General features: G+C 40.0%; 1 protein-coding gene across 3 annotated transcripts; it reads right to left on the bottom strand.

Moving 5' to 3' along the window:
* Positions 1-58,155: 58,155 nt before the first annotated feature.
* Positions 58,156-139,095, bottom strand: LOC119483508 (F-box/WD repeat-containing protein 7). Of its 3 annotated transcripts, none has more exons than XM_037761677.1 (11): positions 138,664-139,095; positions 84,836-84,918; positions 82,101-82,242; positions 78,249-78,383; positions 74,924-75,047; positions 74,598-74,734; positions 73,875-73,988; positions 67,515-67,696; positions 66,077-66,302; positions 63,863-64,073; positions 58,156-60,726 (listed from the first exon to the last, which is right to left on the bottom strand). In XM_037761677.1, exons 1-11 carry the CDS (start codon positions 138,892-138,894, stop codon positions 60,458-60,460), a joined length of 1,854 nt encoding a protein of 617 aa, XP_037617605.1. In that variant the 5' UTR covers positions 138,895-139,095; the 3' UTR covers positions 58,156-60,457. The 3 variants fall into 3 exon arrangements, with proteins under 3 accessions (XP_037617605.1, XP_037617615.1, XP_037617624.1); XM_037761687.1 differs by having other exon boundaries at positions 138,673-139,095; XM_037761696.1 differs by lacking the exon at positions 138,664-139,095 and adding an exon at positions 90,655-91,037.
* Positions 139,096-144,179: the final 5,084 nt, after the last annotated feature.

The raw sequence follows: 144,179 nt of genomic DNA, 5'->3' as shown, positions 1-144,179 counted from the left end.
TTATGTTTGCAAAGCGCACTGGAACGCGAATGGGTCAGATGATAGTACAGCTGTCAATGCGGCTGAGAGCTTGTGGGTAATAACTTTTATTATAACTGACCCCATTGATAGTGAGCAAAGAAGCTGCTGCACTAGTGCTCTCCACCATCTTTATGTTTCAATTGAAAAACCCAGCGATTTATCCACCAATAATCTCAGGAGACTGGTGCAGTCTGCAAATAATATTTGTTTCACTAGCCAAATTATATATTAGTAAATATATAGTTTCATTTTGCTCAGGGATTTTCCTACAACAGCTTGTCACTGTAGTTTTTATTAAACAAATAGGAGGAAATAGTGCATTTGTTGGGGACTATTTTCAGCGGCAGATTAATTCACCTTTGGTTCTCTCGGGAGTATTTGAGGCAGCAGGACGGGGTATGTGGGATTGAGTCTAAATAAATAACGGTGTGTGTCCATGGTAATAAAGGAACATGTCACCCAGTGCAATAATGTGGCTCATTGATGTGTTTTTAATAGTTTTAGGACAACAATGGAGCTCTATGGCAGAGAGGAATAAGATAAATCAGGCTTTGATACACACACAATACTTCTCAGTAGATATCTGCAGGTTAAACCAGGTTGTCACTGGTTTTAATCTGGTTTTAATTGGTCTAACCTGGTTCATTTTAATTTCAGTTTTGCTTTTCATCAAATGGTTGTAAAAGATGTGAACTTTTGTGTTGAAAAAGAAGGGCTTTTTTAGGCTTTTTGCTGTCTTAATAGGAAGTTTTTTTATTTTTAGACGCCAATATGTGATTTTGTTTACTGTATTTAAGTTTTGGAACACTTGCTCTTTTCCAATGGAAACAGTCTTGGTGTTTGTGTTACTTATTCTGAAACTAGACCTAAAACTGCATCCAAACACTGTAGTAAACCCTTGATAATCTTGTTCCTCTGCAGGAGATGTGGTGGATATCGACCAGAGGGAGTTCCTGGCGTTGAGGAATCGCCTCCATTCGGCCGAGCAGGAGAACCTGCGGCGCTCCAAAGAGCTGAATCGGGTCCGGGAGGAGATTAAAAGGGCCATAGCTGAGAAACAGGCGCCAAGAGACATCAACCGCACCTGGAGCATTCTCTCCAGTAAGTGACAACCTGGTCACCATAATGAAGTGAGTGGCACCAGTTTAATTTTTTTTTTTTTTGTTATTGAATGTTGTCACATCCATCAAAACAAAAACAACACAGCTCCGGGGCTAAACATCTCTCCGTAACATTATAAAAAAAATACAGAATCAAATGTAAAATGCATCCTGAGGACACAAAGTTCAAAGAGATCTTCTACAAGAACCCCTCATTACTTCTGGAGCACAATCTGTCTTTGTCTCTACTTTAAAATACTGGGTTTGTCCCAGAATCTATAAAAAGAGATTCCACTGATATTCATTCATATTAAATGAATTCATTCAATTTATCAAATCAGTTTCATTATGGGAAATCATTATGGTGATCTGTTGAAGGCTTGTTCACCAGGACACTGTGTTCCTACATTTATGTTTCTGTTGGAATACGGTTCTTGAAGTGATTGTTAACATGTCGTGAATCTCAACAGTCTATTATTTGTAAGTGCTTTATAATTCATTTATTATAACAGACTATAATGGATAATATTGGATAAGTAGAACATGTATTTGAATGTTTTGTTTTTGTTGATATTTGGTATAAATCAGATTAAGTGTGACACAGTTTGTGTTTTGTTTTGTCTCTTAAATTGATGTGGTAAAAACATGCAGTTTGGTGGGCTAGAGGTTTAAGTTACTGACTGTCCGAACGGGGACCTTTGTTATGTCATTCCCCATCTCTCTTTCCCTTCATTTCCTGTTACCTCTTTTCTCTTTAATGAATGCATAAAATGCCCCAAAGATAATACAAATGTGCAGTTTACAGCACATCTACCTCTGAATATCTTTGAATATCTTTCCTGGTAGGATGATCATGAAAGATGACTTCTGCTTGAGAAAGATTTTACAGTATCTGATACAATTTATATCTGTAAATTGTAGTAAAACACTAGTTTGAATGAGTTTCTTAAGGAATATAATCGTTAAAAACAATATGAGGTAAGCCTACTATATGTGGGCTGGCCGGCAGTGCATGATACCGAAACAAATCAATCGATTACCAAGTCCTAAAATCTTGGCAGGTGTCATAACTGTAACTGTATTAACGGGATATAACAGCATTTCTATGAGTGATCACGATAACTGGTATTACTTAAGTTTCTGACATTAACTCACGCTCTGCTGCCTGAATCATCATCATTTTTACACAATCAAAAAGAAAATAATTTATTCAAGATTTGACACATTTTAATGTTGCGGAAGGTAAAACTGAAACCTAATCCTGTTTACATCATAATCTACAGGTTAAATATGTGTCATTTTGAAATTAAGATGCAGCAAGTGGTGAAAGGAATTTAAAAAAAACAGGACGGAGTGACTTCTACTGTTCTCAATGACAAACTTTGATCTGCTCTTTTCTTCTCCAACTGATGGGTAAATCTTCCTCCTTAAGCTTTCTCAGGGGAGGCGGGATTGAAGTGAGAGCCGTGCGTGCTTTACCTCTGCTGTTGAAGGCAGATTGCAGGCTTCGTGATCTGCTGCTCGTTCTCCTCCCACACAAGACACTGACGCTTCACCTTGACTTTTAAAGGGGACACACGTCAGCGCCAGCAGTGACAGCAGACAGTCCTCCGGCCTCGGCTGCAGTGAGGAGGGAGATCAATGATGAGACTAATGAAGCTGTGCATTAACTGACTCTGAAAATGGATGAAAGAGGGAGACACTAATATGACATCAAAGGTATCACACATATTTAATTATTTTGTTCATTCTAAATTCACGGAATTAACTGTTTTGTTATGTAACGCTAAACATTTAGTAACGTGCATTTCAATTATGTAGCTTATTAGCCCATTCAATCTCATTGAATCTCATTTTCTGTAGTAGTATTATTTGTTGTTGTTTGTTGTGATAAAATCAAATCGAATAATAGCGTAGTGTAATCTATCTATTTAGTCCGGCTCGGCCCGGCCGGCCCGGCTATGTCAACAACGCAAGGAGAAGCTCTGATTTACAACACACACAGAGGGAGACAGACTTCATTCTCTGCTCAGGTAGACACTACTCCTCTATATCTTTACATAGCAAATAGTCGTTTGCTGCTACTGTGTATTAATGGTTTGAATATCGCATAGAGAACTTTTAAGAATTGAAATACACTAATAATGTTTTCATAGCAAAGCAACACAGAACTGCTGCTCTCTTATTGAAGTGATGATGTCACTCCATTCAAGCAGCTCGGCAATGAGGACGTGAGGACTGACACGCTTACATACATACATACATGCACACACACACACCTTCACACACACACCTTCACACACACACACACACATGCACACACACGCACACACACACACACACACACACACTTATTCATAGACAGACTAACAGACAGACAGACAGGTGAGATCAAAGCCTGAGCAGCTGGTGGTCTACCTCCTCTGGAGACAGTCAGATGGCACGACATTAATTAAGCAGAAACCACAGCGGACCCAGCCCACCTGAGATTAACCGTTTCCCTGCCGCTCTTAAATAGAGACTTCTGTGAGGAAACTCTGAGGATCACACACACACACACACACACACACACACACATCCTCTCACCCAGGAAATAAATGAACTCGGGGCATCAAAGAGCACCAAAAGACATTATGTGTTTTATCCAGTTGTATAGCACATAAGCCACTTGCAATTCAGAAGGCATAACTGAAAATAAAGCTAGAAAATTTATACATCCTTGTCACGAATGAATTAACTGATAACCGAATAAATGAATTAAGTGATTTTGTTAATGCCATGCCTCAGTTTAAGCGTGAAATATTAAATATGCTTGATTGCAATCCAAGCCCCAAAGTAATGATTATTTTGGATTCCAAAGGAACATTTTAATATCCATCTTTGAAATGATATGCCCTTAACATTTTATTCAACCCTCACACTGTGTTTGATCGTCTGTTTCCAGCCGAAGAGGTGTGAGCAGTGGTGTTGTGCCATTTTGTTTGGTAAATTTAATCCCAATTACAAGTGGAGACACCAGTTTTAGGAGTAATGAATTACTGGTTCTATACAAATATACTAAAAATGTTACCCTTGAGTAACCTTTTGAAACTTTGATAAATTCACAAATTGTGAAATCTTGGTAAACTGTACAATACTCGGAATTAAATTTCTCCTTCTTTTGTCGCTGGAGGTTCAGCAATTGTTTGCAAAGCCTTCACTCTTTACGCAACCCGCTCTCACTCCCAACTCGTTAAATACCACTTTTTGGTAAGTGCCCCTTGGCATCAGATACCAACGCAAGAAGGCGCCCTTTAACGACTGTAAGCGGCGAACTGGGCTTTCAACTAACACCAATGTAAACCCACCCGAGGTGTTACTCAACACTCAGAGTACGTGGCGTAGTATTAACAGGGTGGGCGGGTGGGGAGGGGGATGGGTCACAGCAAATACAGGACTTTAAATCCAGGAGTCCACTGTTTATGTCCTGCGTGAAACTAAACGTAACCGGTGACTTATTTTGTCACGTAGTCCTGTGAGTCACGTGAGCGGTTAGTCACTCGGTAGTCACATGAGTCATACGTCAATTAAGTTAATGTCAACCATGACCGTTTCCTAACCATACCTAAGTGGTTGTGTTGTCTAAACCTAATTTACTGTGAATACATTTATTTTGAAAGGACGTAACAAGCGTATATTGACACGCCATCCCTGGTCCGTCCAAAATTAATGCAAGAGGGATACCCCGTGTGTCGATCTCCAATGTCGAGGCGCACTGACCAAACGGCGGTATTTGACGAGTTGGGAGTGAGAATGTGTTGGTTTAGGAGACTATTTGTTTTTCACTTAGGACTTTAAGATTTCTCTGACATGATGGTGTAATTTGGGCAAAAATAAAGAAAATGAATGGTAACTAGATTATGCCGATTGATGCATTTAACTGATCCTGCCACAGTTTGGTTTTTATGCTGATGAGGTAGTCATGTTTTGAATAATGTATATTAGTTCTACTGCATTCCAGTTGTAGACACTTGAGCTGATTTGTTCTGTATTTGTCTCAGTGCAGACCAGTCATAATCTTACTCCAAACGTATACGTTTGACTTTGCACAGAGCAAGGCCGTTATTTTCGATGTCGAGAGCTGCTGTGCTCTCTCACAATGATTTTCTGCCAGGTTTTACGATAAAACTTCAATTAAATTAAACTTTGACCCTAAAAGAGCTGCTCTCCACACTGCACTTGGAATAGGATGGAGGCCTTGGCGAGAAGCAAATCTTATTCCAGTGACGATATTACTATAGAGGAGAAGGGAATGAAAAGTCACATCTCTGAATTTACAGACTTACTGTACGTGTTGTGCTCTCCGATCCTACCAGGATTTAAGTAAAAAATGTCAACCATGGCAGAAAATATCAGAGAGGGTTGGGATGCAAGGTTAGATTAATATTCTGGTGGTTTACATTCTGATGTTGTCCATAGTGTCCTTGTAAACTGCTTTTTATTCTGTGCACTACTTTTCATTAACTTTTTGCTCCTCATGTTTGGTCTCAAACCACCATTAAAACATTCAGGGTGCTTTCACACCTGTCAATCGGTTCATTTGTTCCAGACCAAAGGGAAAAAATGGCACATTTGTTGCATTTTAGTTTTGGTCTGGTTCCTGTTCAAGCTGACTTTTTACAAACAAACCAAGAGGAGTAAACATGAAGTTATACAGACTGACAGGGAACTCCTTGATTGGACAGTTTTGGTGATTGTCATCATCAGGACCCTCGTGGGGAAATCAAATATCTGTGACTGACAGAAGTTTATGCAGCATTTTAATGCTTGTGGTGTGTACATTTATGTTCTTTGATTAATAACAGATGATAACCATACTTAGTATTATTAGACTGCAACTTGACCACATGTTATTAATAATGGTAGAGCACACAGACACGTGCATCAGGCGTATTACTGTGTGATCGCTGTCACGCATTTTTTAATGGAGTTAATGAACTGACAAAGTACACGGAGTCGGATACAAGCCCAGCAGTTTTAACAGCTTTTGAACTATTAATCAGGGAAAATACCTGTGCTGACGTGCTAATATACATGGCCTTAAATAGTGTACAGATCAATAAGATCACTTCCTGAACAGATTTCATGATCAGCAGATGGATTTATTAGTAGTTTAGCTTTTGAAATCATGCTAAAATCACATATCTGCTGCCATAAAATCCGGTGGTTGGTTCATTTGCTTTCACACCATCGAACCGACTTCAGTTGTTTGGCCCACAACGGGTTCGATTGACAGCTTTCACACCAGCCCAGACAAACCGTACTAACCGGGCAACGTATTCTCATAAAACGGTTCTTATGATCTTACGAAAAAGTTATTCCTCCTTTTTTGTTCATTTTCATACGACTGTCCAGCAACACGTGTCAGTTTCCGCTCGTTACATGCATACAGTATTTTAAAAATAAACTTCGGTCTTCACAGGAAACAACTTCCTTAGGTTTACGCAATAGAACTACTTAGTTAAGTTTAGGAAAAGATCGTTGTTTGGCTTAAAATAACTATCGGAAGTGGCGTTACTTAAGCACGGAAGTTACATGACAAATAAATCAACGTTGACTTCTTGTTTCACACGGGGTACAAACACCGGTCTCCTGGGCGAAAGTCCGGTGTTTTTTGATTATTATTAAGCGTTGTTTAAGGGAAATAATACGTAAACTCTACATAGAAACTTCTAATACTACTTGTAAGGAAGTAACTCCTCTTAAAGCCGGGTCATTTTGTAGAGTCATTGCTATATTTAGCATCCTGTGACCACCTCTGGCTTATGTCTTGTCTGTGCATGCTGCAATCTATCAGCCGCCCTGCTGGAGGAGAGCGCTGCATTGAGCCCTCTACTTGCCCGAGAGCTCCTGCTGTAGATTCCCCGCAGACCGAGCTGGTCGACTCCCCCTCAGTTACCTACAAGAGCCTGTCTCCTCGCGTCAGCTCAGAGCTGTGCAGCCCAGCTTGAAGGATTCACTTCTGGATTCCCAATAAGAGGAAGGCTGTGTGTGTGTCTGTGTGTGTGATTTGTGTGTGAGCATCTTATCACGGTGGTGTCGAGGCTCTTGTCAGGCAGTAAACAATACGGCAGGTGGTGCTGCGTCTGGACGCTGTCAGTCTGGAGGTGATGTGAGAGCAAAGGCTGACATGACTGAGCTGTTGTTTTGTTGTCACTGAAAACAATGTGTTAAATGTTGTCATATTTGAATACTAAAAACATCGAGATGTTATGATGATTTATACTTTATGTTGTCACTCGGAGCCCGAGGAATAATTTCAATCAATAAAAATATGGTAATTTCAGTATTTAAATAATGAATTCCCAAATAACACCTCAACGTAACTTCTCTTGCTTCCTGAATATCTTGTGAAAATGTTTTTTTATTTAACCGGCAGTATAACAGCCAGTTTATTGTCTGTCATTTGCCCTGAAATCCCTCTTTGAATCACATCAAGTCAGTGATTTGAGCTGTCTGAAGCTCTCTGATTGCCAACACTTAATGAAACACTTCAAAAATAATGGCGACTCCTTCACTGAAATGCGGGAAAGAAAGACATAAAAAAAAAAACACCAAGAGTAAACCAGCAGCAAATGAACTTTTAAAACGAACAGTAATTAGTTATGCTGTACTAGACTCCCGGTGGCCTCGACGGGCCCAGCAGCACACATCGATTCTGTCAGAAGATGTGGCGAGAGCTCCCACAGGCTGCACGGCTCTGAACGCTGCTCTTCTTGTCATTGCCATCACATCACAAGAGTCCACTCGGTCCCTGTCCAATTAGAAGCCACTGTGGCCCGAACCTCGAGCAGCGATGTTGGAGAACCTGCGACTGGAGTAGATGGAGGAGAAAATACTGGAAAGGAGGAAACATTTACTTTACTATCACTGTTTAAATTTCAATTTATTCAGAGACAATTAACATCAAGGAACTGAATGTTTATAATAAATGGTTACACAGCTAGATTTGATAACCTCTTTAATAAACACATACACAAACATTAATCTTAATGAAGTCAACAATACCAAAAACGTGCAGCAAACACCATGTTAAGGTATCAGTAGAATCAGTAAGAGGTGTCAGGTTATAAAAGTTTCCGTGTACACCTGCATGAATATGATTGCATGTTATTAATCAGCTGGTAGCCAAGCGGCTGATAAATGAACGAGTGATTGTGAATGAAGCAGCTGAATCAGCTAATGCAAGAACGACTTCAGTGCTCTAATTTAACTAGCTCCATTCAGTAATCACACAAATCTAATCTATGACTGCAATTAACAATTATTTTAATTATCAATTAATCTGCAGATTGTTTATATGATTAGCTGATTCATTATTTGATCTAAAATGAAAATATCCATCCTAATGTCATCCCATCTCCTCTTCAAATCCCAAACCTAAAAATATTCAGTTTATCATCACATAAGATGAAGACATTTTCAATTTGAAAAGCTGAAACCAGAGGATGTTGATTCTTGAACAAATACTTAAAGGAACAATGTGTAGCATTTAGGGGGATCTATTGGCAGAAATGAAATATGATATCAATGAGTATGTTTTCTTTAGTGTGAAATCACCTGATAATAAGAATCGTTGTATTTTCGTTGCCTTAGAATGAGCCGATTATATCTACATAGGGAGCGGGTTCTCTTCACAGAGCCAGCCGCCATGTTTCTACAGTAGTGTTAACTTTTACTGCTTAGGCCAGAGTCAATAACGTTACTTGTTCCGGAGTTAGTCAACCCTCGTCAGTCAGCCTGCATTTTTTATGGAGGAGTGGAGTGAGACTCAGACAGTCATGGCTGTTGGTAGTTGTTGTTGGTTTTGTGTAAATATACAAAATTGTAATTTTACGGGTTATTGTTGTCCGGATGATTAAGCTTAGACAGCTAATATGTGCTAACGTCAGTTGTCACTTGTTACCAATTCAGGGATTCTGCAGCCTGATGGAGACACCAGTGTCAGTGCAGCCAGGCATGGCAGAGGAAGCCTCCTTTTATTGCTGAGCACTTGGGATTGGTACCGGAGTGAAGCCGGGCGCATACCGTCAAACTCAGCCATTTATGTTTTGTTCCACACTAACTGACAACTTCATCGCTGACGGCACAGAGATACATCATGCTAACGTTGTTATACTATTGGCTTGCATGCTTCTTAGAAGTGGGAACCAAACAACCAGATATCTATACCTGTAAACATGTTATCAGTAAGACCTTTAATGTGTTGCTTATAATTAGTACTAAATTACAAAGTAGTCCTTTCCAGGAATCGTCCTAATATCAGTTCTTTTCTAGGAAATCATTTGGAAACTATGGGGACGGAATCAACTCTTAAAAACAACAAAACTACCCGAAGGGCAAAAATCAATCAAACATAGCAGGAGGGATCCAAAATAATCCAATGTTGCTTACATTCAGTGCACAAACAGAAGTGTAAACATAAGCCAGATCTAGTGGGGCACACTCTCGCATGGCGTGACCTTTCATGTTAAGACTCAGTCATTCACATTCCAGTGCTAAATGTCACCAAATGTCACATCAAGGCCTCCATATTTCAGCCCGTAAAGTCACCGGCAGAGATGTGAAATATGATTACAAACAAGAAAGATCTGATATAACGTCATCGCATGGTTCCTGTGGAATCTGCTTCTCTGCTGCAGCAACCATTAAGAGTAAAACTGTCACGTTTCTTGAATCTAAAACTGCGGTTTAGCCAATTAGAGCCCTGCGATGCTAACACCTGCGGGGAGATGTTTAAGGAATCAATAGCAAGCTAATTTCATGCAGGGCACAGAGCATGGAGCAAAGCCTGGTGATTATGTTTGAGAACACAGAGGTAAATAAGAGTGTTTACCCGTGTATTTATACATCTCAAAAACCAAATTCCTGGCATGGAACACAGTGGCATTATACACTCCTAATTGAAAGACTTGACAAATAGGCTGTCCGCATTCACAAGCTTAGCATTGATTCAGAGGGAACGGGAATAAGACTGAAGCTTTGCTGTTAAACAACGTTTTATTCTCAAGAAAAAAAGTCTTAAGTTGAGAGTGAGAGTCTTGCGGCGTATTCACAGTCAGGTCAGGTTCGCTGCTCAGTCTCTCGATGAGTCCTTGGCTTCAGAGCCTCAGATGTTTTCACACTCCAAGACCAGCCAAGAATCTCAAGTGGTCATGAAACACATTTTGATTGACAGTGTTTTGTCACTCCATCATTTTGCATTTAAACCTCAAAACAAGGAGGAGAAACATGTCAGGGTGGCTAAAAAGAACCAGAAATGTAAAAGCATTTTGAGACTAACAGAGGCTGACGGAGAGAAAAAGGTAGAAGGCCGTTTCTTCTTTGTCCACAACTCCTTGACTGAGCTTTCTTTTCAATGTCACGGAACTTCTTTATCAATGTAAATTGATTTAAGTAACATAGTACAGCTTGCCTCTATTAGTTGAAACAGTTGAATAATGAAATCGTTGTTTCAATGGGGCTGAAATAACAGAAAAACATTGAGTTAAACAACTTTAAAACTAAATCCTTATTCTAAATGTGTCTACCCAAGGAAGTTATCAGGCAAGCTTTCTCCACAGCATTAAGAGATGTTTGAAAATCAAGTTTAATATGCAAGTTTTTCAGAGAAACTAACACAGCTCCGCAGAGACTAAATATGTGGCGTCTGAACTGCCAGAACATAGATTTCCACGTCCTTCATCCATCAAGGAACAAGAAGTCTCAGACTTTAAAAGTGTTCCCTACTTGAAACAGCTGAGGAGTTTTACAGCGTTACAAGGAGCTGTTGTGAATCACAAGAATAGCCTTCTACCATCTAAAAAACATAAAAAACTAAGGGGCTTTCTATCAAAATCAGATTCTGAGAAATTAATCCATGCATTTATAACAAGCAGACAAGACTACCGTAATGGCCTATGCACCGGGCTTCCAAAATCAGCAGTCCAGCAACTACAGTTAATTCAAAATGCGGCTGCAAGTGTTTTTACTTACTTCTCACTAATGCCGGACACACACTATACGAGAATCAAGCCGATTTTGAGCCCGATTCTCCCCTCCAGACAATGGTCAGCAAAGCCCAGATTTTTTAAATTCAAAAGATTATCTTTCCAGATGTTCCTGTGGTGTGAAGTATGTTAACCCCGAGGACAGCAAATGAAGCAGTCACGGGCGAAAGAACGATAGCCAATTGGGAACCAAGCTGACTGACGACGGAAGGACAACAACCGTCGTCATGACAGCCGCAGATAATGCATAAGATAATGCAAAACGCAAAGCCTGCAGTAGAAGTAAGATGGACCACAGAAATGGAGGGCCAAATTGTTGAAAAGTGGCAGCAACACAAGTGTTTATTTAACGTGTCTCCAAGACTTAATCCATTACTTTTCTTTTTTCTTCGTATATTTTCTAGTACAAAGTAGTGCAAAAACTAACATCGCTAATTCTTCCTGCCCGTCATCCGCCATGTGTGTTTTCACTAAAGTCACGTTTGATTGCGAGAGATTTTGCGATATTTCCGGTTTTTTTTAGTCGGAACTCTTGTTGTTCATGAATGAATCTGTTAGTGTGTGGTGTGATGGTTCGACCAAATAGTTGCTCTCCACACACTATAGGAACGAAACTGTTAAATTCAACATAACATATTATTATGTGTGGGGTCTCTCACATTTCTTTTATAAAAAAAAAAGCTTTTAGTGTGGGCCAGCCTTAAGTAGTATGAACACATTACACCTGTTCTTAGATCTCTGCATTGGCTTCACGCCAAAATTGATTTTAAAAATTCTACTACTTGTTTACAAAGCTCAAAATGGCCTTGCACCTCAGTATATAAAAAACATGTTATTTAGATTTAGATAAAAAACAGTACGAACTCTAAAGCTAACTGTGTTTGTGTGTGTGTGCAGGATATTTTGGATACCTTGAAAAATATAGATATCCAATACCATTTTTGATACCACAGTGAAAAATTGACACAACATTGAGGGCATACAATTTTTGCTTTTTATCAAAAGATAAATAGCGTTTTGTGTGTCATCTCGCTGTCAGAGAGAAGAGAGAGCAGCTGGTACCTGTGTATCGATACTGCTGAAAATGAGTACTGAAACCGTTTCAAATATTCAGCATCGATATGTATCAATACTTCAGTATTTTTGAGAACACTATTTTAGCATTTTTATGTTCTGCTGTTTTAGATAGGGCCATTCACGTTTTTGCGTTGGTCACCATAGTTCTCCTACATGCTTGGTATTGATAAAGTTCTACTACAGCCTCCACTCTTCTGTGAAGGCTTTCTATGAAACCTGACTGCAGGTCTTTGCTCCCATTCAGCCAGAAGAGCATTAGTGAGGTTGGGCACTTATGTTGGGCGATGAGGCCCGGCCTGCAGTTGGCGTTCCAGTTAATTCCAAAGGTGTGTGTGATGGGGTTGAGGTCAGGCCTGTGAAGTTCCTCCACAACAAACTCAGGAAAGCATTTCTTTACTTGGCTTGGTGCGTATTGCATGTATCATGAGTTAACTGACAATTATTTTAGATTATCATAGAATTATTATAGAAATCTGAATATCTTTGGGTTTTGGAAAATGGGTTGCACAAACAAGCAATCTGAAGACATCACATTGGGTTTTGGGAACTTGTGACTTCTCATTTTTTTCTGACATTTTCTACATTAAACAATTAAATTTATCCAAAATAATCAGCAGATTAATTGATAATGAAAATAATCATTAGTTGCAGCCCCACATATTATTGTCTAAAGTATGACTGTTTGCTATAGCATTAAGATTTTACCAAACCATAAAAAACAGCCCCAGATTAATATATACAACAGTAATGTGGAAAGGGGTGTCAACATACTTTTGGTCATATAATGTATTTTTCTGGATAATAGTTTAGCCTACCATGTAATATACTGTATTTACATATGCATGTTGATGCATTAACATGTTTCAAATCTTATTATATAATCTTTGCTATAAATCAGGGCTGTCAATGTTTACGTGATAACGCGTTAACACAAATTTGTTTTAATGTCACTAATTTCTTTAACGCATTAATGCAATTTGCGATTTTTAATTAACCTCTTAAAAGTCTGACGGGCCGCCTATAACTTAACTTTAAATTGTTCTAATTGTTGGTGAGGAAAAACTGTCATGGCCATTTTCAAAGGGGTCCCTTGACCTCTGACCTCAAGATATGTGAATGTAAATGGGTTCTATGGGTACCCACGAGTCTCCCCTTTACAGACATGCCCACTTTATGATAATCACATGCAGTTTGGGGCAAGTCATAGTCAAGTCAGCACACTGACACACTGACAGCTGTTGTTGCCTGTTGGGCTTCAGTTTGCCATGTTATGATCTGAGCATATTTCTTATGCTAAATGCAGTACCTGTGAGGGTTTCTGGACAATATTTGTCATTGTTTTGTGTTATTAATTGATTTCCAATAATAAATATATACATACATTTGCATAAAGCAGCATATTTGCCCACTCCGATGTTGATAAGAGTATTAAATACTTGACAAATCTCCTTTTAAGGTACATTTTGAACAGATTAAAAATGTGCGATTAATCTTGATTAACTATGAATAATCATAAATAACAATTAAATGTTTAATCGACTGATAGCCCTACTATAAATACCTTAGTTCACAGCTTCAGTTGCTGCTCTCACAATGTTTTGCAGTTGGAAGTCTAAGAAAAGTGGCTGAATTTATTAATGGTGTTCGTTCCCTCTCTGGTTCAGTCCTCCTGCAGCGTCTAATGGCTTTGTGGGTGTGTGTGTGTGTGTTCAGAAATGTCAACCAGGAGGCTGTATGAAAATCACATCCGGCTTTAATTACGAAAAATGGCAGCGTGTTCATCCTGAAGTGAGGCGTCATTACAGGATTGAGTCTGTGAGACAGAGCGAGAGATGAGAGAATGAGCAGAGAAGGGACAGAGAGAGCGAGAAGAGAGATGGAGGTAAATGTGCATTCATTATATGAAGAGCATGGCGTATTAGCTGCTGTGGCAGAGGTGCAGGCCATTATGTTTCCAGCCACTTGGAAAATATGGAGCTAAATATTCTACGACCAGAGTGAAACTGCATTAGATGCTGCAGCGCTCACAGACGCAGAAAAACATACAGAGAAACAGAGAGAAGATGTTATATTCCCAGAGCAGGTGATGTCAGGCCACCTAAAAGTGATGAGAGACTTGTAGGTTTGGTGATGAAAAGAGCTGCTACTGTTTCAACACTGTCGTCTGCCTTGAGGGGAAAGTCAGGCCGATGCTCCCTTAATTCAGAGCAAATGCCTCTGGACTTTCAGTTTATTCAAGTTTCACTTTAATCTTGTGTTCTGAGTCGGCCCTCAACGAGGATCCAGAGACCTGAACTGTAAATATACCTGACCATTCTCAGGCCCACCCCCCCTTTAGTTTCTGTTTTTTGATGTTTACAACTGACGCCAGTGCCATTTTTGGAGGGGAGCGTATGGAGCTACAGTAGCTGTCATTAAATATCCCCGGTCTATTCATCTGTCATTCGTTCTTCATCAGAAATGTATAAAGTAAGTGTGAAAGACAAATAACAATATAAAGAGAAGCTGACAGAGGCAAAGGGGCAGTACATTACAAATCTGAAGTTAATGAATGATATCGATCCTTACGAACTAGGAGGACTTTACAGCTCATTACGGTCACTGATGTGTTTTGGCGTTAGTGAACACCTGTCAGCAGTTCAAAATATGTTAATCTTTGGAGGCCGATGTCCAATCTACAAATGGGTAGGTATATGACAGTGAGATCTACAAGCCAAATGCCAACTACACAATCACCCGGACAAAGACAAGCTAGCTAATGTTATGCTGACTGAATGTTAACAAAACGTCGGCCAATCCTGCATGCATAATTAATCTACTGGTATCTTGCAAAATGAAACCCATAACGTTAGCCTACTTTTGTGTCTGACTTTATACTATATATACTACATTTCATCTTTAGAATCTTATTCACGGTGCAGTGTTTTGTGTTAGTTCAGCAGTTCTTTTGACACTTTTACCCTTTATCCTCCCAAAATGTACGACTTGCTATCTGTGACATCACATTCCCATTCACTATACTTGATGGCTACACAAACATGACATTAGACTAAAGGACTGAAGCTAAAGCTAACAGGTCCCAGTCTCATTCTCATGTAACCCTGTATGGATGCTTAGATTACATAATTGGACAAGCAAGACATAAGGTGGTTTATGCTTTATTGTTCACATTTTTAAACATAATATTTCACTTTTAATGTAGGAGTTAAGAGAAATAAACTTTTAGGATGAAGACTATCCGCTGGGTTTGGTCGTGGTTGCATGGAGTGTAAACAGCAGGACATAGCCACTAATGTTAGCCCAAACTGTGATATCCAGAATCAGCTTCCATTCAGTGGGAAAATACTACATAATGGATGTGCTATTGTGAACAGAGCTTTTTAAAAGTAACCTGTAACCCCTCAAAGTACAAAATGCTCCTTAGTTTTGGAGGTAACACTTGGTAGATCACTATAGTGATTTTGTTAGCAGCGAACAATAGGCATGCTATTGTCCACAACTTATGTTAGAGCAGACAAACACTTTGTTTAATCCATTTTTTACACTTCTGCTATTGCATATTTGGTTTTGGAAAGGCTGAGAAGAAGACAGCACCCTAGATGGATGGATAGAAGCAGAAATACATCCCTATCCATCTCAGATATCATTACCTCAAGGTCATTTGCAACCTGTCAAAGGAAATTGCTTTCATATTATTAGCACACCATCACTTCCTCTATTTGGAAAATTCTTCATAATGTATTAATGATCATTTTTCAAATCGCCCATTATTTTCTTTATACCAAATTAGATTTTATAACTCGCCATTAACCAGAGTGTATGAATTACACTTGAGAGAATTGCCACTTTGAATAAATTTGCCACGTGAGGAAAAGCTCAAAATTCCTCCTAAAGTTTGAGGTCAAATATGCACAAAAGGCCTGCATGCACTCAGCGCCCTGCTGGATCTATTTTGAATCACAAATAACATCATAAATTTGCAGAGCACCAGGAAGCCAGGGATACACAATGAACCATTGACTGGGAGCTAAAATCCCCGAGACAACATTTGCATCTCAATAAAAAGCCCTTACATAGCAGGTTAGGGCCTCTGTCTATCTCAGCATGCAAAACATCAAATGATAACAAATTGTCGACAAATAATTTGTTGACAAGGGCAGTAATTATAGAAACATATGTTCGTAAACACTTCACAGAATGCTGCATATGTAAATTGATTTTATTTCTTTAATATGGACTTCCTCACAGCCACAGTTTGGACCGACGGGGTACACTAACCCTTGCTTGATTTTCATCAGGACAAAAGTAAGAATTGTGGAATAGAAAGAATAAAAGGGATAATTGTCCTTCATGGATGCTATGATTGATCTCAGAACTCTGATAAAATTGGAAAGAAAATGGGGAGAGGCATAAACATAGAGGCGGGAGGTGTTCATTCTGAAATATATTAACAATAGAAAGAGCTTTAAAGTGGAGGAAAAATATATTTTAGGAAATATATTTTAATGTAAATATCCTTTGTAACTTTGTAATTCATTTTGTGGGTCTGTCTCATCTTTCTATCTGGATTATTTATTCATTTTGTCTCGTTTTTTGTGCCATAATATATATTCTAGTGCTGTCAAAGTTAACGCGATAACGCATTAACGCAAAATTGTTTTAACACCACAAGTTTTTTTTAATGCATTAACACAGTTGATTTTTCTGGGATCAGTTTTAAAGCTTGAGTGAAGATACTGTATCATAAGTATCATAGCAAACTAGAAAGACCTAAGTAATCCACTAGTACCAAACATGTCATATTAGCTTGTCGCAAAGGAGGTTAAATAACGCTCCAAACTTGCGATAAATTTTGGCGAGGAAAAACTGTCATGTCCATTTTCAAAGGGGTCCCTTGACCTCTGACCTCAAGATATGTGAATGAAAATGGGTTCTATGGGTACCCACAAGTCTCCCCTTTACAGACATGCCCACTTTATGATAATCACATGCAGTTTGGGGAAAGCCACCATGTTTCTACAATAGCCCAGAACGGACAAATCAAACACTGTGTAAACCTTTCCTGCTTGAGCCGGAGTCGATAACGTTACTCGCTCCGGAGTTAACCCCCGCCACTTTACTCAGCAGCAGGGAAACAAGACACAGGAAACCTCTGTTGGTCTGGAGGAGCTGCAGCATGTATTTCTGCACAAACTACAACTTTCACTGTACATTCACTTGATATTCTCAGAGCTAAACTAACTCTGTCTTCTGCTCCACTAGCTCACTTGTTCGCTCACTTACTTATAACAGCTCTAGATCGGGCCATTCGCGTTTTCACGTCGGCCACTGTAGTTCTTCTAAACGCTTGGCACATGGGAGAGGTTGCAATCTGCATCCGCCAGATGTTACACACTGTACCTTGAAAACTAGAAACTGTTCTACCACCCAACAAACAATAAAAAATATTAGTATGTGCTATTAAACAAACTGATTAAGTTTGTATTTCAAGGGATGCAAAACAACAGAAAAATCATTCACAGTCTCTCAAACCAGGCGCAGGAGGTCAAAGAAAGACATGATTGATCATGAAGAACCTGTTTTGGATTTGATCATAATTTTGCCCGCAGCAACAATATTAGAGAAAAATAAATGAGTGCGCCAACGATAAAATATTAATATGTGCGGGGAGGTATAGCTTCCAACTCTCTCAAAGGAAACTGTGAGCACATGCTTCAGGGGCTTCATTTCAACGCCTGCCATCACCATTGATTTAAGGCCCAGCGTCAGCAGAAGCCTCATTTAGGAAACTCATCTGTCTCGCCTGCCTGGGCCTGCTAAAAGGTTATTTAGCTGCCCGGCGTTTAGTAGCAATAGATAGAGCCTACAGAAGAACGCCGCTGTTATATGTTTGTGTTGGCTATTGATTGCTGTGGCTTGTTTGTGCAGAGCTGATTTGCCGGGTGCGTCCACCTCTGGTGTTAGAAGGGGAGCGGGACACAAGCTGCGACAGCAGGGCCTGATTGGATGATCAGCATTTAACGGTAAACACAGCAATGATGGCGCACATTTGCAGGGGTCGAGTTCTGATGAGGACTGGAGTGAAAACAACACAGCGTTCTGGTGCGAGCTCATTACCGTCGTAATCTACAGCTGAGCTTTACAATTACTTAAAATGCAGGAAAGGCATCATTGGCTACTGAGAGGATGGTGTTAAATTATGCAGGAAGTAATACAGAAAATCCAGAGCCACAACAGGAAGGCATTAGTGTCGTAAAGCAAAAGGAAGGAATCCATTCTCGTCTGCATTAATAAAGAAATGTATGCTGGCTGTCATAATACACTGAGTGCTAATGGATTAAGTTTACAGTCTGTAAGAAAGTGTCATTTCTCAAAAGGCAGAGGAGAATATTCATTCAAATGTGTTAATGTGTCATTTGGAGTGTAAAAATGGGACAAAACAGATGACAAACAGTTTAAGCAGGAAACAGTAACACATATAAATCTGTCAGAATCCGTACTGTGCATTAACCTCTGCTACTAATTACAGATATTTTGATTTCTGTCCTTTAAAAGATAATTTTGCAAGTCAAGAAAGTCGCAATTTGTCGTAGGTTTGTCGTAGTATCATTTATTTTTGTGTGAAACCGCTCAGTGAACTACATCTCAATGTACGTCACCAACACATAGCTAGCTAACTTAGCTATGACCAGATGAAATGTTATCTTACCTGATGTGTTTGATCCAGCGACTCCTGGTCTTTTTATCAGCCGGGAAGCAAAAGAACGAGCGAGACCCGCTCAAAGTACATCCCAGTACGAAACACACAGGCATCGTAGCTTCAGAGAGAGAGACGTCACTTACGCGATGTTTGGGTGTTTGGTCTTTCTAATTACGTATTTTCATAGTCTTATACTTCAACAGTTTTACAACAAACTGACTTTCTTGACTTGCAAAATTATCTTTTAAACTGACAAACATCACATGTGTGATTCATGGGGCAATTTGAACTGGATTAACAAATTATTTGTCTCTCACCTTTAACTACTGTACATGTTTTTTCTGAAATAAGGTCCCACGATGGTCCACTGGAAGAGGCGGGACTTAACCTCTCACTAGAAGAATTGAGGCAGGGGAAACGGTTAGATTTTCACTTTCCAAAATTGAAAAACAGTCTCACCAACACCTGTAGAGCTCATTAATTAGCACATTATAGCTCATTTGTGTCGCCTGTATATAAAAAGAAAGGTATGAACGACAATTTGTGGCTTTAGGGAGTTACATGCTGGAGCTATTTCTTGACGAACATCCACCCGGTAAGTAATATCTACGCTGTTGGTTGCCATCTACAGTCAGTGAGCACAGGTTTTAGTCTCTGTACAGGCAAAATAAAGCCAAACCTGGCAACCTCACTGTGATGACAAGTCTTTGGGATGTTGCGTCCAGCTGTTGTTGTGGCAAAACTCTCCATGAAAAAAACAAAAAAAATGTTGTTATGAAATTTTTGTTTGTGCAGGGATTATAACAAGATATAACGTGTTAATTAGTGAGCTTTGTAGGTGTTGGAAGTCTTTTGTCATTTTATAGAAAGACAGATTCCCCCATTCCCAATCTTTGTATTAAAACAGGCTGAACCAATTCTGAACACAGACAATGAGACTAATTAACCTTCTCATCTAACTCAGACTCAAAGAAAATGAGCGTACCCCAAACAGCTGAACTATTCTTTCAATTGCAGGTTATTGTTGTTGTTTTTTTTCAATCAAGACAAGTAGTGTTAGAGTTAACCAATTATCAGTACACATGCATGTGAATTCATGTTGATGAACTCATACAAATGTGTTTTGAGTGACAGATTCTTATAGTAGTGAAATAGTGGGTTTTTGTCATGATATAAAAAGGGAGCTGTGAAACCTCCTTCAAGTGTCTGGCAGCAAACATCATGTTTAAAGTAATTGAAGTTCTGCAACCTACCTGCAAGAAGGAACCACTTATATCTCTAAAGAATAGCTTTGCTAAAAGTACAGGCACCTCTAGAAAATAACCTCCCTTTAATATAATGGCTGCAGTTTTTTGGAAGTGGAAGGACCAGCTGTTTTAAAGAGTTATGATTTAGAAAGCATTAAATGGTGCAGTGTGGGGCAACTCATTTTAATACCAATCATTTCCTATTTTTTCCGTTTCTAAGATAAAAAAGTAATAAGGGTGTGGGAGCATTGGCATGCTAAACATGTAGATGATTTACAGAGATGTAAACTTTCTAACAATATTAGAGTATATCATGAATACAGTAATATACAATCAGTATTTCTGCTGTGTGTTGTATTGTGACATGCTTGTATCCAGTGACACCAACACACAGGCTGCACTACTGCTTACTTTTATTAGTGTTGAATTACTGTTATTTTTATTATAAATAGATTAACATTTTTCTATAATTGTTGGAAAAAGCCAATCACCATTTCAAGATGATGCTTTCAAATTGCTTGTTTCGTCTGACCAAAAGTCCAAAACCCAGGAAATTTCCAATTACAGTGACATAAAATAAAGCACACAGCTGGAACCTGCAATGATTTGGCTTTTTTACTAAAGACAACGCACTAAAAGATGAGTCAATGATTAGGTTTACATGCACAAAATATTCAGTTTTTTGCCCTTATTCTGAAAAAGAAAATATTCCTACTAAGCTATTTACATGGCTGATGAAAATTAATATTCCACTAATATTCCCTTTTACATGCAGACGTCAAATATGATTCTTTCAAAGTTTTCCACAGGTGGCGGACTTGTTGAACCGTGCGTACACAGCATCCCTTTTTCATCCCTTCAACCACCTTCTTTAAAAGGTTGGCATTGTGATATCTCCACATATCCAAAAACCTGTGGATATGCTTGTTTTTCATAATGTTTAAAAGAAAGTGTTTCTCCTTCTTCCAGAGATGTGGGCTTTTCTTTTGGGCATGCATCTCTATCCCAGCCTTGCAAAAATGTTGGATGGATAATTGGTTTTGCACAGAGCTGGCCTTAAACAGGCAAAAGCTTGTGTGTCACAAGCTGCGGTAAAAAACCCAATTGAGAAGCATATTCTGAATGTGCTGTATACATGTCCAAAGAATGCTCCTTAAACCTGAATAATATCAGCATACAGAAAATACTACAATTAGACTAAGGCATAATTCCGAATATCCAAAAGGAATATGACCCATATCAAGTTGAGAATATTGTCAAATCGGAATAATAGTGGAATATTAGTGTGCAAAAACTTTGTAAACATAGTCAATGTTAAAATAGTTGTCGTCAGAATAATGGTTAATTGACTAATTGTATTAGCACTGCATGCTGTTCATGCTGGCATGGTATTTTTCCAGTGCTGTACACAGCTGTTGTACCAGGATCATTCACTTGCCACCTTTCTGCAGAACTGAGCTGTAAGATTATTTTCATCAATAGCACAGTTATTAGTTATTAAATTGATTTGACTTCTTGGACAGAAGGAGATATTTGTGGCAGACAAGCTGCACCTGAAATGTTATTTTTAGCTGCTGCAGAGCATTAAAACGTAAGTGCTGTGGAGCTGGTGAGGTTTGCAGTTCAAGCAGCTTGATGTAATGACCCTCTTCGCTCTGCCCCATCAGCTATAGAGTCTAATCAAAGACTAATCCATCCCCCAACATCCTGAAGGAACAGGTGTACATTCATCTGTTAGTGAAATTAAGCCTCTTGTTAAACCCCTGCTGTGTTTATCTTTTAATTAATACCTGAAAGATAGTTCTCAACTTTAATATCGCACATACAGTGCATGTGCGCTTCAATCACTAAACCTGTGTGTCCTTGTTTAGCAGGGATAAGAGGTGTCCTATTATGGTACAATTCCTGCAAAGCGTGGATTTAACAGGCTTTTCTGATTTGAGAGGCTTTGAGTGTCTGCATGGACACTGAATGTGCCTGTGCATGCTCGCTGTATTGACATAGACGTTTTCTCTGCGAGTCTCATTTTGGCAAACAAATCCATCAGTGCTGCATATACATGATGCCAATATCCTGATGAATACTGTACTTCGCTGTAGACGGGAAACCAGGCTGCATCTTTCGATAAGCTAATCACTTACTTTGGCAAATATAAAAAAGACTAATATGATTAAATACCAGAATGCATAAAAGCCACTCGGAAGTTTTGGAGTTACACAGCAGTGAAGCTATTAGTTGATTTTAGGAGTGGCAATATGGATAAAGTCCTCTATCATGGTATATTTTATTTTATATTGTTATATCCATATATCATATCTTGCTGTAGTATAAATAAAATAACTGGATGAGAGTGCCTGTTTACGGCTAATCCATTAAAATGTATGCAATACTCCAATTATTGTCTAAAGCAGTCTTTCCTATTGATTTGCAACCTTGACTGCAATGTCCTGAACAACTAGCAATATTAAAGGGAGAGCTACGTCTGTATAAATGTTATAGTTAAATCTATGACACTCCAGTTTATATTGTCTCGCAGTATATAGTTTAACACAGGGGTCTCCAACAAGTAGCTCGCTACCCGTAGCTCACTACCCGTCTACCCGTTTCTGAGTGGCTTGCTAAAGGTTCAAAGAATATGTACATGTAATTTTGATAACACAAAGTCACTTTGTGAACCTGTTTAAATTTCTATCCAATCAAATTCACAGATGTGAATTTCTAACACAAAATGATTATTTGCCTCAGCAAATTAGCTGTCAATTAAACAAGTTACTTCGCTTTGAAGTTTTGTTACATCAGTGACGCCGTAACAAGGCGATGTTAGCAGACTAGCAGGCACACACCAAAATATCCAGGCCATTAAAAGGCAAAAAATATACTGTTACCATGAGGAATGGGTAAAAGGGTTGGTTTTCACAAATGTGAATGACAACTGTGTGCGTCTCATTCGCGGTGAAAGCACGTCAGTCGGTAAAAGATGTAACGTCAAAGCGCCACTTCACCAAAGTCCACAACAACCTTTCATGGGACTTTCCAGCTGGTAGCAGTCTATAAACAGAGAAGGTAAAGGAGCTGAAAACAACGCTTAAAAGACATCAGTGTCTGTTTTATCAAACTGACAAAGAACGCCAACGCAGCAACAGAAGCTTTGTTTGGAGGCGCACATCCTAACAAAACACAAAAAGCCCTTCACCTATGGCGGGATTGTAATAGAGGCGATGACTGCGGTTGCTGAAATGTTATTAAAGGACCATAAAAGTAAGACAGAAATTATATCTGCTGTTGATGATGTACAACTTGGTGCTATGAGTAGCTCTCGGACACTTTCATTTTGTGAAATTAGCTTTTAGAGGAAAAAAAGTTGGAGACCCCTGGTTTATCATCATACAATACCGCTGAGAGACACTGGAAAACAAAGTCAAATTCCTTGTATGCCATGTAGAAAGCTGATTCTGATTTTGTGCTGCCTTCTGTGGTTGGGGTTAGGGCTTAATTCATGTTCATGTTTGGTAATGGTTAGGCATCACAGATGAGTGGTTGGAGTTAGAGCTTGAATTGGGTTGAGGTTAAGGGTCGGGTTAAGATTGAAAAGAAGTAAGTTGTGTTGTCCGACCACGTTGGAAATCAAAAGTGTTTATAGCGAACGTCCACACTCGAAGACAGCGTGAAAAGCCGGCTGTCATAGAGAGGGGGGAGATATATACATATAGCATAATACATATTTTCTGACAGTCTCCCCTGGAAAACATTCATATTGTCGGACTTGGTTATTCACATAAAAACCGAGAGAGAAGTCTCGCCTCTGTACAGCTTACCAGCCACGGCGTGAAGTGGGTGTGAATGTTAGATAGTTGGTTTTGGAAAGTTACAGAATTGGTTGGATCCCCATAATCTGAAAAGGTGTGGGGAGAGTATATAGAGGGCTTACAAAGCCATCCGACAGATCCGACAAAGCATACTGGCAGCTTAAGCATCACAGAAGGCGACAGGTTGGTTTAAGGTTGAGGTAAGGGGATAATGGACAGATGTCACCTGTATGTTAGATCTAGTCCAGTGAATACCGTTACTTATTGCTCAGGATTGCCATTTTTCTATGTGGGTACTCATGGTGTAAGTGGTTGTGTCATGCTCAAACTAGTCTGACTCACCGGATGTAGACTACGGGTTTATAACTGCCATTGGCCACGACATATTTCACGCCGCAATTTCCTCCCCTACCGCTATCTTTGCTGCTCTATTTTGCAAGGACACCGTCGCTGCATCCTGTGCTTTGTGCCGCCCAAGACGATTGTAATTGGTTTCAAGAAATACAAACAAGCCAGAGAATTTTTCCGCCTATAACAGAATGATAATGGGTGTAGACGGACCATTCTCCAATGCTGACACAGCGCTGTGGAGGTAGGTCTGGTTATTCGCGACTATTCTCAAGGAAGCTGCAAAAATGTAGGCATTTGGCAAAAATGTGCAGCTGGGTGCAGTACAGTAAATGGTCTAGTTCAGTTCGGGCTCTTTGCAAACCACAAATAGTCTGGCTCTAGGCTCTAGGGATGGCTCGGTCTGTCTGAAATTTGGTATAAGCATTCATGGTTCCCAGACAATAAATGAGGTTCACATTTGTGGTTTTGAGTGAAATGTCTTTTGGATAGGTTGACATGAAAATTAAAATTCATGTCCCCCTCAGGATAAATTTTGACTTTTGAGATCTTCTGACTTTTCACCATTCACCATCATATGGTCAAAGTTTGAATTTGTCCAATACTCCAATACCATAACCATTGATTTTCTATACTGTGTTTAGTGATAATTTACAAATGTGAGCATGCTAACTCACTAAATTAAGATAGTGAACATGGTAAATATTATATCTGCTTAAGATGAGTGTGTTAGCATGATCATTGTGAGCATGTTAGCTCAAAGCAAAGCTCAATACAGTCTCACAGAACTGATAGCATGGCTGTAGACTTTTAGTCTTGTTTGATAATTTGTGCACATGAATTACCAGAATTACTGGTTTGTATTCTGAATTAGTACATTTTATCCTTAACTAATAATTCTTTAGTACAATTTATGCCCCCAAATGTTGCATGTGCATACTATGCAGGCTGGTAGGTAAGAGTACTGGTACCTTTTTTATTCAAATTCAAGTAATCTGCCCTTTTGACATAAGACATTTTGGCATGTTACAGGAGGAAAAGCACAGGTGTAAATAATAACATTAATGGCGGAATTTTGTTTAGCAGCATCTCAATTTGAGGGTCATGTTCAAATTTAAGGTCTTTACTGTCAAATTCACAAAAATGACAGGAAAGCACTCGTTGGCAATGATCTCAGGCTCCCTCCAAACAATCCTCTGACAGATGTGTAAGTGGAACAAAATCTAACTAGAAAACTGCAATCAGTAGATTGCAGATCTTCGCCAGTTGTGTCTGCAACGACCACTGCTGTAATGTTTGATTGAATGAATACAAACCACGATTACACCCTGTCTAGTCCACAAGCGTATCAGACGTGTTTTTCACTCATCGTCTCACGCAACAGATTCGCCCTCATTTTACCCCATGCAGCTGTTTGCACCAGCTCTGTGCAGCTAAACTGCAGTTCACTGTGTAACACTTCATGTTAACTGTTTAATGCTTCTTCTGAACAGAAACTGTCAGTCCTGCTGTGCCTTTAGTTCCTTTAGCTGTTAGCTCTGTTAGCCAAACACACCGTACGACTCCCACTGGCTGCTAACAGCTAACTAGCTCTCCTCTTACCGACATGAGAAGACACGCTTCGTTGTAGTCAGCACTCGGTTCAGTTTGTCATTTGCTAAGCGATAGTTATACGTACATACAATTGTCTTATCTTGGCGTGCAAATCAAGAGAGGAACAATTCTTAATCCATAGCGGAAACGAGTCCAAACTGAAGCAGATGTTGGTCACATGTGGCCCCTACCAGCCGGCTAAGAGTAGTGAGGAGTCAGCAGTCAATGACGGTATAAAACAGTCAATAAAATATGTTTTTCAAAAAGTGAAATCACCGCAACCATGACAGGTCCCTGAGCATACAGTCATAAATGAGCACTAAAGATATTAGGCCGATGATTCCAGTAGTATGCGAGATTAGCCCTGGACAGACAGACACACAGATGCACATGTATGCACACACATGACCGAACACATGTTGCATATATAATTAGAAAATAAGAGTATAATCTAAACAGGTTGTGCAGTAGTGTAGTAAATGTATATAGATAATGAGAACAGGTTGTAGACGGGTATGCATATACAGTAAATACATGTAAATATACTGTGATGGATGTGATGGTCCTGGTTTTGTGCATGCTCTGTCACACTGTCACATCTTACTGGGGCACTTAAATATAACAGATCCATCATTAATGTTATTACAGTAGTATCACCTGTGCTTCTCCTACTATGTCGAGTCCAGATGTCTGCTGTGAAAAAGGCCTGTGGCCAAACCAAAGCTGATTTCAAAATGTCAAAGAAAAAGTGCTTTAAGAGGCTTATTTTCCTGCTCTGTCTTGTACCAAACAGCTAAAATTATATTGTACTTCAACCCAATAAAAACAAAAGTTGATTTCTATTTACAGTCAGCCTTGTTTCATGTTGAAGCGAGCGCTGCAGATAGACGCTGACTTTGTTTTATTGCGGTTCTGTTCTGCTGGCGGATGTGGTTTGTGGTGGACAAGCCATAGCCTGTGACTTCCACTGATGGATCATTGGATAATAAGCTTAGAGTGGAGTGAACTGGCAGCTATGGGGTTAGGATGAGAGAAAGGGGGATGGGACAGATCTGGGGTTTGGATTGGTTTGATGGAGGAGAAATCTTGTGTGTTTGTTTCCATATCTGACAGCCTGAAGTCTGTAGTACCTTAATTAAACAAGAAATGGTAAAACACTGCATACATGTACAGTTTATTGAATTCAACAAAGAGTGAGAAACTGACAAGGATGGAAGTCTAGCTGTGGCTCATTATTTCATGTGGGACCAATGTTTTCCAAAACTATGAATATTTTATATTTTCAGTAGTTGCTCAGTAAGAAAAACTGTAAATTGAACGGCTGTAATTAAGGGTGCGTAATAAAATACTTACAGAGCACAGAGTTTCTAACTGCAGACACTAAACTTTGAAAAGAATTGGTACCACCACTCTAACCATATTAGATGGCAGGGAATTTACAGTGGATCTGGAAATAGTTCACAATTAAAGTACCGAGGGAATAAATGAATTGGGCATGAAATTGTTCTGCAGTATATCAAAAGAATTGCTTTTAACTTGGACGGGAGCCTTGGGAGCCCCTTTTTTTTAAGATATACTCAAAGATATGAAGTAGTGGCATTTTTCATTTCTGCTGCTACAGACAGGGAGTGGGAAACGAGCGAGAGAGGAGAAATAAGAAACAAAGAAAGGAATCAGGGACAGCGAGGGAGAAAATGCATCTACTGTTTGAGAAAAGAGAGAACGGAGCGGATAGAGGATATGCTTTGCTCATTAAAAAACGGATGTATGTCTGTATTTAGACATGGCTGCCTTTTATGATTTGTGGGACAGATTTTTCTGTTGCTCACTCTCTCTGATGATTAATGTTCAGCTTTGACTAGCCCCAGTTTTTGGCTCTCATGTATTGCCAATACATCTAAGTTGCAGAGCTAAGCATCTGTTTTTCGAAAAAACAAAAAATCAGGGATCTTTGAAAAACCCAGAATGTTCTTTAACAACACTTACCGCTGTTCATTTAGTATTTCCAGAATCTTCAAAGACTCCTCTAATCATTTGGATTAAAAGTATTAACTCTGCTGCACAACAAAAAATTTTTTTAACCCTTTCCCCAAGTTGCAAATTTGGCTTCCTAATCCAAGCAGCCTTGCTCATTTTGTTTGACACAGGACATTTATAAATACAGTATAAACTATAAACTGTATATATAGATGGACGACGCGTCTCCACTTCCTCCCACCGTACAAAAGTGAAGCCAAAATATCCCGGAACGGGAGCTACCATCTTGAGATTTTGTTGTTATTTGGAGCCAAAATCTGCAAAGTACTGATCTGGGGGCTGGAGCCTAGATATCGAGGTCCCGCCCACCAACACTCGCCTGAGCCAATCACGAGCCGAGCAAGACCGTAGCTTGTTAGCGTGCGCAACTTAGCTGTTACGTTAACACCACGGCAGCTGTTTGGCTAGAAAGACATAACAACTAACATAATATCTCTAAAACTTCATTTATGATCAAATTAACATGCTGTATTACACAGACTCATGACAGTTATGGAAAGTTAAAGTTGCATCTCCTTTCTCGTACAATTCCCGATCCTTCGCCTCCGTGGCATCTGTTCCATCTATCTATATAATGTTAATTGGTGTTTTACAATTTCTTAAAATTTTAAAATTAATTTGGTAATCATTAACACATAATTAATATAGTATATAACATTTTATAATGTAATAAACTGTTAAAATAACATAAATTATAGTATCACTAATAATAATAAACATTACTGATTATCGTATCATTGTTTGTTAACAGTAAAGTAACTATTAACAAAAGTATAATTAATTAACAATTTACCATTTATTAATGATTATAAAGTATAACCAAAATCTTTTTATTGTGCAGCTGGTGGAATATTTTTTTCATCCAGAAGGTTGAGGATGTTGGAAATACCTTCACAACAGTAGATGTTTTGTAACATTTTATTTTTTCCAAGATAACCCGGTTTATTTTTTGGACGGATGCTTCGCTCTGTGACTGGAATGTAATGGTCACACATGAGAAACACAAATTGGGGCTTAGCTTTGACCATCTGCTGCTTCAACCCAGAAACACTTCCTCCTGCAACGACAACAACATGCAGATGAGTGTGTGCGCGTGTGTGTGTGTGTGTGTGTGTGTGTGTGTGTGTGTGCAGACACTTGTGGCCCCTTACACACTTAATGAAATTAGCTATGCGGGACCTCATACCAGAGCCTCATGTCTTTGCAGCGGCCGTCAGTGGAAGTGGGTTCCTGTCAACAGATGGCACAAGCAGCGGTTCAGACAGATTCATTTGTTCCCCTAAACAAAGTTGTCGCCATCAACCGCCGGACCGCTGACACCAGAACCCCATTAGTGTAGTTTAGTGGTCTGGGCGGGAGACCGAACATGAACTGACGCAGCAAAACGAGCGAAAGGAACATCCATCTGTTCTTTCCCTCTTGCGCTACAGTGAGCGCATCCATCTATCCTTTCATCCATCTACCCTGCTCTCCATTATTTATGAGACATTAGCTCTGTATGTAATTAATTGGTGCTGTTAATAGCGAATGCATCAAGTTAATGATTTTTAATTAAGGAGATGTTTTGGTGTTGTTGATTATGCCTACAGGGCACATATCTGCTGTGGTTTATGTAAACTGTCAAGCTCTCTTTTGTCTCCATTTAATGAGCTAAGTCATGGTTCGGGCTGCCATACTATAGGTAATGCAGCACGGGGGTCTGTTTAATCTGGCAGCAACAGTTTATATGTGTGTTGAAACCCATTAATATCGCAAACATCTGAGAAGCCTGTGTGATGTCTGCTCGCTGTGGCATATGTCTCGGTTATTTTGCCCCACTCAGCAGGAGCGCTCTGACCTTTAGCAAATAGACAACCAAATAAAAGCCTGCGCACAAACACCGTGATGACTGTATTTCTCTTTCTTGCATCACCAGGGATAAACTCTCATTCTTTTGCCACAGATCAAAGACTCCTGTCAAATACAATCACATCCGGAGACAATCTTTGTAACCTTTCATGTCTGGTAGCGCGGGGAGCTAGAAAACAAGAATGGACTTGTATCCTGAGCAGCAGCGAAGTATCAATTAGGCTGGTGTTCATGAGATTAACGATTTCACATCTGCAGGTCTGTTTAGCTTAGAGAGCAGCTCTGCTCTGTTTTCGTAGGGCTCTACAGAGAAGCTGTGGGCTTTTCATCTATGTCTGTGTGCTGTAGCTTTGTGCCTGCATACCTTTCTCCTTCTCTCCAGTGCAGCAGCAGCAGCAGTAATAGTAGTAGCAGCCTATATGAGGACAGTTGGTGCATATCAATCAGGACACAGGGTGCTTTCTGATGAAGACCACGTCCTTCTATCTCTCACCGTCGTCGATACGTGCAGATGCATCACAGGGCTAAAGAGAGAGGCTGGTGTTGCCAGTTGCTTTTTCAAATGGAGTGAAGAGCAGGAAGAGTACTGTAATTTTGAGATGATAATAGCGCTGTCAGCATGTGTGGGAGTAAGTATTAGGGTTAGCTGGTGCAAAAAGGCACCGTCTTGTTGGTAAATGATGGCTCTGCATGGCGGCGTGGTTGCGGCCGGGAACAGTCAGTCAGCAGTTTCCAGAATGTTCTGTGGTGTTGGTCTGTGGAAGTGGATGCCTCGACTCCCACCACACCCTCGTGTGTGTGTGTCTGCAGGACTGTTAGCATTTTGAGGAGCATCAATGTTTAACTGAAAGAGAGACTTCTTCTTCAAGCGAGAGCACATTTCTCTGCTTTCATGCTTGAATGCCTGATTCTTGAATTATGCGCCCGAGCCTCTACAATGAGGGCTTGCTTCGATCTACTTGCTCCTGGGAGGAGACTCGACCCACCAGATTATAAGTAGAGGTGGAGACGTCATACATGTGGTCCAGTCTGTGACTCAGCCGTGTTGCCAGCATGGTGGCGACTGTGTATGTCCAAAGTGGCGGCCGCGGTGGGAAACCTTTCCGTCGCTTTTGTGTCTACGTGCGTCATTCAGAGCACTGCATCATTTATGCTGCACCTCAAATGAGAGCCTTCTCGGGCTAAATAAAGGCTACTGAGTCTTATGTAACCAAGATCCAAGTGTGCAATAACAGTATGCTCTGAGTAGAAAGAAGAGACACAACTTGTTCATTTTGTTCTGAATATATATCGAGGGCGTCACTCTGAGCCTGGGCTTCACTCTGATGGGGGCTGATTTAACTTAACCTCTCGCAGTTTAACAGGAACAGCTGAGTCTCTTTTCTCTTATCTGCTTGTACATCTTATCCCAAACTATATATAAAGTTCAAATGGTATGAAATACATGTTGAGGTAAACTGGCTTAACAAACACAAAGTAGCCAGTCTGATGATTAACTACACAGCACATTATGATGCTAAATGCTGCTATGTCTTGTTTCCCTTTGTTAGTTAGCATCTGTGTCACTATTGGCGCAGAGAAGCTAATGCGGAGTGAGCGGCTAATGGGTCTTTGAAAAACAAATGTAGCCGCAGGATGCTGTTTTAATGTGTTAATTCTGTGAATGAGATAAATGAGGGGTAGCGGCCAGCAGAAGCCTGACCAGATCACACAGACAACAATTACAACCACTTAGCAAGACAAAAGGCCAGGAAGCAGAAACTGAGGAGAAACACGCTGGCTGTCATATCTGAGACATTATGGATATGACGGCACGTTGCGGCATTTAGTTATTAAAGAATTAAGGGAAAGCACAATTATTGCCGAAGTGTCAGCTAGTTTTTCACTTATTTTTTCCTCATATTTTTCATATCAAACTCCTTTTAGTTTTGCCTCTATAATTTTAGTAGTTATTTCATGGTGGTCCTTTAATGTGTTGCATTAAAGCTGCAGTAATCTATATTTTTATAAAAAAGTCGGATCAAATTACTGTGTGTAATGTCAAAGGACTTGCTCGCAGTGACAAATCCATAGAGTTTTCTTCAAAGTCTGCAGTTTCCCTTAACATTCAGGACGTTTTAGTGTCGTTCAGCTCATTGTTTTGGTTCTTACATCCTGCAGCTTTACTGTTTTGATTCAGTCTCACCACTCTCATCATCATTGTGTCCATCAACAGATTCTTGCTCAGCACTGAACAGCACGCAGACAAACTAGATGGTGAACATAGTGGTGCATTTAGCTGCTAACGATCCAGATATTTGACTCAGGAGTTGGTGGAGACCAAAAACGGAGCTAAAAGAGAGAGAATATTGGACTTACATTCGCCAGGTGGCCAGACATATGACTCCAAATTCAAGCTAAAGTTGCTCTGTGTCTGCTAGATGTGTTATTGTTTGCTAACACGTTCGCAATAACTTTATATGTTGCCCCCAAGTGCCCCAACAATCAATTCATGCTGCTTTAGAGGGCCAGTGAGTAGGATCTAGCGGTATCTAGCGGTGAGGTTGCAGATTGCAACCAACTTAAATTTCTTCCGTGTGCCAAGAGTGTAGGAGAACTATGGTGGCCGACACAAAAACGTGAATGGCCCTCTCTTGAGCCAGTTGTTGTAAGAGTAGCATAGATCATTTGGAGAATAGCAGAGCCAGTGCGTAGTGGGTGTTTACGTGGGAAGTGAGAGGTGAAGCAAGAGAGAGAGGGCTGCGATGACTAATGTGTGCGAGCAAAAAGGTGAGCGAGTTGAGCAGAAGAGTTAGTTTAGCTCTGAGAATATCAAGTGAATGAACAGGGGAAGTTGCAGTTTGTGCAGAAATAAATGCTGCAGCTTCTCAAGACCAACAGAGGTTTCCTGTGTCTTGTTTCCAGGCGGCTGAGTGACGTGACGAGGGTAAACTCCGGAGCGAGTAACATTATCGGCTTTGGCCCAAGCAAGAAAAGTTAACAGTGTTTGGTTTGTCCGTTCAGGGCTACTGTAGAAACTTGGTGGCGGACTCCGTGGAGAGGGGACCCGCTCCCTATGTAGATATAAACGGCTCATTTGAAGGGAACGAAAACACAACGATTCTTATTCTCAGGTGATTATACACTAAAAAAAACATACTTATTAATATTGTATTTTATTTCTGCCGATAGATCCCCCTAAATGTTACACACTGGTCCTTTAAAGGCTTACATTAAAGATTTCAACCAACAAAATTGTCACAGATCTCTGAAGATTTCCATAAATCTCTGTCCTGCGTCATACAAAACCTATAACTTCACCAATTTCAAGGTGAAATCTGGTGCACCGCCTGCTCCAATAAGACATGCTTTAGGCTACATGAGGAATCTACAACAAATAAAAAATTGCAGGTACTTCTTCCAAGTTTCTTTGTATGTTACGGTCCAACCCGTTTTCTTTTGAGCTGTCCCTCCCTACACTGTTCAACAAGAAAAAACACCATCAAAATAGCATTTCCCTGTGAATTTAAACTATCACTTCAATCCACTATCGCATTGTTCACACACTTGTCTTCAGGCTTTGTTTCATCTTTTCCCCCCATGCTGCTTTTCGTTTTTCTTTTTCTACTTAGTTTACAGCGTTTTTCTACATAACCTCACATGGACTTGAATCAGAGCAATTAGTCGCCTGTCCCGCTGTAATAACAGTGGTTGAGACGGAAAACAAGCCCCTTTTCTACGCCCGCCTTTCAGTCACAGGATCAAAGATGGCTCGAGAGGATGTGGATGGGAGCAGCACTAACATCACCACAGACATAAAGACAGATCTAACAGCTCTGTACTGTCCCCGCCCGGCGATGCCTTACAAGGAGAATCCGGCTCTGAGAACTTCAGGAAAACTCTGAACCAAAAAAACACCTTGATGACCTCTCAACTCCTGGAATAGGCTGCTGTCACCTGGCTGGTAATTACCTGCCAATCAGGGCAGTAGGTGGACCTGCAAAGAAAAATGGGTGGCAGTCAAAGATCAGGTTCAGTCGTTGGGATAGAGAGGGTGAGGTGCAGGGAAAAAGCTGAGACAGAGAGGCTCATTATGAGGCCTGTGAAACAGACACAGCTGTCAGAGCAGCAGAGGGAGACTGAGACGGTCGGGCTGGAAACACACACTCTTGTTCTCATCTATGGATGCCAATTTTGGGGGCTTTTATCTGGGGACGCCATTCTGCTCCATTTTAGGGCTCTGATACTGTACGCTTGCTATTGTACAAGACAAACTGCAAGGGATACGACAGTGCTCGCTGCTGTCGAGCAGATGATTAGAAAGGAAAAGGGAATACGGAAACAAGGACTGAAAACTGGGCGATGTCTTTAAACAATGTTTTGCCATTAGATGAGGACTATTTTTGGGAATGTTAGAGGGTATTATAAATGGTCACTGATGGTTAATTGATTACATTGTTTCTTTTTTTTTTTTTTACCGTGTTGTCAGAAAAGACAGTTTCTCTTTTTGACAGCCCATTGATGTGAAGCAGCAAGACAATCTCTTCTTCTGTTGGATTTATTATTTAAGCTCGACCATCAATATTGCATTGCTCGTAGTTCCTGGAGTGTTGATCCCAACTGTGCATCAACTTTGACTTTCAGGCACTGTCACTGAGTTTGTGTAGAAAATGGCAGCTGTCTCCAGTATGTTTTAAATGGAGGTTTTTATAGCTGCAGGTGGTGAATTTCAGTGTCAATACTTAGTCAAACTTTTGCAAAATGAGAAAACAAAAATGATTGTTTGACTGTGGATCTACTTTTCCTATACAAGTCAAACAAAAGTGCAAAACCTTGAGTGCCTTTAACCTCTTAAAAACGTGTATATTTTCGTTTAAAATGCCTAAAATAACTACCCAAAATTAAGCAGAACTTGCTTCTCAACCATAAGGCTTATATGCATATATTTGGTCTCATTTGGAAGGTAAGAAGCTAAGGAATATGAATAAATTGTAGGTAAATTGAACTATATTACCATGGAGATTCAAATGGAGAAGCAATAAATAAATTGATCGCCTAGTATAAAATCTTAATTTCCAAGGCAATATTACCATTAAAACCAAAATCCCATTGACAATGATGCAACTGAATATGTTATACTACTCTTTGACTACAGCTGTAACTACACAATTTGATGAAAATACACTAAAGGAAGGGAAAGACTGTCCAAAAGTGTGCACTGTTATCCCCATTCAGTTGATTTTCTTGACTATCTCTATGGTGGCTTGCTGAACAGCTATAAACACTTGACGCGGTCGGACAACACGTTGACTAGCTTGTTTCAAGCCTTTAAGGTTTGTCAGATGCCAAAACACTGCATGGTGGTTTATAATACTACAAGACTGGAGTTTACATGTTTGTAAATCTATCACAGCAAACAAAAATGGTATCTTCTGTCCGAATGATTGTGGAGCTTAAAGTGGAATTAAGTTCACGTTGCAAAGTGATCTACAAAGTGTTGAACGAGTTTGATGGGCCGCTACAGTTGGTTGGCGAATTAGTTGTGTTCCGTTGGAGACAAAGTTAGGCAGGTTCTCCTACTTTGCTTTTTTTGCCTGAAGCCCTCTGCGTTGGCACCCCTGCTATGCCAATGCGGTGGTCTCATTGAAATGAATGAGGGCACTTCAGATTCAGGGCTATCCCATGATGAAATCAAAAAGTGCTGGAGGGCTCTCTGGTCAACTTTTGAGCCCTGACTGCTTTTTCTGTAAATCAAAGCGTTCAATTCAGAGGGTGAATCCCAAGTCTCGTATTTGACATTTCCTTGCTCCTCGATCCTCGGTTGAACCGGAAGTCGCTCTGGTCCGTCATCTTGAGGGCCGTCTCAAAGCTCTTACACATAAACGAGAGCATCCATCACGGAAGTCTTTTACCGACCGACACGCCCCCTTATTGGATATCACTTATTGATTGGACGCTGCAGCTGATCGGATCTGATACATCTCAATATAACTAGAGTTTTTTTTTTACCAGAGAGAAGACAGATAACAGATTAAACTCAAGTGTATCACTCCCATGTTTTCTATTTATTTGTTTTCTGATTCACCATCTAGTTAAAAATCTGTGTTAATTGTAGGTATGAACAACAAAAGGACAACAAACAACTTTCTTCATTTATTAGAAAGATTTTTCTTTTCATTAACTTTTATTACGGACACAATTAAAGTCAGAGAGAGTAGCAGAGTCTGTCTGTCAGCAACAAAACAAACTTTTTACATCATTAATCATCATTTCCATTCATCATATATGAGGCTGATAATTCCTGAGTATCGGCCCTGATGAGTTATATAATTTCAATTTTCCCTGAAACATGTAGCCTAATGAATAATTTCCAGTGTTCAAAACACACAATAATCATATTCTGAGTTATTGAATTATAAATTCACAATCAGAATATCAATAAATACAGACTATAATAATGAATAAATAAGTTCTGCCAGTAGAAATGGTTCCTGAGCCTCTAATTAGGACTCAGTCCATAGTATATATACAGACTGCAGCTGTTATTCATGTGCAGGTGTTTGTTAAACAGGTAACAGGCTACAGAGAGAAAACACTGCTACTCTGCCAGTGATAACTGTGTGTCATTATTAATAAAAGTACAGTTCAGAGACTCCATCAAAAGTCTCTACAGTTGTTAAAGCCGACTGACAGTTGAGCCAGCTGTGATCAGATGCCGCCATCATCAGAAACGGAGGTCGCTTCCCGTGACGCTTCAGAGGAAAGGACATCTCATGTCTCTAGAAACATATTTTCTCATGTCCTCTCTCCATGCGTCCCCTGTGGGAGGGACTAAGATGCAAGGAAAAGATGCAAGTGAGGGACGCGTGGATGCAATTTAAGAGACTTGGGATGCACCCTTAGTGTTGTAACGATAAAAACGATGGCAGTCGAAATCCAAAATCATTATAACGCATTAAAGAAGCATAGAAAGAGATGGCAGGAACATGTTCATACATATAACATACTGTACATGCTCATGGGAGCAAGCACTGTATGTATGCCTATATGAAGGCATGAATATGTTGCCACAGGAATGCCTCTCGCATGTGATTTATGTGGTGTCCTTTCACATACAGCATTTGGAGCCCTTGCACCTTCCTTCACTCAGACACTTGTGCTGATCATGCATGTGGGGTTATTTGAGGTATATGTGAGCGCTTAGTGCGAAGTGTGGACACTGGAACTGGGCATAAGAAGGAAAAAGAGCAGCATTTTGCCCTCTGACCTTTTATTTTGGCAGAAAGTGCAACTTCCTGTTTGCAGTATTGAAGGCGGGCAGACAGGGAGCAGGTGGGCGGACTGAGGATCAGTGACCTGTGACGGACTGTGGATACACCTGCTGAAGCTGCAGGCAAAACAGACTGAAAGGTTTTGTGGCACCACACAGATGAACCCAAAAGAGCAGACATGAAAGGAGAGAAAAAGGGCAACTGGAACAGGAAGGCTGGAAGCACAAGAATTGATTCATTTTATTTCAGTTCTGCAAATGAATAATTTCAAACCGGTGTTACAATAGCCAAAAGCAATAACACTCTGGAGAAAATTAACAACAATGAGGTTGATTTCACTTCCCAGTTAACCACTCATCACTTCAAAATCATCCATGCTTGTGGCCGCTATGCTAATCAAATAACACGTAAAAACAAGAGTCAGTAATGTTTTTGAATTTCATCACATCTCCGGCAGCATGGTAAGTGGCCATGTTTAATTCATAGTTTTCTCTAAATGATGTAGAGGGCAGCGCTCGATATTGCTCCGGACAACGGCAGGCTACTTGAAATGATGAAAAACCTCCTAATTGTGATTTCCTTCGTTTAAAGTTTCATGATTCCTCGCGAAAGGCCGAGATATTAAGAGAAATGACGGCGGTTCATTTCAGACTGTTTAGATCTTTGCACCATCTCACTCCGTCACTGCCATCTCTCCATCCTCTGCTTTGTTATTGTCTGTCTCATTATGACCGCTGTTCCTCCTTCCTTGTTCTGCTCGGCTTGCCTCTTGACAAGCTGAGGGTAATGGAGATGGGTAGGAAAGGCTCCGAGCGTCGCCCCCGAGCACGGAGATGAAAAAACTGAATAGCTGTGAGAATTATGGTAATAGATTCATTTGGACTTATGATAGTTTGAATTTGCTGCTTCCGTTTGCTCTTTTTCTTTTTTTTCTTCATCCTCTCAGGCAAGATGCCAACAGGATATTGGAGTTGGGTTGTTCTGGAAATCAGCAAACAGACGACCGATGACTCACCATGATTTAGCAGATGTACAAGAAAACATTGTGAATCCATTTTGCCTTCGTTCAGGATATGTTTCTTTGGTTATATTTTTTTTTTAATAAAAAGCACATTGAGCTAAGGAGCACTGAAGCATGAAATACTATTTTAACAATATATCTGAGCTGGGTGCACAGTAATGGCCTTTGCCACTGAGTTTATGTAAGCATCGTACACACAGAAGAGGGTCCTGTGGGTGTTGATCAGTGGGACAGATTCACTCGCAGCCGTTTCTCCAGATTGACTGGTGCCTCTCGTTAGGCCTTTAACATTTTGACAGACTTCTTTTATTAAGTTTTCTCCTCCTTTTATCCAAAAAAAAAAAGTTCTCAGCCTCTCTGTACACATTCCCTCTTCATCTCCTCCTCTCGCTTCCTGTTTCTTCCCCATCTTCTCTTGCTTTCCCTCCCTCAGCGCCCAGGGGTGCTCATTTTTCAAAAAACCATAGTTTGCTGCGGTTGGCTTGTGCATCACACGCAAAAAAACAACACACACATACACACACATGTGCAGCCGCTGCAGCGAGTGTTTGCATTATAGATCTGCAGAGGAAAAACAGCAGTGGCGGATACCTGGAGGTAATCATTGGGAAATTAATTTGAGGCGATTCGGGCCAGTGGCGATTGATTGTCTGCCTCCTGTGTCGCTGTGATGCCCACAGGAAGGCAGCCAGCCTTCATCTGAAGCACCTCTACGATAAAAAAAACATACATCCACATGCACATATACTGTATGTAACCCCCAAAGCTAAAGCAGCGAGATGAGACGTATGAGGAATACTAACAGAGCCTCGCTGGGGCTCGAGGTGAAAATAAAAGCATGCTAGCTGACAGACTACTCTCATCACATCAGGGATCGCAGAACTCATGTTTCATGTTCCTGGATGGAAGAAATAAGCAGATCGAAAAGGTGGGAACTGTGCAAGCCCTACTAATGGATTATTTAACACATATTCTGGCTTTGCATCTGTCTCCACTTTGTAGAAATACTTTGTAGAAATAGATGGCTCATTAGAAGTGGCCACAGCTTTGAAAATGAGCGCTGGATTAACATTATGAGCTGTGTTTATGGATCTTTGATTAATGATGCTCCTCCCCGGCCGTCTGCTCTCTAATGCAATATGTATGCATTGTTTTTCCTCCCGTTTCCTCTGTGACTCTGAATGGACTGCAACTAATTACACACACAGCAAAATGAAAAATACAAACTGCTTTCACGCATTCAATTTGCATTAAATCTGGCTTTAATGTCACTTAATTCTAAGCTTTATAAAAAAAATCTGAATAAAAGCCTCTTGTGAAGATCTGCTTCCACAGGGGTTGTTTGTGTGAAAATTCAAACGGCTGAGTCCTCTCTTTGTTCCGAGAGACGAGCCCGACGTGGAATCAGGAGTCAAGCTGGAGTGCTTTAGCTGAGCTCGGCTGAACCTCATTATAACTTTTCAATTAGAGGCTGATTGAAGTCTGGGGCGACTGCAGAATCAGAAACTCTCCAACCAATCGGGGGGCTTTTTAATCATTCCCTTTGGTTCAAGGGGAAACTATGAATGAGAGAGGGTAATGAATGGCCCTGTGAACTGAAGTGGCAACTGGAAATGGGGCGCTGAATTGTGTTTTTGTTGAAGAAGTTAATGTTTTTGATAAATAGAAGTTGTTCTGATTTGAAAACAACAAGAGATGCAACATTGTCATTCACATTTCAATACAAAACACTCTCTTCCTGTAGAAGGGTGGTACAAGCCCCTCCTACCTAGAGTCACAAAACAGAATCAAAGAGACGTAAAACGACAACAAAGAGACGCAGAATGACCAGAAATGCAAAACGAGATCCAAAATGAAAAAAAGAGATGCAAATAAATGCAAAATGACAACAAAGAGGTGCAAAACAACAATGAATTTATGCAAAATGAGACTTAGAACGACTACAAAGAGACGCAAAATGACAACAAAGAGGCACAAAGCTACCACGATGAGATGCAATGTTTTTAGTTGTTTTCTGTCTCTTTTAGGGCAGAACAATCAATCAAAATGTTATCCAAATCACGATATGGCCCACTGCAATTTTCAAATCGCAGGAGGCGCAATATTTGTTCAACGCGAAATGTGTGTCAAAATACTGTTTTAAATATTGTCATGCTCCAGAGATGTCCCGTCCTATACATCATATTCTATAGACTTAAGAAAACATCTTTGTTTGGTACAGATGCCCCCAAAAATCCCACCATAATCATTTTAATATGTTTTTCAATAAAAATGAGAATAATGATGTAAAAAAGATCATTCCCTCTAATATCACAAATCATATCGCAATTGTGATATCAGTCAAAGATAATCGTAATTTTTTCAAAATCATGCAGCCCTAGTCTCTTTGGCATTTATTTATTACATTGACTAAGTATTGTAACTATTAATAATGGATAATATATTATTACCATGAACCTTTAAATGTGAGGATTTTTTAAAACTAATTTCCCAAACGCACCGCCCCTGCAAAGTTCAGTCTCAGGCAAAAGATTTAAGTTTGTATGCACTTTGAAAAACAGCAAAATTGACGAAAACCAGGACACCGTTCTGTTTCGTCTTTGATACAGACACGATACAGTATGTTTGGTGATGTCAACTCATCTCATCTGCTGGCAGATCATCTCATCCCACACACTGTCTGACTGACTGACATCCCTCTGTTCTGTTTCCTGTCTCTTTGGTAGCAGCAGGCCACATGGGGGGGGGGGGAATCTAGCACGTTTTAAGGCCGAATGTTTATGCTGTTACACGTGGGTGTTTTTCTTTTCTTTCTTTCACACAAACGTCCTCCTCCGCTTTTCTCCCACCCTCCCCTCATCCGAGAGAGTCGTCCTCCAGTGCAGTTGGTGTAAGAGCCCGGCTCAGACAACACAAGCCTGCCAACAGTCTGCCGCAGATTCCTCCAATCCCTCTTCACAGTCGTCTTATCCCGGGCCTCATTATCCCAAGGCTCTGGCAATCATCAGCTGCACAGCAAACGTCCGCCGAATCTGCTCTGAACGGGCCCAGAGTATCTTCATTGTGTCGAGCAAACTGATCGCATACATCATGGTCCGCTGGGGAGGCCTTTATGCATGCCTTATTTCACCGGGGTTTCAAGGAGTGCTCCCTGAGAGAAAATAGTCTATTTCTGTAAAACGTCTGATATGCATTAATTTGCTCATTTGCTGTTTCTATGGTGAAACCAGCCTGTTTTCTTCCAGGATATCTCTCTCTCCCCTCTCTATCTCTCTCTATCTTTCTCTTTCTCTTTCTCCTTCTCTCATTTCAAACATTAATCTTCACATTTCATATTTTGGGGCTTTGATCAGTTTTGTGTGCTGCACATCATCATGCAAGTCGTCTCACACAGCCGGGGGCTACCATCATTATTATCAATCAAAATACAGTCCAGAGCGTTGCAACACGCCGACATCCAGACACAGTTTTCTTAATTATACATCACAAACAAAGTCCTGCAGGCTTCAAAAGGTGAGAGTGTACTGTATGTTTGGTTGGTGCAGTCGTTGTAAGTGGACTTGAGTACTCAGGTGTCTCTTTGACGGTGTTTGAGGGCATCCGGCTTCGCTTTAAATCCCAAACCTTTTATATTCAGCAATCTGCTCCCTCAGACGCCTTCAGCCCACTCTCTGTTCTGACACGTTATTCCTGCCTGTGTTTGCCGTGTTTCTCTCCTCTCGTTCGCCCCTTTGAAGTCGGGCTTTCTCGACAGTCTGAGCTCTCCTACACTTGTCATTAGGAGCAGCACTCCCCTCCCTCTCCCCTGCATGTCTCATCTCACCCAGGGGGGGTTTAAAGCCTTCACCCAGCGACTGGCTGATCAATTCCCCGGAGGGGTAGTGGGGGGGTGATAAAAAAAAGTCAGATATTGATGTGACGCAAGCCTTTAGTGTCACCGTGGAGGAATGAAAGCAGTACAGTCTTCTTCTTCTTCATTAGTGCCTAATTACATTTCCTGCTTATAGAGTGAGACTGCTCCTTTGATGTAACACTAATTAATTGAGATAAAAAAAAAAAAAAAAACTAAAGAAAATACATTTCTTCAGAAGCTTTGGAGAAGGATTAGCAGAAGCACCGGAGTTATTATGGTTGTGATTATCTGCTCTCTAAAATAGTGTTTTAGCAATTACGTTGATTAGACAAAACGAGGACAATGAGAATCAATAATGATTACACAACGTTTCGAGGGTAAATCACTTGTCTTGAAAGCTTTATCATACTGCTGGAGAAATACATCTCATCTTGCAGACTGACAGGAAGCCGTTTGGTTGCAGGAATAATGTAGCAGAGAAGAGAAGTGCAATGACTTCAGGTCACAGTGAGGTCATGAGGGAGTCGAGGTAATTTATTGTCCCACTGATGCTCTTCTTTCATCTATGCTCTTTAGGTAAAGCTGGCCTCGGCTCCGACTTCACAATGCCGTTATAACAAGCTTTTTAACTGAGCGTGAAGGTTCATTTTTGACCTTGACAAAATAATCGTAGCTCAAGGTGGCGTTACTGGCTCTTTCCAGGCCTTTCAATCGCATCTCACGGTCGTAATCAGAAAATGAAGTTTGCTGAGATGTCATCATGTGGCTGCAATATGACATTTCGGTCTTGTGATAACATGTGGTTTTATATAGGAGGAGACTGTAACCTTCTTGTAGCCTCCTCCACTTCCCCTCGGGAACTACCTTGATACTAGGGCTGGGACGATACACCTATCTCCTGATTCGATACTATCACAATACTTGTGTGCCGATTCGATATGTATCCCGATTTTTAAGTATTGTGATTCTACAAGTATTGCGATTCGAAATTACGATTCATTTAGATTTTTGTTAACTTTTTTAACGCTAGACCATGGGAAAAAGTTGAATCATACACTTGTCACATACACAATATCTAAATTAATACATTATGAATGTTTGATTTTTAGCATGTATGCAGTCAGAGATCCTGAAGTCAAATATATCAGTCATTGTCAGGCATTATTTATAAAAAAAAAACATTTTAGCAACCCAAAAATCAAAGAATAAAGACATTTCCCTAAAACATTAGTGGTATTTTATTTATACTATTTACTTTTATAAGGGACATGTAGCCTAACATGTTTTATACTTCTGGTGAATATGATCCAATTAATCTTGTTTCCATATGTATTTTGTTTATACAGTTCCCTTTAATAACACCTTATTTTGAAAACTGGACGTAGTCACATGTGTATACTTTCGCTAACTTCACCAAGTCCGTCGCCAGCTCTTACCGTCAGCTCCATTCTCTATATACAGTACATCCATGGTCAGCTCCATCGGGGCCGTTTGAATGCATTTAACATAAATGTCAGTATATGAGTGCGCTACAGTTGTAGCGTCGGCCGTTTTGACCACGGAGATGAGAGTGACGGTTGGCTTGGCCGCACGTTACCGCAATACAATAACGTTTCCTGTCCATGACAGAGTGAGCATGCAGCTTTAGCCATCATGTCTAGTTCTGTACTCAAATGAAGCAAATATATTGATTCTGGCATTATAAAATGTATTTCCAAATCGTAATCGTAAAAACTTGTAATACATAGGGGAATTGATTTTATTTATTTTTTTCCACCCCTACTTGATACTACATAAGTCATGCGAGCTCGGTGGAAGGGTCTTAGGTGAGCGGAGATTTTAAAAAATAGTATACTTGTCTCTACATAAACTATTCAATGCTGAATAGTGACGCAGCCGTTTGCCTAACTACATGTGCATTGCAGTTACTGCGTCTCACATGCCCATTAATGCCATTGTGTTTGTGATCATCAGGTGAATTCTTTAGCGTCTTCGATGATAATAGAAATAAACTGTATTTAAATCACATTTTTTTCCGTGGTTTAAAACACAGAAACAAAAACACAAAGTAAAGTTTGTTAATATTACAGCAGTGGTAATGTGGATTACCAGACAGAGAAAAGATTGCCGCTACCTACACAGTGCACACTGGATAGACGTGAGTTCCTCGGCATTCTTTGAATATTGGAACGCCACTTAACTGTGATTCCCACAAGAGGAAGTGCCGAGGGGAAATGATGGAGTGCTTGTTAACCGCTATTGAACCGCACAAACTGTGTCTGTTCATCTGATGTTTCTCCGGCCTCCATTGACTCGTGGTCGATGACTTTGACTCAAGTCTTTCTCTTAGTGGTCCTGTCTTTGCAGCGCACTGTAACAGCAGAGATCTGAAGTCGTTAAATGGTTTGTGGAAAGTGCTGAACCTTGTGACTTGAAGTGAAGGGACCACCTGGACCTGCCACTCCTTCTCTCTCTCTTACCTCCTCTGCTATTTTTTAAAAAGGTCCTCATGACTGATCTTTTCTGTTGAGTGAAAAATTGGTCTGCTTGAGTGGGCTTCCTATTCACTGTAGTCCACTTATCCACGAGTAAATGGAGTTAAAGGAATACTTACCACTTCAGGTTTGTGCGGTAAGTATTGAGCTAGAGCCAAGAGGTGACGAGCTTATCTTAGCAATAAAACTAGAAAGCAGGAGCTCTCTAAAAGTTAAAAAACATGCCAAACAGCAACTCTAAAGCTTACAAATGAACATGTTTTATTTAACTTGTTTAATCCGTACACTAACAGAAATATAAAATTAACAATTTGTGGTATTTTCTATGCTAAATTAAACTAATTGCCTTCCAACTCCAGCTCCATGCTTAACACACAGATGGGAGAGTGAGTGTATTTCCTTTTAAAGGTACAATTGATAACATTGACAACATTCAGCAACTAGATGTCACATTCTCCCGCCCCCGTACTATTGCATTCCCTTCACAACAAATGGTTGCCAGTTTGTTGCACAACCTTCATATTTTATGGTCGACTGAAGTGACTCAGACAGACAGTCAAGTGATGAATCTTTTGTGGTAGAGTAAAACTAATTTTGCAACATGTAGCTGTAGGCTTACATTAGGTATGTGGCCCCCTTTCCTATAGCCATAGTTTCAGCTCTGGGGATATATTGTTATACATTGTTTGAGGGAACTTCAGTGGAAACCCGCACTGCCAGGGCTCCTTGCTCGCTTACCCAGTAGCAGCATAGAGGGAGATGGGCTGCTCTGCGGTGTTGAGTAACCGGTCTTCAGAGTTTCACTTTGGGGGCATTACGTGACCAGGCATTATCAATCCCCCTTGACGATGGTGGCTTGAACCACAGGTGATTTATATATTATAATTGTATGGGTTATTGTTGTTCGGACGATTAAGCTGAGATCTGTGCTAACGTCAGTTGTTACTTGTTGCCATGATAAATATTCACTTAGGCTACTCTACAGCCTGATGGAGACACCATTGTCAAACTAAGCCATTCGTCTGTTTTTTTCCACATTAACTGGCAACTTGATCACTGACAACACCGAGATACCGCGTGATACCAAAGTCGTTATACCATAGGCTCACAAGTCTTGTTAGATGTGGGAACCAAACGTCAGATATCTTCCACAGACATAAACAAAACATTCGTTTTGGACCTACAACATTTTTAAAATGATTAATTCATAATCATAATAATGTTTTTGAGGAAAAGCCATACTTTGGCACCTTTCTAAAAGCTCTGTGGCTGTTTTATTTTTATTTTTTTTATGATTTGTCTACATAAAAATGTTATCAATAGATTGTTTTGTTAAAGTTGTTACATGTTTCAAAGATTCAATGTTTTCTATCCCATTTGGATTTGGAAGCACCTTTTTGATGAATTTAGCTGGCTAGATTATTGCAATCCCTTTTTTCCTCTTGTCATCCAGTCAAAGCTGTTCAAAGGCTTCAGCTCATTCAAAATGCAGCCACTCGCATCTTAATTCAATCACTCCAATCCTCAAACAGCTTCAGTTTCTACCTGTTAATTACAGAATTGATTTAAAGATTCAGCTCCTGGTCTATGAAGCTCTCTTTGGTCTGGCTCCAGTTTATATATCTGACATGCTTCCAATTTTGTCCGCCCAACAGATTTCTCAGGTCACCAGACAGATGTCTCCCTCAGATTCCCAGAGCTCGGTCTAAATCTGGCGATTGAGTGTTCGGTGTTTATACACCTAAAGCCCGGAACAGCCTGCCTGCTCATTTGAGGTTTGCACAAACACAATCTTCATCTACTTTTGTGTGAATATGCGTGTTGTCTGCCTGTATCTATGTTTTTTAAATTGTTTTATGACCCTGTAAATCACTTTGAGTTGCTCTTGTGTGTGATTATGCTCTTCAAATTAACTTGAACATGTGTACAAAACTAATTCAATGCTGCCGTGACCTCTAACAGGATAATAATCATACTGTTACACTGCGAAACTTGACAGGAGCCATTTGCAGACTCGTATTGGTCCCAGGTTGGCAGGAAGCGTATCCTCCTGGGGAGAAGTGTGATCATGATGAAAGCGTATCAACACGGCAGTCTTGGGAACCACTGCTGTGCAATATTTTGCAGATGGTGAGTATAATTAGTGTCCTGGTATTAAAGGCACTTTAAGTAATTGCTCCATTGCATCCTTCCTCTCTCTCTGTCTCTGGGTAATATTTAACCTAGATAAAGTAAAGCTTTTTTTTTTTTCTTCAATTATTCCACTTGCACACTGTCTTGGTAAAGGGGACTGGCTTTCCTCTGCAGTCCATCTTGGGATAAACGTATCGTTCTTCAACTGGCAGGGCAGGTGTTTTATCCTGACCAGGACTAACAGCGTTTTGTTTGCAGTTAATTTTTAAATATAGAGGACGCAGACAAAACTCATGACAAATGTTGAACTGAAGGAGAGAATTTGACAGCTTTAGCAGGGATATAAACCGAAAACAGCTCTGCATTAAAACAAGGCAGGGGGAGCTGCGTGTTGTTTAAAAGAAACATTCTGTATATCATGAAAAACTCACTTTTTCGGTGCTTGTGCACATACATTTGGGTTACTGGAGTACCTATCAACCGACAAACTGTGAAATAAGGCGACCCAGTCAGTTTTTTGTTAGCTGCCTAGATCAGAAAACATGTGATTCAACAAGCCATTCAGATTTGGCTCCCCTTCCTATGTCACATGCAGGATCATTACAATATATCTCCCACAGCTTGAGAACTACCTTTGCAAAGGTGCACCATGTTTTTCTTGCGAGCCAATCAGAGCAGACTGGGCTTTTTAAAGAGACAGGCGCTAAAACGGAGTGTTTCAGACAAAGGGTGAATACAGGTATATTCAGACAGACAGTATGAGAAAAATAACGTGTGAACAGGGAAACGAGCATGATATATCCCCTTTAACATACTAGTGAGACAATGAAATACAATTCAGGAAGTCTAGTTTGAGTAACAGATTCATGTGTTTTAAGACTGCCAAAACACTGGACAACAGTTTGTAATACACAACTTATTCATGTTACAAAGTAATCCACCAGGAACATGCGCTTACATGTATTTGACTGTCCAACGCAGCATCTTGCTGGGTGACGTAGAGTTGCGTTGCAGCAAAAGTTGAGTCTGGATGACCCTGCGTTGTTTTGAAGGAGTCTCCTCTCCACCGACGGACTGACTCCATTCAATTGAATGCTTCGATTTTTCATACAGGGCTCAAATTGGTCTGAATGTGACTTTACGGAGCAGCTTGTTTCACGTACTGTAGGCACTCACCTCCATCTGCTCAACCTCTATTCTTTAGTGCAGTAGGTCTCATACACCTGAATCAGCCCACCCACCAAATTCAACGGCCAATCTCTACAGTCATAATATAAAAAAGGTCAGTACAATGGGCCTCATGCAAGAACATTTTTGTATTCTTGTCTTAACTTTCTCTTACTTTTTTTTCGTACCGCGTGCTCATACAAGTGTGCCGGGATTCAGCAAATGTTCCTAACTTCAGACAACTGTGTAAATAACCTGTGTAAACATGATGAATGCCACCTGTGCGTAAATGAGTGTGTGTTCATGAGAATTGTAATTTGGCATAATTAACGCCCCATTGATACCATATAAGGATACGCGTCCTGCTCCATTCATCTGTCTCTGCCAATATATCAGCACGCTGTCTAGAGGACACGCTCTCTTCCAAAAGGGCCTGACGCACATCCAAAAAAAGTCAGCCACGACACGCCTGGTTACACTTCCTGTTGACCTTTAATATACAGAGACAAATTAACTTTCAATTATTGCGGAATTTAAGTCGTTTTGTAGTTTGACATGTTCATATTGATATTTTAGAGTTAAAGAATAGCATCAATGGCCAATCAATTAATGATGGTATTGTTAGGCTATATAGAACAAATCTGTTTATATGAGTGGTTCTTGCATGAGGCCCGATGATTTCATAACTAATAGAAATGATCACCTAAGCTATGAAAATGAGACCCAAGTTTAATAAACCGAGAATACCCTTTAAAGGGTTAAAACATTTGAGCATGAGACACACATGGTGTGAGAATTATGCAGGAGGTCAGGGCATCAGGGACTCGAGTGTTTTTTGTACCTCGGCTGTGTTGAGTCATAAGCGTGCTCCAGAAGGGCTTGTCATGCCCGAGCTCTGCCTGCGGCACTCTCCTGCTCAGTGTCTCCTGCCAAACCACAGCGGGCACAGGCAGGCGAGCACCAGCAACAACCTCCACACACAAACAGTAGCACGCAACTGCTTAAACAGGGAAACAGAACGTGTACCACTGCATTTTCTAGACATCAAATTAATCAAATATTAGAAATTTCTGTTCCATATTAATGCAAATATAATAAATGTGTCTCTGAAATGCTCACACTCTGCTCTCTGTTGCGGAAAATTGGCCGCATAATTAGCACTTGAGGACGACACCACAGGTGAATTTGCTTACTCATCTTCTCTGCAGATAAATGAGAGCACACACCGTTGCACACCTTGTGCTCATCAGTTACCGAAGTGAGACAGGTGGTGCTGGATAGTCAGCGTGTGTGCCCTCTCCATAGCAGTATGTACTGGCATCCTCCCCTGCCATACTTTTGCCGCCTACGCACACGAGTGTTGCAGATGGGCTCTCATATAGCGTGAAGCTGAATGCTCCTTTACAGTCCTCCACGGTGGGAAAACACACTTTCACTTTCTCACCTTTAAATCCGATAAACTGAAGGTCACAACACTAAGAGAGGTCACTTACACAACAAATTACTGAGGCAACTGCATTTCGTTGTCTTTGTACTTGTACTTGTACTCTGTGCAAAGACAAATTTGAATCTAATTTAAACTAAACTTTGTCCATCCAAACATGCCAAACTTTCCACTGAAGTAATTGAGGAAATGTTTTTTTCTATATGCTATATGTCTGAGTAGATCCTTAAGGCCTCTAAACATTGTGTGATAACAATAATCTTGCAGGTTCATCTTGCACATTATCATGTCGCACTGTCCAAGATGAGTACGTAATAGGGCTGTCAGTCGATTGAAATATTTAATCACGATAAATCGCATGATTGGCCATAGTTAATCGCATTTAATCGCAAATTCATCTCACATTACTTTTATCTGTTCAAAATGTACCTTAAAGGGAGATTTGTCAAGTATTTAATACTCTTATCACCATGGAAGTGGACAAATATGTTGCTTTATACAAATGTATGTATGTATTTATTATTGGAAATCAATTAACAACACAAAACAATGACAAATATTGTCCAGAAACCCTCACAGGTACTGCATTGAGCATAAAAAATATGCTCAAATCATAGCATGGTAAATTCAAGCCCAACAGGCAACAACAGCTGTCAGTGTGTCAGTGTGCTGACTTGACTATGACTTGCCCCAACCTGCATGTGATAATCATAAAGTGGGCATGTCTGTAAAGGGGAGACTCGTGGGTACCCATAGAACCCATTTTCATTCACATATCTTGAGGTCAGAGGTCAAGGGACCCCTTTGAAAATGGCCATGCCAGCTTTTCTTCACCAAAATGTTGCGTAAGTTTGGAGTGTTATTTAACCTCCTTCGCGGCAAGCTACTATGACATGGTTGGTGCCAATGGATTCCTTAGGTTTTCTAGTTTTATGTGTTGCCGGTACCTTCACTATAGCTTAAAAACTGAGCCTGTTACAACCTCCGTAAGACAGAATAGCTTTAATGCATTAAAGAAATTAGCGTCGTAAAAACAAATTTGCATTAACTCATTATTATTGCGTTAACTTTGACAGGCCTAGTACGTAAAATAAAATATTGTTTGCAATCTGTCTGTAACGATATACATTTTGAAACATGTAAGCAGAGACTGTTAGCATTAACTCATCGATCTGTGATGCTGTCATTTAGCCATACAGTAGCAAGGGCAAATGTTTTGAAATTTTGTTTTCCAAAGAGGTTGGCCAGTGTATTGTACGTCACTTCATGCCAAATTCCAATTGGTTAGTTTGTAGATGTGAGTTGTAGCAGCAGCCACATTGTGAGAATAGTCTTTGATCACACAAGCACTAAATCGTACGTATGTGGACGTGCAGTATCTCACAGTGTGGTGGTGTACAGTAGGACCGCTTGTTTTGCAGTAACATGCAGAGATTTCAAAACCCTTCTCTCACAATTATCAACTTTTGTATGGGAGTCCAAAATTACACCTTGTGAAGAGGCGTTAAACCATCCAGGTCACAGGATAATAGTGCTAGAACTACTCACTTATAGATAATACCATCCTGACATCCTCTTTCCTCAGGCAGTTTCACATGCCATAACCCAAGTGGCTCTGATGACTAATGTGACTGCCACGTGATCGCAGTGATCCTCAGGTGACCTCAATGTGTGAACATCCTAAAGAAAAGGTCAAAATACCTGGGACAGAAGTTAAACGCCTCGTGGGTGAGTAACAAAACATCTTTAAAAATGAAGTACTTACTTACTTAGACACTGAAGATCTGACACACATTCTGGTTAAAACGTTGAAACCCTAGATACCATATTTGTGTTGCTGTATCATTTCATCAAACAGGAATTTAGATGTCTCGTACATTATTTTATACGTTTCTCTATAATTCAGCCACACATGGCTGGTAATTTATTCAAACACTGAAAACTTGACTATGATTTAAAATAAATGTCTTGCGTTTGGAGGCCCGTGGGATTGTCAGCGATATGAATGAATAAGAGCTGCAAAGATTAATCGATTAGTTGTCAACTATTAAATTAATCGCCAACTATTGTAATAGTCGATTAATCGGTTTGAGTAATTTCTTTAAGAAAAAATTATCTGATTTCAGCTTCTTAATTGTGAATATTTTCTTGTTTCTTTACTTCTCTATGACGGTAAACTGAATATCTTTAGGACATTTAAGGACATCATCTTGGGCTTTGGGAAACACTGATCAATATTTTTCACCGTTTTCTGACATTTTATAGACCCAAACTAAATTATTATTCATGAAAATAATCGACAAATTAATCGACAGTGAAAATAATCGTTAGTTGCAGCTATAAAATGAACGACCGCTTCAGTTTTACCTCCTGCTGTCAGAATCTTGATGCTGAAGAAGTCGTATGAATCCCATCAGGGCAATCAAAGAGCTTCCAGCTGATCTGATCCGCCTCATATTCACCTGGCTGTCATTAACCTTGCCTGATTTGAATTGGGAGAGAAAAGGTGAATGAATATTTCTGCTTCTAGCTCGCTCAGGCAGGATTATTGTAGTCAAGAATGGCTCCGACACATCTCGTTATGAAACACAAGATGTGATTTGGTGCGCTGCTGAGCTGTGAGCAAACGAAGGGAATTCATTCAAATTGCCAATTTTGACGATAACAAACCCGGGATTTCAATAGGGTTTTTTTTTTTGGGAGCAAGACGAGTGTAAAGGAGAAAAAGGTCAGACTTGTCAAATTCACATACTTTCAGTTGAGTTGAGTGAACATGCTGACCTCACAGAGGGCAACCGTCAAGATTAATGGCCAACATCAACATCAGCTCCCTGAAGGAAACAAAGGCATTTTAGATCTTCCTGTGTGTGTGTGTGTGTGCATGGATCAATGGTGAGCAACAGTACTGTTCCTCCATTCAGCATCATCCATTGACAGCAGGTTATGGTGATTAAGTGCTCCTTTGTCAGTTCACAGGCTACAACAAAGGTCCAAAATAGGATTAAGCGGAGACGTGGAATGCTACCACTGCTAATGCTACGGCCCTTTGAGAATCTGCTGGCAATGAGAAGAGCCACGATGCTGCAGGGCAGGATTACTGAACAAAGAGATGGAGGGATATGGAATGAGGTGTGGGAGCTCCCCATCCACCTTTTTTTTTTATCTTGACATCCAAACCTCTTAAATGCTTCCCGTGCCATCACGTTCTTCTTTGTGAGGCAGCATCCCTCACTTGTTTTTCCATCTCTCGTGTTTGTTGGCATGTTGTTTGTCACTGGATGAGTTAGTGCTGAGAGGCAACAGTAGACGTGGTTCGTTCGAGTGGCGAGAGCAGTGAAAGGGACGGTCATTCATCAAGAGGAAGAGCAGTGCAATCGAGGCAGTAAGTGTAAGTTAGATAAATGGCTAATAACCTCAAGAAGTGAGATGATTCATCACTTCCTAAAATTAAGTTCATTAAAGGACTGCCTGTGGATATACATCAGTGTCTCCTTCTCCAGATGATCTTGTTTGTTACAGTATACCTGCATTAAGCTTTTTATCCAAGAAAAAGCTAATATATATATATATATATATATATATTTTACAAGTTATTTCCAAGTGATGAACACAAAGCAGTCTCAACACTGAAGGGCTACAACAAATTATTATTGATTCTTTGATGTGTTTCTTGCAGTGGCTGAAAATAACTAAGTACTGTACTTACTGTACAATTTAGAGGTACTGTACTTTACTTGAATATTTCATTTTTAAACTACTTAATACTAGGGCTGCCAATGTTAACACGATACTAACGCGTTATTGCAAAATGTGTTTTAACGCCACTAATTTCTTTGATGCGTTAGCACAACTTCTAGCAGGCTCAATTTTAAAGCGATAGTGAAGAAACTGATATCATATGAAACTAGAAAATGCATTTCCTGCTGAAAATGCGTGGGAATGCTGACAGCTGAAATTTATTGCAAAGCATTAATGAAAATGCAGAAATGTTAAAGCTCAAATGCATTGCACTGCACTGCTGAAAACCCTAGAAGATGAAATGTACAATTGGCAGAGTTGGAAGCTGAACTGCATTTGCTAAAGAAGCTAAGAGCTTAAATACTTTGCTAGAAAAGCTGAACTGTAATACTGTCAAAAGTGGTAAATTTGAATTTTCCTGAATAGGCGGAAAGAAGAAATGCTTTGTATGTATATCAGTTGTTACACAGAAAGTGGTATTTGGGTGGAAAGTAGCAGTAGTAGTTGTAGTAATAGTAGTAGTAATAGTAGCAGAAGGAGCAGGAGCAGTAGTAGTAGTAATTGAGGCAGTAGGAATAGCAGCAGGAGCAGAAGTAATAGTAGCAGTAGTGGTAGCAGTAACATCACTTGTAGTAGTAGTAGCAGTAACAGTAGTAGTATTAGTAGTAGCGGTATTAATAGTATTAGTAGTAGTATTAGTAGCAAAAGCAGTAGTAGCTTTAGTAGTAGTAGCAGCAGCTGTAGTAGTAGCAGTATTAGCAGAAGGAGCAGCAGCTATAGAAGTAGTAGTAGAATCAGTAGGAACAGAAGCAGTAGCAGTAGTAGTAGTAGTAGTAGTAGTAGTAGCAGCAACAGTAGTAGTATTAGTAATAGTTGTAGTAGTAGTAGCAGCTAGAACTTTTAAGACTGTAAATCATTAGACACAATATAGTAGATAGAGTTACTCTATAGAGATTTTATTTTGAAAGAAAAACTTGTCCTGAGTTCCCTGTTAAGATACAGTTACCTTCTGTGAGTGTGTGTGCGTGTGCGTGTGTGTGTGTATGTGTGTGTGTGCGCGCGCGTTAGTCAGTCTGCTCTGATTGGCTAATGTGAATCAGCTAACTCAGACAAAAACAGTGAGTCCAATCGGCAAAATAATGTCATCATCAGAGAGAAGCGTCTCTGCCGAACGCATTGATGTTTTTTTTTTGTGTGTGGAGTCAAAAATGGGATCATGGGATCAGGTTAGAAAAGTGCCATTGTCAACTTTCTGTCAGACATTTCCTGTCTGATTTAACATTGCTCTCTATGGAGCGGCTTGTTGGACTTACTCTCACTTTTGGGACCCTAGAGACAAATGTGTAAGTCCGACTGATTCCATAGCTACATGACTGTTCAAATGAAGTCTGTAGCTGAAAGTATGCGGAAGCAGTAGCATTTCAAAGTGGAGTAGGTTTAAGACGATTTGAAGTTTTTCTCGATTGAGTTACATTGTAAAAATAAATGTGGAAAAAGCTTAATATTTTAAAAAGTATAAATAGTTGAAACAAGTCAAGATATAGCAATAATGTCCTTAAAGAGCTGAATATTTTGATAGTTGAACGGTTTCTGTAGCTGAAAGTATGCAGGACTAGTTAAAGGCCAAAAAACGTACGGAATCAGCATTCCCACAACTAAAAAAACTAAAGAATCCATTGTCATACTACGACATACTTGACGCAAAGGAGGCTAAATAGCACTCCAAACGTACGCGAAACTTTGGCGAGGAAAAACTCATGTTAGAAAATTTGATGAAAAAAAGTCATAGTATAGTGTGTCGAAAAATGTCATGGAAACAGTCATATAGTATGTTGAACAATGTTACGAAAAAAAGTTACAGTATAGTATGTCAAAAATGTATGTCGAAAAATTTCATAAAAAAGTCATACTATTGAATGTTGAAAAATGTAATAAAAAAATATAGCATAGTAAGTCGAAAAACGTCATGATAAAAGTCATAGTATAGTATTTCATGAAAAATGTCACGGAATAAAGGTCATAGTATAATATGTCCGAAAATGTCATGAAAAAAAGTCATAGTAAAGTATGTTGAAAAAAAATCATATTATATTGAAAACCCCTTCATAGAATAGTTTTCGAAAAATTTCATCAAAAAAGTCATAGTAGTATGTCGAAAAATTTCATGAAGTCAATATAGTATGTAAAAAAAAAGTCATAGTATATTATATCGAGAAATTTCCTGAAAAAGGTCATAGTACAGTTTGTCGAAAAATTTCAGAGTAAAAAATTATAGTGTAGTATGTCAAAAAATGGTATGGAAAAAAGTTATAGTACAGTATGTCGACAAAATTCATGAAAAAAAAGTCATAGAATAGTATGTTGAAAAATGTTATGAAAAAACGTCAAAGTACAGTATGTCAAAATATTTCATGAAAAAAATTCAAAGTATAGTATGTCGGAAAATGTCATGAAAAATAATCATTGTATAGTATGTTGAAAAAAAGTTACGTTATAGTATATCTAAATATTTTATGAAAAAAAAGTAAAATTAAAGTATGTCAAAAAAATTACATGAAAAAAGCGAAAGTATAGTATAACAAAAAATGTAATGAAAAAAAGTCATAGTACAGTATGTCGAAAAATTTTATGATAAAAAGTCTTAGTATAATATGTCAAAAAATATCATGAAAAAAAGGAGAGACAGCAGAGACTCCAGGGCCGCAGTCTCTGCTGTACTCTGCTCCTCTGCCTGCCTTCACTCACACACAGTGCGCGTTCTCGCTCTCTCGCTCCACCTCACATTCATGCGCGCACACTACACACTGCAGAAGAGTTAGTTTAGCTCTGAGAATATCTAGTGAATGTAGAGTGAACGTTTGTGCAGAAATAAATGCTGCAGCTCCTCCAGACCAACAGAGGTTTATCGTGTCTTGTGAAGTGACGGGGCTCCGCAACAAGTTACATTATCGTCTCCGACCCGGTGCCGGCGTCTCCCCTGTTTCCTCCGACCGTGGTCGGGAGGCTGAAGCAGGAAAAGCCAACACTAGGATCAGCATTGATTCATGGAGAGACCTTCGTCTGGTCAGCTAACATTACTGCCAAGCAGGTGAAATACACAGTGATATTGTGGTTTTAGCTGACGTATGTATGTCGCTTCACTGTTTTGACGGATACTCGCTGGAACCAAAGATAATTTGCTTAAAAGAAATTACTGAAATGATTAATCTACTATCAAAATTGTTGATGATTTAAATTCTATCGGCTTATCGTTTTAGCCCTGAATCATAGATTTGTTGCAGCATTTTGTGTCTGTATATGAGACCAGAAACACCTTTTATAAAACAAATATTTTACAAACTAGATTACTCTCCTCCATGACCAGTCAGTGGAGCGGAGCTGCTGCTTACACAACACATGAGTGGAGCCTGGGAACAAACAGGCGCTCAGAGTAACCTTGCCAACCAAAGTGGAAACTCCCCCACGCGTCCATTCATGTGAGGATGTACAGCCATCACTGCTTCCTTACAATACCGTTTGTACTGCGAGTGCACACTGAGCTCTGAGGCCCGGCCAGAGACGAGCTATCGCTAGGCAACAGGCAGGAAGGGAATCCGCAGCACAGCACAGACTCTGTTACTGCTGCTACAGTGAGCTGTATGGGCTCATGACAGATAACGGTCTGGGTAGAATTGACACTGACGAAACAAAAAACACAGAGGGTCACATTCAATTTGGTCTTCATGGTGCTTTAGATACAGCAGCATGAAGCAACATGTTCTTCTGTTCCGGCTTCAGTGAGGCTAAAACCCACATAAATTATCTCAACAGGTTCGAAAACAAGAATTAAATTAAGGACTAAATTGAAAAATAAAAATACACTTATGTGTTCAGGGGGGGAAGATTAATCTCTGCGATTAAAAATAGGATTCCCAAATGTTGTCTGCCTCTTCAGGTTATCTTGATTGAGATTTTGTGTCAGTGTCATGCTGCGCTCAAAAAGTATTAATAGCTTTTAAAAAAAGCACGACAACAAAACTAGAAAGCAATTACAGAACGTGTACCTCTACCGGAACACAGTAAATCCTAACCCTTAAGATCCAAGATAAGATAACCCTTAACCTAACCCTGAAGATCCAAGATAAGATAACCCTTAACCTAACCCTGAAGATCCAATTCCAAAGAAAAAAGTATATTTTTAGTTTATTGAAAAATAATTCAAACAATTATTGAAATTAAAATGCATTTCAACCAATAAGCCTTCATCAGAGCACACTGACGGCCTTGATTCAGATTGCCTGTTTTCTTTTTAGCCATAACACGTCAGCATTTGGGCCGCAACTAAAGATATGTTTTTGATTAATCACTTAATTCATAAAATGCCAGAAAACAGTGAAAAATTCTTTGAACAAATATCCAGAGCCCGAAGTTGCATCTTCAAGTTACTTGTTTCCTCTGATTAAAACGCAATCTACAAAGATAAAAAGCAAAACAAATCCTCACATTTGAGGAGCTGGATCAGGTCGATATGTGGCATTTTTGCTTGATAAATGACTGAAAGAATTATCTAAATAATTGCACATAAAAGTTTGATCAACTCATTGATTCATTGTTCAATAGTTTCAGCATTAGGTTTAGTATTTTGCTGTGTAAGTGACTGAATGTGTTTTCCTGTAAAGGAACATTTATTTAGTTTTACGCTACAACAGAACCCGTCTGATCGATCGCCTAATTGATTAATTAATCTCAATATTCTCATAGTATTTTTTTCTGTTTTTGGAGTGTTGCTATCCAAGCTAGATAGCGTTGGTGAAGTTTATAGTGCGAGACGAGAGATGTAGTTCACGGAGCGGTTTCACACTAAACTAAATGATACTATGACAAACTGTGACTTTCTTTACTTTCAAAATTAAGTTTAAAAAATGAGTTTTAAATTGACAAAAATATGTGTGATTCATGGTGCAGGATGAAAAATGATTTGTCTCTCGCCGTTAACTACCGTTCATATCTTCCATGGGGTCCACCGGAAGGGGAGGGACTTCGCAGACATGGGCGGATGACAACATTAACATCATGCAGACCAAAGCGGACATATGGACGCGGAAAGTATGAATTGGCCTTTAAAAGGAACATGTGTTCAATATAGAGAATTTAACTTGATAAACATTACTTGGTTTTGCTGAATATGAAGATCCATCATACAATAGTTTTGCGTTGATCCATTTTCAAAACCTGCACTGCGATAAATGTTAAAAGTATTCCCGCGTGGATGTAATTAACCAAATAATTTGCTTTATTGAACATATAAGATGCCTTCACACAGGTAACAAAAACAGACAACCGATATGCTTGAAATGAAAAAAGAAAAACCCACATTTTATTGCACTTAAGTTATAAGAAAATAAAATTCTAAGTGAATCAAACAAATACACAATCCCTTTAAGGTTTTTTCTGTCTGTTTTCTTTTTTGCCAGGCAGTTTACATGAACTGAAAAAATAAAACACCTGCAACAAATCTGATTTCTCAAACCAGATCATAAATTAAAACAGAGGGAGAAAACAACGAGAGGAGATAGAGCAAGATTGTTTTCTTTTTTTCTTTTTTAATATACAGTGTTATACCACTTTCACAGTTCAGCTTGAGTTGTGACTCTTGGAGATTGAGACGATTTTTCGTTTGGCTACAATGTTTTCTGTTCACGTTTGTTGCCTTTGTGTTTTTATTTTTCCCACTGACAATCCTCGAGGCTGCGGACCGCCGCAGAGCAGCCGCCCCCGGTGATTTTAACTGCAACACATGTAACACTAAGACTCCTGGCAGCTCGCCCCTGTCAGTTGATGCTTGTGATGGTCTCCTCTCTTGCTTCAGACATCTTTGAATGGAACGACAATCACACACGGATACGGACAGTTCTTTCATTCACGCGTTAAAATCGATACATCTGCTAGTTTTTTTTCTTTGCCAGTCCACACAGCATTTGTACTTTTCCCCGAAGAACAGGCTGAAAGAGCGTTGTCCCAAGGAATGTGTTTACAAGTTGCCCATTAACACGCTAACACACGCACTCATGCACGCACACACACGCACACCAACAGTGTACATCCCCTCGTTTCCTCTCTGCAGGCGATCCCGTCAGTATCTGTCGGACACGCTCCCTCCTCTCAGCCTCGTAGAGGCACGTTTGGCTCAAGTTTCAGTGGCAAAAAACAAACAAAATAAAACAAAAATGTTGGATGTTATCTTTTGTGATCTTTTGTTCCTTTAAGTCCAAACATATAGAGTTCAATTTGGAAGTTTGCCTGGGACTAAAACGTCACAGCAAGTAAAAGTTCCATCTCTCTCTTTTTTTCCATTCATCTAGCAGCATAAATACAGTTTGGCCACTGGGAGAGAACAGTAGAGGGGAAGGGGCTGGGGGCTCAGGGGCATCATCCACAGCGCTTAGAGCAAATAACCTTTACTTCCTCTCGTTACAGCACTGGCATTGAGGAAACCACCCCGGCTAGACTGAAAAATTCTGGACAGCATTGGTGTTTATGTGGAGAGAGAGCTCCAAACCCAGGTATGTAGAAAACAAGAAAGGAGGAACAAACCACTCAAATGAAAAAGACAAAGAAAAAAACCCTTGTGACATAATGACAGCAAACCTAAACAGAGCAGGTTTCTAATACTGGGATTTGTTGCTGTTGGCAACCGCGAAGAAAGAGAAAAAAACATGAGAGAAACCCCTTTCGTATGATAAACCAAGAACGTATTGAAATTCACAGTTGCGTTTGTGTGCGATATTGTAAAGAAAAACTACAGAAACCGAGTGGAGAACGATAAGAAACGGAAATGGAGTGACAAGAAACGAGCCTGATTACAGGCTGAACCCTCCAATCGCTTGCTCTCCTCTACAACAAGCAGCTCTTTAGGTGCAACTGTGTGTGGAAATTTACCTTTTAAATGTCTCCCACCTTCCTCAATCTGTTCCTACAGTGAATGTTTTTCCACTTTCCGGTTGGCCGTTTTTGAGTGTATGTGTGTGTGTGTGGGCGCGCACTGATGGGAGGGGGAGGGGTGTGTGGGGGTCTTTAAAAAATAATATATCTCTGTACATCTCAAAATCTGTCAGGCTTGAGCGAAACCAAGTCTCTGTGCGAAGCGGACCCCAAACCGAAAGGGTTGAGTCGCTTCAAAAGAGTTCAGTCGTCATCAGTCATTCCTTTCTTCCTCTCTTCTTTCTCCCAGCCAATCGAGGGACAGACCGGTCGCGCCCCGCCGCCCCGTTTCAAGCCCGATCCCCTCCGACTCCACCTCGTACTGGTGGTAGGGGGGTCGAAAGCGGGGGCTGAACACGTGTGAGGGTCTGTGGCTCTGTCAGTAACATTTGCCCAAAGGGGGACGGGGAAGATAATGGTAGAGGACAGGACAGCCCACTGTCAGTGGTGGTGGTTGTAGATTTTGCGAGTTTGGGGTGAAGAGTTGTGGGTATTTGGCCCTCCGGTTTCTAGGTGCCTCATCTCCCATTCCCTCTCTATTCCTTCCTCTCCGCGGTTCGCTCTCTTCGTCCTTCCCCACCACGTCCCTTCTCACTTCATGTCCACGTCAAAGTCCAGCACCAGCAGCTTGGTCTCCTCTGTGCCATTGCGGCTGCCCACCGCGCACACCAGCTTGGTGTTGGAGGCCCGGATGCGCCACACCACACCGCCGCTGCCGCCGCTCTCCAGAGTCACCAGGTTTCGGATGAACTCGCCCGTCTTCAGGTCCCACAGTTTAACTGTGCCATCGTCCGAGCTGGTGATGACAAAGTTCTTGTTGAACTGGAGGCACGTCACGGCGCTCTGGTGCTTGTGGGGACCTGAACACACAAAGAAACATTATGGTTAAAAAGACTTAAAGAAAGTCTTTACCTGCATTCCTACTAGAGGAACCAGTCTAACTTTTACGGACCAATCAGGGTCCTGTGAGGAGCTACTGGCAGCTACGTGCGTAGCTTAGGTGTGTGAGACGGAAACGACACGGAGCGACTGTTTGTTTTAAACAACAATGGCGGCTCCTGAAGCACTTGCTAGATTAAGGTTAGGCATTGACCTTGAATAGTTAAGGTTAGGATAGGTTGTCTTGCAGCAAGTCTCGCGAGCGTTTTTGCAAGTTTTGGCATATCTCAGATTTCGCAGTTTGTGGGCTCCCTTCTACACACAACCACTGAAGAGGTTAGCGTAGCTGCAATAACATCCGTTATATCAGAACTGGAGAGTATTTGTTTATTGAAAGAAGAGCAAAGAACGGCAGTGAAAGCCATGTTTTCAGTCTTCTCCTGACTGGCTCTGGCAAGAGTTTGATTGACAGATGGTTCATCCAATCACCTACCAAGTATTGTTTCAAAGTGTCCGCCCTTTTCCAAACAGTTTCCAAAGACGGCTTCTCAGGTCAGGTTAATGCTTTCCATCTCCACTAAACAATTTAATGCAGACAACCCTGTCCTGAGCTTCTGTATTTCCTGGTATAATTTTGTCAAATACAGCCCTTTGTAATAAACAGAGTAATGTAGAGGGTATAGAGACGGTGACGATGGGGTGATATTGAAATGAGAGTTAGCTACAGAATAAAGAGCTCAGAACAAAAACCTCTGTGAAACACAGAGGTGACTTCATCTCTTATCGTCCTGAAGCTGTTGTGACAGTGTAGTAAAGTCTTCCTACTGTAGGCACTCGGGCCTGTCACTGTCACGGAGGCTAAGCAGCTCCGGCTACACCGCCGTCTGCTGTGTGTTTGTGTGCTGGCAGCTGGCAGGACGCCACACTTTAAGTGAAGATGGCGGCTGTTACTGCCTTCATTGAGGTGACTTTATTTGTGACTGTACGCGTGCAGTGACTTAAGATTTCCCTAAGGGCTTGAAAATGATATCTTAATTAAATCAATTAGGGCGACACAAAGCACAAACAAGCGCAGAATCAAGTGCCGGCAAATGAACTGCTTTTTTTTTTACACTGGAGGTTGCTATAGCAGCCATGTCATTCAGACAGACGCAATTTCTTTCTGCTTTCACAATCCATTTGCAGAGAGAATTTTTTTGAAATCTCACCGTCAACAAGCTTTCACAGATTTTTCCATTTCTATCTACAGTTAGTTCAGAGGCTGTTATTTACCCGAGTATACAAAAACTGCTCTGCACCAACCCCCAACACGCCTGCCTCTCTCCTCCCCTCCCTGCATCACCACAACAAAGCCTGCTCCATCATTACCTACAGTCTCTTCAGCTGACAGTGACGACCTTGTTGTCGGCCTATTGTCTTATCAAAACACACTAATGAATGGCAGGAATTGTCCGCTGACCTAATTATATGACCTACAAAGTCCCCCCCGGCCTTCATCCCTTTACTGTAGTCACCCCCTCTTCACAAGACACACACGCATCCTCCCCCCCCGTTCGGTCTTATCCCTCTCTCTCTTCAGACTCTCACTGGGGCATCCCTTTGTTCAGCGGGGGTGTGTGGTGGTGTTTGTAGGACCAGCATGCAGGGTTGTAGTTTGCTAATGAGGGCATTTAGGGGCGGGGGCGCTGGTGGTTGCTGCTCCTGCTATTCAGCAAAGGATTTCCAACTTCCTGTGAGGCGCCAGGGCTGCTGCTAATGGAGTTTGAACAATTCAAACACACACAAAGGAAATGAGTGTAATCAGGGCCAGCAGGCCCACAAGGTGTCGGCTCCGTACTGCCACACAAACAGGTCATTTATAGTCTGGCTTTTAATTGGACTGTCAGTTTCAAGCTAAGTCCCATCTTATGTGCTTTTTGTTGTTGTTGTTGTTAAAGGCTGCTATATGCATTTTCCCATGTTTAAGTTACATGTTAACAGTTATATACAGTATTTGTATATTTATTAGTGTATACCTGAGTGGTTCTGCAGCCTGTTGCATAAACCCACCACTTTGTACAGCCTCTATTTACGCTATAGTGTAACGCAACTAGGCTGTAATCTAAATTTTGTTGCAGAAAGTGACGTTTCACCTACTGTAGTGCATCATTCAGGTAACATGGTGCAATAAGACACTACCAACTACTGACTGAACTACAGACCTACAACAGACTAAAAAGGTAATATATTATTTTATATATCAATTTTAAACTGAATGATATTTAAAGGTGCTAAACTCAAAATTCAAAGCAATAGCCCTCCTGTTGTCTTCGGGTCAAATTGACCCGAAGACAACAGGAGGGTTAAACAGGCCAACTGATGATAATGAACAAGGCTATTATTTGACAATAATGTTTTCTTGTCTGGCTATTATTAATAATATGAGCATACTTTTGTTAATTTTTCATGACCTAATGTTGAATTTCTGTGGATTTATCCCTCCTGTTGTCTTCGGGTCAAATTGACCCGAAGACAACAGGAGGGTTAATACAGCAGCAAACATCATTTTCTCATAGACTTCTATACAATCAGACTTCTTTCTGCAACCAGAGGAGTCGCCCCCTGCTGGTTATTAGAAAGAATACAAGTTTAAGGCACTGCAGCATTGGCTTCACTTTCAGACCCGGAGTTGCCCGCTGGTGGTGACTTGATATCACTCGTCAGCTAGCTAACATAAAAAACAAAACACGTGCTTTGATGTTTTCCACTACGTTGAAGACAGCTTTATAACACTTAAATCCTAAATGATTAAAACACCAACAAATGTCTCTGGAAAACCTCCAAATTCTGCTGAAGTGAATACTTAAACAGCAGCAATTCCCATTGCAAGTGAATGCAGCATAAAAGCACACCTGTGCCCTCGTCTGTTCCAAATAACGGTAGCTAGCTACTGTTTACATCACAATTCTGAGCATTCTTGTCAGTTTCATCACAAATGCCCATTTCTCTAATACAAGTCCTGACCATCTTTGACTTACATCTCCTCGGCGAAGGTGTACATTTAAGTTCTATCTTAATTCTAGCAACATTAAACTTAAACATAGTTGGTGCAACGGCCTGCTTGGATGGCAGACTCACCTTGCAGTGTTTGCAGGCACTGGCCCGTCTTGATGTCCCAGATCTTGACAGTGGAGTCCGCGTTGCCTGAGACCAGGATGTTGTCTTTGAGCTCCATGCCGCTGGTGAGGGACTGATGCCCCGTTAGCGTGTGGATGCAGTTACCCGTCTCCACGTCCCAGACCCTTATAGACGTGTCCAATGAGCCGCTCACCACGTGGATCCCATCGAACTGGAAGGCAGGAGAGGATCAAAAGTTTATCCCCAGACTGAATGTTGATGAATTTCATTTTGAACTGGCTGAAAATCAAGCTGCCACTTCAAGATAACAGTTACCACCACCTTGACTTGCAGCTGCTACCTATATGGCATACTTTCTTTCTATTAACAAACTTAAGATTAAACTCATTGAAATGAATGAATTTTATTGATCTGTGAAACTTTGCTTCGTATTCACTCGTCCAATAGTAGAGCATCGACACTTTAAAAAGCCTAACGATGCAGCGTGCTACAAAAACCAATCTATCAGTGCAGTAAACAGCCTCCTCTCTGAGGGTGATGGCATCAGCTAAAAGTGCACCGTAATCACACAGAGTGGGTGAGAGGACATCTTAGAGGACACAGAGAGATGAATTTTAAAAACAACCATACACACACACACACACAGACGCTTGGACGGAATACATTAAAGCATTTAAAACAGTAGAAAAACATGAGAAAGAGATAAAAGCGTTGGTGCGATTAGATTGACTTGTTTATGGCTTTTTGTGTGCCACATTGACAAAGAAACCTGAGCACAAGGAGAAGTATTTCAAATATCAAAAACTGAATAGTTGTACATACAATGCTTGTACATATCGATCGGGTTTACTGTCCTAGAATCATGGACAGTAACACAGATGCGCCAGCTTTTCATACGTTCAAAATCAGCATAGTTAAAATGGAGATGAACATATCTCCAAATTGAAATGCGCTGCACCACACAAAAAAACTACTGCCACGTGAAACTGACAAAACATTAGTGTGCTAATATGTCTACACTACGGCTGTCAATCCATTAAAATATTGAATCGCATGATTGTCCATAGTTAATCGCAATTAATTGCACATTTTTTATCTGTTCAAAATGTACCTTAAAAGGAGATTTGTTAAGTATTGAATACTCTTATCCACATGGGAGTGAGCAAATATGCTTGCTTTATTCAAGTGTATGAATATATTTATTATTGGAAATCAATTAACACAAAACAATGTCAAATATTGTCCAGAAACCCTCACAGGTACTGCATTGAGCATAAAAAATATGCTCAATTCATAACATAACAAACTGCAGCCCAACAGGCAACAACAGCTGTCAGTGTGTCAGTGTGCTGACTTGACTATGACTTGACCCAAACTGCATGTGATTATCATAAAGTGGGCATGTCTATAAAAGGGGAGACTCGTGGGTACCATGGATGTATTAAGAGAACTGGATACAGCGTTGGAGGCGGGGCCCCGTTCATTCCTTTGAAAGTTGCTCAGTGGCGCATGAAGCCTAAATGGCCCTAGTTTAGACTGAAGTGTAAAATACACTTGATCTAAATTGCTATTAAATAACGATACAATCTAGAAAGATTTTTAAGTACAATTTAACAAAAGTAACACAAGTTACTCCAGATTGCAAAATGCTACGCTAATAACGTTAAACTAAATGACTAAAAAATATCAGTTAGGTTCAGCATTATCTGATATTTCCCTCTCTTTCTAAACTGAATGAATACTACAAACTCTGGAACATATTTATTTGTTATGTGTGCAGATATAAATAAAACAAAATAATGCTTATATTTACATTGGCAGTGAAGGTAAATATTTAACTTGGCTCCTAAAACTGTTATTTGTGTGATGCGACAGTGACTTCCTGTTTGCATACTGTAGTAAATTACTTTTCATTTGATGGTGCAATAGTTTCCTAGCAACCAGTTTACAGTCTTTACTAGATATGATTTTAATGGTGCAACCCTTTTTTTTTAATAAAAATAAAAAAAATTATTTTAATTTAACCAGCTACTTTTTAAGACCTTAGAAGGGACTTTACATACAAACTGGATCTATGAATAGCTGGTGCAACCCGATCCTGCTGTATTCCCAGTCCAGCCTTAAATTTAATCATGAAGCTGGGGAAAATACGTTTGAAGTACAAATGCAAAAACAACATACGCACAGCATCTTTCTGCCCCAGTGGTTGCTCACCTGTAACGAGTACACTCTGTTGGTGTGGCCCTGCAGCGTGTGGAGGCAGGTCTCCGTCTCGGGGTCCCACACTTTGACCATGAAGTCATAGGCACCGCTGACCACCCGCCGCCCGTCATACTGGACACATCGCACCGCCGCCACGTGGCCCATGAGGACGTGTAAACACTGACCTGTCTCAATGTCCCAGACGCGCAGCGTGGCGTCACGAGAGCCACTGACCACCCTGAGAGAAAGCCAGAAAGACACCAAGAGTCAGCTACGTGTTTTAAAACATAACGTTTAAAGAGATAGTCAGGGTTGAATGTAAAGCGTCTGGGTGCAGCACAAACAGTTAAACTGTTGTGAATTTAATAGACTTCAGGTTGAGCTTTACTTTCCCACAGAAAGAACGTCGCCCACAAGTCACCGATTACGTAAGATTCAATAGTCGACACAATGTGTTCATTCACACTGTGGCAGATGCATTGACAGAGTAATGAGACAGGTATGAACGTTTTCTTTCACTCCTCTGACATCGAGTATCCTACAGCGTCACATTCATGTTCATACTTGAAAGTACAAAAACACCCATTTAACTCAAACAGCCACCCTCCAGCAGTGTCTTCACCCAGAATGGAAAAAGGAAAGAAATATTAAAGGTCATAGCACGGGAAACTCCCTTTAGGGAAGATTGTTACTCAAGTTTGACATTTTGTCAAATTATTACTGTAAGAACCGTTTGTACCAAGGATATTATTTAAGGCTATTATTACAAAATGAGACACAGAGAAAAAAACATATTCAAACCCGGTCACTGATTAACACTGCTTTCCTTAATATCCATCAGATACCCGACACTTTGATAAACACTGAGACCGACATTCCTCCATATTATAAAATGATCTCTATCAAAAAAAACATGCTGTTAATACACACAGCATTTACTCTTTCTTTATAAAATAGCTCACGGCGCTACACAAAGGGAAATCACCAACATGTTATTCACTGTCTGCCTGCAGCATTTCCACTGAGTGAGTAATCAAATGCTACACAAAAACCTTGGTGGGCCCTGAGGCGAAAAGAGCACTTTGAGTCTCCGGAGTGTTATACTGAGCAGCAGTTCACTTAAGACGGCTCACAGGGTCTATTTAATCTCTATGAGACCACATGCTCACTTTCATAGAGATACTGTCCTCTTAGAGCGTTGCAGAGATGCTCTTTTTGCTCGGTGGGGTTGCCGTGAAGTTGGGCATTGTGATTCTAACAGTAACAGAGCATGTACAGTATATAGGCACATTGAAGGAATAGTCCAACACAGATTTTTCACCGTTTTCTGACATTTTATAGACCAAACAACTAATCGATTAATCGAGAAGAAAATTGACAGATTGATCGACAATGAAAATAATCGCTAGTTGCAGCCCTTTTAGATGTATTAGTTAAATTTGCCCCATACCTTTTCTCATGGAGGTGCATGCAGCGCACTGTTGAGGTATGCCCATAGAGGGTGTGGATACATTCTCCTGTCTCTGCGTTCCAGACCTTGAGTGTGCGATCAGTGGAGCCGCTGATAATAATGTTGTCTCGCATCTGGGATGACCACACGCCCCCTGTGTGGCCCACCAACGTACGCAGACACTGAAAAGATCACAGAAGGAAGAACAGCCTTGATCGGTATAGTCCTCACTGCAACCGCAGACGTTGGATGTAAGAAAAAGTTACTTTCAAAGACATTCAGGGTGATTTCATTCATATATTTCACATTAGAGTTGAAGAACTCACTAAAATCACATTTGCACATTTTCCCACTGTGACCTCCTATTGCCTTCAGGGGAAAGAAGACAAGTTAAATGAAATTTCGGTGACCTTCTCGGGGAAAGAAGGACCCTGTCGTTGAATACCTGCCGCAGCTGTGCTGGGACAAAATCTCTCCCTGAGCTTTTATAATTGCTTTTACTTATCTGTTGGAAAAAAAAGCGGACGATTCATTCTCTTTGCAGAAACGTTTGACAACTGTCTTCAATTAAAAATGCAGCCATTCGTCCTCATTAGGGATGGTAGATTAGCTATTGATTACAGCAGTTATGGAAATCTTTCTGATCAATTGAATGTGAGTCTCCAGTTTCCAATTTGTCCCTCCATTTAATTATCCTAAATGCATTCAATTAAAATTCTTTGGGAAGAGGAGCGAAGTGTGGATGAGGTCGGTCGGCGAGTGCTGTGGTGATGTCAGGCTCAGAGTGGAGCGTGTCGATGAAGTGTTCAACATGTGACCCCCTGACTGCAGCTGATAAGCCGCCGAGCAGTGAATGGCGGCGCAGGGCGAGAGGGTTTTTATTGCAGCGAGTGAAAGAGGAAGATGATGCTGCAGCCTGTCTTCCCCCTCTCTGTTGCGTGATAAAGAGAATCACTTCATTAACTGTGGGCCAATGTGGCATGACCTGACAATCAACCTCACCACAGTGTTAAAAGTCTCTCTTGTTTTATCACCGTGGTTCTTTTTTCTTAGCTTTATACAGCAGTGAAAAGAATAATACTGCAGCTGCAAAAACATCTGGCTAAATTACAATTTATTATGCATTTAAAACCTGGCTAGCACATGGCTTACTTGTGGAATATAGTACATTATCTGGATTATTTACAACATTCTGACTGTCTAACGTGCACCTTAATCCACATTTGTGATAAATGTTTGCTTTTCTTCTGTAACACTTAACCACAGGCCTGCAGATTATTGTAATCATACTCTCAAGGATGCACCATTTTTCTTGTGAATTGAAGCCAGTGGTCGAGGTTCCAAGAACAAGAATCACAGTGTGTGATTAGAGCCTACTCAAACACTGCGTGGGAAGAGAGAGTACCTGAAATGAAGGGCTTAAGCGTCTTTATCGGTCTATGAAACAAACATAAAAAGAGGCTGGCCGTGAGAGTGAAAGGAGATTTGCTTTCTTTTAATAACCTTTTTTTGTAAACACATGAGGGTTTTTATACAATGCTTAATATTTGCATTATATTTTCTATTCATTTAAAGAAAACACTGTGGGGGAGTATCCAGAGTAGCAGCCACAGAGCTCTAGACCATGTAAGACTGGTTATATACTGTAGTTTTCTCTTTGTAAAGACACATTCCTGGCCTTAGCAGGAAAATAAGGGTCAACAGGGCTAAAGCTGATGGCGCTAATGATTTGAAAAGGTTAAAATTAACTACCTAAGGTCAAGAAATCACATTATAGACTCGCGCTGCTTGACTAAAAGATTACCCAGACTGCTTAAAGGACTAGTCACGTTTTCACATCGGTTTAAATGGTCGATTTGATAATAAAGAAAGACAGGAGAACAAGAAAGAGAAAGATCTCAGATGTCCCTGGATGTTGCGAGTACTTCTACCATGGCCGTGGAAAACGCATTTTTCTACTTGGCTGAATGCAGACGTCTATGTAACACAGATCTGTTCAAACTGTTTCTACCTTTAGATCACGTTTTGAACAACCACAGCAACAATGGTGATCATAAATGCTATGCAAATGGTAAAATGGTGGGAAGTGCTTTTTAACGATATATCGTCTGATTTGTATTGTTATATTTTATTTTCATAATTGATGCGTCTGTGGACTGCTTGGTTAATCATGTCTGCAAACCTAATTTCCTCTCATAAAACTGAACTGAAATACCCTAACAGCTCAGCTAACCTATGGTGAAACCAAAAATACCCACCATACTCTATACTCTCTGATCAGTGGCCATTAATATGTGCAATAATGTATTCCATAGCATCCTGAGATAAGATAATAAACTTGGTGACTTTTCTGCGGGGACTAGGGCTGTCAATCGATTAAAATATTTAACCGTGATTAATCGCATGATTGTCCATAGTTAACCGCAATTAATTGCAAATTTTCTAGTTTCATGATGCCAGTATCTTCACTCCATCTTTAACACTGAGCAACCTACAACCGAAAAATCACAAGTTGTGTTACTGTGTTACAGAAATTAGTGCCGTTAAAACAAATTTGCATTTAAGCGTTATCGCGTTAACTTTGATAGTCCTATTTTAAACATTATGAAAGACTTGGACATCAACAGGTTTTTAGATATGAGCAAATGTCGCCACAACGACTTCAAGAAGGTGTTTGAAGGAATGAAAGAGAGAGGCTGTGTTCGCAAGGTCTAACAGGTCCGCCACCGGTTATGTTAATCTGAGTATACACGGCTGCATGTAAACGTGGTCACTGTTTTCCTCCACAGATGGAAACACAAAGTCACAGCCTCTCTTGTGCATTGACACACACCCATAGATGGCTTTCATTAATTTAATTTGACAATTTAACTAGTTATTTCCCATCTCTAATCATTTTAACAATATTCATGTTGAGTTCACAGCTCCAAAACCAATCTCTTATCTCTGCTAGTTACTAAAGAGGAGAAGGTAAACTGGACATCCAGGCAGTTAAAGCCTCTGGCAGAGGACACCTCTCCTCGGCTACGACGGCAGTCCACAGGTCTACCATCTTAGATCGGCCTGACAGCTGAAACGGCTGCTGACAGGCGCCACCAAGGACATGCGCTGCTCTGTTAAGCACCAGGCAGCCACCTTTTGAAGCGATAAGATGTGTGCAGCTGTTTGTGTGCGGAAGATTGACATCTTTCACTGAAGCTGGAGGACAGGCAGAGACAAAGGTCCATCAGGTAAAGACAGAGAGCCTTCAAGTGTCGTCTAAGCAACCCGCTGCTTCAGCAGGAAAACAAGCTCATTGAAATTCCTCCAGACCGCAAAATCTGAACTGCGCATGCAGCTCTCGTGTTTGCTCAATCTCTGATGCAATACTTTCACCACAATCAAATCCCCATTGTCTAACCGGATCGCTAAGCAACGGCCCAGTGCTTTCAGAGGCGTGGAGGCATTTACATATAATGTGCTCAATAATAATCCTGATTAGCTCACAGCCAGGGTTCAATTCACTGTGATTTATAGAACAAGATAAATCAAGGGCAAGACAAATGAAACATTAGCAGATATCTTGGAGCTTTGGCAATCCTGCACTGATGAGTATTTGTTGAAAAATATTAAAATCAAGCCGTGTACATGCAAATAGCCCTGTCAATATGATGGGAAAACTGCCCAGTGAGTTCGAAAAATACATGACTCACAAACAAATCTTCAACAGAAGAAAAGGATATTGAACAGATTCATTAAACAATTGTAGAAACTTCTGTTAAATCTTGCCAGCGTCATAACTGATGAAATATTTAGTGATGTGTTGAGGATACGGTGTGTGGAGAAAACACAAGCTAACACCACTTGATCCAGCCCACATTGTCCCATCACAGGGGAAATCCTTTTGATCGCTCTAAATTGGACACAAGGTTTCTGAGGAAAAGCGGCACAAGTGGCCGAGAAGACGTGTTAACGCTGCTCTACCTCTGGCACATCTCGTCTATGATGTGACCAATTTCTTTCTCCGTTCCTTCAATTTAAATCCTCTACCTGCAGTGCAAGCCGCCAGAGCTGCATTTCAAATCTCTCATCTGAAGAAAAAAGGACAGAAGCAACAGCTGATCTCTGAGAGTATGAGCCAATTTACGCTCGTAATCTGTAATCGTACAGCAAACTCATGCAGGCTGTGGAAGGGTACCCTGAGCTTTCTTTGAAGTCGGAGGATTAATGTGAGAGGTAAAAGGCGCACCAAGGTCAAACAAATCACTTTTAAATGGAAGATTATGGAGTATATGTTATTTGCAATATGAAGGACAAGAGGAATGGATATTGGCAGATGGATTGGGAGCCACAAGACATTCATGCAAGGGCTGTAACACCTTGAGATCACTGAGAGCCACTTTACCGGCCGGCTATCTCGCAGGGACAAACAAACGGCCAACGTAGCAATGAAGTCCTCAAATACGCTGGCAGGGACTCTAAAGAATGTTGACAGCGGAGGAAAAACAAATGCAAGTGCTGGTAATCCCATTGTATTTTTACTTTACAGTTTTACTGGCTTCGACAGCCACTTCACCCGAAATGGTCGGCTAGGCTTAATTGGCCATTCGTCTCCAGTGAGAGATTTTCTCTGTGGTGTTGAGAGCTCAGGAAGCAAAGAGATGAAATCCACAGAGGGAGTTGTGCTCTGAATGTATCACCCAAACAGAAAACGGATTTAGGCTCATCTCTTCTTCATGACTAATGTAAACAAACAAATCTGAGGCGGATTAGCGTTGTAGAAGCCACGGACAATATAGCGTGCGTCTGTGACGTCGGTCTGAATGCAGGGTGGTTTCACAAAAAAAGCATCTGTGCCTGCTGGTGATGTGACTCATCGCAGACTTCCACCACCGACATGGAGCCGCTGGCTGCAGCTGTAAGTCAACAACCTGTCATCCAGATGTTAGTCTCTGGGCTAAGGAGAGCCAAATCACGCTGCACGCCTATCGGATGACCTTGGTGAGATCTGTTCAGATCAGCAAATGCTGATACTGATATGCGTGTAATCACCAGTTGGGTGAATGCCACAACTTTACTCTCTGTTGGACCGAGTCTTTAAAGCAACGGAGAGTAAGCTCTCTGCTCTATTGTGTCAAACAAAAAGAGAAACCTACTGCAGAGTGATCATGTAGAATATCAACTTCTCTAAAGGTTTTCTTTGAATGTATTTTTATTTGTGCACACAGCTCTTATCTCAATTACTCGCCAAGTTAACGTGAAAGGAATAAAGTGGAAAAGATAAATGCGCAACAACAGTTTACAGAGGTTTTTTTTTTAGTAAAAAGCTCTTTTGAAAATGGATTCCAACACGGAGGCATGAAAGCGCCGCGATTCACAACAATGTGTGAAACTCTCTCCAACACCACAGTACAACCACAGCTTTTCTTTTTAATACACTGCAGCGTAAAGCTGCAGCCAAGGCCTGTGTGGCTGCACCAGCCTCAGCTATGAATACTAACGCCTCTTGAGGACATGTGCTGAGTAACAAGTCAGCAAAACGGCAAAATGTAAGAGGAGAGAATAGACTGAGATAGAATGGAGTCTTGCCAGGATGTTTTTAGTGGTACAGATTAGGGCTGTCAAAGTTAATGTGATAACGCGTTAATGGAAATTCATTTTTAGGTTGTAATGGACAATGCACATACTGGCATCATATGAAACTATAAAACCTAAGGAATCCATTTGTACCGACATGTCATACTAGCTTGTCGCAAAGGAGGCTTATCAAATGGAGCTCCATACTTATTCTTCACTTTACAGACATGTAAAGTGAGTCTCCCCTTTACAGACATGCCTACTTTATGATAATCACACGCAGTTTGGGGCAAGTCATAGTCAAGTCAGCACACTGACACACTGACAGCTGTTGTTGCCTGTTGGGTTTGAGTTTGCCATGTTATGATTTGAGCATATTTTTTATGCTAAATGCAGTACCTGTGAGGGTTTCTGGACAATATTTGTCATTGTTTTGTGTTGTTAATTGATTTCCAATAATAAATATATAATATGTTTGCATAAAGCAAGCATATTTGCCCACTCCCATGTTGATAAGAGTATTAAATACTTGACAAATCTCCCCTTAAGATACAGTTAAGTTTCAGATAGGAAAGTTTTCATGTATAGCTGAATGTACAACATTCTACAGGAAGTCTTATAACCATTAAGCAATAATTTATATGTCTCCTTCACTTCCTAATCAACAAGTCTGAAAAATTAATGAAGTTAATTCAACTTGAACCCGCCTGCAGTCCATTAACGTCTGACAACAGCGCAGAAGAAAAAAGGAAGCCATTAAGATAAAAGGAGAAAACAGGAAATGGAAAAGCAGTTAACCCTTACCTTTCCCGTGATGGCCGACCAGACTTTAAGCGTGTTGTCGTCAGAGCCGCTGACGATGCGGTTGCCACAGAACTGGAGGCAGGTGATCACATGGTCGTCGTGACCTTTCAGCACCTTTAGGTGGGACGGATAAAGAGATGAAATGAGAAGGAGGCGGAGGATGGGGGGTGGGCGCTGAATGACACAGCAAGAATTGAGGCTAACAATGACACGTCTCTGGTGGTGCTTCATACATCAAAGAGGAGATAAGAGGAAAATGTCATCAAGTGCTGCAGGTGTACTCGGCTTTTTAAGCTGTGTGTGTGTGTGTGTGTGTGTGCGTGTGTGTGTATGTGTGTGTGATACTGGGTCACAGGACTGCTGTCTCAGCAAACGACAGAGCACACTGCATATGCAAAGGAGTATGAAGAGCACAGTAACCAAATTTACATCAGTGGCAGCCTGAAACGACCCGCGGCGGTTTCAAAAGGAGCAAAAGCATACAAGGCCCATTAAGGATAAGCTCTAGCATGCTGGTCATGCTTTATGGGAAACTTCTGAACAGGCAAAAGACAAATACACTGAAGGGGAGTAAGATCATCCTGTGCTGCAGCTCAATTAGTATTCAACAAGAATACTGCAGAGAACGCACTAACTTTCCATCAACTTCCTGTGACTCAAAGATATCAGATCTATAAGATCAGCAACCCGGTGGGGAATTTAAGTTTTGGAGGAAAAAGCTACCTTGGGTGATTTGAGGTCCCCTCTCCTCCAGTTGGTGTCTATTCTGTGCTGCCTGATGTAGGCACTCTTCCAGGGGCTGTGAGTGAAGCCAGGCTTGACGGGTTTCCTCTTCTTGGGGGGCAGAGGCTCATCGATGCCTACGAGGGGAGAGAGATGGAAGTAGATTGGACTAACGTGTTTTTCCTCTAAAAGTTTTTTTTTTTAAAAACAGGTACGACCGCATCTTTAAGCACAGCTTTGCCCACAGCGGTAGCTCCTGACTGCTCCCGCTGGGTGACTGCATGTTGTCCGTCTGTCTGCATCTGTTGCAGAGACTTAACACTCACCTTCCTCCCTGCATTTCTCCCTCCACAGCAGGTTGTCTTCTGCCAGGATGCGCCAGTAGCGACATGTCTGGGCTGCTTGGAGGAGGTCCTTCGGTTCCAGGAATGACAGCACGTACAAAGCCAGCTGTTGAAAGACAAGGACGGGGAATGTGAGAGGTGTAAATGGAAAAGAAGACACAAAAAAGGACCCATTATTAACTGCTGCGGGTGTACACAACAGTACAAACAACCTCATACACCTTTTAAGTTTAACGTAAATCACAACAACAAAAAGGAACAGCTGAGAAAACGCACTGGCCGAACAAACTGTGTGCGCGATATTAACAGCATGAATCTAACTGACAAGAGTGCACAATGGTATTACCATAGAATTGAATCAACATTTCTAATAAAGCCCAACAAAAAATACACAATAGGAGATTCACACAGCCGGTAATAATGCCAGGGCTACAGTTCGTTAAGCCAAAGCCGGCATAAAAAGACACAAAACCTGGTATAATGAGCATAAATATGGACCCCTGAGCAATAGGGGGAAAAAACACCACGGTCTGCTGTTTTATATATTTGGACAAAGGTCTCAACACACAATGTCTGTTTCAACTATGAAACAATGCGGTGGATCAACCATTAGGACAAGAGACTGCTCTGTATTATCATAAAAAGGATGGAGGATTATGGGTTCATTTTGTGGCCCGTTGTGCAAATATTGTTCTTTTATTATATTACAATAATCCGAGATGATAACGCCCCACGGCATGCTGTGTGACAAATTCAGGAGGGGTGTCATGAACATCAGGATGACCAGGGGTCGGTTTCACAAAGACATTTTAGACTGGTTTGTAATGTTAGCCCACCCTTAAAGGGGAACTACGCACATTTTAAAAATTCATAGGTTATTCCTATGGTTTAAGACGGTCCAAAAATATTAGTAAACATGAACAACTCCAAAAACTAGAGTGCTAAAACTCAAACTTGTGATGTCATAAGGTACAATGTCTAGAGCTGCTCCACAGACAATGAATGGGGAGAGATGTTATAGATGACACTGAGAGCACCCAGGGGAATGATCTGAGTATATGGGAACAGTTTCTGTTTCACAACTGAGAACAGATATATGCTCTGATGAATGTCTGACAGGCCGAAAGCTTAGAATAAAGTGAAATACTGCATAGATCCAAGTGTGCGGATATCTTTTCTATCATCTTTTGGACTCATTTGATTCTTCCAGCACCGTAGCAAAGATTAAGACAAGTGGAGCGGTTGTCATCCTGAATTACAACTGAGAACACCACAATAGAATAAAGCTCATTTTGGTATAAAAAAGCCTCCCATTGATTGTCTATGGAGCAGCTCCACACTTTATACCCTATGACATCACAAGTTTGAGACTTACTTCTCTGGTTTCTGGCTTTGAGAGAGAGTAGCTCATGTTCACACATATTGATTGAACTTTACTAGGCCATGGAAATAACTTATTGGAATTCTTAATTTGGGTGATTTTCCCCTTTAGTTTTGCTCTTAGATCTAGTCTAAATGCAACTAATGAGTATTTTCAATATTGATTAATCTTCCCATTATTCCCCTGATTGTTTATAATTTCTCACAGCCCGGGGGGGATGCACTCATATTGATAGTTTTATTTAACAAAATGTCCATAACCCAAAGATATTCAGTTTATTATCATTTACGACATAATATTCTGGCATCAAATCCTCCCATTTGAGAAGCTCGATGGGCGAGTTTGTTGCCAAACGATTAATTCATTATACAAATCAATTATTTATTTATTTTTTTACTGTTATACTCTTTGCTAAATATTCCTAGTAAATGCCCTTGTAACTGCTGATTTCTAGCAGAAGGCAAACATTTTCTGCCGGAGCAAACAGAGCTGAGAGGTTTGACACTGTTGCTCCATCACCCATGTTTTTTTGTAGGGCTGAAATTCTTAGTCGACTAACACAATTTTGTTGACTAATCGATTAGTTGATTTAATCGACAGATCTGTGAAACTGAGTTTCTCCACAAAGAATAACTCAAAAGCACCACTTTAAATCTTTTGTTTACCAGATGCGTGCACAAAAGAGTCAGAGTCATTCAGCATGAAAAAAGCATTTTGAGACGAAGATGTGGCAGCCCTATTTTTTATAGTTAGTAAATTTACCCAGAATTCATTACGAATTAGTATAACCAGTTAAGATAGTCAGATGAATTTAGATGTCAATCTGAAATGTATTAGTTGGATTTAAGCCATAAAGTCAGAGTCTATCTTCGCCAACCCCTGATCTGAATGTCATTGTACTTTTATGGAAGATTTGGAGATGTGTCCTTGTCAAATATCCAATTTCACGCAGTTCAAAACTTCTTTGACAACATTTTAATGAGGACTGAGGGTCGTTATGAAGGGCAATCATAAGGCTTTTATGATGTGTCTACCTGCTGAAGGTTTTCCGGTATTAGAGTTTAGTTTTAGGGTTATTTCAAATCACTTGGCCCAGACAAGCCCCACAAACCTTGACATTCCCAAAATCACCTGAAAGCCTGTTTAAGCCTGTAGTCATTACCGGGTTTCAGGATATTTCAAAAGTTTTATGAATGGACCTCGAGCCTCCAGTGATTGCTTTTTAAGCCCGACATGCTGCCTTCTGCAGATCGCCTTCATGGTTTCAATTTCAACTGTATCTATAGTGCGGCCACAGGGATTGTCCTGTTAAAATTACTTGACAGTCCCCCTCAATATATTTCCAGCAGCTCTGGCAGAGAGGACAGGCAGGATTATCAAAAGAAGTCAGAGTGAACAGGATATAAAAAAAAGTAAAGGCAGAAAACAAAATGAAACGAGAGGGCTTGTGTCCTGGTGAGAACACACATGATGCTGTTGTGTATTTGGCTTTAGAGCAAGTGGTGCTGACACTTTGATATCTTGCATCATATTGCCTCACTCTCCATGCTAACAGCCCCCTCCTTTCATCCCAACACCTGCCAGAGAGAGACGAGGTGTTGAGTATTTGATCAGCGATGCCAGATAGGGTGGATTGAGGCTGTTTTGTAAGAATCCCCCATGTGATCTTATCGTCAGTGTGGCACTTCAGAATGTTTGTATTGTCAGTTGTGATGCAGAGGAAAAACAAGAAACCCCACTATGGATGTCGTTAAATGATCTGAAGGAGGATTGAAGCAGGATTAGGGCTGGAAAGGAAGCCTTGTCTCTGTCATGTACTCAACATTCAAAAACAATCTCTACCAAAGGGATTCCCACGGGAGTTCAGGTCAGACGGAAGAGGAGGACGAGGACTAGCGATGAATGTGTACTTATTCAGGAACTCACCTCTTTGGGCAGCAGGGAAATGAAGTCTCGCTGAAACTGCGGCTCGATCACCTGCATCATATGCTTGACTTGCGTGGGCTCACAGCTGTCAATTAACTCATCCAGCGCCAGCAGCTTCTCTGGGCCGCTCCAGCTCTGAAACACAGAGGAAAGAGGAACTGGTTTTAAAAAACAACATACTCTATATCACATTCATTTAGCAGATGCTTCCGTCTAAAGCAGAAAGCAACTCCAGGGTCTGAATAAAATGAAGCCAATACTGAAGTGCCTTAAACTTGCATTCTGTCTAATAGCTTTCTAGTGAGTTTTTCCTCTTATGGTATCAGTACATTATAGGGGTTGTTTGACTTGTGCGTAGTGTATCCTGCTGGTTTTTATTGCTTTTTATTTCTCTGCAGCCTGTGCTCTGTATTCTCTCTGTACTGTCCTCTCCAGAGGTTCTCAAAATAAATGGAAAAAACATTTTTGGCCATCACAGGTGGCAATACAATAGTTCAACTCTGTCAGCAGTATATCACACCTCCACATCTGGATTGCCACACCCGACACAGCTGTAAACGTAACTGAAAAACATAGCAGCGTGGCATTACGGGCTGATTGTGCCAATTTATCGCGGTCAAAGTAGACGCCTTAGTGTGCTTGTGTAAGCTCTTATTTTTACTTTGATTGGAGCGCCTTGTACAGCGTGTCTTTACCACGTTAATGTTCCCTACGTGCCCTCCACAGAGTTGCTCGAGGCACCTGCCTATTTCCAGCAGCCAACACATTAGTGGAACATTTGAACATCAGGAACCAGACTCCATCAACAACATTATTAGAAGTCTTTTGGGTTATTTTCTTCTGCTTGAACATTCAGTTGTTTAACGCTGGCTGATGATTAGCACTGCACTGTATGTTGGACGCAGTTGTTTTCCTCTGTGGAGTGCTGAAATCTAACAATGATTACAGGCTACGAGGCAGGATGGAAAATCTGGCACACGCAAACCACCTGTAATTTGGCAGCTAAAAGCTTCAGCCAAAGGTGCTGGTTCTGGAGGTAATTAGGGGCTTCAGAGACCTCCTCCCTGCCATTGGGAGGATCACGCAACAGCTACTTATGCATTACATTATACGTTATTATAGGTTCACAATTCCCAACCTGAGATGGGATTTTTTTTTGTTTAATCTGCTAGTGAACCCTAAAGCTTCTAGTTTGTTATGTATTCATAAATGCACTTGGCAATATTTCATGTTCAATGATGAGGGTTTCTTTTATTTTAAATTAAGGCTGTCAAAGTTAACATGATAATAACTTGTTAACGCAAATTCATTTTAACGCCACTAATTCCTTTAATGCATTCACGCAACTTGCGATTTTTAGGTATGGCTCGCATAAAGCAAGCATATTTGCCCACTCCCATGTTGATAAGAGTATTAAATACTTAAAAAATCTCCCTTTAATGTACATGTTGAACAGATAAAAAAAATGCGGGATTAATTTGCGATTAATCGCGATGAAATATTTTAATCGATTGACAGTCCTATTTTAAATATTTCTTCTATAATTCGGTTATATTACAGGTTATAACTGTTTTCGATTAAAAACTTGCAAAATTAAGAATATTTAAAAAAGTAAGACTTTTCATTGTTCCCCATGGGGCTGTAAACATGGTAGAATATTGTGTCCAAGAGCTTCCAGGACTAACTCTAGTCATTCATTAGTGTTCATCTCTTTTTTCCCTCAACATGTCTAGCCCACTTCTGCTTCACTTTCTGCTTTCATTTCTTAAATTTCCCAGAATTTCTGCCAATTTTCCCCCAGAACGGCTGTGACACAAACCAGGACATCTGGGATTACAGTGCTGATACGTGAACATAAGTGTCACTATTTTGATCAACTGATCATTTCAACGAGCTGCTGATAAAATACTTCAGTTTAGACATTCAGGGAAGTGTTGAAGTGTTGAAGTGTCTGCTGAAAGACACTTAATTTCATAAAGACTGAATTCTTTGGCTGCAAGCAAAACAGATTACTGATGTACGATTACTGTGAGCTACAAAGACACTAAAGAGGCAACTATTTCATCTTTTGTGCCAGTCATAATAAATGCCTGTCTGCTGTTTAAGAATGTAGATGTTTCTGTATGTTGGTTGTATATTAGCTTATTTGTTTTTTTTTGCATGGGATGTGTTCTAACGGGTTAATGTAATATGTGACTTTGCCGCCATAACCATGTGTGTCTTTGTGTTTGTCTTATGCAACACCAGAAGATTGGAAATTTTTATGAAAACATTCTTTGTATGTACAGTATGCTGCGTGGTAGTTTCCCTCTCTAACAGCAGCTACAGGCTACGACTAGACTGGGGAATGTACAGAATGTATAGTTGAGGTTTTGCTGCCTGCAGCCAGCGCTGTCAAATTAAAAACAATAGGCCGCCGCAGGTCAGGCCTGAAGACTAATATACGTAAAATAAACACTGCGGTGTCACAGGTTCACCCAGCTATTCAAAGAAAATGAGTTTAAGCTCCCTCAGGTAATGAAGTCCTTGGCAACCTATTATATAGGAAATCAGAGAGAGCCCATCAAGGCTAATATGTTTAAATGACATCCTATTTCCATGAAGTCTGGAATCATTAGAGCTGAAGTCTAACATGAAAGAAATAGCTCTATTATGTTCTGTACAGATGGTGATGATATAGGAAAATTAATATAAAAATAAGGTAAAAGGAGAAATGAAAACAGTATAATGTCTCATGTCTCTATCAGGCTATGGTCTCTACAGACACTGACAGTAATCATTGAATATGCACATTATTACTCCGAATATGACATGTAAACTGCATATTTTGTTTACTGAATTAGGCCTTATTCCAAATCTATCATTTTCCGATTAAGAAATGTGGGATATGCTGATATTATTCAGGTTTTAGGAGCATTCTCACATTTGGAATATGTATCTCAATTTGGGTTTTTAGGGCAGTTTGTGACACATGGCCTCTTGACTGTTTACGTCCAGCTCAGTGCGTTTTACAAAAACCAACTGTAATGGGGAAATGCCCCAAAGATAAGCCCCAGGTCGAAAGGAGAAATACAACTGCTTTTAAACATTATGAAAGACTTGGATATCAACATGTTTTTGGATATGCACAAATATCTCAACGCCGACCTTTTCAGGAAGGTGGTTGAAGGAATGAAGAGGGAGGCTGTGTTTGCACGTTCAAACTAGTCTAAAAACCGGTTAATCGGAGTATGTACGTCTGCATGTAAATGGGAATATTAGTGAAATATTCATTTTCAGTAGCCATGTAAACAGCTTAGTAGGAATATTGTCTTTTTCAAAATAAGGGCAAAAACCAGAATATTTTGTGCATGTAAATGTCACTGAAGTGGTTGAAACAAGATACAATTAGTGAACATTGTCTAATCCAAGTTTTTTAATCATGGATTTCAAAATGACCTCTTGAGAGTCCTAAAGTCTGCATTACCGCCCTTGGATAATGCAGTAAAAATGCACAACAAGGTAATAATAGGGTTAGATTATACTGCAGTGACTTTAACTTCTTTATATCAGAAGACCATAGAAGCCAACATCTGTTCAACTTTTAGTAGAGAATAAGTCTACAATAGAAACATGTGATGTTTTAACTCTGCTTTTAAGTCTGAACAGGTACAGCTAATTCCAATTCCACGCTACAGTGGCTATGGTAATGTGGTGGGCCCGAACAACAAGGCAGCAATTATCTCGAAGACTAAGTGAACATTGATTGGGCACAACATCTGCTTTTTGATGAGCTTTTGCTCGAGGGGTTCGGAGCCGCCCGTTGGGGAGGAAAAGAAAAAGAGAAGAAGAAGAGAACTCCACTGTGCTCACCTGAAATGTTCGGAGCCATTCTTGGAGACCCGTGGGTGGCTGGATTGAGGTGATGCGCCGTCTCTGCTGCCCCTGACAATTGGCTGTTCTGATGTGGCCAAATGTGGTGGGTGTGGCCGGACATGGGACGATCCCTGTCGGGCTGCAATTTACAGGGAAAGAAAAACCCTTAAAAATGAATAATAATATGAGGCAAAGAGCCTACTGCAGACATTACAGAGAGGATGTGGAAGCACTGCTTTTAACAAGAAGTATTAAGAAAAAAACAGAAACGTTACGGGAACATTACAGACATTAAGGATACACTATTAATGAGAACAACACTAAGCTCAATAAGAGGGCATTTAGTTGCCATCGGGTTTGTTTTGCTTCAACTTTTGCAGAAATTTCCACCACAAATTATTTTGACAGCGGAGAAACACAAACAATGGCAAATACGGCAGAGTTAAATATTTTAAGCTGCACTTTAAACTGAAAGCATTTTTGCCAATCATGGATTTAATTTAGCTATAACAACCTCAGCTGAAAGCATGTGTATTCTGCTAGGCAAGTCCAAATTCTGTTTCATTTTTTATATTGTGCCAATTTCCTTAATTAATCCCCATTCCTTGTTTTATTCTGGCCAAATGAACAGATGTCTTATTATAATAGGGTAGAGTAGTAATAGGTAAAATCTTTTTAAATTATGTAGGAATATTTCAGTTACTGTTGTACCTTAAGAATATAAATTACTTCTTGGCTGTGTAAATAAAAACTGTTTTTGTTGTACAGTTCCAGCCCAAAGAAATTTACCAGGGCTGTCAATTAAAAGAATTTATTAAAATCGCAAAGTAATCACACAATTTGTATCTGTTCAGAATGTACCTTAAAGGGAAATTTGTCAAGTGTTTAATACTCTTATCAACATGGTAGTGGGCAAATATGTTTTCTTTATGCAAATGTGTGCATATATTTATTATTGGAAATCAATTAACAACACAAAACAATGACAAATATTGTATAGGCAACAACAGCTGTCAGTGTGTCAGTGTGCTGACTTGACTATGACTTGCCCCAAACTGCATGTGATTATCATAAAGTGGGTATGTCTGTAAAGGGGAGACTCATGGGTACCAATAGAACCCATTTTCATTCACATATCTTGAGGTCAGAGGTCAAGGGACCCCTTTGAAAATTGCCATGACAGTTTTTCCTTGCCAAAATTTAGTGCAAGTTTGAAGTGTTATTTAGCCTCCTTCACGATAACCTATGTATCTTCAATCTAGCTTTAAAACTGAGCCAGCCATAACCTCAAAATCACAAGTTGCGTTAAAGCAATTAGTGGCGTTAAAACTAATTTGCATTAAAGTTATTATCGTTTTGACAGCCCTAAAATTTACATTTACAAACTTCAGACTTCATCAAAACATCACAGCTTCAGGACAATAAGGATATCTTTACGTCCTTATAACACATGTTCTAGTTTCAAACTAAATGTTATCCTGTTGATCACAGAAGGAGAATCTAATTTGACATGCAGTATGTCAAAATCACAAAAAAAAAAGCTACTATTTGCCTAAAAGTACCTCCAAAATACATTTTGTAACTCAGAGACTTCAAAGTATGCACAGTCCCAGAGAATTCTGTTCAAGTCCAAATTCTCCTGTTGTGAAACGCAGCGCAGGACTTCAAACAGCGCCCATGTGCCCTTGTAATGTAAGGGCAGCGGGAGAAACCATCCAGCGTGCTCCCTCAATGCTTCAGATGCTGCTTGCTGGCAGCAAAATGGAAAGCTGGGGGTCCATTTCATTATTGATTCATTTTTAATGAATTTTGGAGGCTGAGCCGGAGCCAGCTACATGGCAACATTTACAGTTAAGTGACTGTGTTCAGGCTGAATTTTAATGTGGCTACATGTGAACACGTGCATTAAATATTCAGGGTTAGAGAAACATCTGGGGCGGCTGGCTGGATGCTGGAGATATAATATGATGTGAAGCATGTTTGAAGACACAGCATCTTTGTTCATGCCTCTTGATTTCTTTTCATGTTAGGTTCATTTAATACGTGTGTAGCACTAACATAAGGAGACAGGACTCTTTAATATGTAATTTCTATGAAGATCCTTTTGACACTAAGGTGGGAAACAAATGCAGGACACTGCAGTACAAGGAACATTGGGGGAGGGTGTGTCTCTGATGAGCAATTGGGAGATGCATGGTAAATGTCCAAAAGCTCCATCCTTTCCACACTTCCCATTCATTTTCTATGTAAGCAGCCGTGTAACACATTCTGGTAGCGTGGCGGCCGTTTCGAGAGGCGGGGCGTCACGTTGGCCGCTCCTCATTTGCATAAAGTTGAGGTCAAGGCGACGTTATGCAAATCAGGGGCGTCCGACATGTATCGCTGCCTCTGGAAACTCCCTAGAATCTTTTAAACTAGCCGTTATTGATATAAAATGAAGACAGATTCAGCAACTGCATGGCTTATTTCTCACATAAAATCTTTTCAGAAACACATTTCGATTAACTATTTTTGTGATATAACAGAAGAAAGTTTCCAAAAGAGCCTCCATGTTGGTTCTGGTTGGAAAGCTGAGAGAAGCAGCCCGCGAGGGAACGCGTTCATCCAATCAGGTGTCTGGTGTCTAATGGCAGCGCATCAAGCATCCAATGCTGGGAAGCAAGGCGATCATTCGCGATAAAAAACGCCCCTGTGGAGATGAACCATTATGGGTGAAATGCAGGATGCTTTACCTTGGATACTCTGGGCCTTTGCAGGGCTTTTTTCCTGAAGGGAAAGATCGGACCTCGGGGCCATGGTCCAACTTCCTCTTCATCTGAGAAAGACAAAAAGGGAGACGAGGAACATTAGAAACCACCAGAGCATAATGGAGGAGACTGAATTAAAAAACACCTGATTACCACACTGCATCCTTCTGAGAAGTAGATAAAAATGCACGCCCTATATAAGTTGGTTGGAGGGGGCAGTTCTGGCACGTTTTATATAATCCATCATTGTTTCCTTCAGAGTCTAAGTCACTTTACTTTTTAAGCGAGAAGCCAGTCCTTAAAAAGCAAATTTAATAAAGGACACGCGTCATGGACGCCCTTAAAAAGAGGGGTGGAAGCAGAAAATTGCTTTTGCAAGTCACAGACTTTGTTAAAATTATGTCTGAAATCCAGCATATTAAAATACAGACACCAAAGTCTTGCAACAGCTTTATGCAAATAGGAAATTAAACTTTAATGCATAAAGACTCTTAACATATTCCATAACAAAGCAGAGAGGTAATGACCTACTGTATCTGTAGAGGAGGCAGCTAAATGTTGTGAGATAGTCCGACACAAAGCAGGTGCTTGTTTAACAATGCTTTAGATTATGTTCCAAGTTGGAGCTGATCGCAACCAGACACCCCATAATATCCAGACGCACTCACGCTTTCACACCCAAAAATGCCAAGCGTACAAAATAACCACAAAGCACAGAGACTCGTTCGGGGTGCATTCTTTGGCAGTGAAGTTCGATTCACACGGATACTTGAGAAAGAGAAAACAGAGCAAGTGAGTTCTTTATCTGTTTCTATCACCTGCATGTGTACACACCACCCAATCCCTGTTACCATCAACCCAACTGCGCAAACAAAGGAGCCTGTGTGAGCCCGGGCAAGCCAATTTTCTTCATCCCATGCCTGCCACTCTCTCTGGCAAGGCCTCCCACCACACATGCAAGTGATCACCATCTCATCGCCGGCCCCTCATGATTCTCAAGCTAACAGGATAACTGAACTGAAGTGTCTGGCCAAAAAACGATATACAATGCAACAGTCTGGCCTTGTTTCTGGATTAATTAAACATGTTTAAATGAAAGCATAGCTAGATTTGGCCAGATTCAGCCTCAAGTAAAGACAAAAAAGACTTCTTTCACTTCTGTTCTATAGACTTTATATTTAAAATACAACTCAAGAAAACAGGTGAATCCTTGGTTCTGTATTTCACAGGAAGGAGGCACTGTGAGATTTTGTCTTATGTCTTATTGGCTTTTACGATTCTCTCTTGTTTTTTAGTACCTATGTATTTATATTTGGGCAGTCAATTGATTAAAATACTTAATCGCGATTAATCGCAAATGAATCGCACATTTTTTATCTGTTCAAAATGTACCTTAAAGGGAGTCAAGTATTGAATACTCTTATCAACATGGGAGTGGGCAAATATGCTTGCTTTATGCAAATGTATTTATATATTTATTACTTGAAATCAATTAACAACACAAAGCAATGACAAATATTGTCCAGAAACCCTCACAGGTACTGCATTTAGCATAAAAAATATGCTCAAATCATAACATTGCAAACTGAAGCCCAACAGGCAACAACAGCTGTCAGTGTGTCAGTGTGCTGACTTGACTATGACTTGCCCCAAACTGCATGTGATTATCATAAAGTGGACATGTCTGTAAAGGGGAGACTCGTGGGTACCCATAGAACCCATTTTCATTCACATATCTTGAGGTCAGAGGTCAAGGAACCCCTTTGAAAATGGCCATGACAGTTTTTCCTCGCCAAAATTTAGCGCACATTTGGAGCGTTATTTAGCCTCCTTCACGTCAAGCTAGTACGACATGGTTGGTACCAATGGATTCATTAGGTTTATCTAGTTTCATATGATGCCAGTATCTTCACTTTACCTTTAAAACTGAGACTGGCACAACCTAACATTTTTTACTAAAAACTAAAAGTTGCGTTAATGCGCAAAGAAATTAGAGACGTCAAAAGGAATTTGCGTTAAAGCAGTTTAATCGTGTTACCTTTGACAGCCCTTGTTTTTATACATAGTTTCTCAGGGAATGTGCAATATTTGACATGTTTTTCTACTGCGTCTTTGGTGTACCACTGTAATGTCTTGTTGGCTATGTATTGTATGTATTGTTTCAAGCTGATTGCAGCTGTGTGCAGCACTATTACCCAAACAAAATTTCCCCATGGGACAATCTGCTATATCGTAGGAGCCACCAGCAGCACCAACAAAGGTACATTTTGACCAAAAAATGGACATCATGGTGCAGATGAATGATTTATTCCTGCACTTTAGCACGTAGCATGTTTTTCACAAGGTTCTCTTACATTACTTGTACTTCCATTTAGGGATAACACAGTTTGTCCACAGTTTGTCCACAGTTTGTCTACAGTTGCAGTCCAGACTATTGTGCTGCAAGACACAACCTGTACTGGAGAATGTGTTGCAGAACTTCCATCTGTCCTCCTGCTATTGTAGAAACTGATAGTGGCTTTTAGAAAGCAGAAACCGCATTTAAAACAAACTTCTTCCCCTTTTGAGGCAAACAATGTGTTTTTTGTATGTATTTTTGGAGTGTTATTGTAATACTGGATGCTAAGAATACAGCAGTGGACATCTGACTCCATACTGTCTGGCTTCACAGTGGCATGATTACACATCTCTCCTCAAGATGTGTGTTTTTTGTTTATCACTATAATTTGGTGAATGTGTGTTTGTCCTCTCAGGGTTTCCAGCCTGAGCGGCACATTTGAGCGTTGAGACCATAGACTGTATATAAGAAGTGGACGTAGTCACCGTGACGTCACCCATTGGTTTGTGGACTGCAGTTTTGAAGCTTCGAGTTTGGCTTTTTGTCCGTCGCCACCTTGGTTTTTAGCTGTCGCCATCTTAATTTTTTGTAACCAGAAGTGACACGAGAGGGTGGAGCTACGGACAACTGAAGGCTGAATAAGACATTTTTAGGGCAACCAAAAATGTCACAATTAACTTTCATGAACTGAACACACTGTGAGAGGGTTAAAGACTCCCAGACCGGACAACGTCGTGGTAGCGACCTGACGATCACAAGGTAGCCACGCCCTAAAGCATCCCCTGCTTTATGGTCTATTTGACTCTAAATGGGACCATAATTTACTAAATGAACATCATGCTGTATTGAAGAAGACTTGAAACTAGAGATTGAGACCATAAACTCATGTTTACAATGTTTACTGAAGTAATAAATAAAGTGAGAAGTAGGGTCATTTTCTCAGACTTCTATTTAATCAGACTTCTTTTTGCAACCAGAGGAGTCGCCCCCTGCTGGCTGTCACAAAGAAGTTTAAGGCACTTCTGTATCGGCTTCACTTCTCAGACCCAGAGTTGATCACTGGTTGAGAACAGCACGCAATATAGCAAAAACAACGATGAGAAACAATTCAGAAATGCTGAATGCTGTGCAGAATATCAGCAACATAGCCGTAGGTATCAATACAGGCAGTATTTAATGTGGACTAGAATGAATCAATGCAGCAAAACAACTGAGTTTATAGAGGCATGTGTACATGACCAGCACACCAACTTGTACTGCAGGTTAGCTGCCCCCTGGACATTACACTGTGAGCTGACCAATGATTTGTGATCTGTTCCTCACAAGTCGGCTCCTGTGTAAAGCTGCAGGGGGAATTCAAGGGAAGAGCCACACAAATCTAGAAGAGGCACAGGGAAATTTAGTCTATGTGGCAAAAAAAGAACATGTAAATGTAGTCCATATGTTTTCAAAAGCTTGGTAGGTATGCATCTTGTGGTTCACTTGTCTACATGTAAAATATCTGGCTGACAGCCTGTTTGATTGCTAAGGAAAATAAAGAGGGATTTATAAGATATTCCTACTTGTTAAGATCCAGCTTTTAAACCCAGCTGCCTTGTTCTTAAAGCGGTGATCTCACTGCAAAGGCAGTTCAGTAGCCAAGGAGAGCCTGGGTGTGTGTATGCATGAATTTGGGTTTTTGTGTGCGTGTGTGTGTGTGTGTGTGTGGGAGAGAGAAAAGGGGGAGTGCTGGCTGGCTTTGAGTGTGTGTGTGTGTGTGTGCCCCTCTGTGTGTACACGCAAGAAAACCTCAAACTAAATGCGGGCGTGAATAAAAAGCAGCGTGTAACCAGCCTCTCCTTGTGTTTCAGCCTGGGAAAAAGGTAACCAGAGCACGCAGTGTTTGTAAATCACCACTAATCAGTCCTCCCCTCCTTCCCTCTTTGGCTTCCCCCGTCCCTATCTGGCCAAAAGCACGACAGATGGATCCACACAGAGAGTTAATGATATTTTAAAGACAGCAATCACTCTTACATAATGTGTTGGTTCATTTCAACGCAGACTTACATCCTGCAGCAGCAGCAGTCACTTGGAGAATCTTTTCTCGTTTTTCAAATACCGTTTCAAAGCAGCCGTGAAACACAGTTTCATCACGCCAATCAGCAGCGACACATCCGAGAAACTGGCCATTTTGGGAAGAATTGATAAGGACCGATCAAACCAGAAAATGGGTTTGTAAATGAATCAGTCTGGGCGTTTCAGTTTCTGTCAGTACCATGAAAGAGCGGCGTAAAAATATTCAAGCTCAAGGGGGCTGACTTCAAAATCCTGATATCTTAAAATGAGCCACAAAATGGATGTGAGAACACAAAAGGGTCACCGTTCAATTCAATAAACTATCACCCATTGATTGAGACTGACATTTTCACTTAATTATTATGATTAATTGAGTAAAAGCTTCAACACTGCACAAAGTGCACACAGCTGCACACACAAAAAAATCCCCCTCTGCAAGGCAGTCTGCTTTTGAATGATACCTGATTAACAAATGTGTTTACATTACACTCTGCGTAATGGATCCCCCTTTCCTATTTCTTGTTTGCACTCCAGCATTTCCAGCTAAGGGAGCATCATTTCATGGCTGCCATCCAGCATAATACACCCGACATCCTTGAGGATATTCTCCACCTCACGCAGTCTGACACAGTGACCCATTATCTGTGGTGTGGAGCTGGAGGCTGAATGCACAATGTCAGGGGATAGGGCTGCTCCAACAGGCAGCAGCAGCAGCAGACTGATCACATGCATGCATCTCCAGCAGCCACTTTTGGTCACTGCCAGATAGCCACTGCTGCATAATGTCGAATCATAATAACCCTGCAAAACTGGGGAGGATTGCAAGGGCTGTTTTTTTGTTTTTTTTCTGGAACCAGTCATTATTTACAAATCTGGCATGTTTTAAAACACAGAAATAGGTGATATCATACCATTTATATTTAATATATATATATGTAAAGCATCTACTAGGTTATTTAGAGGAGTTGATATACAGGTGCATGGAGCCAAAGCTGAGGCAAAATGACATCTTATGCCAGCAAAGAAAGGGGGGAATTCAGTGGTGTATAACGCAAGAAATAGATTGCATCCAGCATTGCAGAATGAAATGGACACATGAGTGCCACAGAGAGTAACCCATTTACAAATGGAAAGATTACGCGCTTATTTACGCGCCTGAAGTTACTATGAATGACATGATGCCGTCGTGATATTCCAACATTTAAAGCAGCATAACATATATAAGATATATAAGATATAAAGGCCCAGGCAATTAAAGCGCGTCGTCTCTGGAGGTCTGCTGCTACGCTGCTGTTCATCCTCCGCAGTGGCAGCACAGAGAGGCGCGTCGAAGAGAACGAATCAAACACTAGATAAGAAAGAGATGACGGGGGGATGTTGCTGGAGATACAAGCAGAAAAACCCTACTCACTTTGTAGAAAATCATCTTTAAAGTGCCGTAGAACCCCATCCTTGTAATCCTGGTGTGTTTTCCTTTTTCCCTTTCTTCTTCAGTGACAATCGGTGGTCTAGTGCGTGTTGTGGAGCTGGCTGTGTGAGGAGGAGGACAGCAGCAGCAGAGGACTCTCAGTCTCAGGTAAATCCAGCTCTGATGTGAACATGCTCGGGCACGTCACTGGACTGGCGTGCATGCGGTAGATTCCCCTGGTGTAGGTATTAAATAATAATAATAATAATAACGCAGATTTTAAACGGGGCTCGGTCGGTGATGGGGGTGAAACAATGCGATGATCCCGGAGGCGTGTGCGCCGCCGACCAGCCTCACCGAGCAGGGAGTGAGCAGATGAGGGAGAAAAGAGGGTGACACTCGGCGGAAAGGGGAGGAGTGGAGAGGGGGAGAGCGTCAGTGCCCTCCTCTTCCTCCTCCTCCTCCTCCTCCTCCTCCTCACAGGCTGCACGACGGCTCCTCCAAACAGGATCGGATTACAGCCTCCCCGGTGGAGACGGCAGGAATGGTGCAGTCCAACAGGCAACACTGTGCGCAGCGCATCCTCTGCGAGCACCGAGGTACCGGGGACATTATGCGTGTGAAACACACACAGACAGACCGAGAGACCAGGGTGGGGTGCGCACTTTGTCCTTAATGCATAAAAAAGGTGGACCCCCCTACTTGTTGCAGAACCAGAAACACCTCATCCATCCATCCATCCATCCATGCATCCATCCATCCATCCATACATACATCCATACATACATGCATCCATCCATCCATGCCGCCCATGGCTATACTCTATCTTCTAACATGCTCTGCATCAAATAGCAAAATTTGCCTCTGTGTACTATAAAGCAATGGTGGAAAGTATCTATGTACATTTATTTACTCAAGTACTTCAAGAACAATTCTGAAGCAAACAGTCTGCCATTATAATCTATCATCAGGCAACAGTGTGAATGGATCCACCGTGTCTGCTGCACCTGCTTATTTGCACACACACACATGGAACAGGCCATTATTTGCATTTCAGTATGGCAGGTAATAGACCATTGCACCTTAATGCATAAAAAGGTGGACCCCCCACTTGTTGCAGAACCAGAAACACCTCATCCATCCATCCATCCATCCCGCCCATGGTCTATCTTCTAACATGCTCTGTATCAAATAGCAAAATTGCCTCCGTGTACTACACATTAAATTTGTCACATACATACTACATACAACATCATATTTGTGTTACACTCATAACATTCAAATTTTCCAAACATATATAAATTTCACATTCATACACAATCTTCCACAACCATTTAGCCTCAAGACTCATCATCAGGGAAAAGGAACAAAAGAAAAACCATACATGACCAACACTGGACTATCAATCAGCTGCTTAAGTAATGTATTCGTAGATGGTATTTGAATGAGGATTTGTTAGAGGATTGACGGATGTAAAGAGGGCAGCTATTCCAATGATCCATCCAATGATGTATCTATGTACATTTACTCAAGTACTGTGCTTCAGAACAATTCTGAAGCAAACAAGCCTGCCATTATAATCTATCATCAGGCAACAGTGTGAATGGATCCACCGTGTCTGCTGCTGCACCTGCTTATTTGCACACACACACATGGAAGAGGCCAATATTTGCATTTCAGTATGTGCAGGTAGTAGACCATTGCACCGGCTCAGTTAACAACAATAGGCACTGCTGATGTTATTACATCTCCTAAAAAATCACAACCTCAAGATGGCAGCTTCAGTGTAAAAAAACTTGAACATTTAGTGCCGTACAAGATAAATACACCAGAGGCTTGTTTGATTCATTTGGACAATAGAATATTAAACAATGTCCCGGTGTTACGTCGCATGCTGCAAAATAAAAAAAAAGCTAGAGTGAAGATACTGGCATCATATGAAACTAGAAAAAACTAATGAATCCATTTTTGCCAACCATGTCATACTAGCTTGTCGTGAAGGAGGTTAAATAACGCTCCAAACTTGCGCTAAATATCGGCAAGGAAAAACTGGCATGGCCATTTTCAAAGGGGTCCCCTTGACCTCTGACCTCAAGACATGTGAATGAAAATGGGTTCTATGGGTAACCACAAGTCTCCCCTTTACAGACATGCCCACTTTATGATAATCACATGCAGTTTGGGGCAAGTCATAGTCAAGTCAGCACACTGACAGCTGTTGTTGCTTGTTGGGCTTGAATTTACCATGCTATGATTTGTGCATATTTTTATGTTAAATGCAGTACCTAGATAAACCTTAGATATCCAGTTCATACCAGTTTGGACCATTAGTTTCTATACATCTTCAACATCTGACCTCACAAGACATCAGCATTAGATCATCGAAATGCGGGACACAATGACGGGTCATGGGAAGGGCTCTATTCACAGGTGAGGGAGCGTTGAGACCTGGCAGCCTTTCAGACGCTCCTGGCGTACACCTGTAATTACTACATGACCTGGCACGGGGGGAAAATTAGAGCTTGATATTGAAAGAAAATCTTGGCAAGAGAGTTCTAGTAAAAAATCTGCCACAATTTGAGCTGGAACTGTGGAGTTATTTTGGACCAGACTAGGGCTGTCCTGATTTAATATTTTCACTACACAATTATTGTGGCAAAAATAATTTGCGATAATGATATTATAATATAATAATGGGATTAATGTACAGCTAGAGGGTCATTGTTGTGAAATAGACCCCTTCAGGGCGATGCAATGATCGACTCGCTGTACATTATCCTTTACATATTGTATCGTTGTCCAAAGAATCTAATTTAATATCATATCATGATGAAACATGTGATTTACATCTCTGATTATTAACATATTATCAATATTTAAATGTTTAAATATCACGTTTATCGTCATCGAGACACCCTCGACACTAAAGAAATTGATGTTACCTGACACTTTGCAAACCATATATCTTTTGTCATGGTGATAAAAGCGTAAAAGAGTAAATAAAAGCTACTCATGTACAACAAAAAGTCTGAAAAAAGTCAAGAGATGATCATTTCAGAGGACACGACAGGTGTAAAAGGATTTGGTTAATCGTGGCCTTTTAGTCACACTTTCTCACCACAGACAGACACAGAGAGAAGCACTCGGACGTCGGAGTGCATCAGACAGAGCTGGCCGAGCTTTGTCTGTGTGTGTTTAAGGTGGCCCTCATGAGAAAGGCCCTCTGGTTGCTCTCGGCCGGCTCAACCTTTACACAGCACATTGGAATGCTTGGCATGCGAGAGGGGTCACACTGTGGCCTTTGAATAGGCCGTGGTCTCCTTTGTCGTTCTCCTTCTGCCGGTTGGTAAAGCATTAACAGGCCTCTCCCCCCCGATACTGACCTACTGCTTGTCAAAACCAAAATCCTGCTGGTCAGACGTAAAGCTGTAAAAAAACTATTGTCTCTCAAAGGAACCTCATTTTTAACTGATTATCAACAAATGAACAGGTGCCAAGGTGCTCCTATTAGACATTGGCTGCTTTTGCTGCAATATTTGAACAACACAGGATGTATAAAAATACACTCATTACATCGCAGTGCTGCAGATAGCTTGTGGGGAAATGCAAATGTTGTCTCATTTGACTGTGCACAAATAATAGACAACATCAATACCACACTGACTCAACAGATACGGTACAAGCCTGCAGATATGTTGAACATCCTTGGATGTATGAAGATTCAGGAGGAGGCCGTTAATGAATGGAAAAGGACATTTTGGCTGCAAATATTGATCATTTTCCTCATCAGTTTTTGTATTAATATTTGTTTTGATTAATAAACTGATTGTTTAATATATAACCTAATCTATATATGTGAAAAAAGAATGCTAAATGCCCTCTTACCATCAAACGGGGCTTCAAATAACGATTATTTTCATTATCGATTAATCTGTTGATTATTTTCTCGATTAATTGATTAGTTGTTTGGTCTATAAAATGTCACAAAATGGTGAAAAATGTTGATCAGTGTTTCCCAAAGCCCAAGATGAAGTCCTCAAATGTCTTGTTTTGTCCACAACTCAAAGATTTTCAGTTTACTGTCATAGAGGAGTAAAGAAACCAGAAAATATTCACATTTCAGAAGCTGGAATCAGAAGAATTTTTATTTTCTTTTTCTTAAAAAATGACTCAAATCGATTATCAAAATAGTTGGCGATTAATTTTAAAGTTGACAGCTAATCGATTCATCGTTGCAGCTCTAATAATTTTCCTTATCAATTTATTTATTGATTTGTTTTAGTAATAAACTGATTGTTTAATCTATAAAATGTCAAAAACAATGACAAATACCCAGCAGAGTTTAGCAGAAGTCTAAATGTTGATTTTAAATTGGTTTTGTCTTACCATTCAATTATGCAAATGCATTTTAAAAGCAAGAAAATCCTAACATTTTGGAAGCAAGTGTTTAATATTTTGATTTGATAAACGAGTTAAAAGATTGAATTGATTTAGAGCTAAAATGATTAGTTGATTAATCGATGGACAGAATATTAAAATGACAAAACTCTTAAATGTGAAGATGTGCTTGTTTTATGATAGTAATTTTAATATCTTTGGGTTTTTGTCTTTTATGTCAACTTGGGCTGTGAAAAGTTACAACAGGGAATTTGTTTTACTTCATTGACCGAACGATTAATATATTAACCAGGAAAATAATCAGCAGATTATGAAAATAAAAGTTAGTTGCAGCCTTAAATTGATTATCAAATTAAATTTATGTTGAGTCACTGATTAATGGTTGAAGCCTTAGAGGAGGTATTAAAGGTCTAACACCTGTCTAATACAACTGGAGGAACGTGACTGGCCTACCGTTCCAAAACAACAGATGTTGGTGGGAAAAAGCTTCTCTAAAGGAGAAAAGGAGCTTTCTTGAGCAAATGTTTAATGCGAGGTGGTGAACTTGAAGGAGCCAAATACTTGTTGGGCAGTGATGCATCACTAAACGGCGCCGTGTCATTGTGCGATTGTCCTCTCTGTGGAAAAAAAATGAGGACTAGGGGGTCTCCTCTCTTCTCAATAGATTTTTCCTGAAACGGTGAAGTGTGAGCCCCATTCCAGGCTGGACAGATGCGGTGCGTGTGGGGGAGGTTTGATGAATAAGGAAACCATGGATCATGGTATCCTGCGAAGGATAATAATAGCATCATCTGCATGGAGTTGAATTAACATATCCTGCTGCCACCCACGCGACTGGAACATTCAAGTATGAAGGGGTCAGGTCAAAGAAGAAATTAAAGCAAGAGCCACTGGTATCTCCCTTGTGACATTAACGATGTTCATGGAAAATAAATGAAAACAGAGGTCAGCATTTGCAATTATTGGCAATTATTTAGAAATTGGAGTTTCGAGCAGATGCAGCATTTTAAAATGTATACAAGTAGAGAGAAAATAATGAATAGGAAATGGTCTACACAATGAATGAATGCTTTAACACTAAGGAGAGAACGTTAAAATTCAAAGAGCCAGTGTTCACTGTTATTTAGAAATGCGTAGTAGTATTAAAATTGAGCACAGAGCCCTCAGTGAGGCAAATAAAAGAGAGAGAGCTGATTTCCCTGTGGGATATAAGTCACTGTGGTGTAGATGATATTTACACTGAATCAAGGAAACCTGCACACAGAAAGCCAAAATATAATGCTCCATTCTCAACCTTTAATAAAGTAATAATGAATAAATGTGTTTGCCAAAGTAAAGTTGGCACTGGCCGTGTCAAATTCATAGTTCTGTCTAGCAATATAAAAACATGTCTACAGATAATCTTCTAAAATCTAAAAACTGTTATGGTTTTAACGAGAGCTGCAACGATTAATCGATTAGTTGTCGACTATTAAATTAATTGCCAACTATTTTGATAATCGATTAATCGGTTTAAGTAATTTTTTTAAATTAAAAAACAGTATAAATTCTCTGATTCCAGCTTCTTAAATGTGAATATTTTCTGGTTTCTTTACTCCTCTATGACAGTAAACTGAATATCTTGAGTTGTGGACAAACACAAGACATTTGTGGACATCATGTTAGGCTTTTGGAAACATCGACATCTTTCACCATTTTATGACATTTTATAGACGAAACAACTAATCGACAATGAAAATAATCGTTAGTTGCAGCCCTAGTTTCAACTGTTATAAGAAATGAAACAAATTTTAGAGATAAGCCAACTCTTTCCTGTAAAAAACAGGCAAGTTTTGCATTAAAAGTACACTTATGTCCCAAGTAATGTTCGAACAAGACAAGTAGCTTTCACAATAATACTTACAATCTCACTTGAGGAGATTAATATGAACTTCCTGGCAGACTACAGTTCTTCCCAGCAGGACTACTAGGACACCTGGACGACAGTCAGTTGTCCTAGTAGTCCCGCTGGGAAGGGTTTTAGAGGTGGGGATAAAGATGGACACTGCATCACTAGTTTTTCCTCAAAAGGTGTTAAATTTGTTGCACTATAAGTAATGAAGTCCAAGTAATCAATGACCGAATGTGTCTCTTTGCATTTTAAAGACTTGAATGATGCTCTCAATCGTTATGTTGTCCAATCACACAGCCCAGTCCCACGAAAAGGCATGTGAATGACATGCATGACATGACATGAATGATAATGCGCAAGGAAAAAACGTGCAATAAGAACGCCCTTCTGACTTTAGGAGTGTCATTTTCACGCCATGCAGTCTGTATTGACTGCAATGTAATGAAGAAGAATGAAAGGGGAGAAAGACCACTAATGCCGGGCGGATGGGAGAGGAGGTAGATGGGTCTAACAAACAAGTCTTTTTAACCAGGAGACTGGTGTTCGGGATCGTTTTTTTTGTTTGAAAGTTAACTTAATGACTACAACATTGTTACCATATGCATTTTACTTAGTTTACGTACTTATTTTAAGACCAACCATGACGTTTTTCATAAACCTAACTAAGTGGTTTTGTTGCCTCCTGTTGGTACTGCACCTTCATACACACGTGTAATATTCACGCCTCGGTGAGGCAAAACACGACGATGACACGCTATCCTCTGGTGGACAAGCAGATTACACACTTTGGCGTGATACCGGGTTGAATGACAAGCATCATCCCCAAATCCTAAAGACATCAGCAAAGCGTCCAGGGCTCAGAGGCACCATCTTGCTGGAAACGGTTGTAAGAAAAATCTTCTAACAAAAAAATTATGACCCTCTCCAAGAGCCACAGCCTCCTTCACACTGACCCTCATTACATTTGACCTACAACATGGCGGAAAGGTTGGCCAGCAAGTTTGGACAGCTCTGAATCAGCGAGTGACTTCTCTGAACTGCATCACCTTCCTCATTTGTCCAAAGTCAAGTTTATTTATATATATTTATTTATAAAGTAAATATTAAGTGTGAAAGTTTAAGAGTTTCAAGCAAAGACCTCGGGATACTGTATGAAGTTCTGAAATGAACAAAAGTCAACATTTAGTCAGGAATGTTTAAAAGTTTTAAAGCAGATTTTGGCTCTGTAGAAGAAGAGTAATGAAACTCTATAAGTCAAATAACTTCTCTAAAAATTATAATATACTATACGATAAGTACCTCAGGAGGAGGTCATATACTAAACGCTCTAATGGCAAATTGTACAGGAAAAATGTCACCATAGAGGCATTAACATTTCCCTCCATTTCTAATCCTCTCCCAACGATGGGCCTATCTAGTTTTTGCATTTGGATGCAGCGTGAGCTGTCATATCTCATTCAGAAATGAAAGAGGGTTATGGAAATGTGTGTGATGAGCCAGGTGAAACTTGGCCGTGGCTGGCATCAACATTTACACAGAAACGAATAAACCTCTTTAATCATCCAGAATTACCACTCTGCATCCCAGATGAAGCACAGCGAGCCAAATTGTGCCTGCTGGGTGTTGCCTGTCGTATGTAGATCCCTAAATATGCTTGAAAAGGTGGTGGGAAAAACCGCGTGGGGACACGCTGACGGTGACTTGGTCGCATGCCTTGACCTGAACTCGCTACAGAAACTTATGCCTCACACTGCCTTTGGTATTCTATCCCCTCTTGTGATACTGATCTCATCTGGAACACCATCTTCCCATACTACACTTGATCTCTCCAACAAAGCAGTAATTTGCATGTTTGCTGTTCCACATAAAGGACTTCAAAAGAAAAGATGCCTGAGTAACCTCTGAACGGAGATTTAACTTAATCTAAGAGGATCAGAGGATGCTATTTAACACTCTCTGTTAGATGCAATGAAATAAGCAAATACAGTATATTGATCAGTATTTATTAGCCACGTTGGTCCAGATTGAAATGGTCCCTAGAGGATGTAACCTAATGATGATCCTCTGACTTTTCTTCTAGCGCCACCAGCAGGGCAAAATTATTCACTTCACAGTAAAATGTCAAAAACTACCAAATGCATCGCAAGGAACTTTTGTACAGACATTCACTAACGTTGATGATCCGATCAGTTTATCCTGATGGGGGTCAGGATAAACTGTAGTCGTTTTGGTGATCCCATGATCTTTTATGTAGCATCATTGGGTCAAAATTGGAGTTTGCCAATACTTTGGTTTATGACCAGTGTTTCCCATGAATTACCTAGACTGTGGTGACCCGCCATAGTCTATTTTGTCCCGCCACAGACCTGAAAATAATTCTACACTTCTTAATGGGTGGGCTGGATGGCCTTCGCTTGGCGCATTTCCTCTGTGGTGGTGCACAGCAGCAGCAGTGTACAGCAGCAGTGTGCAGCAGCAGTGTGCAGCAGCAGCGGTGCATTCAAAATGTTACTTAAGTTAAAGTATTCATTATGCAGAATGGTCCATTTCAGAATAATATATATTATGGTATATCATTGGACTATAAATGTTGTTGCATAAATGTGTGTAATCACTTTAATGTTACAGCTGGTAAAGGTGGTGCTAATTTTAACTACTTTATATACTTAATAATTATACACTACTTAATAATACACCATAGTTTATTAGTTGATTTATATTTTGCATTAAGAATGTGAATCTGCAAAGTAGCTAGTAACTAATATTGTCAAACAAATGTAGTGAAGTTAAAAGTACAATATGTCCCTCTGAGATGTAGTGGAGTAGAAGGGGGCTTTAGTTACATAAAATGGAAATACTCAAGTAAAGTACACATACCTCATAATTGTACTACATTGTACAGTACAGGAGTAATTGTACAGAGTTACATTCCATCACTGCTGGAGCACAAAATTGTTTACAAGAGCACAAGGTTCTTCATAGATCTTCATACTGTCGATCGAGCCACTTCATTTTTCTCAAAGTGTAACAGACTGATGCATTTAATTTAAAAACGTACACAATTTTCTTCTCCACAGTCTCACAAAATCCAGTGGCAAACACTGACAACCCAAATATCAGCAAAACGTAAGACATTCCCTTCAGGGTCAGGGTGAATAGGGTGAACATGATATTAGTATGTGGTTCAAAACACTTGTTATACAATAAGTAATAATAAGTGTTGCTATATGAACTTTGCATACTCTGTATAATTAAAAGTGGTGTGTATGGTGTGTACTGTATGTTAAGCACTTCAAGGCTAAGCTTCCCAGAGGCCTGCATGTACAGTACACACTCAAAAACACAGCATATACCCTGTCTAAGCTTATGTTATGATGGAAGAGGAGCTCTGCGTTTAAAAATAGTTCAAAGTTACATGCCAGTGGCACTACTTATAATACTAATATGCATTCTCATCGAGCCTCCTCTGCCAGAATCTGTGGAAGCAGGAACGGTGCCATCTGTCTTAGCAATGTTCCTTAGAAAGTTTCCTTGAAAAATCAACAAGTTCTACTGTGAGGAAACGATCATGAACTTCAGTATCGGACAGATTGTAGTGTCTTTCTCTGACATGACAAACTGGTGAGGAACACAAGAGCAAAGTGTGAAGGATGGTCCCCCCTTCACTGCTAAGATAAAAGGAGGGATACTTTTTAACAAGACCAGGTTCAAGAACGACGAAGACGGGAAGGAAAATTATGAGGATGACGCCTTGTAGCTGTTGTCTCTGCTTTTTCTGAAGGTTAAACTACCATCAGGTGAGCCTCACTAATGAGGTTATCGACAAAGAGTGCAAGTACAACATCTTACAAGCTTACTCAGCTTTAAGATGAAAACGCAGCTCTTATTTTGTCAGCCCTATTCTTGATAGTCAGGTTAAGTAGAGAAGAGGCACAAATGGACAGTGACTTAAAAAAAAAAAAACCCAAACGTTTGATAAGAGTGAAATACGTGACTCCCATGTTGACACAGAAATCCAATTTCCAGAAAGTGGAGGGCACATTTGATCTTGTTTAGATGCGTCTACTGGCCATAGCTTTGAAAGCCGAGGCTCTTGTCTAAAGTGTTTGGGATTATGGTTATCTCTGATGCACCACCAGCAGAGTGGGTGATAGCAAACCTTTTTAAGTGCCTGACTTGACTGCTATCAACTGCCATGTCTGATGGCACAAAATGAGACTCGCACATAATGGCTGTACGTCGAAAGAGAGATCAAAACGACGGCCGAGTTTACACATCTTAGTATTTGGCCGTTTGTTGTTGAAGACGAGTGATGCAACGTAACAGCAATGCAATGCGCACAAAGACTGTCGACTGGACTTGACCAGATTTTACTCAAGTACACATTACTGAGGTGGTTAATATGGTGAACGTGTTAGCAAACAGTTTTTTATTTATACATCCAGCAGTTACTGAGCAACATTATCATTCATTTGGAGTCGTGTTTCTGTCCATTTGACGTATGCAAGACTAATATTCACTCTCTTTTTGGTCTCTACCAACTCCTAAAGTAAATATCTGTCTCTTTAGCTGCTTAACGTTCCAGTGTGTTCACCGGCTAATCGCTGATTCTTTAAAAACACATTATACCTGCTTTAAAGAATCAGTCTTAAAATAAATTGATCTGTTCATAATTAAAAGGTGGAATAATTTAACAGGCTGATAAAATTATCTTTAAATGTGCCAATTACTTACTCTTAAATGATTTCCGAATATCATCACTTAAATACAGCTTTAATTAATAAATTAGTTTTGAAGAATTGGATTAAATGTAGCTTTGATCACTGTAACATCTGTAGCGAATGTTAATTAAAAAAAAGAAATCTAAAATCTTAGAATAAAAATCATCCTGTTCCTCTCCCGGTGAAAGCATCCATACAAATGGCCTGAATAGGAGGACACATTTGTCTCTATTTTCTTGCTATTGCTACCATCAAGTTTTTTAGAAATGGCAATGAACTGCATCTTGTATCCTTCCACATTAACAAACACAGACTCTTAATAGATGTATGTGCTGTGAACACAGAAGACGTGGAGCTATTTCTTAATAAAACAGCCTGAGGCAAAGAGAAGATTGCTTGTGGAGAAAGAAAACAGCCGAAAGATGATCATGAGTAATGCAATGATTCGGCTCATGAAGTGTACCGTGCTGTGGGATCATATTTAGCATGTTTAATCTGCCATACTGGTCGGACTGAGGATCAAGTAGCCTCTTTGGCTGAGGCAATGCGACTTAATAAGAAAAGGAATCTAGGTTGGAATTTGTATACAATATGTCATTGTTCTGAAGAACAGTAGTCATGCTACAACACAGTGAAGGTATAATAATACTGATACCATCTTTAGAGTATGGGTAGGTGGATGATAGTGAGAAATAGGTCTCCCATGATTTAAAAGGCTACAAGGAAAGGACAAAGGTCAAGGGGCATAAATGTTTCATTTCAGGAAGGGCAGAGGGGCAGTGAACCTTGGATGGCTCGCAAGCATGCTTGTTTCACTCCCACACACACACACACTAAAATACTTGATACTACTGCAGTAGCTGTAGACAGGAGAGACCTAATGTATGTATGCACAGAAGAGGCTGTTCTCATACACAGTTCATAGCTATACCTATGAAAAGTAATGCACTGTAATTTGTATATATCCCACAAAATCAATTCAAATGTAATCCACGTAATCGTGAACTAGGAAGTATAGAGAGCGTCAAATGCCGGATGGGTGGGTCAAAAAACACCGCCTTTTAGCCCAGGAGACCGGCGTTTGTGTCATGTGTGAAACCAGAAGTCAATGTTGATTTATTTGTCAAGTAACTTGGTTATTTTAACCAAAACCACAAGCTGTTCCTAAACCTAACTATGTAGTTTTGTTGTCTAAACCTAACCAAGTTTTTTTCCTGTGTAGACATAATTTTTTATTTTTTTTTCAAAAGACTGGAGCGGAAATAGACACGTGCATCAAATGTGTTACTGGAAAAGGCACAAAAAATAAGGAATGACTTTTCGTAAGATATCATACAAATTGTTGTATGAGAATACGTTGCAGAGAATGTGCAGGTTAAAGACTACTGCTACAGTTAAACTTCAAATAAAGGCTTGATATGGGAAAAATATCAGTCAACTTTTAAAAGAAAGATAGACGGAAAGCTCAACAATAGATAAGACTAGATTAGAATGTATTTACAATCAGCGAGTGAATATATGAGTTGAGTATGGGTGTGTGTGTGAGAGAGAGTGGGTCAAGTAAAATCACAGTATGATCGGACAGTAACGTTAGTAACTCTTTAAATTAACGTTTTATAGATCAATCCTGGGTGCCTTCATCTTTATTTTCCAGTAATGTTATGACATTATGATGGCCAATTTGAGAATTTATCAGCAGTCGGGTAAAAATCATTTGAATATCTGCAGAGAAGTCTAGTCGCGGTTGCAGCTATGCCAGCACTAATGTCACAAGGAGCAAAAATATAAGTGTATCTTCATAAATCGATGATCACAAAAACAAAAATCTCTGAAGTTACAATTAGGCTTGAGGTCTCCTGTATATTTAAACTTGGGTTTAAGGCAAAGATTAGGTGAATAAACATCTTTTTAGGCTACGGTTTTGCTAGCTTATCCAAAAAGTGAGGAGACGACCCAATCTGAGCCGATGAGAACACTCATCAGACACACAACCTTCTATGTCATGCAGGACGTAAAGGTACCGCCCTCGGGTGAAATGCCGTGTTTTAGGGAGTCCCTGCTTGACTTACCGTTGTGCTACTGCTGTCCTGTTGCTCATATCTGTCTTTTTCTTTTTGCAAAGCTGTTCTGTAATTTAAGCTGTTCTAAGTTTGTTTTTGTTTTGTTGAACGGTGATTTACTCTGCTTTTACTGCTGCTGATGTCTGTGTTTTGCTTATGTCTGTCTGTGTTTTACTTTTACTGTAAGTGATAGGCCTTACATCATGATTATTATTTTAAACTTGTTTCTTGATTTTGTTTTTATGATGCCAACTTCACACCTGGCCAGGGTCTATGGATGAAAACAAGCCTTCTGGCTAATTCTGGCAGCATTATTTACAGTAATGTGTATTAATATGATCTGTCCCTGAGAAATAAACTGAATAAAAAAAGGGAAAACGCACAGAAGTATACTATACTAGGTCTGCAGTAATAATTGATGTTATAGGTGAGTCAGGCTGCCATATGTCCATTGAATCTTAAGACAGAAATGTGAACGGCTATGAGGGTCGGCAGCATGGGGTCTCTGAGGAGTTAAATCCCATGCTGGGCAACATGGAGACAGACGGAGGACAGAGGAAAAACCCAGCTGCTGCCTAAAGGAAATCTTGAATGGCTGGAAATGCATTTTAATGAGAAATGGGAAGAGTATGGCATAATTTCTGTTCTCCAAAACTCCTCAACAGTCAGACATCTGCTACAAGAACTTGTCCAACTATGTTACAGTATATCAGAAAATTAATTCTCGATACTTTTGTTAAAATAAATTGATCAAGGTGAATGTTTAGCATGGTTTTTAGTGAGTATTTCCACATTTGCGTTGGTGGCTTGACCCTAAAAAAAGGGCATACACACTGGAAGCAGTAGTTATGTGTCACTGATTCGATTCAGACTTTGCTGCAGTCTTTCCTCCTCCCTGCCTCCAACTCATACAGCGTCTGACACATACTCAGAGAGCACTCCTACACACCGAACTACACAGAAGACACCACTCTCTTACTTTCTATCTCACAGAGAATGAATACGGTGAGAAGAGTATACTGGGTCATGTGGAAAAATCACCTTTAGGAGCTCTGAGTTTATGTGTGCTTGTTGATTTGTTTGCTCATGTGTAGTGCTTTATGCATAATGGATGTAGGAATTCCCCCAAGAGCCCTGGCAACAGGAAAATACAACGCGTAGTCATACACCAGGCAGCAGTCTTGGGCATGAGGTGATATTGATATACTGACTGTACCAGAAAGTTTGTAGGTAGAGTAGAGCGATGTTTCCCCAACATTATGGAAGATGAAATATCATTTGATTGATATAGTTTCACAGTCACAGTCATGTCCAACAATACTTTCTGTAAATGTTTTTCCTCAAATAACCCAAATCACACAGAAGATGTCTTCTTCTGAAGCATGTGGAGCAGCTGGCACAGAAACTAAAAAGATAAAAAGTGTTTGTTATATCAGAATAAAGCATATTTGTGTCTTGCAGACAGGGAAATGATTGTTCAGTCAACCATCATGATAGAGAGCTTTATTCTCGTGCTGCTCATGCTAACTACTAACTTATTGTGCTTTGTGTTTCACAACAGGAGATAAATATCATATTCATCATTGTGTGCTATATATATAAAAGTAGGCTGGGCCTCAGTAGAAACAAGAAGAGAGCTACATTCTATCTCTTTTATTTATAAAGCTCTCCTGCAAAAGCTGCCTTAGTAAATCTCTTCTCTTCTCAACTTTAATACCACTGCTCACCAGAACAGATCTCAGGCCTGTTTAACTATAGTACTCCTCGGGTAAATACTGAATTTAGGAAGACTGCCTTCCTAAAATTTGCACCGTATAAATGGAATCAATAACAGAGGACTTTAAAACTTGAATGTCTCATTTCACTGGCCGATTTTAAACTTTTAACTTCATTACCCATTCAGTGATTGTTTCTAAAGGCCCTGACACACCAAGCCGACGGTCGGCGATCGGACAGTTTGAGGCCGTCGGTGAGCGTCTGTTGGCCTAGTTTTTGCGGTGTGTCCCGCACCGTCGGCTCTAGTCTGCCCGTGTCTGAGGTTTTTAGTCGATTATTCCGATACACGGATATTTCCGCAACCACATAGCCATCTGGTATGAGGCTAAAGCCCCAGACACACCAACCCGACATTAAAGAACTAGCGGCGACGAAGGTCACCCGTTGTGTCGCCTCACGTCGCTTTTGTCTTGGCCAACAAGTTGCATTTGAACACACTGCAAAGACGACAGCTGACAGCCAACTACCACGTACATTCTGCGCCCGCGTGAGAGGAAATAACTCTCCACACCCGCAGGTAGTGGTAGTCTGTATTCGTCATCCAAAAAGGGAAACCGAGGACAGCGGATATGAAAGCCATTGTTATGATACGTACATGATACAAAGCGGCCTTTGCCAACCATTTTCACACCACTCTTACTCACCACTTAGCTTCATACCAGATGGCCATGTCGTCGTGAAAATATCCGTGTATTGAAATGATCCGATGAGATGAAGATGAAAAATGAGAAGAGCCTTCTGTGTTTTGCTCTTGACTTTACTCGTTGGCTTGCTTTCCTGACTTCCATTTCTCTTCTTGTGCACTGATTCGTTTAAGCTGAACAGCCAGTCAGAGCAATTTGTCTCAATGACGAGCGCCGCTGCCGATTCAACATGCTGAATTGGCCGAAAAAACTCCAACATGAGCAGACTAGAGCAGACAGTGCAGGACACCCCAAAAAAAACTAGGCCGACGGACGCTCATTGACGGTCCGACGGTAGACCGTCGACTTGGTGTGTCAGGGCGTTAAGTGGGGAGTGAGAGTGGTGTGAAAATGGTCGGCAAATGCTGCTTTATTTCAAGTATGTATCATAACAATGGCTTGTTAGGGAGAGTTATTTTATCTCATGCAGCCGCAGAACGTACGTGGTTGTTGTTTGTTGGCCAAGACAAAGGGGACGTGAGGCGACGCAACAGGCGGCCTCCATCGTCGCTAGTTCATTGATGTCGGTGTGGTGTGTCTGGGCCTTAATGCTGTACTATATGTGCTTTTGTTACATCTGGCTACGTTCTTTGTATGCATATACTGCCTTTGTTTGTCTGGCTACGTTTGTTTTTCTTTCTCTCTGCTCAACCCAGGTCTCTCTTGCAAAAGAAATCTTGATTTCAATGAGATTGCCTGATTAAATTAAAGGTTATATACTGTATAATTCACAGTAGTATAATTTTCAATCACAAAGCTGATTGTTGGCTTCATTATGTTTTGTTAAATAACCCTGGCCTTTGTCTTCCCACAAACTGCAAAGTAAAATGTTGAGAGTATTAAAATTAACGCAGTATGTGGAGTTTGATTACACACTCTGTTGCTGTTGTGGCTTCTTTGTGTCGCTGTTCTGAGAAAAATAAATGGCCTGAGAATAAAAGGCTACTATTTTCCCTTGGTAACTTGTTCAAAGTGGACTACAGATTGCCTGAAATAACAAAGAACAAATCACTCTGTATTTTCAGCTTAAGATCAGGGGTGTGGTATTAACTTGAAAATATCTGTCCATTTAACACAGAGGTCAAGCTCTAACGCGCTATAACATGCAAATGTTCACCTCTGTCTCCAAAACATTCATTCAGTCATTCATCTTGATGAGCTGTCTACCTTGAAACGACATCCAGCCGGAGGGCAAGCTAACCAGCATCTAGAAAAGCTACTGCAAGCTTTGAGGCAGCAGATGGCATGAAAAAAGTAAACAGGCCTTCCTTGTTGAAACGGTGCAGACACTCCTGGGTTCAAACAACAACCATGAACAATCAAAGTTTTAAATATTTAAAATTTTGCATCAGGATTATTATGATTCAACACAATGCCTCGTGAGAATGACAGAGCAAAAGATGTTTGAATGATATGTTCAAACATAACTCAACAATCAGAGGGATCTCCTCTTTTTAAACTCTGTTGTAATAACTGTGTCTACCACATAACCATCAACTGCTTGTGTTGGGTGGATAGATGTCACTTTCTTTTATTTTTCCCCAACTTTCCCAGCAAAGAACCCATGCAGCCAACTGGCCAGTCAATGAAATGAGCACAAGAGTGGAAAATGGAAGTGAGGTTGGAACAGCTTCCCAAAAATAGACTTTCCTCAGCAGCACACACTGTCATACTCTCACACCGCAACAGCATGGGAAGCTTTAAACTCCCAGTGAAAACGGAAGTTTCGCTTCTGTACTCTGAGTATTCCCCAGTGAAACGGAATATTTGAGCGGTGTACAGTTACAGGAGGGATTTAAATCAAATCCTTCGTATTTGATTGGACCGCTAAAAAGTGGGCGGGCTTACAAAGTAGCGTGATACCTACCCCGTCTCCCACAAAATTACATACAACTAAACTGCATAACCATAATACGTTTTAAGGGAAACCTTATTTTCTCCTGGATTACATTCATAGTTTTAAATAGTTTTAAACCGTTTTAAACACGTGTAAATTGAAACAAAACAAAACTACTTAGTTAGGTTTAACAAAAAAAAAATCATAGTTTGGCTTAAAATTACTTAAAAACAAAATGTAAACGCAACAAATGACTGTTTTACACGGGACATGAACAGCAGTATCCTGAGGGAAAGTCCGGTGTCTGTTGGACCCATCCACACATCCATACATAAAAGACAAACGTAATCCACTTTTTTTTACATAATATTGTTAAATAGGTCAACAATATGACCGAGGATGTGATCTAAAAGGGTTAAAAAGGTGTTTTTCATTTCATCTTGAATGTTTTCCACTAAGAACCTACTTTCTTAGGGGGATGTTGGCCTGCATTTAAAAAAAATAGTGGGACACATTGGCACTTTTGGTCGCGCGGAGTCAAACCATGCAGCACTGATTTGCGTTTCCATTACCAGTTTTGGTGCGCCAAGTTGTGCTGAGCCGCACCCGAGATTGACCATCTCCGGAGTTGGGTCAAGGTGCGCCCGATCCGCCTCCAAACGGATTGCGATGATGTCTCGCCAACCGCGGCCAACCCGTGACGACCCCCCATCTCCCCCTCTGTGTCTCTGTGTGTTCAGCGCTCTGTACTTTTGAAGCTTCTAAGTGAATCTCTGTGGTTTGAGGTTTAGTTTCTCTCCTGCGTCCCTGTTTGTAGATTCAGATATCTACTTTATTTTACTGTTTCGCTTTCAGCTGTACAGGAGTCGTGATTAGTTGCTGCTGTTGAAAACCAACATTTCCTGATTTTCAACCGTTTTACAGACGCTCCTTTGACCGCTACACACACACACCTTCAAGCGGGTAGCCCTGTTGTAATGGAGATGCAAATCCCTGCCTTGCTAGGCTGACATGCTGAGTCAAACCGAGTTGAGCCATGCCAGAACATGTGTATGGAAAAACCCTAAACTTGGGGGTCAATACCGCTCAGCGACAGGAAAAAAGAGTGACTAGCACAGCAACCAGAGTAAGTTATTCCAACATCATCTCCATCCACACAGTACTTCTCTTCATTGGAGGAGACATTTGAGTGGGTGCTTGACATAATTTATTTAATGTATTCAGAGTAGTTGAAATCTATATTTTATGAAATTTAAAATTGATAAAGTACTATATTTTTGGGCTGCACTGGCCGTCATGAACCCTCAGCGAAACTCCAGCAAAGGTTGTTTGAGTCAAAAAGGAAATCGTCACTTTCAGTCACTTTCTATTTCCTTTGCCATGTTTCATGACCTTTAAGTCAAATGCAACCTGAAATTCAAGATTTAAAATGTCAGGCGAGTCAAAATGATGTAGCTGCTTAAAACTGGGTTTACTGACAAGTCTTGAAGTTTTGCTCTTAGTTTCTGTTTTTCCAGGGGGTTGTAGTGATCTGTATGGTTGTTATACGGACATTTTATAGACCAAACAACTAATCGATGAGAATAACCATTAGTTGCAGCACTAATAATAAGCTTTGGATATACAGGCCATACTTGTTAGTGAGATACATTTGTGTTTGGGCTTTTTCATGGTGTTCATTGACAAAAAAGGAGAATATAAAATTTCCCAAGTCTTTTTCTGCACTCTGACTCCTGCTTCCTCTTAGCACGCTGGCTATTGATCAATATGCCTGACAAGCCAAAAAGCTATCATTAGCCATCACCAATGCAGTTCATGTAAGGCAGGCGGCGCTCACCACACCAATTCAGCCTCGACCCTATAGATGACCTTTTAAATTTCACAATGGGCGGCCCACAATAGCTGCCATGTGCCGAGTGGTTTAATCTCCACAGCCCATCTGCTGCGGCTGCTGCCCGTGAGTTGAATGTGGGAGAGGAGAGGGAGTGCCCAGCTTCCCTCTGAAGCTCCTGGGTGTCTGTCTCACTACATCCTGTGGGACAGCTGTATGTTAATGTGAACGAGAGGCCGGGGACAGCAGCAGTCGCTGGGATTGCCAGGCAGACGCAGAACAAGGACCCCCTTCTCAGTGGGTAGCCAGAGGGATGAACTTGGCAGATTAGACATTCAGGAAACATATAAGGCTCCATCACAGACGAGCATCCGAAATCAAGAACAACAAACACACGAGGCTGCAGAAAGAGAGAGAGAGACCAGAAAAAGAAACAGGAATTCTTAAACTATTTAAGTGAAGAGACTGAAGAACTCTGCCTGCCACCTTGTGGTTTTCCTCCCTTTGAAAACAAAGTACATGCAGTAATTAGGAGAGACATCACAGAGATCTCTTCTTCTATCCTCAAGAGTCCTTATATAGCAAAAGAAACTGCAGCATTAAGATTGTCAGTTTTTTTAAGGCTGAAATCCAGAGGAGTTATTTTTTCACTCTCATACTGCTGCAAGTGTTGGTTATATCTTTCCCCTGGCTGGCGGTCAGTGACAGCTGATGTCTCCGGTTGGACCAGCGCAGTAAAACGTGGATGCTTGGGGAAAATCTAATCAATAATTCAAGGCCAGGCAAGTTGCAGATCTAATCCTGACGCGACAATGACGAAGGACAGGCAGGGGCGTGGGCAGCAGTGGAGGACCCCGCTACTAGTCCCCCCCCCAACTCTATCTGTAAACTGTTGCCTGGCAACAGGATTCGCTCTCGTTGGCCTCCAGGCTGCAGTGTGCTGCCTCTGGCCTCATCCAGGGATAAGGCTCTTGTTTGCTATTAGAGTCAACCAATCCTGGCAATGGATGCAGGGCTCGGGCCATTCAGGAATGAATTCTGCAGAGGCTGCTAATGAAGGCTTCAATTTCACTCGAAAAAGGCCAAATCAAAATGTGACACAAAATCATAAAGCAGGGCTGGGTATGTACCAGGAATTTCTTGCCATGTGTATTAGTACAATTTGTCCCTCACCTGGCTCAGCTAACGTCACGCCACAGCCCCAACAGGCTGGAAACAACCATCTTTAAAAAGGAAACAGCACAACATCTAGAGTTTCTCTTTTTCCCTCCTGTATTGGCCGTGCCATCTGTGTCTGATGCACTCAGTGACGATGACGCTTAATTGTTATGCAGGGGAGATGTGCTTACAACAAATGGATTGTTACCGAGCATTCAGACAGTCTCCTGTATTGTGCTCGCAGACGTATAAAGTGCATCAGGATGAAGAAGATGAATGCATCACCAAATGGGAAAATGATTTACACAATATCCACTGGAAGATGAAACCTAACAGATGGAGGAGTGGCGAGGGAAAGTTGACAAATATTCGGCTAACACCTCAACATGCAGGCTGTACTTTACCCGACATTAAAACACACCAAAGCACGTCTTAATGAAAGACTGTTGTTTTTCATTTGGAAAATGCTGAGCTTCTCAGACATGCAAACGTGAATACACCTGACAATAAACAAAGCAAATCAACACAGCAGCGAGTTACTTTTGTGGCAGAAAACTGCTCGGAGCAGATATCTGCTATTACTGGTTACTAATTGGTCTTAGCAGGAAAAGGACGTGTGCTGTTTTTCTTTATAAGAGAAAGATTTCTTCCCAGAAGTGCAAAATATTCCAAAGCATCTTCTCCTTAGAAATCAGCACTTCAAGTTCAACTGAAACCACCGGTAGGTCTCTGCCTTCCTAGAACCACTAACAGAGTTCCCAGCCGACAGCCGCTTCCTGCTGTCAATACTGGCTGTAGAGAGATCCTTTCCTAAAGCAATTTCATTGTAGGAGACGAGGGACAAAATGAAAACTGAAACTAATATGATCCTTCAGCAGTCCGAGTTAGAAACCACATGGATGTGTTCAACATTTACAATCTTTTAAATACAATTCTTCTTTTTGTTTCCCTGGTCAGTGAAAAAAGGAGGACAATTTCTACTAAAAAGACAAACTTTGAAAGATATCCATTTAATTTGTCTAATTCAGACTACTTGAATTCTCACATTAGTTTTTTTTATGTTTTTGACTGTAGATTTTGTCCCCCATAGGTTACATTCAAGAGATCTCTTTATGGACAGGAGGAATGAATACAGCAAGCGAAACCTGTTTTACTGTTCATATGGGCACCTGACATGAAACAATTTAAACTTATTCTTTAAATTTCTACAACATTGAAAAAACCGAATTACCTTAAAGGTGCAGTGTGTAGGATCTGGCAACATCTAGATTCAGAAATACTTTATTGCAATCAACTGAAACTGCTCCCGTGTGCCAAGCGTGAAGGAGAACTACGGTGGCCGACAAGAAAACGTAAAAATGTAGTGTGGTTTGTCCGTTCTAGGCTACTGTAGAAACATGGCGGCCGGCTCCGTGAAGTGGACCCGCTCCCTATGTAGATATAAACAACTCATTCTAAGGTAACGAAAACAATGAATGTTATTTTCAGGTGATTATACACTAAATAAAACATAATTATTAATATTATATTCCATTTCTGCCAATAGATCCCCCTAAATGTCACTCTGTTCCTTCAAGTAGCTTTCTTCCTGCTTTCATTATGTCTTGTAAATATCTGGACTTTTAATAACTTTTTATATGGAACAGTATTTCCCATTTTTGCATAAATATAATAAATGAACATAAATAAAACTACAGGGACAGATGACTGCCACAGGGAAATGATGGACATGTTTGAATCCATATCTCGCCAAGTTCTTTTACAAGCACACTTGTATTCCGGTTATATGTCTTTACGGTCAAATTTAGGATATGATGTTTAAACTGAACATACAGTAACGTGATTATTAATATCCCTGATATGATTTTATCAAGGTTTCTGGAGCCATTGTTTGCCATCTGTGCAGGCATGTCCTCATGGCTCCTCGACAGTTTCTGCATCGACTAAGTTCTCCTCACAGTTCAGGATGAACCCATTGAAATTAACAGCTGTCTGCTGGATTCTCCATCTGATGACCAGTGATATAAGAGAAGAGCAACAAGTGATACTCAACTGATCCTCCACATTACTGAGAGATCAGGGTTTCACTTCAATGTGTAGATTTTAAGTAAGATGCACTCAACATTTCAGCAGTTTTATCTTAGGTAATTCTATCCTTTGTAACAGCTATGATATAAAAACGCATACTGTGAAATTGAATCTCTTGTGTGCTGACCTTCCAGAAATGGTTTTACAACACTGTTTCCTGTTTTACAGTTTGTTACGGGTCCACAAATTATCTTAAAATGCTATAAAGGCCTGGCAGCACTAGAGGTAGTAAAATCGTTTTAAAGTATTACAACATGACTTTGCATACTGGCAAAATGTGTTGAGAACTCACATTAACTCAAGAGACTGGAGACCAAAGTATTCTGTAACCTAAAAGTAAATTAAGTTCAAGGATAACTGATGTGCAATGGGTTTACGTTAAATAATGATTTCACAAAGAGTACCCAAAGAAAAAGTGACATTTTCATATCGCTCTCTGGTCTTAAAAAAGTAGGGCAATTCTTAGCTTGCAAATTCTTCTCTCCCCAGTATTCGTGAGAAGAAGAAAGTGAGCGGAGTAGCCGGCGCTGACTTAGCAGGTGCATCTACAGCTGGCTAGGGGGATGGAGCAGCAGCACAACCTGGCCACAAGGCTCTACGACGGCCCCGTGAGGTCCCACTCTCCCACGCTCATCACAAATTAAAGAAGCCAGTCGGACCACATCAGCACTTTCTCTTATCCACTGTAGCGTGCTGATGTTGTACGGAGGTGTAAGGGAGGCCCTGAGAAGATCAGGGGAGATGAAGCATGAAGTGCACATGTGGGTACTGTGAGCCTTAAACAACTCCAGGGTAACTTCTTCTCCACTGACTTTGTTAAATCTAATGTGCATGAGGACGTCTCAAAAGGATTTCAGGATGTGGATTTTTGTGGCTGAAGAGGCCAAAGCTGACATCTGACATCCTCCTGGTGTTCAGGAAAGCACTATAGCTGGACTGTAACGAATATGGGAGAATTATCTTCGAATATGGGAATATAATTGTGCCATCTCATCCTGTAAAGTCATGGTCATCCTATAAAATTGGAGCTTAAATAACTACCCTAAAATGCCAATTCAGGTTAAAGGCATTCTTGTTTTTCTTTATTCGGGGTTATACAGTATGTCAGGTATACTATACAGTATGTCAGTAGTTATGACGGAGCTCCACTACAAATTAGAGCTGCAACGATTAATCGATTAGTCGTCATCTATTAAATTAATCACCAAATATTTTGATAATCGATTTTTGTAAGAAAAAAATGTCAACATTCTCTGATTCCAGCTTCTTAAATGTGAATATTGAATGAATATTTTCTGGTTTCTTTACTCCTCTATGACAGTAAACTGAATATCTTTGAGTTGTGGACAAAACAAGACATTTGAGGACGTCATCTTTGGCTTTGGGAAACACTGATCGACATTTTTCACCATTTTCTGACATGTTATAGACCAAACAACTAATCGATTAATCAAGAAAATGATCAACAGATTAATCGACTTTGAAAATAATAATTTTATTTACAGCCCTAAAAAATACTACTGCATGCAATAGTACTCTCCAACAACCTGTAAACAGACGTTGATGTTTTCCCTTTAATATCATTAGAATCGACTGATCCACTAAAAGTAAATAACCGGTTTCTTTTCTTAAACATGTTTTACCAAATGCTCCAGGAAAGAGACCCTTAAAACCACGAATACACCTCAAGGTTCTATAGCTAAACATACTGTAACGGGAGTAATGATTCATTACATTTTGGTACAGTATATTCCATTAGAGAGGAAGGAGTCAGCAAATAAGTATGGACAACATTTCAGGAGGGGAAATGCCAGAGGGAAATGCCTGCCTCTAAAAGTTAACTTTAATGTACTACAGTGGTAAAGTGAATTTGGCTAAACTTGAAGTCGGTCCCCAACACGGTTGTGTTTTTCCACTCGACTAATGGTAAACAAATGGGAGGGGTAACGAGCAGAGTAATGAGGCTGTGCTAATTACATCAGAGCTCTGTTTAAATGACAGGCTGCGGATGTTGCTGCCCAGTTAGGTGACGTAGCTGGAAAATCTAATGTAGCCATGGAATCCCTTTCATTGTCATCCATCACAGTAATACAACAGGCTACTGAAACACTGCAGCTGACATAAAAACAAAAGCTCAGAAGATCCAGCTGCTCTCTGTGTTCATGTGCTGTATGTGTGCATCTTTTTGTGTGCATTTATGTGAGGAGCCTATCATTGATTTTCCATTTTGTATTAGTAAATTAATCCCTACAACGTGTCCCCCCCAACCCCCGTCCTCATCAGAGGAGAGAATATTGATTGCTTGGTTATAATGCGTTAAGGAGGCCATGAATTGCTAATCAAAATAGAAATTCTGCGGGGAACTGCAGCAGGGTAAATATTCAATTCCTGGCCATGCAAAACAAACACAGCTAAACTGTTGGGGGACTGAGAGAAAATGGAGCAGAGTCGCTGGATGTGACCTTGTATAATTAGTTTTTGTTAATTTGAAAATCCAGGAATGGCAAGGGGTTTTTATGAAAGGCATAATGTACTCTTTAAAGGAACAGTGTGTAACATTTCAGGGGATCTATTAGCAGCAATGGAATATAATATCCATAACTATGTTTTTCATTAGTGTATAATCATCTGTAAATAAGAATTGCTGTGTTTTCGTTAGCTTAGAATGAGCCCTTCATATCTACATAGGGAACGGGTCCTCTTATGGAGTACGCCATGTTTCTACAGTAGCCCAGAACGGACAAATCAAACACTGGCTCTAGAGAGAGCCTTTCACTTTTTTCCGTTACCTGAAGGCCAACGTTGTTCTCCGGCACGCTTGTGAAACTTTTCATTGTCGATTAATCTGTAAATTATTTTCTCGATTAATGGATTAGTTGTTTAGTCTATATAATGTATGAAAATGGTGGGAAATGTTGATCAGTGTTTCCCAAAGCCCAAGATGACGTCTTCAAATGTAGTTTGAAAAAATAGTTGGCAATTAATTTAATAGTTGACAGCTCTACTTACAATTCTAAAATATGATCTACTTTTTCATAGATGAAAACATATTATTAACCGTAGACATTTCCATTTCTGACAAAGCCACATTGGAAGCATTGTTGGCGCTATTGGCATACTTTTATACAATAGACTTGGACTGAAAATACAAAGACATAAAACATAATTTAAACGTCGTCTTGGCAGCAACAAAAAGATTACTGGTGACATACTTTTTGTGCTCTGGCACTTAATGCCACCCTCCTGTCTACTGTAATGTCTCGGAGCACTCTGAGATGGTGATAACACTCCAGAAAACACTGGAGCGTTTGAAGTACTGCTTTAACACGAACCTTCTTCCAATTGGTACTCCTCCATTATTATCCCTGAGGCAGCAAAATAATTTCCCTTCACGCTGAGATAAAGTGTGTATACTGTGACATACGCACTCAGGCTGAATACCAGAATCAATATGAGATGCCGAAATGAGATTCTTACTCTTTTCTACGTGGACAATGCTTTTATTCAACGTGAGGTCAAAGTTGTCCTGAGCGGTAAGAATACATAAGAGGACAAATACTGCCAAGCTGGAAAATGAGCTACTTTTTCTTGCAGTAGACATCCATGCACAATGAGACGGATGATAGATCCAACAGGGACGCCCCGGGTTTATGCTTTCCTAAGAGCCTGATGTGACCTCAACATGAATGCAGATGTGCTGCATGGCAACTTTATTTTAATGTTTTTCATGCCTGTAGACACCTGACAGAAGTGAAAAATGTAAAACACTTCCATGGAGCTGCAGGAAAAACTGTAAATATGAAGCTGTCCATATTGTTTCAACAGATAAATTAGAGAGTGGTGCTTTTGATTCTACATGAAGCATATTGGAAACTTGCTAAAGGCACAATAAGATGGTGGAGGGTAGTTGCTTGGGACGGCTTTGTCAAAAGATGAACTAGGAAATGCAATACAAGTACGAATGAATTCACCAGAGGATATACAGTAACTCTTGGTTTTATCCTAAAAGTATGAGTTTCTTTTTTCTTTTTTTTCTTTTTAAAGGAGCAGACCTCTTTAAACTGATTTCCCTCTAGATGTTATCCCCTCCTTATCTTAACAATAAGCTACAAAGTTGGCAAAATAAACTGCATTTGTGTGGAATTTTGATCCTGAGTTGTGTATTATGGATTTCCAGGTGATTTACTATATTGAAAATGAACGCCAATGAATTCCTGGATTTGCTTTACAAATAAACAAATTATGCGCCTTAAATAAGATGCCTGAAAACTTGGGATGATTAAATTGTCCCCATCACAAGACACATTTGCAACAGTTTACCTGTCTTACCAGTCAAGCGCCAACTAATTAGGGATGCGTATCGTTTAACAAATGATGATACTAGTACCCTTTTACACTTGTGTAAAAATGTCAACACCACCAGATTTACTTTTATCAGACGCCACAGACGTGTAGTATAGCCACACCTTTGTAACGTTTTGGTGGCATCTCGGCTTGCTGAACTGCCAACTCTGTCAAATACACAGTGCTCGACTTTACCACACCACAGACTATATGGGTTGTAGCTGCTGCGGTAGTGGGCCAATCACACATCGCATTAAATCGAAGAACGCTTTCGGTGATTGGCCGCAAGCAAAATCATATAGTGCATTTTTTTCTAGATCTGGGTACAAAAAGGATCAAATGCAGGTATCGTTTGACTGTAGAAGATTTGATACTACTTGGTGCCGGGTTATTTCGGTCGATATCTTAAAAGTTATTGAGTACTGATGACTAATGATTTTAGTTTATTATTTTATTATAAGACCAAGGCCAATACCCTTGGCTTTGCAAAAGACTGATTTTGGTCTGACAGTGTAGTTCTTTAATGCACTTTTATGTTGATTTAACCATTATATAAAGTATTAAACAGGATGCTCTTTTGACTGCACACAAATGACACACTGGACTAACACTGTGTTGTAGACTGCATTATATAGTTATAGCCTGCAATGAGTCAGAAGCACTGAAATAACAGAGATGCAGCTTTTGACCCCACACTGCCACGGTAAAGTCAGGGTGCACTGATGCTGCACAAGGTCCTCAATTATCCTCGCGCCACTTCACACCGTGCCCAGTTGTGATACTGGCAGCCACTTTGCATCTGCTGACTTGCGCCCCATCAAACTTCTAGCACACCCAAGGCTGATAGCTGAGAGATTCCACCTCCAGACTGCGACGAAATGGCCAAAGGCCAAACAGTAAGGCAACGTTACATTTCATTAACCTAAGAATACTATGCCAGGGAAGATAATTTGCAGATTGCAGATGCTTGTAGACCGATAATGGCCCAACAGTCAATCAGAATGGGCCAGTCATGAAACGAATATTACGTTTTTCTGCTTTTGAAAAACTTGTACGATGACATGCATTACTGTGTTCATAAAAACTGATATACCCTCTGTGTTTATCAGACTACTCACAAGAGTCCTATTAGAAATATTTACTTTTAAAACTATTAATTGAAATAATATAATTGAATAAAAGGCTGGCATTTTAGATTTTAGATTGCCGTGCTCAAATTTAAGTTGTTTTTCTCAAACCAAAACTTTAACAAAACCTATTGATCTTTTTAGCACAGACCTTTTTGGGTACTGCTTCTCAAGGATTTTCTGTACAATTACCATTGCATTAAACCTGAAGGGATGTGCAACAGTGTAAGAGCTTCTTCAGACTCTTAATGTAGTATTGAGTGCTGCACTCATAGTCGTCATAACAACCTGAACATTTATTGAAGCTCTTAGCCGGGAGTGTCTGCATGTGGAAAATGAGTGAAGAGGGGAGAGTTGGTGCTTGAATAAATAACAGCAGATGTGTGTCTGAGGGACGCGGGACTGCTTATAAATACTAATTTCTGCAAGAGGTAGAGATGTGGATGGAAAACAGCAGGAGTCAGTCTTCAGGCACAAAAGATGTGATTGGTGTGTACCAAGTGTCGATGATTTCACAAAACTACAGCATGACAACAGAGAGCCGCAAGCCCACCGCTGACACTAAAACAACTGCAGCAAAGAACACAAATGATTCCTATCAGACCACAAAATGTCCACAACACTGCCAAAGCAAGAGAAATCAAACCCACAGGGTGAGAATACAGCCATAGCTGTAATGCACAAATCCTCTTAGCTATATTTAACATGGGGAAGGTCCAGGGTAACACTGAGCTTTCTACTACCTCAGTGATCATTGAACTTTTAGTCCATGCTGCCCCCTAGAGGTAACAAAACAGCATTTTGCAGACCAAACGCTTCAAGCACCAGCGGAGAGCACAGTGGAATTATGACCAGCTTTTCTCTGTTGTACATAAAATGATGCTATAAATGCAGATGTGGGAATAAATATAAGTGCTACATAATCAAAAGAAGAGGTTTTTCTTACCTGTGTGTTCATGGCGTTCCATAACAGGAGGCAGGACATAAGAGAGGAAAAGAAGAAAACAAATGACTGTTAGTGAAAGACTATTTATTAGAGGTAAAGAGCATCGGCATGAACAAATAAGTGCATTATACGGAGGTTCAAGGAGCTATGAAGTGCTATCACTTTCTACTAAAACAACGTGATGTTATCAGTTATTAAATCCAACAATAACTGTCCAGTAACTGTACACATGTACATTTTATTTTATTCTATGTTGATGAAGCATGCTTTACTTTTACTGCACAAAGTACACTATTATGAATGACTACTGGTGTGTCGTATGACGGTCAGTGTGCAATTTGTTAGTTGGTCTATGCATGTATTGTAGGTACTGTGTCTGTGTGCATGTGGACTGGAACAGTGTACTGTATGTGCTGTATGTATGCACTATATTTTGTATTTCTTAGCAGCACATACTGTTTGAAAAATTTCCTACAAGACAATTAAGTCTATCTTATCTTAAAACAGTGGTTCTCAAACTTTTTTTGTAATTCCCCCCTTTGGAGGAGGAAATATTTTCAATACTGTTTATATAAAAGTAATTTATGGTGCTGTTGGATTGCTGCTAGACCGCCTCGTTAATACAGGTGCGTATGGCAGAGAAAAGAATGTTTTGACTGCAGTGGAACTTGTTTTTGAGAGGCTGAACAATGAAAAATACGGACTGAGGCAGAATATATCGTTAAATAAAAACATGTAGTGAATTTTGGAAATAACACAACCTCTCTTTTTTTAGTAAATTTTAAACTTTTGGACTGAGGACTGAGACAATTACAGAGATGGACGGAGTGCCACGTCGCTCGCTCTGTGTGCGTTTGAGAGAGAGGAGGGAAGAGAAAGTGGAGGTAGGCTAATGTTTAATAATAATCAGAATGTGTACGTTATGAATGGAGCTTCGTCCTACTCGATGCAGCCCTACTTGGTCAAATTTTCTTTTGATTACTGTCAGATGAGCACTTTGTCGTGTTCGTCTCCAAAGCATCGTCTGTTTTTCTTTATGTCCCTTTCAAATATCTGTCCATTCTGTAAACCTACATACTACCTGTCTGAATGAAAACCATTACTAACATGGATGCATAAAGAGCTTTGTTTACTGTTCTGCCGGTAAAAAAAAAAAGATGCCAACGTCAAAACATTAATTGTGGATCACATTTTCCCCCGGTCATGCCTGCGCCCCACAGTTTGAGAACCACTGTCTTAATATGAGCTCTGTGGTGGACACGAAATGTGTCCTGGGTGTTTCCTGATGTGAGCTGGGATAGACTTCAGCCTCCTAAGACTCTGAATGGGGCAAGTAGTTCAGAAAATGTGCAGATAGATTCAATCCAACAGACAGCAGGGAGCAAAAATAATGAATTGAAAAACTCTGCAATGAACAGATTTTAGTCAAACTATTTGGTACAGAAGAAATTGTCCATATTTAAACTCTCTATGAGATCTGTGGACTATTCTTAGTAACAAGAACATTGTTTCTGGGAACACACTTCTGGAGAGTTTTTCAGATGTCTGTTTTTTTGTTTTTTTTTGGAGCAGCACAAGCAGAAATCGATTCAAGCCATTGTTTGAGGGAAACCAGCAGTGTCGGGGACTGATATGTCAAGTTAAGGGCAAATGAAGCCAAAACTATCTGCATGGCTGTACATAAGAAGTGGACGTAGTCACCGTGACGTTAGCCATTGGTTTGTGGGCTGCCGCTTTGAAGCGTCGAGTTCGACATTTTGGACGTCGCCATCTTTTTTTTTTTGCAACCAGAAGTGACACAACAGGGTGGAGCTATAAGTACAACCGAACACTGAATAACACATTTTTAGGTTACAAAATGTTACAATTAACTTTCATGAACTGAAAACACACTGTGAGTTGTCCGTGTTTCCGTCTTAAAACTTTAACCCTTTAAATTCCTGAGACAAAAACCCGGACAACTCCAAGACCGGACAACGCTGTGGTAGCGACCTGTCAATCACAAGCTAGCCACGACCTAAAGCATATCCTGCTTTATGGTCTATTTGACTCTAAATGGGACCATAATTTACTAAATGAACATCATGCTGTATTGAAGAAGACTTGAAACTAGCAATTGAGACCATAAACTCATGTTTACAATGTTTACTGAGGTAATAAATCAAGTGAGAAGTAGGCTCATTTTCTCATAGACTTCTATACAATCAGACTTCTTTTTGCAACCAGAGGAGTCACCCCTGCTGGCTGTTAGAAAGAATGCAAGTTTAAGGCAATTCCTCATTGGCTTCACTTTTCAGACCCGGATGTTGTCCACTGTTTGCATTGCTAGATACTACTATGTCTTCAGTGATAAAAATATGTCTTTGGTGTGATTTTGGGTGAACCGACCCTTTAAAAGTATTGTTGCCAAATACTACTGAACTGCAACACAAACAGGTGTGGTCAAGACCACTTCTAAGTATCTGTCAAGTTCGTATGTAGCTTTTGATCTACCCGACACCGAAAAAAGCAAAACCTGATCATTTGATCTGTAAACTGAATATTAACACACCACAACTGTAAGAGCTTCAATCAATGGGAGGAAGATGCAGAGGAATAAGTAATGAGGTATGTGATAAAGGAAGAGAGCAGGGTTGCAACAACCCACAAAACATACTAATCATAAAAGATTTATACCTAGTGAATAGTTTTGAACCTACTCAAATGTTTGCAATGTAAAAAAAAAACTGTTTGGCCTTCTGTGAGGCCAAATTGCAAGGACTACAACTTCACAGCTCTGTAATGAAGGTGTTTGTAGTCGGTGTCTGGTGTAGTGTTGGGTAGGTGATGAGGCAATTCACTTTTGTTTCATACAAATCAATATCGGTTTCTTAGTTTCTCAACCAATTGTACAGACTGGCATCAGCTGAAATGGTATCGGCACCGAGCCTTTACAGCACAAACTGCTGAAAAGTAAAAGCAATTTCTGTGTTTGGCTTAAAAGGAACAAACCCGAGCTGGAACAGTAAAGAACAGTGATAGTGTGCAGTCGCTCGTCTGAAAGCAAAATGTGAAAACTACAACACCCACGCACAAAATCACAGAGGTCCACATGCTGTGAGAAGACCGAGGCGTCAAGTCACAGGAATGAAACTGCACTTATTTTTCACTTTTCCTCCACTTCACCGTCACATATCTCTTTACTTATTCATTTAAAAGTTATACACATTAGAAACTCTCAAACCAAAATGTTCTAATATAATGTAAATTAACAAAAATTGCTGCAATCAATCCAAACATTTCCCTCAAAGGCAGCTCTCAAAACTGCCTTTTCAATTTCTATTAATCAGAGGGACTAAGATGGACAGCTCAAACGGACTGTAAAGATTTGCGGATTCATTCCATGAATGGCTGCTTTGTTGGCTTTGCTACACTTATTGTTCAGGGGCCTCATTACAGAAACTTCATAAGTCTGACATCTTATCTTATCTCAGTTTAGGATGACATTTAGGATTTTGGGTATTACAGAAACATGTATCCCAACTGCATTTAAAATAATCCTAAATTATCTTAGGATAGGAATTTAGCTATTACAGAACCGTCCTAACTTAGGGAAGTTAGGAATCCTAAATTAGGATGACAAATTGTCCTAAATTCAAAATAACTTCCAAAAATGTCATCAGCACTGTTGTTAGGTCTGTATGGGAATGACAGTAACGATGTGGAACAACATGAACACCGAAATATAATGATTGAAATGCTACGCCATTCTTTTTTTGTCCATGGTAGCAAGCCAGCTAGCCAGTGACAAATGAGAGCCGTTGATGTTATGGCTTGTCTAACTCGAGTAGCCTACTGGTAATTAAAGATACAGACATGACAGGACGAGTGCCAACTGAAGAATCCAATTTACAGTTATAGTTAGGATTTCTTAAGATAAGATAGGAGGTCTGAGATAGGATAGGACACAGCCATGAGTTTATGAATTCTTCTGCAATTGGAAGATCAGATTTCTTCAATCTTAGAAACTCAAGTTAAGATGGGAGATGGAGTTGGGATATTTTTCTGTAATGAGGCCCCTGATTCATACAACAGCCACATCACGTCTCCACCATGGTTACAATTTCCAGTGCGAGCGTTTCAGAGGCATCTTTAAGTAGACTGTTATTCAGCATTTCCAATATTGTTTAGAGTTATTTTACCAACATTTTTGTGTTTCACAAGGATCTGAATACATACTTGCGGCTTATTTATTATCTATGTGGACACGGATCCTTTGTGGCTGCACTTTACTCATTGTGCATGTACCAGGCTGTCTTAGCTTCATTTTGTATCTGCACTATCCTGCTTCACAGACTAGTGCTGTGCAATTGATCAAATTTCAATTACGATTTTGGCTTCCAACGATTAAGCGTATTTCCTTCCGTGTGGTGTACAGCGACCGGCTCTTGGTCGGCTTAGAAATGCTCGGGGTGAAGGTAACGTTTAACAGCCCTCCTTGCCGGACCTCACCATTTAGTGCTCGCTGTGCCCTCTCTTTCTGCGTGCCGCCCGCCTTGAAACATGGACCCCATCTCTTTTACCATGCTTTGTGGGTGGGACTTTGCCATGTCATCACCATTCATATCTATATAACCAATGTGTTTATGGTTTAATTGTTTACTAGAGCACAATGTTCTTCATAGATCTAGCCTCGTCATTTTGCTCTCAAAGTGCACCAGATTGCATTTAACTGTAAAATGCAGGCTACAAAATGTTCTTTCTAAATGCATGATGTCTCCAAAGTCAATGAGTAATCGTGTTAAATATTTGTGATCTCAATATTGACCAAAAATAAATCGGGATTATAATTTTTGCCATAATCAAGCAGCCCTATCACAGACTTGAGAAGTGAACAAATGAGAAAGGTTTTACATAAAAATAAAAAACAACAACAACTCAATAACAAATATGATGCATTATTAATCACTAATTTCATGCTAATTTTCAATAAATCTAGGCATTTACTGTATACATTCATGAGTAAAATTCACTCTTCAGAGATGCGAGGTGCAGCTGCATGCAGACTCAGCATGTAAAGATAGAAGAGCAGAGAAGAGAGTGAAGCCATAAGTGAGAAGTGTACAGTGGACATTAGGGGTTATTGCAAAAGTCACAAGAGGATAGAGATGTGTTTTAAGTTTATTATGTCCTTGCCTTTGTCCGCCACCCTTAAAAAATCTAGGTAAAATAAATTTTGTTGTTCATAAATAAGTAATTTGCACTTTTACAATGGCACCTTTTTGGAAAGTTTAAGTTTCAAAATCAATCATGGAACAGTATGTGTTGGAGAAATGCTCAGTCAGAGGGAGTCGTCTGTACCGAGACTGAATGACTCTATTTAGTCGGGACAATAAGGACGGCTGTTGATTCTTCTCCTTGGAGATAAAACCACAGTCATCTCTCCTGATGGGAGGAAAAATTCAACGAATGAATAAATGAATGAAAGAAAAGACTGCAGCGGTAGGAAAAGAGAATGATGAAATTGATATAAAAGGTGGACAAAGCAAGAGTTTTATGAACGGTGAGTCAATATTCTGCCAGGCACGCAGCCATCTTCCCTCTGTTCTAAACACACAGAGGACAACTGAAAGAGAGCTATAATTTCCACATTGTTGTTCTGTTAATGACACAAAGGAGAGGTACAGTATGTCCTTAGAAGACTAGAAAGACATTTCTCTATAGCCCAGAAGGATTGTGTATTATTCTTTGCCATCCATTGATGGAGATGAAACTCTCAAGTGTGAACTCTGGGAAGAAGAAAGCTTTAACCATTCAAGCCACTGCAGCAAGATAATTCCTCTAATTAAATGTTAAAAGAGAGCATCAAGTATGATGTTATAGAGCAGTAGTCATTCATATGTTATTCTTAACACATCTACTCTGTGAGATCCTGGTATTATTATTATATAATATATTATATATATTAGACTGTTATCAGGCAATTAAATAGGCGTTATCAGTCGCTATGAGCACCATAGACGTGGGTCAATAGGGACCTACTACACCCACTGGTAGGTTTTATCATCTATTCACATGGTAGATCACCAAAAGAAGATTTAAAACAACATGACAGCGACCTCTAGCGACCGTAGTAATTATGACAGGAGCAGAAGCGGAACCATAGAAATAAAGTTTTACGTGTTAGAATGTGTTGCTTTTAAGTTTTGCTTTTATAACGTAGTAGGCCCATACTGACCCGCATCTATGGTGCTTATAGCGACCGCTGACATTTACCGGCCTGACAGCAGTCGAAACTGGTGGTTGATGGAACCTTTTGTCGTACAGTATTTTGATGTGATGTTTGTCTGCTAACAGTAGAGAGAGGAGAGAATATTTTACAACATTCCAGCACAGAGAGGCCGAAGGGAAATGGTCAAGACTCTATTAATAGTCATCCGAGTCACCACATTTACATTAGCAGGAGCACATTAACAATAAATGCATCCACCACCTCGCAGCAACAATGCCTTAATGTTTTGAATAATAAAATGCAGAAGGTCAAAGGGGTGCAGGAAGACTAATTTAATTAACCATTTTGAAGCTTTTCATGCAATGTTGGCAGACAGTAAAAAGAAAAGTAAGAATCTGGGGATTATGTGTTTGGCTGCATTCTGACAACCCTGTTTCCTCATTCAATTCAATGAGCACTAAGCGTTAGTAGTGGGGGGGGGGGGGGGGGGGGGGGGGGGGGGGGGGGCAAACAGAGGGCTGCAGGGTCATCCGGCAAAAAATTTAAAAAAAGCACAATGCCACTGTTTTTTATTCCTGGTAGGTTCTTTGCAACATTAAGAGCATTAATTCTTCTGTTTACCTCGAGAACGTCATGACCGAGGATCAAATGACTGTTGCCATGATAACTTTCCAGAGTTGTAAAATTCTGCCTCAAAGTATTATAAACCCCCGTGCAGTGTTTTGGCATGTGATAAGCCTTCAAAGTCATTGATGTACTCCTCAAACTAAACCTCCTGGATCATATTTCATTTTCTCACCGGTACCTGTAGCAGCGCAGCCCCTTGTGGTTTTTTAACACCGAGAGCTATTTTCGGTCTGAACACGGCCTTACTTGTCAGACCTAGAGGTACAAGCACACCACAGCCAAGGTCATTTATAAACTGCGCAAATTATAAATATGGATGCCGTGGCCCCAACCTGGCAGTCATCCATCATCTCTCACACTATACATTCTGCTAATCAATGTCAGATGATGTATTGGGTACAGTATCTCACAGAGACTGGATGTGGTCACTGACAGCCGTGAGAAAACTTACTGTACATCTCTGAGAGGATATTATGTTCACTCACAGTAATCATTTTGTTCTTAAATGATGATTATATTACGATGAACGTTATAGATATGACATTTTTCATAGTGTTGTGGTCCAAAGAAAAGTATGCATCTCCAAATTTGGCTATTTTAAACTTTTGAGATAAACTGAAGGATTAAGTGTTCTTTTATTTATTGGAAAATTCTCCTACTTCTTAAAAAGGGCTGCAAATAATAATTATTTACAACGTCAGTTACTCTGCTGATTATTTTCTCGATTAATCATTTTGTCTATAAAATATCAGAAAATAGTGAAAAATGTCCAGGGTTTCCCAGAGTCCAAGATGAAATCTCCAAATGTCTTGATTTGTCCGAAACTAAAATACTCAAAGAAGATCAAGGAAACCAGCAAAAAATAATCACATTGGAGAAGTTAGAAGCAGAGATTTTTAGCATTTTTTCTTTAAAAAATGATAGATAAATGAAATATTTTTCTGTCAATTATCGACTAAAAAGCTAAATAAACCATTTATAAAACCTTGGGTTCGCTGGAAAATGCATCGTCACAAAGCTGAAAACAAGGCCATTTTTCTTGGCTGATGAAAAGTTGTTGATTTAAAATTAAATGGTTTTCACAGGTTAAGGTTGATATTACAATTACAATTAAGCAACAGTTTGTTAGAATATTTTGGCCCATTATTCTGTAATGATTCTCTAATTTGCTCTTTGTCTTTGTTTTAAACTGTTATGTTTGTTTTATGTCTGCAACCGTATAACTGCTGCTGCCTATCTTGTCCAGGACACTCCTTAAAAATAGATTTTTAATCTCAGTGAGTCTTTACTCCATGTTAAATAAAGGTTAAATAAAATAAAAAAAATTGTTTTTCATAGCACATAGCATAGTTTTGGCTTCAGATATGAATGTGTGTGTGGACAACACGTCAAATCCAAACAGCTGTAGAAGAACTTTCCACTTTCCACACAATACTCGGCTTAATTTTGCAATACACTCTAAGATATAGCTTTCTGTACACCACACACACTTAACATTTGCACCCAATGAGGTTTCTTTGTCCCGTTGGCTTAATGATATCAAACAAATGCTTAAAAACAGCTTCACCATCAGCAGAACTGCTCTGTATCAGCACAACAAGTTCTATCCTTTCCTCTCTCTTTTCAAAAGCTTTCTGATTGTCTTGCCCTGTTAGAGGCCTTGTATTCTAAAAGACCGTGTAATCTCCTTGTTGCTGAGCAAGTATTTAAACGTCTGCTTACGCTCTGAACAACAAACCTCTGTGACACCAGTTAAGGTACGCACACACTCATACACTCACCTACAAAACCTTGTCTTCCTGCCGTGAAAGTAATAAGGAGGCACTTGATACTTCATCAACAGCAGTTGAATACTAAGAGGAGGCAAGCTCAAGGTCTTTTGTCTTTACAAATAGTCAGTATGAAGAGCTTTAGGGTGTAGAGGGTGAGTTTCAACGGAGTAAAGCTGCCATCAAAACAGACCTGACTTTGAGTATGCTTTTGCTGTATAGTTTTTTTAATCAACATGTTGTGACAATATCCCTGTGTTTGTGTTCTTCAGAGACACTTTCCTTTTTCTGATATTAAAAAAGATGTTGATACAGTTTAACCGACAATGCCATCTAACTTTCAAACTTTGGTAATCACATTACCACTCGTAACAAAAACGAGGCAGAACAACTTCACAGACCTGACTTATAATATATATACTGCTGTAGTGTGATAGTGCAGGAAGTCACGGACTGCAGCAAGAGTCCAGACAGCACTGCAGTACAACACAAGTGCACATGAAAAGCAGGGGAGACCACACACTGTGACTCAGACAGCAGGGTTCATACACAGATTAGACAAACTATGCAGACGGCCGCATCAGTTACAGCCAGTCAGCTATCCATTCACAGGCTGTCTTCACTGATGACCAGATTACAGCGAGCAGGACACTGTGAAAGGCACAGGGCCGGCTTGTTGAAGGTCAGCGCTGAGAAGTGCTGATACAAAGACCGGGGAAAGGGACCGGACAAAGTGATTCACGGCTCACATTTCTGGAGGGGAAATCACAGCTTAGTCTGGTGGTGGAGCAGCCAATTGTAAAGGTGAAATTACACCAAAGAACATAAACTTTAAATTGATGATTCCAATATAAAATATTGTCACCGGGGTTACAGCGATCAACTGAAAAGACAATCGATCAGTATGGAGTGTTTATGACACCGATATACACAACACAAAGAATTATCTTGGCAGCAGGGCGTAGGATTAGTCAATTAGTTGACTAATCGGTCGTTTTGGTCTTAGTCAACTAAGATTTCTTATTTATATAATATCACCATGTGTATTATTAACATTATATCAATATTATATTTTTTAAATATCACTGTTATCGTCAATACTGATCTATCACGACACCACCAGAAGTACAGTACATGACAAAACCTAACCCTAACCTACAAATACAGAAATCTCTAATGTAGAACAACCAAAACTGCTCCAACTTTGGCAGAAAATAGTGTGCTCAATGTAGCATCCCATCACTCACAGTAAAACACTGATTAAAAGAATCAGGGCCAATAAAAATATAATACCATTTCAATGGAAAAAAAACTATACTACAACAGTTTCTATTATATACTCAGCAATTTTCTCTCCTTATCATTGTGCACACAAGTAGCACAACCAAACTAGCAGCACACGACTCAATGTGCTAATCAATTTACTGTTCCAAAACTAGTATAGAATTTATCATTATTATATTTCATTTGAGAATCTAGTGCTTTACAGCCTATTCACAATAAATAACAACCTATCGCTATCCCAGCTTTTGAGTGCGTATGTGTTAACGACCCAGAACTCTTAGGACTCATCTGCACTATGCTATATTGGTTGTGTTTGAATTAATGCAGTGTGAACCATGGGAGAACAGTTCCTTGCATTATGAATTATGTTTTGTGGGGGGAAAAGAAATGATAGACAGCTTAGAAACGTGTTCTTATAGTCGACAGCTTAGAGACTCCTTCAAAACACCAACTATTTCAGACACCTCAGAGCCGCTTGAGTGTGGTCACTGTCACAGGAGGGTTGCACTTTTCAAATCAGAGAAAAGTGCTTAATTTTTTAAAAGAACACCTCAGCAGATTTAGTGCAGCAGGTAATAAATAAACAGTTTTTTTCGCCATTAAAAAAAGCATTGAAATGAAGTTTAACCTCAAGAGCCGGTTACCCAGGTGGTTCATTCAGATTCAAGTCTATTGAATGTGTTGAATTATGTAGCAGAATGTGTGAGAGCCGTGCAGCACAACTGAGATGAATAATTTAACTGGACGAGTGTTTGTATGTGTGAAAGTGTTTAAGAGGTTTCACTTTGCTTCACATCTTCATTTAAAATAAGCTGTGACACTTTCCTAAAGGAGGAAGAGTGTATATTTTCTCAGCTCCTAGAGTATCAAACAGCGTGGGAAATGTCAGTGCCTTCCGGCAGCCCCGTGGCAGATGGGAGCACATTGCTCTCCAGTATGCTCTGTATGTAAAGCACAACAACAGTATAACACCATGAACCCCCAGCTTGAACTCAAGAGGTATCTAGATCAGGCATAAAGTTCACCGATCACGTACAATGTCAAAATGCAGAGACTGATTTGACATTGTCGGCTACTGACTATAGAAAAGCAGCTGCTATATTCAGATATTCAGATATTCAGAAGGTTATTGCAATATTTTTGACATATTATTTGAAAAAAAGTATTCAATTTTCACAAAACAATATTTGAAAGCCCATCAAGATAGATTCCAATGAAAGAAGAGTATCTTTTCTGACAAAATAACCCCAGTTTTTCGGTGCCATAGTTTTGAGTCTGCATTGAAATCGGGGGTAAACGAAACTGTTTGGCTGATCTGGGTGCCGGGTGGCTAGCTGACTGGATCTGTGTGCTCCCTGGAATGGGACTGCTTCTCAGAATAGCCAATGGCAGATGCCTTCCTCCCCTCTGTGTTATTTGGAGCCCAAGGGCAATGGAATCCAACCTCCTGCAGTGCACTGTGGTGTGGTCCTTACTTCAGAGACGGGCTTCATGTCCGCTGGACAAAAACCAGCCATCCTTAAATCATTGACTCGTGCCAGCAGTCTGCATGTTCTCAACAAATGGGGTCAAATGCACCAAGGTAACATCATGGGGTGACTCTTTGTTGCAAGCAAAGGAAGTTTAATGACTGAATACATGAATACACTACAGCGGCCTGTCCGATCAACTAAATAACTGTAGGACTGCACGTAACGATTATTTTCATTATGGTGAAAAATACACTATTTCTCACAATCACAATATCTTAAACCCCAATGTGATGTCTTCAAATATCTTGTTTTTCTGTCTTAAATCCAAAGATATTCAGTTTACTGTCATATAAGACAAATAAAAGTTAAAATCCTCACACCTGAGATGCTGCAACTAGAGAATGGTGGCCATTTTTATTTGAAAAATCAGTTATCAAAATAGATGCAGACTCATTCATCAACTTATCTAATACTTATTCTCTATTCAAACCCAGTGGGCAACCTCCGGGTCTGAGAAGTGAAGCCAATGCTGAAGTGCCTTAAACCTGCATTCTTTCTAATAGCCAGCAGGGGGCGACTCCTCTGGTTGAGAAAAGAAGTCTGATTGTATAGAAGTCTGTGAGAAAATGACCCTACTTCTCACTTGATTTATTACCTCAGTAAACGTTGTAAACATGAGTTTATGGTTTCAATCGCTAGTTTCAAGTCTTCTTCAATACAGCATGATGTTGTTAGGGGAGTTATCCGTGTTTTCGTCTACAACTTCAACCCTTTCACAGTGTGTTTTCAGTCCATGGAAGCTAATTGTAACATTTTGGTCACCTAAATATGTCTTATTCAGCATTGTACTTAGCTCCAGCGTCTCATGTGACTTCCGGTTGCGAACGACCAATGTAGCAACGGCCAAAATGCCGAACTCGAGGCTTCAAAACTGTAGTCTACAAACCAATGGGGGGCGTCACGGTGACTATGTCCACTGTCTAAACCAACAAAATATTAATTAAAACGAAATTTTCATGACAGTTAAAGTCTCTCCACTTCTCTTACTTGGTAGAGAAACAAGCAATTAACCATTATTTTCTAGGTTTTACGGGGATAATACTGTAAGACAAAAATACAAAAACTCCAAAATTCAGAATATACAGTACAGTGATAGTCAAACACCAAACTAAGCAAGAGATCTCCCTTCAACTTCATGCCAACTTTACTCCAGTGTGTTTCAATGTATTGCATCAGTAAAGGAAGAAGAGAAAAAAAGTAAAAAACTTCAAAAGATTAATTAGATTCTTGTGCTGTCAAACCCAATATTCTACAATTGGCTATCCAAAAAGAGGAGAAAAAAAGATTAAAAAGGTCTGAGTGATGGTGTTTGTCAAGCTGCATGAAACTGTCAGGGGAAGCCTTAATTTCTTTACAACATTTATCTACAGAGGCCGACATTAGTAACGGCAGCTGCTCCTCCAGGGCAGCAGGTTTATCTGAAGTGAATAATGAGGGAGTCAGGTAGAGCAGCAACCTTTATGTAGCACAGAGAAGTTTTAAATAAATTTACTGTTACTGAGACGCTGAGGGGATTCATTTAACTACATTTAATAGTGCTTAATAAAGAGCACATAAAAAAATCTGCATTGCTGATGTTGTTAAGAGACTTTTAGTGTTTTAATCAGGTGCTTGTTGCACAAATCTAGTTTTTCTGAGTTGGTTCCTGTTAGTGTTCCTGCTGTGGCTATTTTTCATTATAAACACAAAGGATTTCCTGTTTCCCCCTGCACCAAACTCCACAATATGTGCTGCTTCTTAAATTGTTTTTACAGCTAATATTCATTACTCATTTTACTCCGTTTACTGATAACACTGTTTTGTTTATTTCATTTAATTTGACAAGCTACTCAAGCCTAACTGTCACTCAAATGCAGCATTGTAGTACTTACAAATGTGCACAAATGTTCACAGAAGTGACAGGTTGTATCAACAGGTAGCATTTTGGCAAAACGACTAAAAATATGAGACAAAACCAAGAAGAAAGAGAAGCAAAGACTATAATTAACTAAGTACAATCCATACACCGAATTAGCTGAGGTGATTTCAAGGTGTTGTAGATGGAAAACAGTTGGTTTAGAAATATGAATAGTAAAGACAAACAACACTTGAGCCGCTATAAGATCATCTGACTCGGTAGTAGCAGAATCAGGAGCCGTATCATGTCACCCTGGTTGTCACGTAACGGACAGGGACAGACAACTCGAATTGAAAGTGAATACGAATGTCCTCGGTGTATCCGGGCATAGGTTTTCTAAAATAGATAGTAAAAAAAATGGCGCTTTCAAATAGTGACAGATGGCTTCTTGGTGTCATTATGATAGCGTGATTCATAATAAACCAAAGAAAATATGCATAAAAACGTACTAATTAACTGATAAAACTCACACATTTGTTCAAGATTTTTTAAAATGGCATTCTGTCTTAATTAATCAGTTGACAGTAGAAATAACACATGTGACAAGTGTTCCTCGGTGGATTCGTGTAAGACCAGTTGAGCACCATGATAACAACAGCTCATAGTCGGAAACTGACGGACTGAGAAAGGCCAACAAATGAAACAAACAACACATAAACAGAGCAAAAAAAACAAAAACTACAGTAGTTGTGTGGCTCTAATTAACGTGTCTGTAGACAAACTACAGGCAACCCTGAGGCTCTAATTCAAACGCGCTAAAGAAAGTTGCCACACACCCACAACACCTGCTCCAACAGCAAATGCATCTTGCTGATAGTTGTTGATGATACAGACATAGCTGCTCTGGGCAAGTCCAGATCACCTTACTCAACAGGCCTGCAGTGCAGGGTGTGGCGAGTGAGAAAAGCAATACCGCAACTAAAATGTCCTGCTGTTAATCTTCAATCTATATCCTGATCTCTATCTCCTGCAACAGCTGGATGCCCATTTTGGCTCCCGGAAATACAGTTTGGCTTCTCCTGGTCACGTTTTAATTGGGAATTTAACCTAGGACCGTCTTTATCAGTACAGTAGGAGAAGTTTCAGGGTCAGTATAGATCTCATTTTAAGATATGAGACATTATAGAGTCCTGCAGGAGTGAGTCCTAAAACCCGGAAATGAGTTAGCATTTTAGCACTTCCGGTTCCCTCATCTCAAAGTTTATTTTTTTTAAAATTTGCTTTTAGTTAGATGCCTGAAATAAGGTCTGTTGTTAACACAAGATTTTTTTCAAGTTTTGCTGCACAATGTAAAATACATCACTCGTGAATTTTGAAGCTTTTACAAGCCTTAAAAAGATCAGTTGCCAACAAGTGGCTAAATGAGACTACAAAACATCATCACGCCGAACTCTAGTCCGCCTTTAGCTGAGTGGTGGTGACGTGAAGTCATGTGACTGTGATGTAGTTAATTTATAGGCTAACGTTAGCTTTTTAATTCTGGCGATTGCATTTACGCTTCAAAAATCATAAAAGTGGTGTTCATTGGTGAAGATTACGAGTAGACATCATAAACGTTTGCTTGCAACAGAGCTTATTTTCTGCAATAATCCTAAACCCAATGGAAAAATCCCATTGGCTTTTTGTCGAGGGAACCGGAGCGATGCTAACTTCCTGGTTGGCCTACAAAAATATGTCATCCCTGCACCACTCTATAGGTACAAGAAACAACATTGCCTCATAGAAAGCTCCCATGTCCATATTAATATTTTGATTGGAATAAAACAAAAACAGAGGAATAAAAAAGTAGACAATATAAGCAACAAAATTCAAAGTTAAAGCATACAAAACTTGTATTTTACTGTATAATTTGTTCTTAATGAAGACGTAGTTTCAGGCGACTTAAGTTGGTACCATACCGCAGAGACCCTGGGAAATCCCAGCTATGCCATTCACTGGAGACAGCTGACACATGCACAGCAGAGCCTACGTGGCTTCCTGTTCTGCATGGAGCAACAACAACCCTATGATCTGGCCCTGTGGGCCCCTCCATTTAGTCCATCCAACAAAACAGACTTCATAAACAACTTTAAAGCTCAAGTTCCCTTTCTTCAGTCTAAAGCTTCCTGACTTGCTCGCCTTTTTAAACAAGAAAAGCAAATAATCAAAAGTAAAAGTGTTCCTGGGCACAAACACAGATGCCTTAGTCTAATCCACTGGCATACAGATGGCAAGAACACTTTAACTCAAGGTGTACTGTGCTTTTCCCTAGTTCTTTCTTGTTTAACAGTCAAACCAATTATTCAACTTATCCTCTTACAACAGTTCGTATGATATCTTAACAAAAAGTTATTGCTCATTTTTTGTGCGTTTTCCTATGAATGTCCAGCAACAATTGTCAATTTCCACTCGTTACATGCATACAGTCTTTTCAAAATAAACTTCCATCTTCCCAGGAAATAACTTTTTTGATTAGGTTTAGGCAGCAAAACTACTTAGTGAGGTTTAGGAAAAGATCGTGGCTTAGGTTAAAATAACTACGGAAGTGGTGTTACTGGACTTAAGTACCGAAGTTATGTGACAAATGAATCAACGTTGATTTCTGGTTTCACGCAGGGTACGAAAAAGCGGTCTCCGGGGTTAAAATCCGGTGTTGTTTTAGGCATTTACTCTTAAACCGAAGACCGGACAAATCTTAGTAAGTAAAGACAAAATGTCTTTGATGCTAAATAAAGGTACGACTGCAACATATAAAATTATACAGGCTATATGTAGAGATGTAATCAGGGATGACGCATAACATCTAATGTCAAAGGAGGTGTAACACACCGGATCCCTCTTTGTCTACCTTTCTTCTTCTTTTTAAATCAACGCTGCCTCGCCTTGCCACAAAGATTTGACTTGACATTTTTAAGCCTGTGGCTGGGTTAACTAAAGAAACCTCCTGCTGCGGTCTGTCACAGCTTATACTTTGAACCTACTGTTTAACTACTGCATAAACAGCACTAATTAAAACTAAATCACCATAATAGACCCTTTGTCTAAAAAGCTGGTCACCAACACGGCGGCTAGCTTTGATCTGAGAGACAACCAAAAATGGAAAAAGGACACGCTGACACTCCCCTGTCATTGTGACATCTACCCTTATTTCTATTTTAGTCTGATATTTCACAACCTTTCTCCTCACTACCCCATCTATCTCCAAGTTTTTCTGACAGGAGGTTGATATTTTTAACCAACTATCTTTCTATATCTCATGACATTAAGGAAACACCGTCAGCACCACTATACTGTAATTCAACAGTTGGAGTTCCTTTCGGCACGATGTTCTCTGCTTAATGTTTAATTAAAATCCTGACAAGTTAATTTAAACAAATTTAAAGCACCTACTAAAATCTGGTTGGCCATAGGTATGTAAGCCAGATATAATATAAAAAAGCAAACACATGTTCAGTATACAAAGCTAAAATAATTATTTCCTGCTTTATATGTTTTAATAAACCAAAACTAAAAATTAACATTGGTGAATATGCAGAATTTTTTTTTCAATTTACAAAAAGTGACATAAGCACTATATCTAATTAAAAATAATGAAATTCTCTGTAACACTTCATCATTTATAAATAGTAAATTGATAGTTAATAAAAATTTTGTTAATAGTTGTTCTTCTGTTAAACAAACCATGACATTATAATATTAATTATATTATTACATTAATTATAAATCATATTATTATAATTATAATGTTTACTAATTATTACTTATGCATTAATATATTATTTTAACAGTTTATTGTTGCACGCATAACATTTTATATACTACATTTTAAGTATTTGTTAAAGATAAATTAATTAATTGTAAACCTTTAGCAAATTGTTTGTAAAACATCTATAACAAATTACATAATTAGACCAGATATTTGTAACACTCTGTTAATGGTTAATAATTTCTTTGTAACCTGTCTATAAACATTATTTGGATGGCTATTATAAAGTTGCAACTGATGATTATAATACCTTGTTAAATGGGTAATAAATATGTTGTAAAGCATCTATGAACATTATTTAGATAGATAGTTAATACTTTGTCAATGGTTAATTATTGGTTTCTGGGCCATCTATCTATTTATAGATGTTTCCCTGACAATTTCTTAAAGGTGGTCTCCAAATCATTTAGTAATTATTAAGAAATACTTAATATAGTTTATAAAATGTTTTAATGTATGCAACAATAAACTGTCAATAACTAGTTTTTTAATATAATAAGAATGTAATTGTTGTCGTCTCTTATCAGCTTAGCAGCTATACAATATATAATTTATAAACAAATTATTTCATATTACACAAACTAATGATAAAATAACAGAAATTATAGCAGAACTAGTAATTATTAACAAAAACATTATTAATTATCATTTCATTGTTTGTGAACAGTAAAATAACTATTAATTAACTATCATTTTACCATTTATAAATGATGGTTATTATAAAGTGTTACCAAATTCTCAAATGGCAGCATGAATAAATTATTTGTCTGAATAAATCTTGTATAAGTACATTTTATTTAATCTGCATTAAAAGAAATATCAATTAAAATGTGAAGGCTGAACACTTCTGTGAATGTGTCGTCATGACTAGCTTTAATCTCTTGATGTTTGAATGTTAGACTGCCAGTGACAAAACATGAAGAGATTTAGAGGGTTTATGTCTTTCACACACTGCCCCCGGTTCGTTTGGGAAGCATCTTGACATGAGAGTTTAATCTTATTAATTTCAAAAGCTGAATTAATTCAGCAGGAGTGTCAGACTTTTAATACAAGTAATGTTAATGTTACAGCTCCTAACGGGCAGCCTTGTTTGATGTCAGAAGAAGGAATTACTAATGTCATAGTTAAAGAGCACTGACTTTTTAGAACTGCTTCAACCTTCAACTTGCTCTAACACATTAGAAGAATTGAAAATTATAATGTAAAGTTAAGAAAGTTAAGAAAACAAAACCATTTTATGTTAAGTCACCACCCGTCCTTTGCTGGCCACGATGGATGACACCGACGGATATAATGTATTCATTTCATTTGTATACATTTCAAGGACAACAGATTACTGTATATAAAACTCCTATAACCCCATCTATAATGAATAAAAGTATTTATTAATCGGAATATTTAAGATATTAATTATTTACCGTTAAAAACAAAACTTTTAATTATAATTACTCCATAAATTGAAAGTGAATAATGTATGTTTCCTATTTTCTATCCAATTATAATATATATCTTCATCTAAAAACATAACCTAAAAATAGGCTCATTGGCGACGGTCTTTTTAAGGTTATATGTTGGTGTCCGTTGTCTGTCATGGGTGGAGCCATAGCACGCAAACTTTTGTATCTGTGGGCGTACGGAAACGACTGAAAAACATCTGACAAAAGGACAAATCCATCTTATATCATCACAAGTGTATTAATTTGTTCTTATTCATTCTTACCAATACCCCTTAAGCGGTTTTAAAGGTAAAAACACTTGTGTATTCAAGTTCAAGCAAGTCATTAAAAGGAAGATAATCTGCTCATTTGTTTTGTGGGGGTGTGACTTTACATTCATTTGACATGTAAAAAAGGTTAATTTGGTAGTAAATGTGTAAAAGTGAATGTTTCATTGTGCTGACAAAACAAAAGCAAGTAATAAGTAGAGCAGAAATGAAAGTAGCCAAGTAGCTTCAGTTTTGATTCGCCAAAGCAGTAGGTACACAAAGCAACAACAACCTAGGTTAAATGGGGGGAGAGATGACCTTTGACATGTTAGGGTTCTTGGGCTCAACCAAACCTAAACTGTACAACTGGCCTAATACGTACAATACTCACCCGCCTGCGACAGAAAGGCAAACCCTGAGCAATGATGTTGATGCTAAATATCTTGAGTACTTTCTGAGGGGGTAACGGTTCCTTGGCAACGTCCTTGGGGTTTTCCTTGTCAAGTGGCTGGTTTTCCACGTGGGACGAAGTCTTCTCTTTCCCAAAGGCAACATTTGGCATCTTTCTCCGAGCACCAGACGAGAAACGGGGTATAGGGCAATGCCTCAGCATTGCAAAACAGGCCGTCTACTGGATCATATCCCAGAAGGAGCTCCCAAACCTGTCCGACTCTTGTCGCAGATAACTTTTCTTACATGAATGTAGTACCTTCCTTAGACCTCACAACTAGACGTCTCAATACTTTCACTTGCTGAGCTTCTTCACCTACCTACTCAGAACTCATCTCTCTGCTGACTGGCACCCTTTAAAATATCTCTGGGGTGTGAGGTCACTGTTGTGCCCAAGCCAGGCGGAGCAGCTGCCGTCAGGGCCTGAAAAGAGGATGGACCAACTCAGCCTCTCCCCCCTCAGACAGGCACTGTGGAATCTGCTCTCATGACCCCTCGGCGGTGGAATGTGGACCAGCAGTCGTCCGACGCAGCCCACGTGTCCGGGGAGCTTCCTCATTGTGGTCATTTTCTGACCTCCCTGTGGTCCTCCCAACTTAGTGGACTACATCATCACTGTGCCCAGTTAACTTTTTCGCAATGAAAAATGTCAGCATACAGCAAAACAGAAGATCCTCGTCCGAAATCACATTTATCAACGTGAGTGATGACGCTAGGATATGTTAAATGCTAACCTTCTCTGACTCTTCCATGAACCAAGGTGTTCAGGAATGTCACTAACTCTGTTTATGTCAGCAAAGAGGCTGAGGATATTTCAGGAGACGATCACACAGCAGTTCAATGTTAGTATGTGTGACACATGCACTTAAACAGGGATTCACTTGACCAAGTGTCAAGAGGGATGAAGTCTAATAAAGTGTGTTCACTAGCAGCTACGAAGAGAGAAGCCGCAGCAGGATGTCGTTCCTGTTTGTTTAAACCTACACAACAAGACACTCATGAAGTGAAGGTATAAAGGTGTATAGGCATGACAATGAGTGCGACATCAGGGAGTTTAGTAAAAGTTAATATATGCCGTTTATGCTGATTCCCACAGAAAATTAATATGCAGCAGAAAACAGCTGACAATCTGATGAATATGTATGAATCTACAGATAGAGCAAGTGGCAAGAGACAGCCTTCTCTGTGTGCATTTAAATGTCTGAACACATGGTAACAGAAAGTCCTACGGGGCTTAACCTCTCTTCTATTCTCACATCCACCATTGTTTGAGGAGGATTACGGAGCCAGAACATCTATCAGAGTAGACCAGAGGGCCCTGACACACCAGGCCGACTGGACGCCATTGAGTGTTTGTGGCGGGCCAACGCCCATAGTTTTTACAGTATGTTCAGCACAATTGGAGCAAGTTGGCGCCTTATCGGCAGCTGTTCAGCCAATTGAGCATGTTGAACAAACAGGCTGTCGGTGAGAGAGAGCTCCCTGACTGAACATTCTCGTCAACCAAAGTAGTGGTGATTTCACCCATTTAGTACGGCCTTTTCTTATTTTTCCTTTCCACTTCTTCACAAGCAAAACACCACTTTATGACAACACCTGCACCAAGCAAGGCAAAACTTAACAGACTTCCAGTTGCAGCTTTTAAACCAATCAAATCCACAATTTGTATTCCAAGCATTTAATCAAACTGTATTGATTCATGGTGGTGAAAAAATTGTGTGAAATTATCTTTTGCTGATGTTTTTTGGGGATTCTAAAGATACGGTCAAATTGCATTTTTGTTCGATAAAACACTCTGATGCAGGTAATACAATAAATATAATAATAAATATTGATCAGATGGTGATAAAACAGACAAATAACTTATCCATTTACAAACACAGCTGCATCAGTGCATACCTGTGAGATCGCAGCAAAGTAGGAAACACTTGAATTTTTCCATTGTGCCGACTTCAATATAGACGTGAATGGAAGACGGAGCGCATATTCGTGGGAGGAAATGTATTAAGACGTACTTTATTGATCCCCAAGAGGATATTACATTTTTTCACTCTTGTGGCGGTACTACAACTTCCGTGTCCGTCATGTGATGCCATTGGACCCAAAGATACTTTTTTATGGGGAAGATCGCCAGAAGATCCAGGTTCTTTATCACTTGGCAGTTGAGCCATTTTGGCTTCATGCGCCACTGAGCAACTCTCATAGGAATGAACAGGAGCCCGCCTCCAACGCTGTATCCAGTTCTCTTTATACATCCATGGAGTGAGCCAACTCGTTTCCTTCTCATCTCTGTTGAGATTTGTACATGCGCAGTACCGATCGGCACTCGGGTAAAGACAAAGTTTATGAGCTGAAGCGCAAGCGAGCATTTCAATTATCCTGAAAACAAGAGTCTAGTTGGGTGGCGTTAGTGGATGTGGCAACACTCCAGATTAATTTACTTGAATAAGGATTAAATATGACAATTAACTTAAGTCTTTGTTGTTATTTGATAACCGCTAATGAATAAAACAATTTGTATAGGGGCAAGTAAAAATTTACTTTGGGCATGTAGATTTCTGGCCCACCCTGCCATGAGAGCAGAATATAGTATAGTCTACTGTACATGTATGTCAGCAGTGAGCTTACCATCAGCTGCAATATTTGCAGTGTGTTCGTATGTGCAACTTTTTACAGACAACTTCAGACAACATGGGATGCAATTTGTCTGACCAGTTGGCCTTTGTTTGTTGGCTAGCTAATGTGTCAGGGCCGTACTACACTTCTGTCCTCCGAGACAATGAATAGAAAGTTCTGTTTTTCAAATGTACACTGACAAACACAGAGAGCAATGCATTTCCACACAGACCTACAAGAAAAAAAAAGAATCTGACAAGGCCTTATTGAATATCCTAGAGTGATACTTTTAGAATTTCAATTGCTTGAATGATTGGATAACATAATCATTTCATTTTTCCCCTTTCAGTTCACAAACCATGATTGACAATAGTACACATTGCACAGTGCAGTGTGAAATAACCAAGGAGGCACCAGTGAACGGCTGCTTGTCTCCGACTTGCCCCTTGTAGAGGTTACTTGAGCTTTCGGACTAATCTTAGGCCATAAAGCTATGTGACAGACACTGTTCCAGTCCGCCTCAACATGATTAGCCCAAAGTAACTTGTTAAATAGCAAACAATGCACTCATATTTACCCTGGTAGCCACAGCAAAGCATGGAAGAACATTTCCCTTAAACATTATCTATTATGTTTCATTAACCCTTTGAACTCTGCAATAGAAATGGTCTGCCAGTGCCTACATTGGTATTTTTGCTTAGTGTGATGTCATTTCTTGGAATATCTTCAAATTCTTCATATCCCTAAGATCTTTACAGCCTCAGCTACAATGTTATATAAGTCAATAAACCATAATATGTGACAAAATTATTGAAATTGTGTCATAAATTAAAAAAGAAAAATCTGTGATGTCATGCATACAGCGACGTCCCGCGACCACCTGCAGGAGGTCAGTTTTTAATGAGTTAAATAATCCAGGAAATAACGTGAAGAAAAGTCTAAACATTATTGTATTTCTGTTTGCTTTCCCATGGCCAAGAAACTTAAGATAATTCTCTGATGGAAAAGGGGGATAGAGTTCCTGGAATTTCAAAAGTTCCCACAATCAAGTGTTCGAACTTTGTGCAGTAGAAGCTGTTATGTCCTTCTATGACGAGGCTGAACCTGTGTTGTGCGTATCTTAGAAGATTTAGAGTATGAAGATAGAATCATGCAGCTCCATTGAGCTTTAGTAATCAAGACAACCCGAACATAGAGGATCAATACCGGGAATAAAACCACTCAAATCATTTAGCAAAAACCTTTTATGGTCACAACGTTACAGTAGAGACAATTAAGCTCCACTCACAATTCATCGCTCTCCGTTGACTTTGTATTGTGTGAAGATGCCTCCTTGACAATTCCGTATGCTAGCAAACAATAACAAAAAATGCTTAAAAGCTGCTGTGTGGTGGGATGCACTGCCAACAGGGTAAAGAAGCCAGAAGCTAGGTTTCTATAAGCTGCCGAACCGAAAAACCAAGGATAAAGGCAATAAGATTAGGTTAACAAAGTTACCGCGATAATAACGTGTTAACACAAATTCGTTTTAATGCCACAAATTTCTTTAACGCATTAACGCAACTTGCGATTTTTAGGATGTAGCTGGCTCAGTTAAAGCTAGAGTGAAGAAGGTGATCATATGAAACTAGAAAACCGAAGGAATCCATTTGTACCAACCATGTCATACTAGCTTGTCACAGGAGAGGTTAAATAACGCTCCAAACTTACGATAAAATTTGGCTAACAATGGGTGCTAAATAATCCTTTGAAATGCTTAAATCTGATTGTTTTGTTAGTGTTTCAGCCCTTGGTTGCGTATTGTGGTGCAGATTGTTTTCCCCTCCAGTGGGCCTTGTTTTCAGAGTATGAAGCGTTGTGCTCCGTCTCTATTGTACAAGATCATAAGTTTCCCATAAAGTCCAATAACAAAGCTATCGGGGGGTAAATGTCTGCTGTCTATTTGTCTGCTTTCTTTTAATACAGCGCCCCAGTATTACTGCCTGGTCATTGAGTTTGCAATCCCTGGAGTGCCAGAGGTCAAGAATGTTTGGCTTCTAGTAACTCAGTACACTTACAAATCACCACCAGCATTTCAGCGCAACTGAGACGACAGGGTACGGCTGCAGATGAAGACTCCGTAAGAGGGGGACACTGTAGACCTTGACTGTATATTATAAAGTATTAACATCAACTCTCAAAGTCAGAAAAGCAACATTGCCATCATGGTAACTAATGCTGCAGAACAAACCTTCAAGAAGCGTTTTTTGTTCAGGCAACAAATTGAAACATATGAAGGAACCACTTTCTCTCTAATCCATTGCAAAATGATTGTACCAGCATGCAAACAGTGTTCCACTCAGGCTATACAACAGGCAAAACCTAGAAAGTTTTTAATAGTATCAGCAAAAAAGTTCTATTACACTATTCCTGTTGGATCAGTGCTGCCAATATCCCTCGTACCCCATCACTGCAGCTCTGGTGAGCGTGAGGTGACTTTGTGATTAGAAAAGCTTTTTATAGATTCAAAAAGATGATGTATAACTAAAATATATTCTGCGCCCTAATGACTATCTAATCTTGGTAAGGGATAATACCATTGTTGTGCATGTTCTGCAACCTGTAATGGATGATGAAGTGTGCCACCTAAACATGCAGCGGCTTATTACTGTACATTTAAATTTCCATATGTGTAAAGTGAAGGTTTCTAGCGCAAAACCTGCTATTCACCCCCACATTATCTCTACATCATCAATCGATGAAGCTCTGCCAAACACTAGCAAAAGCAAACACAAGAATGCTCCATCGCTTCCACACACTGCTGGACAATGTCCATGTGAGACCGGCTACCGT

The sequence above is a fragment of the Sebastes umbrosus genome, chromosome 3 (genome assembly GCF_015220745.1).
Source record: "Sebastes umbrosus isolate fSebUmb1 chromosome 3, fSebUmb1.pri, whole genome shotgun sequence".
Classification (NCBI taxonomy): Eukaryota; Metazoa; Chordata; class Actinopteri; order Perciformes; family Sebastidae; genus Sebastes; species Sebastes umbrosus.
The sequence above is the reverse complement of the archived record's forward strand: the minus strand, read 5'-3'. Positions and strand labels throughout refer to the sequence as shown.

What these genes read in the sequence shown, in the direction of transcription:
- LOC119483508 (XM_037761677.1), bottom strand. Translation starts at nt 138,894, where the DNA reads ATGCTGAGGCATTGCCCTATACCCCGTTTCTCGTCTGGTGCTCGGAGA. An exon ending in AAAGGCCCAGAGTATCCAAG is followed by an intron (nt 82,243 to 84,835) that starts GTAAAGCATCCT and finishes TGTAAATTGCAG; the next exon opens with CCCGACAGGGATCGTCCCAT. An exon ending in TTTCCCTGCTGCCCAAAGAG is followed by an intron (nt 75,048 to 78,248) that starts GTGAGTTCCTGA and finishes GTCTTTCAACAG; the next exon opens with CTGGCTTTGTACGTGCTGTC.